The sequence below is a fragment of the Neolamprologus multifasciatus genome, chromosome 19, assembly GCF_963576455.1.
Source record: "Neolamprologus multifasciatus chromosome 19, fNeoMul1.2, whole genome shotgun sequence".
Taxonomy (NCBI): domain Eukaryota; kingdom Metazoa; phylum Chordata; class Actinopteri; order Cichliformes; family Cichlidae; genus Neolamprologus; species Neolamprologus multifasciatus.
The window spans coordinates 11395919-11513825 of NC_140457.1; the positions used below are offsets into that span (position 1 = coordinate 11395919).

Below are 117907 nucleotides of genomic sequence, written 5' to 3' on the forward strand. Positions count from 1 at the left end.
AATGGGAGCGTCTCATCATGGATGTGCCTCTGACAAATCTGCAGCAACTGTGTGTGAGGCTATCATGTCAATATGGACTGAAATCTCTGAGGAATGTTTCCAGCACCCTGTTGAACCTGTGCCGCAAAGAGTTAAGCCAGTTCTGAAAACAAAAGGGGGTCCAACCTAACATTTGCAAGGTGTACCTAATAAAGTGTCAAATGAGTTTACATATAAATGTATCAGAATATATACTCATGACATAAAATAAACCAAAAAAACGCATTCACAGAACAAAACACACACGCACACACACACACTGTGTGGATTTGTCAGACATGTGCAGAATTTTGCCAGACTGTACACATATACAATTACAAAAGCAGACACACTCACTTTTTAAATAGAGGCACACACACAGACACACACACTGGGCATACATACACATGCAGAGTGCTTCTGTTGCTTCTAGATAAGTCTCTCTCCATAGACCACTGTCTTTGTACAGTAGAGAGAGCAGAGGGTGAGAGGAAGTCAGAGAAATGAACTCATGTCATTAATTTGTTTCAACTCCAAAGACACAAAGCATGCCAAGCCCAAATCTCACGTAAACATTCGCACTTCTCCACACTTGTGTACTCCCTACAGCCTTTCCAGCTTTGCTACAATCGATTGTCTTTATTTTTTCTGTTGTATTCTTTCTTCTTTTCTTTCTTCTCCACCGTTCTTCTCCTCTCGTGTCACTGTCTTGCTACTTGTTTGTGAATATTGTGCTAAAAGGTGATATTAATGCCTTTAGAGCTGTGCCAGGAATACTAACACACAGCTTCCCAGCATTTCAGCACCCTCTGTGCTACCTGGGTTTGTACTGCCAGATTACTTAGGATTACATTTGCACACAGCCGCACAATGACACACTGACACACACATGCATAGGCATAAACCATTTCTCCTCACAGAAGAGCACTCACCCTTACTCAAATTGGCAGTCGTTGTTGGCTCACCCCTCAGTTGAACCACTATGTTCTCCCGCAGTCTTTTACTAGTGTAATTGAAGTTTCGGTTCAGGAATGAATCACTGATGTGGTTTAATAGTGTGGGTTGTATGTTTGGGGGCAAAATGGCAAATTTGCTGTCTACCTCAAAGAGACATGAAATTTGAAAGGAAGAGTAAGGCAGTGGGAGGAAAAGATCAGAGGAAAACCAGGATGAAGGTGAAGGCAGGAGGAAATGGGTGGAGCTGGATAGATAAACGGAAAGGAAACGGATCAAGAGCGGATGTGTGCACATTTAAAATGCAGAGACAGAGGGTTTGGTAGAAGGAGGGCCAGAACAAACAGAGGGCAGTAGGTGTTGAGCGAACAAGAGAAGCGATCTCACACTGTGAAACGGAGACACAGCTCCGCTAGCAAAGATGAAGGGGTGCTTAATTGGGTTTCTGATTCCGGCTTAATCCTATCCTCAATATTAATCCCTTACAATGTACATAATCATAATAAATACATCCACGGGGAGAAACTGTTAATAGGAAACTGTAATGCAGATAAAGAGTGCATGCGGGACACCTGTATACAACCTTTGGGGACACACTGAGGGCATGTCTCATTCATCTTTCCCCCGTGCAGTGTTTTGAGCACCAAATAGAGTTTGAAATCACGCTTGAGACTCTAAATAACATCTTGCCCCAGGAACATATTGTGCTGATGAAATATAACTGTATCACTGTTGTATTCTTTAACAATGGTTTATATCCATGCGAGGCAGCAACAAGTGGAAATAAGTCAACTTGCCCCAAAACAAAAATACATTTTGGGGACCTTGTTTATCAGCTCTGCTTGTGCCAATTTTGAAAAAATACTCTTTCTGACTCATGTTCCCAGTGTTTTAGTTTGTCATGTTGCCACTTACTAGCCTCTAGAGTGTTCTATACCTAGAATTCATGTAACATATTTCACAGTTAATTATTTTTATTCAGGTTTTGGATTTAATTCATGCTCGTGTCTTATTTTTGAATGATCAAGCAGGTCTTTCAATAAATTTTTAGAGTGGTTTGTGTATTGTATTTAATTTATTTTGCCCAGCTTGTTTAACGAAGTGAATTCTAAGGTCTTGCGGTAAAAATGTTGTACATTGTTGTACAATATGACCATGTACAAATCATCCCAGTATTGGCGCAAATCCAAGATTAAACTACTTTTAAACGACTATAACGAATACACATCAGCTTTATTGGTGTTTGATTGACACATCATGTCACGATCGAACAGGGAGGATTCAAACGCAGGACTCTGAATAATGCAATTAAGTGAGTTTATTTACAGGTAGACAGCAAATATGGTCGGGGTGGGAAGAAAGAGAGCTCCAGGGAATCCAGGGAAGGGAACACACATCCAAACTCACTCTACACAGATGTCCACTCACACTCATGCTCGCTCGACAGGGTTTGAGAGGAAACAGAAGGGATTCCAGGAGGGTCTGCATAGGAGAGGAAACACACATTAGAGAATCAGCATAGCACGATGAGGGATTCAGGAATTACAAAGAGACCTGGGGCTACACTAACTGTGATAAGTACAACGATCCAGTGAAGAACATCACGGAGTAGGCCCAAATGAAGATGATGAGCAGCAGGTGAATAAATTGCAGCCAGGTGTGTTTGCCAAAGGTGGGAAACTGCAAAAAAGAGTACTGCCCAGGCGGGGGAGGAGTGAGGAAGAGGAGAGAGAGAGAAACAGAAGCACAACAACAAACACTGACAGGGCAGAGGAGAGGACTGGAGGACCACACATATGGGATGCGCCTAACTAGGAAGGGCCTTTATTTATACCACCCCTCCCTTAAAGTTGGGAGACTCCAGTTCCTCTTTTTCCAGGTAAATAACAATTTAACCCTCCTCAATGCATCATTAATGAGACTATATGATAATAATATAAAATTCTGTCCTGGAACTTTTTTTTATACATGCAAAACAATACATTTTAAGCTTTGAAAAATGGAATCCGCCTCATATTACTCATTGTGGTTTGGTCCAGTTGCAAAGATGAGCTTAAAATTCATTCATAATTCATTCATTCTTAAAATTCATATGTGCGACATTGTTGTTTGCTTCTAACTCTCATGAGAATAAAACATTTGTGCTTGTAGCCAGCCTGCATTTTGCTAGCTTCATTACCTCCCGGTTGAATTGGGTTTTTCTTATTGTTACCGGGCAGCCATGTCTCCTAGTGCATGTTTACAAGGTAGTAGGCGCGTGGTACTTGTATGCAACTGCACTTGCTGAATTTTGACCCATTTTATGATTTTTGTGTTTCAGCCAAAGTGAGAAACAACCCTAGGAACATCCCTGGTCTCGTTTACATATGGTATGGCAAAATCTTCTCCCAGCATATTATGTTTCCCTCTTACTTTTAAATTGTCTATAATGTTGTAATGCCATCATAGTACTCAATATGTTGCAAAAAGTAGATGAAGGGATAAAGTTATAGAGGGATAAAGTTAATGAGCCATGCCATGAATCTATGGGAAAGAGTTGTTGAAGCTACGTTACAAAGAGTGGTGATGCTCAGCAAGCAGCAGTGTGGCTTCATGCCAAGAAAGAACACTACACATGCAATGTTTCCTTTGAAAGTGTTAATGAAGAAGTATTGAGAAGGTCAGAAGAAGTTGCACTGTGTCTTTGTAGAGCTGAAGAATGCATTTGATAGGATGCTTAGAGAGGAACTGTGGTACTGCATGAGGAAGTCAGGAGTGGCAGAGAAGTATGTGAGGATAGCGCAGGACATACATGAGGCAGCAGTGAGGTGTGCAGTAAGAGTGACAGAACAAGTTCAAGGTGGGTTTGGCTCTGAGCTCCTTCTTGCTTATAAGAGTGATGGACAGGTTGACAGATGAGGTAAGGCAGGAGACTGTGATGTTTGCAGACAACACTGTGATCTATAGTGAGATTAAAGAGCAGGTGGCAGTGAGCCTTAAGAGATGGAGGTATGCACTGAAGACAAGAGGAATGTCAGTAGAAGCAAGACAGCGAATGAGACAGGTGTAACTGTAAGGTTGCAAGGAGTAGATCAAGTGTGAGTGAAGGAAGATGAATTTACATACCTGGGGTCAAAGCAACAGGCAGCACAGGCAGAGAGGAGTGGGTGGAGACGAGTGTCAGGGGTGATTTGTTACGGAAGGACAGCAGCAAGAGTGAAAGGGAAGGTTTACAAGATGGTGATTAGACCTGCTGTGATGTACAGTTTGGAGATGGTGGCTCTAACAAAAAGACAGGAAGCAGAGTTGGCAGGGTTGAAAATGTTAAGTTGTTTTGTTGGGAGTGACCAGAATGAGCAAGATTAGAAGGACAGATCAGGTTGAACAATTAAGAGACAAAGTTAGAGAAGCAAGGCTGAGATGTTGCAGAGGTGCTTAAAAGTGGCATATTACATCAGAAAATGAATGGCCACCTTTTCAAAAAGGATTTAATTTGAAAAAAAAAACTTTCAGTCCTCTTTTTGCTTCGAATCAATCTTTATGACACTTACAGCAGTCTAATACTTTTTGTGCTCGGAATTTGTGCATTTTAGAACAATCTTTGCCATCAATAGCTCTCTGTACAAATCGAAGTCATCTAGAAGCAGCAAACTTATTTCTATATTTGATTGTCTGGCTGGCTTAATACTATTGTAATACTTAATACTATATACTTAACACTTTTGGACATGTGCAGGGGAGGGATAGTGGATATAATGGACAAAGGATGTTGAATATGGAGCTGTCAGGCAGAAGGAAAAGAGAATGACCACATAAGAGGACAGTGGAGGTTAAGGTGCTAAGAATAGGGTGCGATCAAGGATGATGAGCCACTGTGGTTGGTGACGCCTAACAAGAAGAAGATTGTAAGTTTTTTTTTAATTATCTGAATTATTTACTGTGCATGTTTTATGTCATCAGTTATATGTCTCATAAGTGCCAAGAAGCCATACATAATCAAAATATAAAATAATTTTTAACATTTCTTTTTGTCTTTTTATCTAATGCACATAGCTACAAATAGCCCTAAGTAACAATGTAAAATTAAACCAAAGAAAAGAGAAAAATGTTTGCTCAAATTGATAATATATCATTTGGTTACATAACAGCTTCAACACCCTGGTGCGCTCAGACTCCCACATTATAATGAACTCGGTTTCCAGACAAACATTATCACATTTCACTACGTAAACAAACAGAAATATATTTGGAAAAACGCGTTTTATCCCTCTCCTCTGCCCAGCTTCAACAGGTACCAGAGGGAGAGTGTGTGAAGAGTCATGCAAGTTTAATGCTGCCGATTTCTGCAGTACAACAAAGCCCATAGTGTTGGTTTTCATCTTTCCTCTATTTGGAGCAAGTGGAGCATGAGGCGAAGGAGGAAAGGTAAGAAAACACTCTTTTCCCCCAACTGTCTCATATTTGTCAGTAAATCGCACTGGTATCACATCAGGTCACCCAGCAGGCTGTGAAATGACTTGTTGATCCCGGGAATGTGTGTGTGTGTGTGTGTGTGTGTGTGTGCGTTAGTGATAGACAGTCAGCGAGAGGCAGTGATACTTTTATCTGCAGGTTCGCCAAGGAAACCTTTTTAAGCCAGACCTCACAGTGAAACGGCCCTGCAACTTCACCCCATGCCAAAGCCACAGAGAGTGAGAAAGAAAGAAAAGCAGAGACGGGACATTAAAGGCATCACTGGTGTTTGACAAACAGGGAATTATCAGAAAAAGGGTGTGCGGGGACTGTGAGAACCACAGCACCACCAGCCCAGATTTCACCCGGTGGACACAAAGATTTGCTGAATGTTCCGCTCTAACGATGGCAAATTAGATCCGGGGGACAGAGAAGTGAGTGCAGAATGAATGAAAGGAGTACTGAGCACTGTCCCTTGCATGAAGCCATATTAGCATGCACAGTAGATCTCTTTTATGGCATTGGCGCTGTCCGTGGTGCTGAAAGGACGTGGTTACACAACGGGTAATGTTCTACTTGGACGGTAGGAAAGAAGTGGGTATAAATCCCGGAGGAAAATTGAGATTTCAGCGAGCTATTAGCTTTGTGTTGCCCAACCTGGCAGGAACATCGCGATCCGGCCTGCAGAGGTGCTTAAAAGTGGCATATTACATCAGAAAATGAATGGCCACCTTTTCAAAAAGGATTCAATTTGAAAAAAAAACCCACCCAACTTTCAGTCCTCTTTTTGCTTCGAATCAATCTTTATGACACTTACAGCAGTCTAATACTTTTTGTGCTCGGAATTTGTGCATTTTCGAAAGATCTTTGCCATCAATAGCTCTCTGTACAAATCGAAGTCATCTAGAAGCAGCAAACTTATTTCTATATTTGACAATACTATTGTAATACTTAACACTTATACTTAATACTATATATATATATATATATATATATATATATATATATATATATATATATATATATATATATATATATATATATATCAGATAAGACAAATCCGATGTTTTTTCAAAACTGAATGAAAACATTAACGGCAAATTTTCCCCGGGACCCGAAGAAGCGGAAGGAAATGTTACCCGACGAATTTTCATTAAAATTCAACAAGAGGCAAGCTCCGTGAGAGGTTAGATTATTGGCGGGCAGGCTCTCTCTCTCCCGCGCGCGCGCGCGCACACACACACACACACGCACACACACTTGGAGAGATGCTCACACACACACTTCACAGCTGGTGTGCCTTTCTCCAGCAGAGACTGACAGAAGCGGGGCGACCGCACTAAGCTGTGAGCGCTCTTTTCTCCTCTCCTCCACCAAGCGCGTCTTTTACTGTTGACATAAAAACTTTGAAGAGGTGAGAGTCGAAACGTCAAAACGCCGACAAATCACCGTCGACAGCGCGCATCAACAAAGAAGAAAGGGGAAAAGAAAAGAACCATCAAGTCTGAGAAAAGCGGTGGAGCCGGGAGAAAGAGGGAGCTATGCCATCTCCCGCCGAGCAGAGCCCAGTCCTCCAGTGTTGTGTGTCGGAGCTGCAGCATGGTGTCTCTTTCTGGACTCTGGACCTACTGCCTCGCCCCGGGGAGAACTCATCTCCTTTTCTTCTCTGCCAGAACGCTCCTGCTGCTTCTCTTATTAACCGTCTCTTCCTCCCCGGACGCCTGCTTCCCTCACCCACAACCTTGCCACATTCTCGCCCGGATAGGACACACCGTGCGTCTCGGTGCGCTCTTGCCGACCCGACAGCCGGCACGGATACAAAACGCGCTCAACCGCGCCCTGGCCAGCCTCCGGCATCAAGGCGGAGGGGCAGACTCCTCCACAACAACCTCTCAGCCACCTCCTCTGCTGCCCTACAACCTGAGCTTGGAAATGGTGGCTCGATCGCCCGCGGGAGGGGACCCTGAGTCATTGTCCCGTAGTGCCTGCCAGGACCTGGTGGTCAGGGGTGTGTCAGCCGTGCTCGCCTTTCCCCGCTCCAGGGAGGAGCTGATCCAGGTGGAGTTTCTCTCCTCTTTCCTGGAGATCCCCTTCGTATCTATCCTGGAGGACACAGAACCCCTTGTGACTAAGGTAGGGATTGACGCTGTGTGTCTTTCCCCGCCGTCACTGTGCACCTGTAGCAATCATCTTTGAAAGATGGCAGTGGAAAATGGTTATGTGTGTATATATCATGGCTTTCATCTTCCCAGCATCTTGCACTTCAATTAGCAGCATGCCATGACCTAACACAATTTCATCTGATTCCAAGAGCTGACATTCACCAGTAAGTCATTGACTGACCCATTAGCCTGTGGCGTGGATTTTGTTATCTGAGTTGGTGCAAAATGCTTCCTACTAGCCAGATTTTAAGGCAGACTAAAGGCAAATGGACAGTGTAAAGAACTGTGATCATCAGAGCAGTTACACTAAAGAATGATTAAAATAATACAGACAGAAATTGTGATAATGTTACATGGATAATTAATTTTTAAAAAGAGACATTTTAGTGTATCAGACTTTAACTTCTACCACTGCTGCCTTCTTCCAGCAAAGTCTGCTATTCAGACTGATTTTAGCTGAGCTCTGGTGAACCTGCAGGCCCTTAACATGCATGTTTAATATCTGGTCACTCTGACTTGGTATTGGACTGAACCCCCGAGCGAGGTGAAAATTTCTCTCTTTCTAAGCTCTTTTCTCTGTGAATCTATGTGCGTATGTGTGTGTGTGTGTGTGTGTGTGTGTGTGTGTGTGTGTGTGTGTGTGTGTGTGTGTGTGTGTGTGTGTGTGTGCCAGAAAGGATGTGTGTACTTAGAGATTGCTTCTGGCACCTTTCTGAGCCCATTCCAGCAGTTGAAATACTGATAGACAGATGTCACGGAGAAGTGTGGCTCACTCTATTAGTATGATCACATATATGCTATGTTTATGTGTGTACGTGCAAATTAGGTGGACAACACAGATCTATGTGTGTGTGCAATGTTAGTATTCTCAGCAGAACTGCCAGTCAGTCAGTGCAGCTTCTGTCACATTTGCCTACATAAAAATGTATCTATCCCACTGAGCAGCCAACTGCATCTCTGTCACCACAAACATATGAATGCACGCACTTTGCACACACATATTTAAGTATCACCATCATGTGGGGTGGGGGTACGTCTAAAATCTTTGTCCTGCCACCTCTCTTTGCCAACAATGGATTGCTTATTTCAATAAAGGTTGCATGAATGACAAGTCAAACCACTTGATGAATGTGTCGGCAGAGCAAGGAGATAAGCAGAGGAGAGTAAAAGGAGAGAAATTTAGGAGATATGAAGGGGGGAATAGAAGGGGTGAGCTGGAAGAGAGAACAGCGTTCTTTTTTTCTATAGAACTGTGCCAAGCAGTCAGAGGGCAAACAACAATCATCACTCTTTTTCTTTGTCTCTCTGTGTTGTAGCTCTCCAGTATTTTTAGCCATAATTTCAAGCGGCATTTGTGAAATGAAAGCCTTTTTTGGTTAATTTTTGTGTTTAATGCTGCACAAAAGCTTCTCTTTTTTTTCCTTGGTGTCAGACTAATCTTTCTTTTTTATTGAAGATAATGTCCAATCTTATGATGGCTAACAGACAAAAAAAGGACCAGAAAGTGGAAATTACTCCCCAGAGAATAGTTCTGAGTACAGCGTGTGACCAATAAGTGCTCTCCAAAATAAAAAAAGACAAATACAGCCATTTTGAAACACTTATTTTTTTAAAAAAAAACCTGCATCTACTGCATGTAAAACATTTCTACCTCCTTTATGATCTTGTTTTTTTGAACTTTCATACCAATGGGGTAGACTGCTGAAAACATTAGCTCATTAGTTAATAGCTTGTTTATTGTGATTCTTCTTTTCTTTTGTGATTTCATGTTTTTATATATGTGTTCTCATTACTGTCATAGATTTTGGTCTGTGGGTGGACAAATCAAGCAATTTTAGGAGACTGTAAGAAATCTTAAAGGTCAGATTTTCAAATTTCCTGAATTATGAGACTAAAATCAGGATAATTTCACCATTAAAAAATACAGTTGGTTTGGTGACGATAAAATAGCCTTTAGTCACAGCCCAAAACCAGTTTGAATTTCAGGAGAATGGCCTGTGAAGGATTGTAGTGTGTTTTCTTTCTCTCACACCCTAGGGTGCAACTCTATAGAAAGGGAGCAATGTGGGAAATTAAAGGACGCTGGCAGGAGGCGCGACAGGATCTTAAACGCACACAGAGAGGGCAATGACGAGTGGGTTAGGTCAACAGGGAGGCAAATTGTTAGCCTGTACAAACAGGGAACAGTGCACAGGTTTCACTGCTGATAGGAGAAAAACACCCAAATCAGAAGATATGATTCTAATTAAAGATGCTATTTACATTCTAGCATCAGGAGGGCGGAGAGCTCCAGAGATGGGGGAGGTGGGCTGGAGAACAGCAGAGACAAAACAAATGGCTTGGCCAAAAAAATAATAAAAAATCTGTCACAGATTGATCCAAATGAGAAGGGGAGGGTTTTTTGTTTTTTCAAAAGAGAGTCTTTCCTCCTGGGGTTTTTAAATTGTGGAAATTCTGCAGGCTACTGGGAATTGAGCCCATGTTTTTCTGGTGAACAGATACCTTTTCTGGACATCAGAGAGGGATAGAAAGACACAAAGAAAGAAATAAAGAAAGGTTCATGCACATTTAGAAAAAAACAAAACTAATTCTTCCCTTTAACTGCCAAAAGAATACTACATCAATCTTAAAACACCACAGAAAGCTAAAAGGCGACTTGTTGACTTGTTTTCCTCACAGGCTAAACAGACTTCCTCAAGGTCAAAGAAAATGTCAATGAGGGGAAAAAATAACAGTCTTTCACAAATTAATTAGTGCGTGGCACAGTTTTATTTTTCTTTCGTGACAGCTAATTTGCCATGTTTCATGTTTCATCTGACGACAACAACAAAAGAAATACTCTTCCACGTCGGGGGCGTCACGTAGCATGTGTGACATTTCTTGGAGGTTGTGATGATCGACTTTCCTGACTACCTTTAAGTGCGCCCAAAAAACTCAAACCAACCAGATGCTGAGGGGTTGAAGGGTTGTCATCATTATGCAAATTTGTCCCACAAATTGTCACATGAAATTCTCTATTGTCAATTATTCCCATGTCACAAGACTGAAAAATATTCGGCACCACTGATGAAACAGAGACATGAAAGGGCACAGACAGACACGGGGACAGAAAGACAGCCGGAGACAGGGGTCGTCTGTCCGTCTGCGTTCTCCTCTCCCTTCTTAGTCAGAAAGAGCTCTGGGACTATGTGATGTGTCTCAGTAAGGAAGTGCTTATTCTTCCAACCTACTTAAGCTAATTAGAACCACTGTATGACCCCTAACTGTAAATCTCGCTCATCCATCTATGGCATGCAGGATGGGAGGAGAGGAGCAAGGAAGAAGGGACAGAGAAGGGTGGGGAACGAAAAGGAAATGGACTTCTAATTCCCATTAGGGCCATTATGGGCATTTTGGAAGCTGATTTTTTCATCAGTAGCTTTTCATTGATTCAAAGTAAGTAATGAAATTGAGCATATTTGATATTTAAGCAAAAAAGTCCAAAAATAGCCTGGATTAACCCATTAATAAATGGGATGGGGTTTGAAATTGGTATTCTATGGATATGTTGGGGTGTTGGTAATAGTAACAATTTAATTCTGTTTTTTTTTTTTTTTTTTTTGTTAAAAGTTGGTGCAATTTGCCAACAGACATAATTGAAAAAGAACATCTATGCATTTTTAATGTGGCCGGCCTTTTTTCATGCACCGTACTATCAAACAATTCTGGATTTGCTGATAATATCACAGGAATTATTTAGTGAGATCATGATTTCTTTTTTTGAAAGTGTATTAGCGGGGAGAGCCGAAGGAAATGGTTTTGCTGATTTCTGAGTGTGATTAGGTGAGAGGGGTGGTATGAAGTGAATCCATTATTTGTCATTCTCCACAAGTGGAACTGAGTTCCTGCAGCTCACTTTACTCCCAGTTGCCATTGAAATAAACCTTGGATTTTTTCCCCCCCATAAGGTGAAAACAGAAGTCTATTTCACAGACTTTAATCCTGACTAACATTCATATTTTTCCCCTTTGTAGTTCCTTTACCTCAATTATTTCCACAAGACATTCCTCATATTATTATATTCCTTTCAATAAAGAACAGCGTTTTATTCCTATTTCACAAAGCCTATTTTGTACTAGCCTTGTATACATGCATTATGAGTACAAAGGCATATTTTGCTTGACCCAGCTTGCACCTGTTACATTGTGTTTAGTGATGCTGATAATTAAATCTCAATCTGAACTGAGCTGCTGAACCTCAAGTCCCACAGAATCGCAGCATTAACAGAACGCCATAACTGCAAATGCTGACTATCCCTAAACTGTAATTACCACAATACACACCACAAAGTAATCCAGTGTATTATTCATGAGGTCTTTACTGTTTATGATTTGAAACAACCTTTATCGTTCTGTTGGTGAACTACTTTCCCTTCTGCAATCTATCCATCCCACATTCTTTCATTAAGTCTCTTCTTTTTTTTAATGACATACCTCATTCTGCTTAGTAAAATGAAGATTAGTACAGTAAAAAACCCAATTTGCGACTTTGAATGAAATTACATTTTAATCCTGGGACCCTGCTGAATAAGATGCATTGTGGCTCGGAGCTAGCCCTGCTCTCAGAGGACACACATGCTGCAAATGCGTTCGCACACACATCTGCACTCCCGCGTGCACATCTGCAGAGAAATGCAAGTACTGGCCTCACGCAAAAAAAATGTATCTTGCATTTATGAGATTCACGCACGCACAGAGAGTCTGCCCTGTGCTCACTAAAGGTTATTAAGCCTAATGAGGCTTTACAAGGCCATGCTGCCTTTAGTGTTTTCTTTGAGATGAGGAGGGGATTTGTGCCGTAAAACCACAGTGGAATAAACGAGTGGAAAGAGAGGGACAAAAACTTGCGCCTAGCCAGCGCTGCAGGAAAACTGACAGCTTGGGACAAGCAGGCCACTTAATGCAAACAGCTCAAAGCTTTTTCTTTATTAGTACTATGATGACAGTTCAGCGCGGTCTTGACTGAGCCAGATTAATTGAGCAGAGCCGAAACAGCGGAGTATGTATTACCAAAAGGACTCTGGGCTTGTTTGAGCTGCTCACTATGGCATTCAAGTTAGTGTTCTAATGTTTGTTTTGTGTTTTTGCCTCTGGTAAAACAAATGTCTCCAGTAGTTCCACAACAATTTTATGTTACTCAGTGGAGCTAAGAAGTAAATGAAGTAGACCAGTGATGGATGGAAGCAAAAAGCACCAGAATGGCTGCATATATCAGCAAGCAGAGGAGATGTGGTTTTCATTATAATGAGTTAATAAAGGAACTGATGGAGGTATATGGGGATAAAGAAAGCAGGAATTGGTCCATTCTATACTCAGAAAAAAGGGAAAACGTTGAATGGGAGAATATGGAAGTAGGGGAAAGTGAGGAGGTAATCAGGTGCTAGGAAATATGAGAATGGACAGAATAAGAAACTGCATGAAAAAACTACTCATCGAGCAAAAATTAAGGAACATTTGAAGGATTGAAGGAATCTTGGAAAAAAGGAAGTATATTTCAGAGAATAAGAAAGTGACTATGGAAAAGGGAGGTACCAGGTAGAAATCAAGGAAAGTAAAGACATAAGGGAATAAACTTAGTGTAAATAAACAGGAAAGAATCAGGAATGAAAGAATAAGGCATGGGGAGAAAGTGGTTATTTAGAAAAAAGGGAGGGAAAGCAAAAGGAGGGAAGTGGGACAGAGGAATAAATAGAAAAACTAGTCAAGGGTGGAAAAAAAGAAGAGGGATCAGCAGAGGAAGGAGAGTTCAAAGGTTGCAAGAAATGAATAAGAGAGGGTGGAGGTGCTGGGGGGCGGGGGGTGGTAATGCTGGGGAAGGCTGAGAGCACTCCCATGACTTGTGTTTTCTCTTCCATTGCACAGTCTGATGGAGGCAGTTTTATCTACACTGTGCTGGTTCATTAGAGGATTAGTGAGTGATAACTAAAAGTTATCTGTGATTGAAAACACCTTCACTCCTACACGTGCACACACGTGGACATGTACACACACATTCTGTTTACACACGAACACACACTGTGCACATATAGATTGTACTCATGCAAACTTATTCAACTTCCCAAACTTATTCCATTCACCTAAAGTTAGTGCCATCTTTCCCATTCTACAGAACCTGCGATTGTGCAGCAGTTGTTTGCCTGCATACACACATGAGAATGTGTGTTATAGTTTTTCATTATGTGGCAACTGAGGCAGAACACCACAAATCTAGGCCAGGTGGGCTTCAGTGATAAGGGCACATCGGGAGACAACACACACACATTTTAGGACCTCCTATAGGAGATCCCATAGGCATAGGTCAGGGGTGAAAGACAAGCAGACGGGAGAGGCAGACAAGTGGCGAGACAGGGGAGAGAAGGTGAGAAAGACATGCGCTGATGTGAGATTAAACAGATGCTGACAGATGGCGTTGGGGCATAGCTGAGCCACTGCCAGAGAGACAGGTTAGGCAAACACAAGATGAGAAAATGGGGTAAATGTCAAGAAAGGGGTAAGACAAAATTCAAGTAATAAAAGCAAAAGAGTAGGAAAGAGAAACAGATAGAGAACCAAACAGAATTAGACAGATAGCAATTCCGACAGGGTGGGGTGGGAAACAAAGAAAGATTAAAAACCGAGAAAGAAATAGCAAAGTGAAGTGAGCAAGTAAGTTAGAGATAGAAAAGGAAAGGGGGGACCAGGAGGTGTCAGAGAAAGTGTGACAGAGCCAAGAGCTGTCAGGGATGAAGTTATTTGAGAGGCGGGTGAGGCACAGACAGAAGATTGAAGGATGGTAGACCCCAAGGTAACTTCTGTGTTCCTTCTGGGATATTTATGTTGGGAGTTGGCAAGAAAACAGGCATGATTTAGAGCCCATCTGGTTAGGTTTCAACACCACCTGCCCACAGAGGAAAAGCTGTCTGTAAGGAGACATACAACAGTGCACCAGTGGCACTCGTGTACACACTCAAACATGCTTCGTTACATCAGTTACATGTGTAGAAATGGAACCTTTTCCCTCGATTTGGCTCTCCTCCAGTTTTGGCGTTTTAAATTTGAGTTTAAATGCTGGGATTTAGGGCAATGCACAGGATCCTAAACATAAACTATATCATAAAGTTATATTTTGGTCCATTTTAGTGTATGTTTTGGATGCTAAAGATAAGAGTAAGGGTAAAATGAAAATGGTTGCATAGCAGGTCACAGCACTGAAAAAAGAGAAACCAGTTATGTTTGTGGATGGAAAACTTGATCTGATCGCCTTGTTTAAAGCAATAAAAAACTTTATGTAATGAAGCACGACCATAGAAACTATAAGCCTACTACCGCTTTAGCCAGATCACAGAATAGAATGATGATTATGGAAATCTGGAATTTGTGCAGCGTTTTTGTTCACTACACTCTGACCTCGCCACTCCCCACAAGGAAACACTCTACTCATCTCAGCAGGGAGAAGGGATTTGTGTTGGTGTGTGCAGGCATGCAGCAAAAGAATGAGCAAAGCACTGACAGCTTAAGTACACCGCTGTGATTGAAAGGGTTTCTTGAGGTATGTGATCGCTGCCTTTTGCTTGTCAGTCTGTTTGTCAACAGGAAAAACTACAGAACTGGATTTTATGAAACCTGGAGGAGTATATGGAGCATGGTCAAAACTGAACTTTTAAAATTACGCATAAATCTGGATTATCTTGTTTAAAAATTACAAAAATCAGGGAATTGGCCTTGGTTGAACATGAGCTTTGAAAGGGCCCTTTCCATTTGGTTGTGTGTTGCTTTTCTAAATGCAGCATCTAACTCAAGTGGGGCTCCTGTAACTAGCTTGCAGGTTTTAGTTTTTTTATTTTTTAAGTGGAAAATTTTGTTAACGATATTTGTGAACACAGTTCACAGTTCAGCACAGCTAATATTCCAGTGCATTGTTTTGAATAATGGATTGTCCATCAAACTGGTTTGGGCCACTGGGCAAACAACGGTTTTACTACAAATCCTGAAAAGACTTGGATGCTACGTTTAGTGCTCTGTATGTTCATGGTGTCAATCTACCATTAGCTCGCTTTCTTCAAATCAATTTGTAAAATATTATGAAAATAGTTTTTTTGTTAAATTAATTAAAAAGGCAGAACTTTTCATATTTTACATTCATGTGACATAAAGTCAAATATTTCAAGTTTGCTGATTATTGCTTTTAGCTTGAATAACTGTGGTAGGACTTTTCTTTTCTTTATTAAAGCCTAGAAATAATGTGGTAAAGGTGGAGTAATAAGGTTGGAACGAGAAGTTAATAACTAATACGGTCATCGAATGTTATTACCATGTAATTACAATAAAATGATAATATATACATAAACATTTAATAGCATTCTAATGTGTCAAGGTGTCAAAGCATCAGTGTAGAAAAATATCATTTCCCTCAGTTTCTGACCTGTTATTAATGTTATTAATTAACCTGTTATTATTCATTCACTTTAATTTTAAAACTGTGTAATTTTAAAACTGTGTATATACTGTATATTCTGTGTATTTATTATCTCACTCTTATTGTCTGTTTATGCCCTGTCCTTATCTTCAATGTCATGCTGTTCTGTTGTATCTTAATTGCCCCTTGGGGATAAATAAAGTCTTTCTGATTCTGATTAACCACGTACATAGAGTTCAGTGTAATATTACTCAGGTAGAACCACTGTTTGTGCACAGTAGTCACTTGGGATCACCATCTATTTGGGCAATTAAGTGGTAATAAACTACTATTTCCACATTCTTGCCTTTTTGTTTCCACCTTGTTGTTCCCCTATTACCACATTATCACTGGAAGCTGCACTAGAAAGTGCAACCAAAAATAAATAAATCGGAACTGCATGTCTGACGTGAGTGAAAACACCCTCAAATTAAATATATTTAAAAATATATAAAAAAATACATTTAATTAAATTAAATGTAAACTTGGCACTTGTTTCAGCTGCGAATGCAAAATTACGGCACATGCCTTGGGACTTTCCTATAACTCTCACACAATTTCACATTTACATTAATACTGACACGATAGGCATGTCCTATCCCGTGATTGCAGGGACCTGCTGATGTAAATCGAATAATGCTCACATACATAAACTCTAGTGTTCAAACGCCACGACAGTCGCAGTCACAGCTCTGCCCCACACATACGTGGATAGGAATGCCTCAGTCAAACTGTATCTGGGACCATCCATCACACACAAGCAGTTGTCATTTCTTGGGAAGTCATGTTTCTCTCACCTTCTCGCTTTCTGTATTGACCTCTCCGTTTGAGCTGGCTCCATAAAGTAGAGCAGAGCGGAACGACAGATAAATCCTAGTCTGACTGCAGGTGCAGGGGAAACGTCAAGATGATCTGATATTCATTTGCACAACATCTAACACATAAATACTATTTATTGGTTGAGAAGAGACATGCAGACATGGCACAACAGCGCAAGTCACTACAATATACAAGGTAGCAGGGAAAAATTTAAAAGGGCGAGTACTGAAGGCAAGTGATGTGTGAATTTCAAAGTGAGTTTAAATGGGATGACCCACAAGAAATAAAGAGATGGAAAAATAAAGAGCTAAAAAAAAGTGCGATAGAGAGAAGAGAAATAGGATGTGATCAATTTTCCTTCTTCATTGTCCTTCACTATAAAGGACAGACCGTCCTCCAGATAGCGCTAAAGCAGCTTCCCTGTCGCACTTATCTCCTGCCAAGTCACGCAAGAGAGCGGTGCAATATTTCACTCTAATTCAGGTAGTAGCATGCATATATCTTGCATCTAGCTGCTCATTTTCTTTGTTGTGGTTGAGGGACAACTGAAGAACACCATAAAATTAGTATTTGTAAAACCTTTCAAGATAAATTGTATGACCAAAATGTGGACTGTTTGGACACTTATTCAGATAAAATGACAAATAGCATGACAAGAAAACAAATCACTTTTGTTTGATAACTTTATGCCTGAGTGCCATATTTTCCAGGCACAACAGCGTAGGCGTGTAGGTGTGAACAGTCAACTGACTTCACTTGGGTTGTCATGTCATAACATATTTATGCTATATAAAAAACAGATTCCCTGAGATGTAACAAGGTTGTTGCACCAGCAAACAGTACAAGACTGAGCAGAATCAATAAGTACCTCAGGCAAGGAAACAGAGTCAAGATTTTTTAATTGAGAAAAAGGGAATGAACAAAGATTGAATTGTGTTGTTCTTTGTTTTCTTTCTTTTGTTTAAAAAAAGAAGAAGCTTGTGGCATTATTTTCTTCTGTGTGTTTCAGCTGTAGAGTGACCGTGAGGTTTTGCTGGAAACCAACTGTTTATATTTTCCCAACTCATGACACCAGAGTGAACTGGCACTGAGGCATGAGGGTGGAATGGTTCGGTAGAAAGATCCTTTTCAGGCAGGACAGCTGTGCAAAATGGTTGGGTGGATATATCTTTTTCAGGCAGCCCGCCGTTGACTACTGCTGACTGGGACTTGTCAGGTATAAAATTGGACTGGAGGAGCGATATCTCAATTTTAGCTGAGATGCCCGCAGAACGAGTGGATCGAAATCTGTCCTTTAAAAATGTAAAGTCTCATTTAGGACGATTGGCATACGACGTGTGATAATGAAACACATTTGAAACGACTGAACTGTTTCACCAGAGTAGAAGCATTTTATGTTGCCTTTTGTCACCTAGCTGGGTATGAAAAGCAAAGGAAGGCAGTGCAGTATCTGAAAATATGAATTCCTTCTTTAGTGCAGTGCACAGTAGAAGAAAATTAGCTTTCATCAAATGACTCCTTCAACAGAAAAAATGGGAAAGACATAGAAGTCACACTTTGTCCTTGTCCAAAAGGCTCATTGCACTTGAATATCAATAGCAATCTAAAATTATACATCGAAATAATCAATTGCAGGCTTAAAGCTTCCAAATTAATTAAATGATTATGAAACAGCAAAGTTGGGCAAAGGTTACATAAGGCATTATAAATGTAATCCTCTGAAACTCGCTAACTTAAAATACAATTCCCACAATTCTCCTGCTGGCAGTGAACAAATGGGGTTCATTTTGCAAGAGACATTAAGTGCTGAAATTACAGTTTTGAGTTTTATTTTTACTCATGCTTAATAAATAGTTGGATTTACATTCAAGTCAAGAAGGAGAAATGGGACTTTCCTGCCATCTGTGTGTTTCGCTTTTCCTTTATGGCACAAAGAAACAAAGCATAGCTTATGAGTCAGCAAAGCAAATGTGGCATTGGACATTCCCGCAGCAGTCACTCTCAGACTTTGTTTAACAGGGTTAATTTTCCAAATGGCACCATAGTACAGATGCAGAGTTCATTGGCACGCTTTTCAGCTGTAGTTAAAGGATGCCTGATAGACCAGTACGTGCTTGATCTGTACTTTCCACTTCCCTGTCCATTCTGTGTCACTCTCAATCCAACCATCGCCGCTGCATCAACAGAGAGGGTTACAAGTTGACTGCCAAGGCAGAAGCTCTGCCAATAGCACTGTTTGTGCGCCTGTGTCTTTTGTTGTTATATTGGGTGTGAAAATGTTTGTTGTGTCAGCTTTGGCATCGATGCGCTGTCCTCACTTTACCGTATAAAAAGTTGAGTTTGAGCTCAGGTTTTATTTTAGTTTCACACGAGCTTCCTCTGCAGATTGTATTTGCCTGGATCTTTTGAAATAATAATGTTTACTTGTTCATTTCTGTGAGTCCTTTATAGATGTCATGTTCATTTTGGATTTAAGGCTGAATTTTACTTTTGTTTCTGAAAAGATTAATTTTTTTTAGCCACCCAGAGAGATAGGAACAAGCTGAAAATAAACACAGAGTTGCCCAGCAGACGCTAAAGATCACACTTAGCATTTATTTGGATTAGTGGCTTTTTAACTAATGCAAGCTTAACAGTCACTCTTTGCATACATGTAGTTTGATCTTGTTTGGAACAAGTAGTTCCAAATTTAATTTGCTTGGCATTTGGTGATGGACAGGTGGAGTACAGTGGGTTAATCAGAGTCTGTTTTCAGCGCCCGGAAAGGAAGATTTAACGAATAAAGAGTTGGTGTTAAATGGGACTAAAAATTCAAAGCGTTCTTATTTGCAGGATGTTAAAATGTCATAGATGTTCTGTCACTTGTGCTGGTGTTCCAGAAATACAGCGAGATATGCTCTGTGATGTCTGTGTCTTAGACACAGAGAGATAACGGTCCTCTTTTAAAGAGTGATGCCAAGTTACTTGTTTGCCCGCCAGGGTATCGCAATTCACAGCCTATTAAGGACCTAAGTGTTTTGCATTTTGTTTTCATATGCTGATTCATTGTGACTGTTGCTTGCTTTTTTACTTGCTTCCACTCACTGCTTGGGCACCAAACACTACTTCAGTGTTTCCCTTAGGCTGGCTGCATTGGATGAAGGGAACACTGTGCTTGGTTAGGTTAAGGAAAAGATCAAGATGTGGGTTAAAATATATTGTGTTAAAACATAAATCCTGCATATTATTGTAATGACATGTATGCACAAGTTCAATAAGGAAGGAAGATATTTTTTGGCTGCTAGTCTGTTCTCTACATCACTACCACGTTGCCATGCTGTCAGTCTCAGTGCTAACACCATTACCCTAGTCCAGCCATCTTGTTGCCTGCCTTCGTTGAACCAATCAGCCTCCACTCTGCATGGTTTAAATTTGTGCTCTCCATCACTCTCCCTTTCAGAATTGTGCAACCCACCTCCTCCCATCTCCACCTCAACCAAGTCACCCAGAGCTCCATCCAAGCCTCAGTCTTCATCTTCACCACACCTCTGCATCTAGGGGGTGTCCTGTCCTGTCACCCCTGGGATACGGATCTGCCATGATGGGTCATCGGATTCTAATCACCAAATACATTCATACATTTTTCTGTCTCAATAAATCATGTTCAGTTCTTCCATAGGACCTCTCCTTACTGAACTGGTCGTGCTCTACTGGTGTCTCTTGATGTAGTTCTTTGCAAGCATCTACAGTGGCTTGGAAAAGTATTCGGCCCCCTTGAACCTCCCCACATTTTGTCACATTGCAGCCACAAACATGAATCAATTTTATTGGAATTCCACGTGAAAGACCAATACAAAGTGGTGTACACGTGAGACGTGGAACGAAAATCATAAATGATTCCAAACATTTTTTACAAATAAATAACTGAAAAGTGGGGTGTGCATAATTATTCAGCCCCCTGAGTCAATACTTTGTAGAACCACCTTTTGCTGCAATTACAGCTGCCAGTCTTTTAGGGTCTGTCTCTACCAGCTTTGCACATCTAGAGACTGAAATCCTTGCCCATTCTTCTTTGCAAAAACAGCTCCAGCTCAGTCAGATTAGATGGACAGCGTTTGTGAACAGCAGTTTTCAGATCTTGCCACAGATTCTCGATTGGATTTAGATCTGGACTTTGACTGGGCCGTTCTAACACATGGATATGTTTTGTTTTAAACCATTCCATTGTTGCCCTGGCTTTATGTTTAGGGTCATTGTCCTGCTGGAAGGTGAACCTCCGCCCCAGTCTCAAGTCTTTTGCAGACTCCAAGAGGTTTTCTTCCAAGATTGCCCTGTATTTGGCTCCATCCATCTTCCCATCAACTCTGACCAGCTTCCCTGTCCCTGCTGAAGAGAAGCACCCCCAGAGCATGATGCTGCCACCACCATATTTGACAGTGGGGATGATGTGTTCAGAGTGATGTGCAGTGTTAGTTTTCCGCCACACGTAGCATTTTGCATTTTGGCCAAAAAGTTCCATTTTGGTCTCATCTGACCATATCACCTTCTTCCACATGTTTGCTGTGTCCCCCACATGGCTTGTGGCAAACTGCAAATGGGACTTCTTATGGTTTTCTGCTAACAATGGCTTTCTTCTTGCCACTCTTCCATAAAGGCCAACTTTGTGCAGTGCACGACTAATAGTTGTCCTATGGACAGATTCCCCCACCTGAGCTGTAGATCTCTGCAGCTCGTCCAGAGTCACCATGGGCCTCTTGGCTGCATTTCTGATCAGCGCTCTCCTTGTTCGGCCTGTGAGTTTAGGTGGACGGCCTTGTCTTGGTAGGTTTACAGTTGTGCCATACTCCTTCCATTTCTGAATGATCGCTTGAACAGTGCTCTGTGGGATGTTCAAGGCTTGGGAAATCTTTTTGTAGCCTAAGCCTGCTTTAAATTTCTCAATAACTTTATCCCTGACCTGTCTGCTGTGTTCTTTGGACTTCATGGTGTTGTTGCTCTCAATATTCTCTTAGACAACCTCTGAGGCCGTCACAGAGCAGCTGTATTTGTACTGACATTAGATTACACACAGCACCGTGGAGGGAACAGCCATCCATCATTTGCACTATGATTTAGTGCAAATTTAGTGCACTCTATTTAGTCATTAGCACTCATCAGGCAATGTCTATGAGTAACTGACTGCACTCAGACCAAAAGGGGCTAATTATGCACACCCCACTTTTCAGTTATTTTTCTGTAAAAAATGTTTGGAATCATTTATGATTTTCGTTCCACTTCTCACGTGTACACCACTTTGTATTGGTCTTTCATGTGGAATTCCAATAAAATTGATTCATGTTTGTGGCTATAATGTGACAAAATGTGGGAAAATTCAAGGGGGCCGAATATTTTTCCAAGCCACTGTATATTTATAGCAAGTGGAAATGAGAGATCCATCTATCCTTTATTTATCACCGATTGCAATATTCATGGCTGAAGTGTACCCTGCTGATATTTATTTTTTCCTGATTCTGATTTTCTTTTTAAAAACTCTAACGTGCAGCATATACGGAGAAAAACATTGTTTCTTTAATGCAAAAATATTTTTTTCACAATACAAATTACAAAAATAATTAAACCTTACAATTTTAGCCAAAATCTCAGGTACCAGATGTCCTTTCACTGGATAATAAAGAGCTCTGCTACAGGAAAGAGGTACAATAATTCCCTGAATATGAGTTCTTGTACACCCACATTTACCTGACACGTTTTACCTTACCAAACAAGAAAAGGTGCAACAAATTATATTACAAAATGATATAACCAAATAAATGTCATGTACTTGCATAATTTTCCACAATTTTTTTTTAATAAATTCACCAGATAAAGGACATCAATCCTTTTCTCTTTATCACTTGTCTCCACAGCTTTAGCTTTAGCCACTTTACTTTTGTTACTTAATCTCCATGTTAAAGCTGGTGAGGGTGAGTTAAGTGTCTAATTACATTTGCTGTTACAAACATTTTCACAGTGTTCGAGTCTTCATTAACAACCAAGAGCTTCCACATTAATGATGTGTTCTCGTGTGGTTGTGAGTGTACACCGAAGTTGCTGTGTGCATGTTGCGCATGAATGAAATAGACAATTTGCTAGAAATCACAGACTATGGTTCCTGGTTGGTCAGTTATCTTATCACTATGTGCAGGTAAAACTCTCATTGAGATTAAAAATCTCTTTTTCATGAGTGACCGCCAAGAGGAGCACAGATCTAATATTGCAATAACCCAGTGTGTTGCATGCACATATCTGTGACACAGCAGTTTTTAAAAAACACCAGTATTTGATGCTCTGTGAGAATGAGCATCAAACGAGAATAGATTTGAGTGACAATTCTCTTTCGGTTTGTCACTACAAGTGACAGCTTTCACATACTAATTTGATCCACTGCAGATAACTTTATTTCTAACTCGGTTACAATTGTTGAAAGCCAAATGTATTCCATGAACGATTCAGAAGTATTCACATTTAACAATTAATTTCAGCTCAGAGTTTTGAACAAATGTGATTTCACCTGGCTCCTTTCTGCTTCAACAAAGTCAGTGCACATATTTGTGGATATATACGTACAGCAGGCCATACACTAAAAGAAATGCTGGTCAATTCTTGTTCCTCTGTGGCACTTAAAGAATGAGATATTGATTGCAACACACACAACTTATTTTCCAGCTTTACGTAAATCAGTTTGTGATTGACAGTTTCTGGACACGGAGCTGTCCATCCCACTGACTGTTGATACCTATATCCATTTTTCAGCCTACCAGTGGTTTAACCCTGCTTTCAAATTAGCATCAGTTGCTTCTCCAAGAGCTTTTATTAACAGTGGACATTTCCAAAACCTAATAATATTGCTGGTTTCTCTCTATAGCATGCCTGGGATTGTACAAGCCTAAGTGATTAGTTTTACAGCAGCACGAATCGCTCTGAAGTAGATTGTCAGCGGTGAGTGCAGGAGGTCCTCCAGAGGGAAAACATCCAGTCCTCTAGCTATTTAATTATGAGGGCAACAGACCCTTGGGTCCATGGCTTCTTTCTCTCACAAAAGAGGCTCACTAACAAACTCCGGTGAATGCCTTTGATTGATCTGAAGCTATTTGAGGTGGCCATGAAAAGAAAAAAGACAGTTACAGAAGGAGGGAATGGGAGAGGAGGAAGAGAAGAAAGCAGGGAGAGAGGGGGCTGGAAAGAAAAAAAGATGGAAGGAAAGCGGAGAGAGGGATTTCAGCAGGGAGGGAAGTACTGTATGGAGCCAGGAAGAGAGAATGAGGGATGAAGGGAAGCAAGGCATGGATAGATGGTTGGAGGGAGAGAGAGAGGAGGGGATGTTGGCGTCTTTTCTGGCACGGCAGTTTCCTGCACACACAGAATCCACACAACTAGACACAGACCCAAGAGGTGCATTTGCACACATGCTGACACAAAAACACACTTTGTTAAACTGGTGTTAGGGCTTCCACTGTATCATGGGAACAGAGATGTGGATGTATTTGCATAAGTGGGTATTATACTCTGAGCCAGTGGACAGTAGCGATGGCTAAAGTAGATAAGATAATGCTTTCATTTTCTCTTTCCCTCCCTTGCCCGGTTGCCACACACAAACTCTCCATTTATTGCTTACTGACTTTTTCCCCCCCTCTTTTTTTACTCAAGGCAGAAAAATTCTCTTCCTGCTCTTCGTACTTTGTCTCCCTCCCTCTCACCAAACAAACACATTCATCCTGTATATTTGTTGTGCAGTTAACACTTTTCACACCCTCCAACTTCTCCTCTTATCTCCTTTACTAAACTCCCAGTGTGAGAACTTTTTCAATTATCCCTGCCTCTACCTCTGAGGGTGAGGGACGAAGGCACTGTTTTGGCAGGATAAAGAGCCCGCAGAGGAGAGAGAGGGGGGGGGGGGGGGGAGAGGGGAGGGGAAAGAGAAGGGTGGAGGCAGGAGAGGTGGGAGGAAAAGAGAAGTTAAGGGAGAGATTCCGCAGTGACTCCGTTCCAACAAGTCATCTTTCATTTTTATGACTTCAATCAAGTGTCCTTGAAGCCTAAATACACCCAGATCATGCACTCTTATCCTGGCTCGAAGACTGGGATACCTTTAAGTATAATAATACCTGCACTGCCCACTGTGTGCACAGATTTTAATGACTGTCAGTCTAGTCCTGTCATTTAATAGCAAATAGTGTCCTGTCCCTGCTGTGCTTGGGCACAAATACAAAATGTACCCCATTTACTTTCATTTTTTTCTCTTTCTCATTGCCTCTAAGTGAGCCTCACTCTCTTCTACTCCTTCCCACACTTTTTGCTCTCCACATCCACCTCTCATTTCTACCACTCACATGCACACGTCTTTCTCTTGGCAGGACACCACTGCAGTTTGTCACAATATGGCACTGGAAGCAGTGAGAGTACCTTTGTTTCTCTCTATCTGTGCGTGGGTGTGTGACAGAGTCTGTGTGAGGGTGAGAGATAGAGAGACATGTGTAAACTTGCTGAGGATGTAACCTTGCCCAGAGAACTCTGGCTGCAGAAAGTCAACTGTCACCTTTGTGTGTGTTCCACTACAGTTACAGAGTTATAGGAGTGTGTAATTCCATCTGTCAGAGTCTACCTCAGTCTGTGTGTGCGCGTGTTTTACGTGTGTGTGTCCGCGCACGAGCACGCACAGCAGGACTCTCTCCTGTTCCTTCGGGCATTCCGATTCTTCGTCCCATTTTCATCCTTCTTTTTCTTATTAAGACTTGTCTTCTCACCTCTCTGTTTCTCCGTCTCTCTCAGTTTCCTCTCCATTTCCTCATTCCTTTCGCAGCATCGTTTTTCTCACTTCTTCTCCCCTCTCCACCTCTACTTCTCGGTCTATCCATCTTCTCTACTCTCTCTTTTTGTTTTTGCCTCACTCACCCTTCCCTCCTGCTTATCGCTTTCCTTTCCCCTATTTTCCTCCTACTCATTTCCCACCTGTATGGGACTGCTGTTCAGAGCCATCGAGCCCAGCGCTTGTAATACCCTGACCAGAGTTATTTAGCCGCGATATGACAGGTAGGGAAATGAAATCACCACTTGGGTGTGTGGGTGTGTGTGTGTGTTTTTCGTTTCGTTCCCCTTTACTGTTTCTCCTTCCCATTTATGAGACCCTGCTGCAGGGCTATTTTTAGTCAGCTGCCACCTTCTCACTGGCTTGTAAAAGCCGTCCACCAGACGTTCACTTAGGCAGAAATTCTCTATTGTGATTGCGGGATTGATGAATGTTATCTGCAGTGGTGTTTTGGAATGAATTAAAAAAAAAACACCTTCTCCTCTCTCTCTCATCGCTCCAGCATTGCCTGACATATACATTATAAATATTTTAAAACTGTTGTGTATCACATATTATATTAAAGCAACTCCGACTTTTGGCTGACAAATGAATGATGATAAATGTATTAATTCATTTACAGGTTTGGATTTAGGGACTCATATACCACTGTCGTTTGGTTTTAGGATAGGCTTGGTTTCAGCTGGCCCATCAGCATTGTACAGAAAAAAATACTGTCTATTACCTGACAGTGAATAGATTCACACTGTTTTGCCTCGAGGCAGCACGGTGGTTAGCACGGTTGCCTCACAGCAAGAAGGTCCTGAGTTCAGTTCCACCATCAGGCCAGAGTCTTTCTGTGTGGAGCATGTTCTCCCCGTGTCTTTGTGGGTTCTCTCCAGGTACTCCGGCTTGCTCCCACAGTCCAATGACATGCCGTTAGTGGGAATAGGTTCATTCTAAGTTGCCCATAGGTGTGAATGTGAGTGCGAATGGTTGTCTGTCTGTATGTGTTACCCTGCCTCTTACCCTAAGAGAGCTGGGATAGGTTCTCTTAGGGTGCTAAAGTAGTGCAAACCCTGGATAACAAGGATTTTTCTCCTTTTCATGGGTTGTCTCTTATATTTCCTAATGATAATTTTAGCCGGACTGCGTTTAATGCGTTAATCGCATTTCCACCTTTTTATGTTCTGCATTTTAACTGAGTTGCCCTGTCTTGTTAATTTGTATGCTTTAGAGTGAGCAATCTGATGCTTTTTAGTTTTTCCTTTTTGTATGGTGCAACATCAGCTTGTTACTAGGCTAGGCACTTTTGATAAGGTCCCCTCTTTACACTTATGCATGTCAGTAAGAACTCCAGGACACAAAAATAAAGTGCACCAGTAAGATTTGCAGTGAGACCTGTTTAGTGAGTAGTGGGTAGCAGCCCCGGGCACTCCTCAGTGCCGATTGCCTCCTCAAGTGGCTCCAAGTTGGCCATATTGATTTGTTGATTTAGTGGAGCTGTTGTTTTTAACCATCTAATATTGTGATTGTAGATAAATTTTTAAGAATTATATTAAAATAAAGGAATAATTTGGTTTTAATTTAAATTGATTTTTTCTTCTTTTATGGCCACTCAGTCCTAATTTTGATTGACTGATTGTCTGTGTGTTTTACTGCCAGTTTGTAATATAATTCAGCATTATTCGATTAATCATAGGGTGTAATTTCCTCGGGTGGTGGTTTTGGTCATTTTTCTTAAAACGTTTGTGTATTTGATTAAGGATAAAAAGGACAGCTGCTCAGTTTGTAGCTATGCTATGCTGAAAACCAATGATACCAGAAAAAAAACAGAGTCACAGAAGCATTCTCAAAATGGCTGCAGATAAACCAGAAGAAGGGCTTTTGAAGTTGCATCCAAAGAAATTTTGTCTGTAATGCTCATGCTTTTGCCAAATCTCCGTTCTCTAGCGTTGTGCAGGTTTGTTTGGTAACAGAAAAGTTGGTCACCCCAACTCATAAAAACAAAAAGTAGATTATGCTCCCTGTGGTGCCCCCAAACTCAGTGTTCGATAACCAAACAGAAAAGGAATCAGAGGTCCTGATTCTATTGCTTTTATACTCACTTCCAAACATTTCACACACTCTGAAAGGATCCCATGCCAGTCCTAGAACCATAAACACCCCCGTGGATCGATTTGCTCATGCTTCAGTAAAGCACTAGGTGTACCACTCTTGTGGTCATGGATACAAGTTTGAATTGAACTGTTACTGCTTGGAAAAAATGTGGTGGGAGTAAAGTGTAAGGATCTTCTTAAGCAAAGTGAAAGTGGCGCGAAAGAGGCAAATTGAGAAATAGGGCGAACGTGACAAAGCTTGAATGTGGTTCCTGGAAAAAAAAATGCAGTTAAAAAGAAGAAAAACTTTTCTGAAAAGGCTCTACTCACCACAACCACTCTTTTCTGTAAATCAGTAGAGCTGGCACAAAGTAGAGCTGCTTGTGCACACCATTTCCATCTGCATGATTTTTACAAAGCTCAGGGGCCCAACTGAGGTGACAGATCGCTCCCAAGGAAAGGACAGACTGCCTGATGTTCAAGAATGGAAGACTTGTGAATTTCTGATCCGTAAATGTCATTTTATCTCTTGGCTATCTTTCAAAAATTCATTTTCTGTCTCTCTTAAGGGTGTAGCTTTTCACAGACACACTTGCACGCATTCAATCTCTCTCTCTCTCCCTCCTTTTCCTTTATCCGTCAGATGCTTAATCTGATATTAAAGATACTCCCAAATGCGAAACTACCCTTCAGAGCTCCCATTTACCACTACGACATATGCATACCTGCCAATTACAATCCCTCTTCTCTCTTCCCTGCAACTGCTCTCTTGCTGAGTATTTTATACATATGGGGACACACCTGCCAAAGGCACTGATTTCTCCACCACCTCCTTTCTCGTGTGCATGCACGCACACACACACACACACTTTGACCTACCAGTGCCACAAAGTATCTTTTCCCTTTGAGCAGACTCCCTAAAAATGTCAGGTGGGGTATAACAGGAGGTGAAGGAAGAGGAAAGGTTGACGCTGGGGAAAGAAGGGAATTGAGTGAGAGATGCACACATCAGACATGAGGAGGATTTCACTTTTGCGTGAAATCACGTTATCAGACTGGTGCAGGGTATGCCAGCTGGGAGAAGAAAGCAGCAGCAGGAGGAGCTGAGAGACAGGAGGGGAAAAAAATGTCTGAGACAACTGTAGGCTTTCATATCCTGGCTACAGAACATAACACACATTGAAAGGTAGAGATTTTACATTGATGAATCATTACTAGAAGGACTTCCAGACAACCAAATGGATAATTTGGATGTGCACGTGGTCGGACCAAAGGATGGCGTGTCAATTTCATGGTTACTTTGTTTTGTATGCCAACGTAAGCTTCAAAGAAAGGTCTTAGATAAAAGGCGGTGCGTATAATCACCAGCACACTATGCGCTCACACATGCTCGTGCATACTATACCCAGTATTGGCATAATCTCCCCTGCTCTGGCATATGGCTTCACACTCAAGTGTGCAAACTTTTATGTATGTTTCACATTAGACATAGAATGTCAGTGCTTGAAGGGTTCAAATGTAAAATATAGTTTCAGAGATGTGGAACATATTTTATAGAAGTATGCACACAATCTCTCACCTACTGTACATTTACACATTCCGCCGTGTACTATTTATTATTTTGTTATTCTTCATTTTGTTTAGGTAATATTAATTATTCATTGCTACTGGCACCCACAAATATCATCCCAGAAGATTAATATGAAATTTATCCGTCCCACTTCCTCACCGGCATGTACTCATTCCCGTGGTGTACCTGACACTGAGCAAGAAGCCTATTTGCTATGCAGGGGAACCTCAGACAAGCCGAAGACCTAAAGTTGAGTTAATTAAACATTAAGCATTAATCAAAATGAGATCGTTAATCTCGACACGATTATCTGTGATATTTTGTAAATTATGTGCTCCTTCCCAGGCACACTGAGTCAAGGGGGTGCACACTGGGGCATGCACGCAAGCTGACAGACATATACACACAGTGGAGAGAAATTCACTTTGCCCAGTGTGTGTGTGCGTATGTGGGCCGACAATTCAGCTCTCATTGCTCTTTGATGCCCTTTACATGTTTCAATCAACATCAATCAACACTTGGAATGCGGCTCGTCATATTAATTGAGAATGAAAAATACAACTGCTGAGGGGGTGGGAGGGAATATTCACACATCAGTGAATATTGCTTTCCATTCACTTGCAACATAATAGGGTTAAATGTTGTAGACCAAAGTAACTTTGCTGACCTGCACACACCACACGCAGACACAAATCATTGAGACTCACAGCTGCTCCCTTTAATTGAACGATCACACATCGCAGAGGTGTTTGCCAACTACGGAAATTAAGTTTGGCTCCTAAATGTCTATCTACTTAGAAAGATCTGACGCATGCAATCTTTTTTATGAATCTAAATTAGAGGTGACTTTGTAGAGAGTTAAACTCTGAGTTGGCATTTACAGAAAGATTATTGCCTTCTCTCTGTTTTTTCTTCCTTTTCTTTTCTGCTCTTCAGCCTGAAGGAGCTGAGCTATAGTTATCAATGGGTTTTGTCAGGAGACAGGCGAAATTTCTAGCCCCAAGGCGTCTTATCTCTAGCTGACTTTGTTTCTGGATGTATCTACTGGCTTTCAGTATACACGAAAAATGACGGCACACACAGCATCCACGCAGTGCGCTGAGATCCTGTGATATAGTCACACAAATATTAAAGATAAGTCGCACATCTGCTCACACAAGTTAACGCAGAGCTCAGAAACATTCCTACATGAGAGCACATTTAGCTTACACCACCGCAGAATTTGCAGCGTAATCCCTTTATTTTTCTCTGAACTGACAATAGTTGCTTTGCACATAGCCAGCACCCTTGTATCTGTGTTGATGAAGTTATTTTCCTCTGCTCCAATTATACCCCTTGGCTAGACGTACTAATGGCAGATAAGTGATTAGGACCTGGTGCAGAGATTTGTCCTATTTATTTGATGCAGCAATTAAGATGAAAACTGAGGTAAGAGAGAGACAGATTAGTTACTTAATTTTCCTGTGGCCCAAATGGAGGAGGCAAAATGGACAAAAATGGCACAGTGATTACATTTGTACCCTACAAATGGAGGGGGGGTCCTGTTGGCTCAGAATCTTGCTGATTGTGCCAGAACTTTCTTTTCTGTTTGTTCCCATTTCTGCATTCAAAGACGCTAAATGAAAACACTAAAGGCAAGTGAATTTGGCCTGCACAAAATACAAAAAAGATGCTTGATCAATAGAAATTCCATTACAAATCATATATGAATGAAGACTGATATTTAGTCCGTGATCAAGACTGGAAAAAGAAAGGCAGGCTAATTCCACTCCCCTCCTCCCCGGCCTTCCGGGATTTTGTCCCACATAACAGTTTGACATATAGGCTTTGTGGCAATTTGGGACTATTGTGAAAAGAATTCTGAGAAGGTTTGTGAAAATCTAGTTTTAGCGACTTAATCAGCACAAGTGTTACTGTGCTAACTATGTTACCGTAGTGATTTTTTCCGAATATTACAACAGACCAGGTCTGTGCCTGTTTAAAACAGGCCTTTTACCCTCCAGTATTGCTGATAGTAGTTTTGTCAATATTATTGACTTACTGCTCATCCAAGCTTAAAACTACACTGACTGCTTGGTGTCATCAAGACGCTAGCATTACAAACTCAAACTAGCTGACAACGTATAACACAACTCAGAGAGAAGGTTAAATATGACCTTCTCTCGACACATATAACATAGCCTAGAGCACCACCTAATGACTAGTTTTCCAACTTAATCTAACTGTTCTTTTCTTTTTAGTTGATTAATGTAACAATTGTTACATAAATTACAACTGTTAAAACATAGTGTTTATTACGTATTATAACCAATCATTTTGGTCAAATTAATCAGAAAATTTAAAATTTGTAACTTTTTTTGCAGTCATCCAATAATCCAATTTTCTTGTCACTGCTGTCATTCTATTCTAAAGTTAGGATGTGGGCAACATAAGGCTGGAAAAGTAAGTGGTATTAAAACAACTCAGTTAGGTTAACTGGTAAATTGGTTATTTAGCAAAGCTGGTTACAGGTTCCAAATTCTGAAAGAAACAGCATCAACAAATTGTGAAACAATTACAGAATAACACACACATATTATCAAATTTGAATATTGACAAATAAAATTGAGAGAATCTGGAGAAATCTCTGTAGGAAAGGTTAAAAATCAATACTAGATCTTCAGGACCTGAAAAAGCTAGTTAAAGGTCTGACATGCAAAGAAGAAGCTATATGTGTACATGATCTAAAAATGCTGCTGTCTTCTCTGGGTCCAAGTTCATTTAAAATGGACTGACGCACCATGGGAAAACTGTTGAAATGTAAATTTGGGGGCTTTGGTCCTGTGAAAAAATTCACATTAAAGACTGATATTTAGTCTCTAGTCTGGAGGACCTCTCGTGAGAAACCATCCGACTTGTTGTCATCATCCAGTTCAAAGGAGCACATGTCAGATGGTATGGGGGTGCATTAGTGCCCATTGGCAGCCTGCACATCTGGAAAGGCACCATCAGTGCTAAAATGTATACACAGGTTTTAGAGCAGCATGTGTCATAAGTATTTTACACAGTTTCCCAAGTTGAGGTTTTAAAGTAGACAGTTTACTGATTTAACAGCACAGAACATAACAGCAGCAGAGCAGAATGAAGGTTGAAGAATTTCATACGGCATTATTATAATAGGAAAAAATTAAATATCTAGCCAAAATTAAGTATGTTATGAGTTTTTCTGCATGGGAGTTGGTTTGTTCTGACTCTGTACGTTGGGGGTATGGATTCACAGCTATTATGAGCCCAGATGTTGCGTCTAATCTTCCTAGAAAAAGAGAAAAGTCATTGCAAAACCAAAACTTTATGCATTCTGTGCAGTGTGTGCAGCAGGTAGTCAACCATACTTGGACCCAGTCTCCAATGAGCCAAGTGCAGCAGCACGGGATGCCAAAGTCAGCAGTAGCAGAGAGAAGCTTTCCATCTGTTCCCCAGTCACATCCTGCCACTGCTGGCTTCCCAAGTCCCAATCCATTATGGTAATCCTTCAGGTCTTCTATGGCTTAATTATTGTATTAACAAACGTACATGCTATACAATGTGTGAAGAGAAAGGAAAACCAAAATTTGAAATAAAGAAATTTGGACTAATACTTGTAATACTTGAATAACGTCTGGCATTTAAGGTTTTTTTTCATAGACTTTTTATAACGTCTGTGTCTATCTTTATTGCTAGCTTATGACAGATTTCAGTTAAAATTTGCAATTTATCATTGGAGCATTGGCATGTCTACATATTCTCCTCACCATTGACTGATTGGGTAGAACTTCCTCAGTTTTTATGTATTTTGGCCAGTAACAGATTAGCATGAGAAAAATTGGTGCATGAGATCGTGCCTGAAAGAAACTAGCAGAAGCCTGACACAGACTCCTTTACTCACTTACCTTCCCTGCAGATATCAATCTTAAAGCATAATAAAATTTCAATGCAGGATTAAAAAAAAGAAAGACAGAAAGAAGAGAGGAAAATATTTTATAAGCAGTGCTGAACATTTGGTAATGGTTCATTTTAACTCATATTGTGGGAACAGTCAAGCCACATTAAAGCCAATCCAACTTCCTTCAGACTCAGCACTATACCTCCACAGGAATACCTGGATAAACAGCTTAATCAAGTTCCACAACTAACTGGAAAATAAGAAACCCAGGGCAGAGATGAGATAACTCAATACAATGAAGCTGGCTTTTATAGGCTGACAGCCACGTCAAGTCTCCCATATTAAATGACAAAAGACATCATTTGTCATCGCCCTGCATAATTACACATAGAGGTGTTGCTTTATCATTTCTCACTTTACCCACCCATTTTGTTAGAGATAATCATGTCAAAGGTTAACAGAAATCAGTTGTGCATGTCAGGAGGAAACGGTCGACCAACATCCCCCTGTGCTGAAGTCTGATTTTTGTTGACCTCAGATAGTCACTGTACCGTGTCCGCCATATCTGTGAATCCAAATGAGCCTAAAGCCCCTATAGTAGGTCACTTAGCTCCGCCCCTAGTGTGTGCATTAACCACCATGGATGAACCAAACAAGGTTAGTTGTAATGATACGTCATACCTAAAGAGACAGCACTGAAATGTCCTTTTAGGCATTCTCCTTGGGGTATATTTTGTCTAGGGTGTTTGCTGCAGGTGTTATGGGCAGGAATAAAACAATGGCACATTTGTGTCTTATAAATAAATCCATGTGCTTGCCTCTTTAAGGTTGCGTAAAGGTCACATCTAAAGGGAACGGTTGCTACAGACAATTAGACCATTGTATGCAGGATGAATCATCAAAATGACTAATGGCACATTCACAAGGAGAAAGGGGCTCGGGGGCTATGTTAAGTGCATAGTTCTTATGATATTACTTTTTTTAACCTGATTCATCTCTCCAGAGTATGCTAACTACACCACTTTAGCCCTGAAAAAGTCCTTGTTTATTTAATAGCTTCCCACAGTGAGCACAGCGACAGCTTCTAATACTGCTGAACTTCCACCATTTACATCTACCATTTAGGATTTGGCTGCACCACAATTTCTTTCCTCTGATAATGACATTATTTGTAGTAGGTGTTAAGTCTAATCGTTGAATGTTGTCATTGGGTTTCTTAAATTTGTAAACTCTGAGTTCAATCTATAGTATCAAGACATTCCTTTGATCCTGACCACCTCTCCAGCCACTCTGTGCTGGGGGAGGTTTTATTGTAGATACATCCTATCTGACAGATCGGTTTCTTCTGTTGTAAGCTTCCTGCTTTTATGATCCTTTTGGTCAGCAGGAAGTCACACACACACACACACACACACACACACATTCTCACATGACACATACACACATTATTGCACATGCATATACGTGCTTACACATACACACACATAGTGCCTTGTCTTAGAACCATTGGGGGGTTTTACAGAGGGAGGTGCTTGCGTTGTGATGTGTATTGTGACAGTTTGTCAATAAATAGCTGCGAGGGAAGCTGCTCTTGGAAGGATTTTGGGCATGAGACAGGTTAGTAGCGTGAGCTCCAAGAGCTGGTTCTTGACCAAAAACTTCCCTCGTTAGCGAGTGAAAAACCGGTTGAAGATGTTCTGTTATGTCTTGTTTTCTTCATGATCAATAAGTCTCTAAACTAGCGGGGCTTGTGGAAACACAGACCCAACAGTCTGCACAATTATGGCTAAAATGAATAAAATATATCTATTATTTTGATCAGTATTGAGATCACAATCATTTGTCGTGATTATTCATTGATTTTAGTGGGAATCATTATTGCACTGTCGTGTAAACAAAAAACTGCTTTTACATCTGTAGAAATCTTTCCATCAAAATAAAATATACATTTTAATAAAATGCACCAAAATTTAGCACAACATTAAATCAACAGACCACTGCTTTCACCTATAGATTGAGCTGCCGCTCTATAAATTAATCTTTGCAAACAAATAAGGGTGTTTGTTCACCTGGCCTAAACGCATCTGCTAAAAGCAAAATATAAAATCTTTCACTCCATTCATTGCACCTGCATGATGGTCGTGACGTAAACATGTAGCAAATTACTGGAGAGGTGTGAGATCCCTCTCCATTTCCCATGCAACGTTTTGCATATAGAGGTTTTGCTACTTTGAAAAAAGAACTAAATTGTAAAAGAAATTGAAAAAGATCTGTCAAGGTTTATTTGGAGGGATAAGAAACTCAGATTAAGTATGAAAACGTTACAGCTGCCCAAAGATAAAGGGGGTCTTGCCTTTCCTAACATTTTGCTGTATAACTGGTTATGTCATAGTAGAGTTATACATAAATGGATCCACGCATATCTAAAAGAGACAGAGAATCCCCCTGAAGCCTGGACATGTTCGCCATTAATCTCCTAAGTGAACTAGTGAGTAAATATATTAAAAAACATAACAAAGTAATGATTGATACTTACTTAAAAACATAGCGTGACATGAATAACTAATCCTATACTGAGTTATGTAGCACCTTTTATAAATAATTGGCCCTTTACACCGGGAATGAAAAGTGTAATATTTCAGACATTCAAATATATGCTACTATGTAAATTATTGTTTTTGGCAAGAAAACATATTCTTTTCAATTGGATTAATGAAAAACCACCAACAATAACTCAGTGGTATAAAGAAATCTTTAGAGTTTTACCAATGGAAAGACTGAGTGCAAAATTAAGTGGCAATGATAATATTTTTTTTGGATATATGGCCTGATGATCTGAAGAAAAGAAAAAAAAAAAGAAAAAACAACTGATCGGAGGGAAACCATATCCTTTGTCGTGAAATTTGTCTGCGTTATTCACCGTCTTTAGAGGACGCATATCTTTGCCCAAATGGAATGGGATTGCATTGGAGATTTCAGTAAGCCTTTGTGAGCTGCATGAATATCCTGACATGCTGTACAGGCTCACTTTTATGGATGTCTGAGTTGACGTTGAATGATTCACGTTAGCAAGCGTTGCATTGTTTTTCTTGGCCCTCATGCATTAATTATACTGTAGTGTATGCTGTATTCTCGAGGGATTTAATAAGTTGTGTTGCTTTGCAGTGCAGACACACCTCGACAGCACTCTTTGCATATGGTCTGTTTCTGGTTAACATCACTTGCCCCAAGCAGCAGATGGTGACCTGCTTTGAGGGAGATGTTCTTCACCTTCTTACATTAAAATTTTGTTGTATATCTTTTAACATAGGATTACTCATCGAGTTTAGCCCAGGAAACTTGGAGCTGCATCATCATCGTCATAGCTACAAGCAGCCCAGGCAATGAGCAACCAATTCCCTCTAATCAAATCTAATTCAAAGTGTGCTTTACACTTTATGCCTGCTGTTCCATCTTGCTTGATTTGCTTTTGCTTTGCATTCTACTGGTGAAGCATGCATTTTTAGTATCACTCAGTCACATTTATTTAATCAAGATTAAAATTCGATTAATTGTGTAGCGTTAATCTGTAGTCACTGGGGCTCTAGGCTCATAAATAAAATGCTAGTTTCTTTACAACATCACACATTTTACAAAAGCACCATATATGCGGGTTTACTTTTTCCTACAGAGATTTGACCTTGAAACCAAGAGGAGTAATCTGCATTCCTTCCTGTGTTTGAATGAGTAATCAAGGAACCTTTAAAAATATGACTGCTTGCAATTACCCAAAGGAAAGACTAACATGACAAAAATACTGTAGAGACAAATACTGTAGTTTGAAATCTGCATTTGACAGCTGCAGTGCTGTAGTTTATCTTTTTTGGTTTGCTCTCTGATGAAAACCATAGTGTAAAGGATATATAATTATAACACAGCTGTTAGTGCCACAAGCAGCTGGTGGTGAAGGTCACTGGTTGGAATCCCACAGTATTTTAGACTGGAAAGTGAATGCACACTTCTTGACCCTTGTGATGTGGTTGGGCTGTGCAGCTCTCTGTGTATAAATGTGTGTCAGCTGTGCTTTGCTGTAAAGGAACCTGCAGTCTCAGCATGCTCTGCAAATCATCCCTGGATAAATAAGGGCTTAAATATAGATATCGCAATTGTAGCTGTAGAAAAATGTCAACATCTATCTTGAATTAGCGCTATAGCAGGCACTGCAAGTAATCCCCTCTCGAAAGTTATTCATTAGAACAACATTAGCACAGTTTACTCACAGTTTATTGGCAGGCTGAGCTAATGACAGGCACAGATGCACAACATTTATGTGGCTATGTGCCTTATGTCTGCCCATGTGGCAGGATAGGAAAGCCGGTAAAGGAGAGCTCTGATTTCAAAGGAAATGCCAGTTTAATACAAGCTGGGTTGATCCCACTTGTTCAAATGTTCAGCTGTTGGACTGGCCAAATTTATGTCTAAGAAAAAACATATTTTTACACAAATTGTTACCCATACTTCCCATTTTTTAGACTAACTTACAGAATTAAACTTTTCAATGTGATATTTAGTTGTGGGCTTATTATACAATGACAGATCATTAATGTCATTTAAGCCTGCTTAATTTAAGTTTTACCAGACAACAGGGTCTTAGATACGTTTAGTTAAACTGTCAGTTTGTCACCTCTGTGTCTGTCTGATTGTCTTTTTTTTCTCCATCAGACTTTATAAATGGGTTTCTGTGCTCCCCAATCTCAGACCTCACTTAGGAGAGCATTGTATAACTGACAGAACTGATAGGAAAAACCTGTAATAATCTGCAATTTTGCTTTTGAGCTTCCTTCTCTGTATCAGGGCAACCATACTCTTTGAAATTTTATACGCATCGCCGTCCTTGTCCACAGTTTTCTAATATAGAGCTCATGTGTTTTAAAATTACTTTCTCTGAGTCATTGTCTCCAACTTAAAAATAAAGTTGACACTCAGAACAAATCACAACTCTTGAAGTCGTACCTCCGCGGGTAGGTGGGTGGGTCAGGTACAAGGACCAGAAGATTGGTTTGGATAAGTAAGGACATTTCAGCACCGGATGCATTTCTTTCTAAATTACTTTGTATTCATTTAGTAAACAAAACAATTTTCTAAGCAAAGGCATTCAGGTGACTCATGTTTATGGTAAAATTATTATAGTATAGAGGTGTCCTCTTTGTTTTCTTTTTCCAAATAGCCTATTCTCCTTTGCTCATTCTGCTCTCGCTACCTCTGAAATTAATACTGCGTCTGAACATGTAGCACAAGTGGTGGTGTAAGGTCAAACAGCATACTCATTTAGTGTTGTGCAAATGTCTTGAGCCATACCCCTTCTTATTTTTAAAGTAGTCTTGAGCAATAGTTCTTCCGATTTCTGAAAGTTTTACTTTGGACATTGACTCTTTTTTCCCCACATACTTTCAGTCTGGTCATTGTATCCAACCAGAAGAGTGGTTTTGTTTGTTGGCTTGTTTGTTAGACTCATTAAAACTAATGTATGAATCAATCAAGAATTAAAAACGCAATAACTCAAGGGTTGAATTAATGTTGTGTCTCCTAAATGGTTGATTCAGTTCATCTCAATGTAACATTTTCAGTGGGAGAAACGTTTCGTCACTCATCCAAGTGACTTCTTCAGTCTCAGCAGACTGCAGGTTTCCCCAACCTTATAAACAGTGCATTTGCACAAAAACTGAAACCCATTCAGTGGGCTGGTTTTAGTTATTGTGCACTGAAACCAGCCCACTGAATGGGCTGAATGAGACTGAAGAAGTCTCTTGGATGAGTGATGAAATGTTTCTCCCACTGAAAACGCTACGTCCAGGTGAACAGAATCAACCTTTTGGGATTTACTTACCTGGATGATTGACCATGCATCAAGACATCAATGATAACCAGTGTAGGGACTAATGCGTTATTAAGTAACGCGTTACAGTAACTACGTTATTATTGTGGTAACGAGCACGGTAACTAGGTATTATGCCAAAATCAGGAACACGTTAATCGTTACTGGGATTTAGATAGGGTCGTTATTCGTTAATTCGTGTGTTGCGTTTGACTTACTTTGGAAATCGGAACACGGACCTGGGAATGATGTCACACTCGAGTAAACTGCGTTCTGCTTAGCCTGTGCCAAGTTTAAGTGTAGTTTATTTTCGTTGTGCTGACTTTTTACAGTCAGTTACAATAACTCGTACTGCGTGAGCTAGCATGACGGAATTTCTATACAGCTGGGTGGGTGCTATGATGTTACTGATAGTGAACTTTATTTTATTCGTAAGGTTAGTTAGTAGAGTTGCCAACCGTCCTGTAAAAAACGGAATCGTCCCGTATTCAGAGAAAATATTACACGTTTTGTATTGAGGCCAAAGGGAACACAGTTTGTCCCGGACTTCAGCTAGAATGGAAAAGGACACAAAGCTGGAGTCCTTCTGTGTCTTTACGCTGCACAGCTGTTTCTTCTTCTCTCATTCTCTCCCCTCTCTCTCCTGCTGCTACTTCAACCATGAAACTGATCAATGATCAGCTGATCGGCTTTTCTCTCTTGTTTGTTTATCTCCCACTTTGCGCCAGAAAGAGGAAACCAGCGGATGTCGCGCTAAATAACAGCAGCACGTTTAAGCTTGATCAGCTGTTGTTAAAATGTTGTTAATATTACCTTTTAGTATCAGCTAATGTTTGCTGGAGCCAGAGCTGTAAAAGCTGCTGGTCATGATATCAGTTTGGATATGTGGTGAGAGGGAAGCATGAAGATGATACCAGGAGATGTCCTTACTGAATCATCAGAGCTGAACAGGTGATGGAGAAACAGGTTTACCTTTTAGGTGGCATAAATGACTTGAGAAGGGAAGTTAGGACCTATTTCTGAGAGACAAATAACACCAGGATCCTTTTTTTACGTAGCTGACAGCCGGTAACTGTGCAGGGGCGGATCTAGCAAAGTTTTGCCAGGGGGGCAGGTAAGGATTTAACAGGGAAAGGGGGGCACAAAGAAATACTTTTCTTTCTTATTCTCATTTAAAATATCTACTTTCAACAAATAATTATCTGAATCGTACAACAAACGATTGATAGATTGATACATATATACCATCAAGACAGTGTACATCACTGTCACAACAGTATTTGTTTTCATTCAAAGGCTTTATGGTTTTTCCTATAATGGTGGGCCGGTCTCTAGTCAAAATGCCCGGGCCAATTTTTTGTCCCAGTCCAGCCCTGTATGCGGCTCACCTGCAGTCTGGAGTTACCTACATCTCCCTACTCGGAAGGCAGAATTTACGAGTTCTGAGTACAATCGAAAGCACCACGACTGCAGTTTTTGTGTTGGATGTAAAAAGCGCACGTGACGCTGTAACGTAGGCTAGAATCATGGCAGCAGTCGACGAAGGTCCAGGCGTGGGATTTCTCTTGTGGAAATATGCACATTATGTTTTTTCCTTTCTGATGGAAAGGTGGCACAGTGCACTTGTGGCAGGATAGTGCTAACATGTAAGCAAGCTAGAAGACTGGCAATCTTGCTGGGTATCCAGTTAGGGAAGCAACACATTAACAAGAGGATTCTGGGTAAAACCAAAGTTACTTTCCCTAGTAACTAGTTACTTTGAAAGTAACGAGTAACTTGAAGTAACTGAGTCATCAAGAATCAGGAAAAAATCCAGAAGAGACCTAACACAGGACATGAGAGATGCATCTGGCCTGTCAGTTGATCCATCTACTGTAGGAAGCTATTCGAATGGAAGGGTGGCTCTCAAGAAGTAATTCTTAAGGAAAGAGAAATGACTGTCAACAGGTCTAATGGAGTGATACATCCAAATTTGAATTTTTTGGCTAGAAGAGAGTGTGAGTGTCTACAGCCATCTGTTAAACACAGGCTCTGTCATGGTTTGGGGTTGCATTTCACCCATTGGTGTTTGGGATCTTGTCAAAGTTGATGAAATTATAAATGCAGAAATGTACCGTCAGATTTGAATTGAAAATGCAAGACCATCTGGAAGGCATCTGACTCCTAGTGGTTTCAATTATGAGTATGACAATGATCACAAACACTGTGTGTTTGTGAAAAGTAAAACATACCTGGATAGAAAAACACACAATGGAACACTATTAGTCATGGATTGGCCTCCTCAGGGCCTGGACCTCAACGTTAATGAAGCAGTGAGGGATCCAACTAAGACTTTTATAATGTCCCTCAAGAATCCTGGGGAAATATTCCTAAAGACTACTTAAAGAAATTATTAGAAAGCTTGCCTAAGAGAGTTCAGGCTTTGCCAAAGAAAACAGGAGGTCATGCCAAATACTGACTTTCAAGCTTGCTAGAATTGTGCAAACTCTGTTTTTGCCTTAGTATATCTCCATTTATGTTTGCAAATCATTCACTGAATCGCTGCAGCTATTTCCCATATTCCTGGCAAAATATAAAGAATTGTGGCTCAAGACTTTTGCACAGTACCCGTATGCGCCCCAAATCAACTCACCCCAAATGATCCCTTAATCGACTGGAACTCAGAGTCATATTAGAGAGGCACTTCTGGTGCGAGCAGGGTGCCATTTGTCATACACATTACTCCAGATTTATACTTGAGGCTAATAGTCTTTTTGTTCACTTCTGCCTTTGTCACACTTGCTCCCAAATTTTTCCCTCTTCTCTAATTAGCCCCTTTATGCTTGCTCTTGCACTTGAAATCTTTCACTCTCTTCTGTGCATATTCATCCCCACACTCTGTCTGCCACTGCCTCTCCATCTCTCCGTCATCTCTCTCTTATAGAGATGGATGAAAGGGGATATCAGGGAGCCTGGGTGGAGAGCTCAGCTGATAGGCTGAATCAAGGCAGGTCATTTACTCACCACAAGCCCATCCATCCTGAAACCCACACATACCCACTTAAAAACACGCGCACATACCTTTACTCACCTCATACTTTCCCACAAACAAAAATGACTTCCATCTCTCTAGGTGTATTATTTCACTCCTAGGAAGCCTGGCCAGAGTTTAAATATTCAAGCTGACTGGAGCAAAGGGATCTTTTCCATCAGGAATTTGTTCTTTCACACATCTTGAGCATGCACATTCACCCAAACAAAAATGCACACACGCTCTAAGACTAAGAAATATCACACATAGTCAGGCACGCACCCCGTGCTCAAAGCTCTAGACATCTCATTACTGGCATGGTGTGCTTTCATCGCTGGGGTATTGTGAATGAATGTGTCCCTCCTGAAGTTTTTGCTGTTTGCAGCTCTGTTCCCCGTGGGCTGACTGTTAATGACATCATGCCATTCTGCATCTGTACTTGGGAAACTGTTAGTATCATACTCCTGGTAACGAAATAATATTCTCATCTCACAAGTCCAGCTGCCTGCTGGTCAAATTACAGCCAAGCGAGAGGCTATTTTCTGCCCTGCGCCACTGCATCTAAAACAGCTTAGTTTACCCCCAACGTGATGGCATGATTACTCCAAATGCTTGACGCCACCTCCGGCAGGTTAGCAAATCAGTGAGCGAGGAAGATAAAACTGGACAGCAAGAAGTGAGAGAGTCATGATCTTAGAAATCATGGTGATGGGAAGCCATTGAAAGGTGTTCATGAAAGAGCAGGTGCACGCTGCCGCTCCTTCCTTTTTGTTATTGACAGATGTGCGGCGTAATCAGAATACAGCATGTATCCGCTACTGTAGGGCAGATGGATGAGGCAGGGGGAAAAATGCGATTACAGTAGCAATCATAACTCAGATTAGCCTTCCTCTGTACCTCTCTCCACTGTTCAACACGGGAATCAATCACCATCACATTCACTACGCTGCCTCATATCACACACAGGGCCGCACCAAAAGGACAAATATTATTCTCTCTGGTAGAGAAAACAACATTGTCTATAGAGCAAGGACAACAATCGCTCTCTTTAATAAATAACGGCAGCTATTATGATCATAAATAGTGAGGGGGCCAGAGGCTGTTTGTAGGGGGGAGGATGATACATGAATCCATTCAGCATATTTCTGCTGTGGGCTTGTAACTCTGCAACTGAGGGGATCAAAGGATCTCCTGACAAAAGAGGCGCAGATGCAGCGTGCTGAGATGACAGCCTTCACCAATGCTAGAAGTGCACTCAGCACTAACATTGGCTGACTAGAGACCTGACTAACCAGTCCAGAACGGCACATTTAGTCAACCCCTGCTGTTTCCTCTATCTGATTATTATTGATGACATCAGGACATTCGCAAGCCCATGGAGGCTCATTAAAACAGAAGTCAACTGATAATGAAAGTGAACACTCTGCACTGGATTACTTAATTTACTCAACACGACTATCACAGAAGAATTTGCATGCTTTGATATGTGCTTGCTTTTTAGCTATTCCCCCTGGATCGCCATTTGATTAAACTGTGGAATCATGTAGCAAAAACTTCTTCATGAGTAAAGCCCAAAGCACTTGGCTGGTTCGAGTATGTGATCAGTCTGTCTGGATTTGTGTGTCATAATGTGCTTGTGTGTGCGTTGTATCCTCCTGGTCCTTTCTGTTCTACAGTAGCTCGCAAGGCTTCAGGGAATGGGAAAAAAAAAACGCTGATGTGCTCTGTGTCTTGATCATTCAAATTAAATTGAAACCACGCTGGGAACAATATTCCATCAAATGGTTTGTAAATTATAGACATTCACATTTATCACGCAAATACTCTTGCAGACACCCTCACACCCAGACAAATAGTTATCATACCTGTACACGTATACACGTTTTAACTCACACAAACACTTCCAGTTGGTTTGACACCAACATGCACAATGAACGAAACCCCTTTTATTTCAGTTCTCTCTCTCCCCCACGCAGAACAATTCATATAAACAGAGAGCCTGGAGATAAAGAGAAGACATGGCCTGTCAAGGCTTTTATGGCTTTTCCTACAATCGCTCAGGACTACAGTGGTATTTTTATGATGTTGCAGTACAGCCCCCAATTCTCCTAACACACCACACCACCAAGGAAACTAACAAGGCCCTTATGTTTAATGGGCTCGACACGCTCATACCTCCAGCAGTCTTCAAATCGTCATAGCTACAAACTGCCCAAGCAATGAGCAACCATTTTCCTCTAATCAAACCTAATTCAAAGTGTGCTTTACACTTTATGCCTGCTGTTTCATCCTGCTCCCCCAAGGGCCACAGTCTCTTGTATACTTTTCCGCTCGATCACCGTATTGAAGATGGTGGGTGGAATTGGATGGAGGCAGGGTTTTGCATATATAATTCAGTGGTGACAATCAGAAAGACATAGCACTGTCTCCATCAACAGTTAACTGTGAAACAAGATTTAGCCATCCTTTAGTCTGTGGCCAGTCCCGTGGTGGAGCCTAATAGTGTGTATCTTACTGCTTATCACTGTTTCTCTCAGCCAACAGGCTGTTATGCTTAGATAACCATAGTCATTTGCTGTGTTAAGTGGCTGATTGCTTCACAGTCGTGTTTTGCGCGCATGTGTGAGTGTGTGCCATGCTTTCATGCATGTGTGAGCACGTAAATGTAATTTGCTCGCCTGCATGTGTATTGCAGTTAGGTGTGCGCACATTGCCACTTTTGCCTCAGCTGCATATGCTTGTGTAGCAGTGCCAGCTTCTTTCCAACACCAAGCTTAGCTCCAGTCCCCGGCAGCATGGCTGAGTAAGATTAAAGTCACCCATATTACACTTACCGCCAGGAGACGTAAGGAAATTAGGAGAAAATTAAACAATGCCATTTGCATACAATTACTCAACAGCAAAGCAAACAGCCCAGTTAGCCCCTGTCTGGTCAACTAAAAAGTGCGGCTGTCAGTGTTGCTTTATGCAAACAGCTTTGACTGGCCTTATTCAGTCATGGATGTTATTTGGACTGTGAGGGTAAAAAATTGCACAAATTCAACAGCTTTTTTATTCATTATGTATGATTAATGCAAGTGTATGATGTTCAGTGCCCATGTTTTCATTCGTCAGTCGTGCACTGAGGGTTAAATCGCTCCGCTTAAGTTGGATTTAGATTATTTTATGTGTGCGTGTAAACCTGCATTTGCTGACATTTTAGTCTGACATTCAGCTTTCAATCCTCAGTTTTCATCTCAGGTGTTTGAAATGTAAGGCTGGCATCCTGCAGAGAAAATATTTCTCTGTCTTCCTCAAGACACGCATGCACTCTACCATCACTATCTCTCGTGTTCCTTTGTGTTGCAGACGCATTCAGATGCAAACTATCGCTTTTTACCTCCTTTCACAAACACGGATATTAAACCACATATCAATTTCTCTTCCGCTTTCATCTCAAACATATATTCCCATCTACATCCGAATTTCTCTTCCTCTGTCTCTCTTCCTATCTCTCATTCCATCCTCCCAACGTACAGGCAACTCGCCTGGTGACAGTCCGTGTAAAATATTAATGTGTTCAGTGAAGTGTTGTTGTCTGGAGTGCTGCCCTGACCATGAGCTTTGTTCCTGGACAGAGGAAAAAGCTAAGCAGGCATTCAGACTCAGGCAGAGGTCCATGCAGCTGGATGTAGCAGCGAGGACAACTCCAAGCAGGGCCTCACTCTATCCACCACTGCTTAGTTCAATGCAAATGAGCCATGACCGCAATGTTAAACCCAACTAGAGCTAGAGTGTGCTTTTGCAATAAATCAAGCTGCAGCAAGGTAAAGTGATCCGTTGCCTGAAGCAGTGACGGAAGGCCGAGCAGAGACATCTGGTTTTTAAGTGCTTCAGCTTGGGCCTTTTTGCCTCCTTCAACAAACCAAATTCTCAAATACAAACACAGAAAATGCACTTGCTCCCATGTCCCACCCCTTTGCTTTTCCTTCCAACTTACTTTTAATAAGCTTTGAAACTGCAGGTGCTGCTGTTTTTTCGGTGCTCATTTTTTTTATTTCTTTTTTTGTTCAGGGAAATCTTTTTTCCTCCCCCATTTTTGGCTCTCGAAAGTCTACAAGTCAGTGCACGCCTTTGAGTCTCCCAGCTTTTCTTATGGAGACCTAAATAAGGAATGAGCTAACTAACTGAGAGCTGCTACCTCCTGTTCTGATTCAACGCACTCCTGTCGGTTTGCTTACTCCACATTGCCCAAAGATACTTTTGGGTTTATGCTCACACCTTGGTGTGTTTGCACTGTATCTGTGTCTGCTTGTTTTTTGCCTACTGCGTGTGCGCCTCTCTGTTGCTTGGGAGTGTTAGGTTTGCAGTTTGTTTGAAGACCTGAAAATCATTGGCTAACAGCACACTGGAACTGTTAAGTAGAAGCAAAGGTTTAGTTCAAGGATCCTAATTTGCAGATGTGTGAAAGGGGCTATGGATTTTATATTTCATTGGAATAATGCTGACACTCTTTTAGCTTTGCTTATCTTGCATCCTTAGTTCTGAGTCTTTCTAACCTCATGCTTGTGGATAGAGCTTTTACCTGAGAATAGAAGAAGATAAGAGCATACGCACAAAAGCACACACACATACACACACTGGAGGTCCTTACAGGTGAAAACCTATCGCTGCTTAGCGAATCCATTACAGTTCTAACCGAGCCTGAAAAAGTCCTGTGTACTTTACAAAAAGATAAACCTGGGTCTGGACCTGAGTTGCACAGAGGGGCTCAGAACTACAGCTAGCAAGATCAGGACTGTTTGTCTGTAGCTGGTCCCTGCACTCCAAAGCAAATTCCACAAAATAGCACAGAAGGGAATCTGTGTTTCGGAAGAAGCCTGCCAACACACGTTAAACTTCCTAGTTCCAGACAGCACAGCCACTTTTAATCCTGACATCATAGCAAAATATGCCACATGTATTCCTCTAGATAATGACTCAGGTGTCCTCAGGTCCGCTAAATTCAAAGTCTGGTACGTAAAATAATAAAATCAGACTCAACCCGAGGCAAGAACACCAGGATGTCAAAAACAACACAGATTCACGCAGACAGCTCGAAGTGAAGACTGTTGTAAGCATTCACAAGCCAGAATGCAAACATATACACATGCATACATTAAATCTGGTGTGTAACTGGGATAAACACTGATGTTTCCAGCTTATTTTGAAGACACACTGGATTAAGCTGGAGCGATGGCTGACTGGCAGAGCTTTCATTGTTCTGGATACATTGCAATACTTAAAAATGCTATATATAGGGTTTTTCAGCTTTTTTTTGAGAATGAGTGGCAAATGCCTCCTTTTTATAATCCAAAAAAGAACACAGTGTGCATGTGTGTTTAATAGAAAAGCATAATGACGAATAAAAGGCTGACTGGCAGTAAGCTGTTAGAAGCTTACTATGACTTGGCATCAGCAGCTAGGTCATTGAATCATTTTATCTTACACTGCAACACTGTGACATAAGCAGGAAGATATGAGATTCAAAAGTTTGAATTATGCAGCAAGGTGTGTTTGATGTATTTGCTTTGCCAGTGCAGTGCCTTGCCAACTTACCTTACTAAGAGTTGTTTTCGAAGAATTTTGTTTGCTTGAGTCCTTAAGGCTGGCAATCGTAATTACATTTTACTTTTAATTAAGGTTTTGGCTTCCAAAATTTCTGAAAACAAGATAATTGAGGTTAGAAAAATGTGCTACATTCTGCTTCACAATGATGCTCTCATTCCTGCGTTGTAAATCCAGCGCAATTGTTTCGTTTACAACACTGGATGTTTTTCCTTACCTAAAAGCCAAAGTTTAGTAGCTACCACACTCTGTTTAGACGCGTTTAGTGCTGCCCATGTTTATTTTTATCTCATTTTTTGCCAATTTGCAAAAGACCGTGGAAATGAGCATTGTTATCTACTCCAGTGAAGTGTAACCACACTTTTAAAATTTTAGTTCTCTCCACAGTTATCACTAAGAGCAGTGTCTCTGTGTGTGTTCTCCAGCGAGTCATTGCTACCCCTGACCCTTGAACACAGGCTCAGGGAGAGATCTCTCCTCGGGATTGGCTATAGCAAAACTGCATTACAGAAGAATTTCTTGATTTTATTGCAAAAGTAGAAAAGGGGTTGGTGAGATAAAATGGTGTTATATCAGGCTAGAGTATTTTCAGCATACAAAGCTGAAGGTGTCTGTTTGTTGGTGATCCTTCTTTTTTGATGTTGTTTCATGTTACATTACATCACCTTTGCACCAATACGCACATCAAAAACATGTCTCTTTTACTCTAATACCACAATTGTGATGAAACATTCAAATGCAGACAAGAAAGGATTATATTAATAACCAGAATGAGCCTTACTGATGTGCTTTTTCTTTTCTTTTAAGAACTTTCTCACTGGGTCCACTTGTGTGGATCACACATTCGACTGCCTACAAAACATTTTCAGAAGTCTTCCCTCTCAAGCCAAAACAGCAGAGTGCTTCCTTATCTTATGGGCTGGAACTCACGTCCTCTCGAAATGGCTCATATCACCTTATCTCTCCAGAATCACATCACAGCCCCCATGTCTGCCTCTTCCGAGTTCTCTAATTTGCTTTCTCTTCTAACACCAGCAACTACAAACACAACTTCTTTAACGCCTTGCTGAGCTTTTGCTATTATTCTCACATCCTCACCCTTGAAGTAGCTCTGCTGTCGTGCTCCCTGTAAATTGATCTTGAGCGCAGGCTAAATGCCTTAAATGTAATTGAAATTGTAAAAGAATCTCTTTAAAAGTCAAACAAGCTATCTATGATTGTGCTAGGAAAAAATATAATGCTGGTACAAAACAGCTGACGCAGCAGTGAGATATCCCGCAGATGAACATTATCACAATTAATCTGACAGTGATAAATGCAGCAACAATTCGTCTCTCGTTTTCTAACAAGCTATGTAGACAAGGAACATAATTTACAGCTTTTTCTCCATTATGCAGACTCAGTCTGTTCAGATTTTTGTAGCCTCTGACAATTTTTTCAGGACAGGAATCATAACATAACCATACATTTAGTCGAATATTAATATTTAAGTGCTAGCTTAGATAAATCGTACTCAGAGGAACTTAGGATGAGAGCAGATATAGATTTACATACTAATTCCTCCAGCTGCCTTGAGGCTCTCTGTTGATCTTCTATCGTCACATTTTCGGCATATGCATAATATTAGTTTTATTCCTATCAGAAATACACTGAATAAAACTTGCACCTGTAGGCACTACCTTCCCATCTCTATTAGTCTCTGTCATCCATTCCATCTCGCCAACAACCTCCACTTACCAGATACCCCCACATTTCTAGCTCCCCTGAGGAGTTCAAACGAGAAGACCTATCTTCAGTTGTCCCCTTGCACACACCTGGGCCTTTCCGGGAAGACAAACATACGGCATTAATTCATCCATGTCTCTCCAGACTTCAAATATTTTTTCTCTGACTCTCTTAAGAGACTCAAGGACTTTCAGCAGAGGGTCGCTCTGTTTACTCTGTACTCCTGGGTGGGATATTTCCACTTGAATAAATGTGTCTCAGTGTGGGTTACATCTGTGTTCAGATAGCTTATCTTCAGATATACAGGCATGTGTGTGCTTGCCACAAGTGTTGCTGGACATAAGCTCATAGATTAATAGTATACAGATTCAATTAGGTAACTTCTGTGTGTGTTTTATTTTATACTGCACAGACGTCTTTCTGGATATATGTTACAAAGATCCTGAAAATGTGTATGCATTTGTGCCAGAGGATGTTCTTCTATTTATTTGGGTGGAGCCATTCAAAGCGAACTTCAGGTCATGTTAAGCTAAACTTTGAGCTCTTTATATAAAAGCAGTCTCCCCCCTTAACCTTGCCTGGAGCACTGATAGGATGAAAAATGGATAGAAACCCCAAAGGAAGGAAGGGGAAGGTCCATCTGTGAGCTGCATTCAAGGACAACAGTGTTATCCATTTTGGAACAGTATGAAACAAGCTAGTGTTTTCAGTGGGGTTTGGAAATGTGGGCTTCTGGATGAACTGTGGATGCTACTGTTGTCTTGCCAAGCCAACTGTGATGTTGCAGATTAGATGCGAATCATTGACTCCTTGTTTGTATCAGTGCGACTCTTCTCATTCAGAGTGAGAGATAATGAACAAATGTGACTGATTGTTTCTAATCTGTGTTGCTGTAAATTACTGCCGCATCAGGAATTGTTTTGCAGAGCTCTGGTGCATACAAAAGCTACGTTTAATGTGATTTTATGTTATTCAGCCCTGAGGTGTTTAGTTTTGGTGATATCTATTAATCTCTGGTCTGATCTTGCTTTTTTATTTCCTCTCTTATCTTCTTTCTCTTTTTGTTATTTATTCTGTTTTTATATTTTTGTATTTTTTTAACTCTTTCACTGATCTCCTTTTTTCTTTTGGTTCTTTCAACTCTTCTTATTTACTCCTATCCTCTGTCACAGAACCGATTTCACCTGCAGATGTCAGCCCGTGTGCCTCCATCAACCCTGGGAAGTTTGCTCCTTGCAGTTTTGCAGGGGGGAGATGGTGGGGATAGGGATAGAGGAAGCCGGGGGGACAGCTGGGGAGGAGCAGCTGTAATCTGCCCAGGCTGGGACGAAGGCGGTGATGGCTTACTGACCCACCTTCAGAAGTACAGTGGTTCAACCTGGCATTTGTGGGACATAATCAACCTGACTCGCATCACAGGGAGCAGAGATAGAAGAGGGGGGAGCAGTGAGGAGAGAAGGGAGGAGCAGATGGAAGAAGAGGCTTTGAAGATCATCTCCACCCGTTTCCTGCGCTCCCCCTCACCTGTTTCGTCTGTTCTCCTCCTGGGATCCGACCCCGAGTGTCTATCCTCTGTTCTTCGGGCTGCTCAGCGCCTCGCACCATCACTACCAGCACTGCAGTGGATCATGGGATATCCCTTGTCTCCAGATTCGCTGCACACTTTAGGAGGTCCTCTTGGACTGTTAGCCTATGGGGAGGTCGGCCGCAAGCCAATAAGCTTCTATATACGGGATGCTTTGCAGCTGATTGGCCGGGCGGTCACTGCAGCAACCATGGTGAGGCCAGATTTGGCACTCACTCAGAACATGGTAAATTGCTATGACAAACCAAACCGACATGAACAGCCCTCTTCTGGACAATATCTAGCCAGGTAAGAATGTACAGGATACACCAACTAATCAAAGGGTTACTTCACATAAAAATAGCTAAAATAATGTCTTTGTTCACCTCTAATAATATTTAGCTATATAGGGTTTTTTGTAACAAATTACTCTATTTGGCAGCTTTGATCTGACTAGTGAGTACACACGACAGCAAGTGTATTTTTTTTGGTATACAGACTGACAGTGCAGGAACTGGTAATTCTTATTAGTCCTATGCAGAGTAGTTTGTTGCTATAAGCACCCTTACAGATAACAGTCGGGGGTATGGGTTGATTTGCTGATGCTGATGCTGATGCTGATGCTGGCTATAAGCTTTCACTTTTACTTTTATCTCAATTTGGTTGTTTAGCAAAGTCTAGAATTATTGCCTAGTGTTACTTGATCATCATTAAACCCCATTCTCTGTCAATGTTGATGCACTGAGATCAACTCCAGAGTTTTATGGTTTAGCTTAGAGATGATAGTAATACCTCCTCTAAAAATAAAATGTATTGTTTCAAATAGCATAAGACTAGCTTTATACTCTCTACACTCTATACTTCCCTGCAGTTACAGGTTCACCTTAAATGACTCCTGGGTTTCTGATTTTTTGCACATAGTTTTACTATTTAAATCACCGAATGATTCATAGAAGACAGCGAAAAACTGCATTTAAAATTCGCTGGTCACATCCCTAAATACATGCTAGGTCGTTAGCTTTCTGAGTGACATTTTGACATTTTTGTGAGGAGTTGCTGGCTCCACTTGTGGTACTGTATGCTCTGGTTGCTGCCCTTGTCTGTCCTTTGCACCATGGGGGTGGTAATTTCTGAATAGCACTGTCATACTGGAGGTGGGGAGGAGGTCTTTATGGCATACAGATTGGCAGCCTGACACCAGAGGGGTTTTGTGTGTTTCTGTTTGCTGTTGCTCCAACTCCTGCAGCTTTCAAAAAAAGGCTTCTGACAGCTTTCACGGGTCTGACAAGGTGTGGTCTACGATGATAACCACAGACACATGGGGGGAAAAAACACTGATTGAAATACACATTAAACCTTAAACATTTTCATTTGAAGCAGAAAAACGTAAATCCTCGCATTTGGACATGGAGTGCAAAAACCTATCACACTCGCATACTCTAGAAATCCTCTTGAGCAATATGTGGCTGATAGTGCATGATGCACTGAAGCCTGCTGCAATAAACTCACTGCAAAGTTAAATATTTTTTCTCTAACAGTTGACATGGATATACTTCAAAGGGTACAATGGATAAAACAGCATGCATCCAAGTCATGTGATACTGGTGAGGGAAGGATTTGTGGTAGGAGCTGGGTCCACAGCAAATATTGAGCCCACGTGGTGCCTGCCAGCTGAGAGTGATCATAGACAACAGCCCCATAATCGCAAGCTGGATTCTCACAGCACTCTGTCTGCAAAGCAGTTTAGTTGAGCACTGGGATCTCAGAACCATGGGGCATGGAGGGCCACAGGCTTTTGTGGAAGTTGTGTTATTGAACATCAATTATTAGAGTTTGAAACAAGTTAATTAGGTTCAGAGTAGCGCTGCCACGATAGATTTTTCACTTCATGGTTATTGTGGCCAAAACAACTCACAATAATGATAATAGGGCAAACATTTTGATAAATTACTTGCCTAAACCACTACAAACAAATGCAGCTGATGAAAGCAGGGGCCAATATGTATGCAAAGTTTGAATTTAAGAGCACCAAACTGTAGCGACTTGATCAAGCCAGCAACCATGCAGATGTTAGTGCAGTTCAACAGACCAGCTTTAAATGACTCCGGCGATGTGTGACAGAGAAGCTGTAGAGACAGAAAACATGCAACAGTGGTAGTCACTTTATTTTAGTCAGGCATGAAATGCACTGATAAGCTGAGGCTGTAGTGTAGTCCTACTTAGTGCAAGGCTGTTACTGAAATAGAAGAGACTGGAGAGGTAAACTGGAAAGAGAGTTTATAACCCTAACCGGCTTTTGATGGACCGTTTATAATATTATCATATCTATATTTTTAATATGTTGTAAAGTATTATACAAAATTCCTTAGCCACCTCTCATTTCTTGATATTTTGTTTCCAAGGAGCCAGACTTTAACTCATCAGTTTTTGTTAAGTGCAAAAGTTCTGAATGGCTGCTGAATGTCTTCAAGGTTTTTCACTCATTTTCACTCTTGAATCACTTATCGCTGGCCTATCAATTATTCATTCAGTTGAAGTTACAAAAAACTGGCAAAAATAGTACGGATTGACAGGTGTAAAATTACATTTTCACCATCAAGGTGATTTCCAAAGAGCTATTAGCTGGAAACTTGGCATATCGCTGCATAGTGGGCCCTTAAAAAAATTAGAATAAAATGGACAAATGGAGGATAAAAGAAGAAGTGGCAGGACTAAAAATATCCTTAAAATAGGAAGACATACAGCAAAGACCTGGCACGGGACCAGAGAGATGCATCTAGCCCTTCACATGATCCATCTACTGTTTATCAGAAACCTCATTAGAAATTGTCTGACTGGCTTTCAAGCAGCAATTTGTAAGGAATGAAAACGGGAAGAAAAGGCTGAGGTATGACAAATTATACAAGAACTGGACTGAAACAGTTCTTTAAGGAGTGATGAATATAAATGTAAAACTTTGGTTCAAATAATCATCAACATATATGTAAGAAGTCAGGAGAGTAGTGCAACTGTGAGTGTCTACGGCCATCTGTATAACACTCTGTCATGATTTGGACCAGTGTTTTAGCCAGTGGCACAGGGTTTTTTTGGGCGGGTGGGGTTGATGAAATGAAATTGATGAATGCAAAAAAGTACAGTCAGATTTTGATCTATGTAATACCATCTGGAAAGAATCTGATTGGTAAATGGTAAGTATTTATATAGCGCTTTACTAGTCCCTAAGGACCCCAAAGCGCTTTACACAACCAGTCATCCACCCATTCACACACTGGTGATGGCAAGCTACATTGTAGCCACAGCCACCCTGGGGCACACTGACAGAGGCAAGGCTGCCGGACACTGGCGCCACCGGGCCCTCTGACCACCACCAGTAGGCAACGGGTGAAGTGTCTTGCCCAAGGACACAACGAACGAGACTGTCCAAGCCGGGGCTCGAACCGGCAACCTTCCGATTACAATGCGAACTCCCAACTCTTGAGCCACGATCGCCCACATCGCTTCATCTTTTGGGATGGCTATAATCCCAAACACACTGCCAATGTAGTAAAAGGATACCAGCATATAAGAACACACAGACAGGCCTCCCAGGGTACTACAACATTATTTTCATCTTAATATCACACCAAACAATCACATCATGACTAGTAATGGCTATTTAGTAAATCTTTGATTTTCTATAAGTTGTGTTTTATATGTTATTGGTTTATTGGCTGAATTATGTTGTATTGTTTTTCTCTTCTTCTATGACTGTATGAATTTTAACACCATGGTTGTTAATCTTAAATTTGTATCAAGTCAAAATTTTACTTTGCGTAACACTTTTGTGCCAAATGAATATCATTTCAAGCAACTCTCTATTACACTCTATTTTAGAGACAATTAATGAAGCATTGTGCATGCTAAACTAAGACTGCAGCCAAGGTATATATTTTATCAGTTCAACTTAATCCTATTTCTATGAAGCTATAAGTTTTGCTTTGTTTTTTTATTTAAAGAAGAAAAGAAAATAAGACATTTTTAAATGACTCAAACTTCATCAGGACTCTAGGGAAAGATGCAATCTTTTTGTGGGCAACCAATTGGCACATGGTCTAGCCTATCAGAATAAACTATTTACAATAGAGTTCTCCACAAAATAGTCTCAGTGACCTTTGTTCATGGCCAGTGAAAGACTGATAAAAGGGGTTGTTCTATTGCACTATTCAAACTCATGCACTTGTTCTCCAGTGTACTCCCTGATTCTTATCCCTCGCCTCCAACAGCCAGACACGGCAGTTCTCCGGAGAGTCTTAACAAAGCTGGAGGAAGTGAGAGACTTCCACATGGAAAAGGCAATTAACAGCTCAATACCCTGGGGACAGAGTGAGGAAAGCAGGGAGGGAGGGAGGATGTCTTGAGATATTAGCAAGTAAAGAAGGTATGAAAGGATGAGAGGTTACAAAAATAAAAGTTACAAAATTACTCTTTCAAAGCAATGAAGATAAAAATATGAGAAACTAGCCACTTTTGATGTTGTTCTTCCGAATGTCCAGAATCACAGAATCCCTAGGTGCTTATTCCCAAAAATACATTAGAGAGAAGGGAGAATGTGGTCAAAGAAAAACAGATAGATAAAAGAGAGGAAGTAGGATACAGCTAAAGAAAAATAGAAGTAAAAACAAAGGAAAGGAAAGACACACTTGTGTGGAAAAGGATGTGAGGGAGGAGAAAAAGGAGGAAAAAAGATAGCGGGTTGTTGTTATCAGAATGAAATCTGCCAGTCAGTGCCATCTCACTCGACACAAGCTGCCACGCTGATTCCATCTCCCCTGAAGAGATTAAAACCAATGAAACAAGCAGGCCTTGTATCATTCCCGACAGACAGGCAGAAAAAGACGAAGGGAGTAAACTTTCCTCCAAACTGAAGGAGGTGGACTGACAAGAGATTGAGACGCATGCTTGGGACAGTCTCATAGAGTCATCATTCACCGACCACGCCACTGACATTTACTCTGAGTGCATAAACCTGGGCCAGGTGTTAGGGAAGGAAGCCATCCCTCTCTGACATAGCTGGGTGACTTATCAACCTGCTGTGAAATCCAGAGTCATCCTTTAAATACAGCCTCTGGCCTGATGCTACAAAAACAATCCGCAGGACCCATAACTAAAAGGTGGTGCAGCTTTAAAGTGTGCAGAACATTTTTTTTTACACCACTGCTCTTATCCCTATATTATGTCACACTCCTATCTCACCTCTTATCTCTGGGCATGAATACAAATGTGTCACAAACAGTGAGAGAGGACCCTTTGAGACCTTGCACTTTTCTCCTTGGATAAAAGATGTAAAGCTTACAGTGTGGCTATTTTTTTTTCTTTCTTTGGCCAGCTTAGACTAAGAGTCTGGAGTTGGTTGGCTTGATGAATCTGCTGTCTATTGGATATGATGATTCAGCCGTGCTATTACCATGAGTGATTTCAGCTCAAGGCAAGGCTAGCACTTTCGCTTTATGGCCACAGAGACAGAAGGGAGCTGCCGATGAGGAAACATAAGTTAATGTGAAAGGGAACGGGGATGGCTTCCAATCAGAAGCATTTTTAATCAAGTTCTTTACAATTATGTTGATGTTATAGTAAATCACAATGAGAGGATATAGGGCAAGGAACTAAAGCGGAATACATAAAACCTTACATATATTCACATTTTTATATCAGTCGCTGTGTGGGGAAGACAGGCTTTAGTAAAGGCTAAACTTGGAGGACAGGTTAATGACCCACAAGATAAATTTAGCCTTTTCCTTATCCTTTGGATATTCCATATTTAATGAAGAATATTCTCAGCTGCCACAATCTAAGCTAATGCATGCATATAACCTAGTGATGAGAGTGAGAAAAGAATAAAAGATAGGGGGGGGGGGGGAACTAAGCGCAAGAGGATAAACCTGTTTTCTGTTCTGTGAAAGGACTCCGGCTCAACCACCTGTTTCTATTATATGGAAGGAAAACTTGCCATTTCTAGCCTTGACCCAGACATCATCAACAGTCCCGGCACGGTTCAGCACCCATACTGAAGTGGTCCCTGCATACTTTAACATTTAAACAACCACCCCTATGATTTACAATGACCTCATGACAATCCCTTATGATCAAACACAACTCGCATGGCTTGATGATGTCCGCGTGATCGAATGCTAAGACATGTGCAAAAAAATCCCTGCGTGGTTCAAGAGGCCAGGAGAGATTTATGTGCGAATGGGGATTGCTCCTCCTAATGTGTGGAGACGAGTGAGCCGAATAGCAATGACTGTCTGTATGGACTGGCAGATAGGAGGAGAAGACCCTCACTGCACTGCATTAACTTTTAATTATGACTCTCTGGAAGATGCAATTACCCATTAGGGACTAGACTTGCTTAAGCTCTGCAACCACACTGTAACTTTTTTCTTGCATTAGCCCCATTTTCCTTTTTTCACAAGCCTTTTTTCATAGACTATGTTTAGTGTCATCTGTATAATATTGCAGGCTGTACTTTTTTAAGGTGGATGTCAAGTTTATTTTCTATATTTTGTTGGCTTCCACTTATTATTTGTTCTTTTTCCTCTGTCCCTCGAGGTTTCTCTCCAACACTTCCTTCACCGGGGCCACAGGCCTGATCCAGGTCGATGCTGGTGTTTCTCGGATTCTGTCCTCCCAACTGTTTCATGTATGGAGTCTGAAGAGAGGTGCTCTGGGGCAGCCTGCTTGGGTTACTGTAGGCCAGTGGACCCGAGGTCGACTGGAGTTGGAGGGTGGCATTCTGGGACTGGTGGGAGGGTTCATGACCAGCCAGGGACAAGGTCTTGGAGCCGGGGTGAGGGGAGGGGATGGCCAGGGTGACGGCAACTTTGGAGGTCGCTGGAGGCCGGGACTTTCGGTTGAAGGGCACCGCCTCAGGGTTGTGACCCTGGTGGAACACCCATTTGTCTTCACACGGGAGGTGGATGAGGATGGATTGTGTCCAGCTGGACAGCTTTGTCTGGACCCCAAAACTAACCAGTCTAGTATAATACAAGGCCTTTTTAACCAGCTTCACAACTCCAATACTACGGTTGACTGGGATGGCACAGGTGAGTGTTATTTTGCCATTTGTCCATAGAATACTGTCATTATAGAACCATTATACTGTAGAAGTGTAATACTTGTCAGAAACATTTAAACTTGTACTGTGAGTATCTATGACTTCTAATTTATGGCCTCTCAAGCTTTTCTTACATAAACCCTCAGATCTTTTCCTTTCAGTTTCAGTGTTGCTGTATTTGGCTGGCCATGTCTCTAGAGCACATATGGAAATTTGAGGTAGAATCAATAAGGGATTGCACCAGGTCAGTTTAGTTGAAAATATAACAGGGTCAGGGTCAAGGGCTACCCTCACCAGCTACATCTTTCATGAATAAAGAGCATATAGGAATTAAATCAATAAGAGATCAAGAGTATCTTGTCAAAGATGTACTACTACGATATTTCTTTCACACATGAGATTATCTGCAGCTATACATCCAGTCCACAGCATAGTAATAACAGTCAACCTGACTTTCTTTAACTTTAATCAGCTGATTGCATATGGAAGCTATAGGAAAAATGTAAATTTTTGCAGGTGCTGGTACTAAATGTTGACGTGTACTGTGAATTTATTCGGTTGCCATTGATAGGATTAATCGTTTCAATGCAGAGGGGTATTTACACCTTTACATAACATAACTTACAAAATATTGAAAATAAAATTCATGATGGTTCATTTGTAAAAGAAGTCCAGAAGCCAAGCAAGAGCAACGGGGACGCTGCTGATGTTGATTAAGCGATATTGCAAGGAAAATGTTTGCCAAAGCAGTTAAAATGGCAAACATGGCAAGAACTTAAAAATTCATATTGTAGTAGCTCCATTACATCTTGCCAGCTCTACTTTTCTTTAATGAGTTTGAGGGTTGTTAAATTTTTTTTATCCAAGTACTTAATGTGAATAAATGTAGTCCATGCCAGGTCATAAAAAATGCCAAAGCTGAAGTGTAATGCAAGAATCTATCAATATTTTCCTTGAGCCATGGCTGTTTGTAGACAATTCCCATATGTGCAACCACATCCAAATCATGCATATGAATGTCCGAATGGATATCACACCATCATCATTTCTTTCCTCTCAGAACTACCAGAGGACCTGAGAAAGTGCTGCTATGGGTACTGCATTGACTTGTTGGAAAAGCTGGCAGAAGATATGGGCTTCACATTCGACTTATATATTGTGGGAGATGGAAAGTATGGGGCGCTCGGTGGGACAGGACGCTGGACGGGACTGGTAGGAGATCTGCTGAGTGGAACCGCCGATATGGCCGTCACCTCTTTCTCTATTAACTCTGCCAGGAGCAGAGTCATAGATTTCACCTCACCCTTCTACTCCACCAGCTTGGGCATTCTGGTACAACTGCTTGAAGTCATCATTAATTGTTGGAGGTTTAAACTTGATTTTTTTACGACTGTAGAATTCATGGCATGTCCTAAAAATGTGCTCTGTTTTAAGTTAAAGCACTGCAGTCCTCAGTGTTACTTTGACTTTTTATGCCTCTGCCGGTATGATTTAATCATTTGGCCTGCAGCTACTTATTGTTCACCCTAACCCCCCTCACCTTGGTATTGTAGTAAGGAGCGGGAGATCATTAGTTGAGAGTGTATGTTAATTACTGAACTTCAAAATTGGATGCAGTTTAAGAGTGTGTAATGAGTCTAAGAGGCATTTGAGAGACAGAGTCCTCAAACATGCTGTAGCTATTCTTTGATTGGTTAGCATTTCCCTCTATAGCTGACAATCTGCAACGCATGATATGATCTGACAATACGACTCCATTTGAAGATGAGATATTCATCATTTTAAAAAGTGATTTCTTCTCCTGGCTGAATAATAAATAGCACGGAATAAAAACAATGTGTGCATTTTTTTTTTTTTAAACTAATTTGCCGAGGAGTCATTAACAGAAGTTTATACAAACCATGCATGGCAATCAACGGTCTCAAGTCAGCTTCTTGTGTTTGCATTTGATCCAACAGGTCCGTAGCCGGGATACTGCAGCTCCCATTGGAGCCTTCATGTGGCCCCTCCACTGGTCCATGTGGGTGGGTATTTTTGTCACGCTGCATCTCACAGCGCTCTTCCTCACCTTGTATGAGTGGAACAGCCCCTTTGGCATGACACCCCATGGCCGGAACAGACTACGTGTATTCTCCTACTCCTCTGCTCTTAATCTCTGCTACGCCATACTGTTTGGACGCACTGTGGCCACCAAGGTAACAAAGCACTTCTCTCTGTGATTAATTGGTATCATGTGGGGCGGGGCGAGGAAAAGTCATTGCAAAGAAGAGGGGGAGGGGATGCTTTATGGGATGTTTATTGCCAATGGCAAAGGAAAGTTGAAAGAGGGTGCTAGAGAGAAAAATGATGGAGATGGCTAGGGAGAAGAAAAGATTGATAGGGGATAGGTTAAGAAGGTAGGCAGTGATGAAGTAGAAAGGTACAGGGAGGATAATGCGCATACAGGGACAGAAAGGTGAAAGGGTAAGTGAGTGACAGAGAGTGAAGGAGTTATGGTGAGGATGATGGGGCTCGATGAAGGTGGTGAAAATGGGAGCAAGTTGAGGTTAGCTCCCCAACGCAGTCAGACCAAAAGTTAAAAACAAGAAGGCACGGAGAAGAGGGCCAGTGAGGGGGATAGGAAGGTGAGAAGGCGAATCAGGAAATAGGTTTCAAAAAGACGATATTAGGAAGGCTGACAGAGGGATGGTGAGATGGGGTTGAAAGGGTAAGTGTTAAGCAGGGATGAGAAAAGCAACAGATTGACAGTGACGTGGAGGTGGGCAGAAAGGGGATGATGTAAAGAAGGGGGGGCATGCGAGCGGGCAAAGTTGAAAAGCACGACGACATAGGTTAATATCAGGGAGAAACAGAATTGCGAAAGATAAATGGAAGTCAAATCCTCAGACTGAGGCAAATTTATCTAATAACTTGAAAGCAACTTGAAAAAAAAATGTCTGTTACTTCAGAGATTAAAAAAAAAAAAAGGACAACTTATTTTCATGACATTTGTTTGGTATGAAAATGGTAAATTACAAATATTAAATGTACCTTTGGAGTAACAGCATTTTTCAAAAACTTGTCAGATTTAACAGATCGTGTGACACCCACAGTCACACTGGTGCACAAACACAATCTCAATGTATTTGCCAGTGAATAACGACTCTGTCTTCTGCAGTCTTTGTTTTATATAGCCTCACATTGTTCCAGAATCAATCATTAAGATAACTTGCTTGCTTTTCAAGTTTCCATGCAGTAACATCTTTTCCTTAAATTATTCCTATCCTTATAGTGAGATTGCCGCTCATAATATTTAAATAAATACAAAACCACATTTTACCCTTAAAGCAAGCTGAGAAAACAACTTAAGTGGAAGAACGGTCGGGTGATTAGTAAGACCTTCCCATTATTGAAAGGTCACAGGTTTGATCATCGCATTGGCGATGTGTCAATTAACAGGTTGTGTTCATTAGCAGCCCTGTGACCTGTTAAAATGTCCTTGAGCAACTCTCTGAACCTCTGTGTGCTGGGTCACAGCCAAGAAGTCAGGTTTACTCAGGCTATGGGAAAGAAAGGGGGAAATAAATTGATTGCTAAACCTTTACTGCTGGGTTGAGTTTTACAACTTGACTTTAATGATCAGGAGAATGTCAAGACAAGGAAACCAACTGAAAATTTTTGTCTTTTTTTAGTCTTTCTGCAATACAAATGCTTAAGGAATATATTTAGATTTTCCTCTTCTAACATAAGCTGTTATCCTCAACATACCTGACTACTACAGATAGCAATAACTGAGCATCACTTCCGCAGGCCAAGCAAGAACCATTAATCTGTGTGGTTGTGTTTCACAGCAAGGATATCACTGTATTGTACTATATGAAGCTGCCATTGCTATCAGGGTTTAGAGTAACATTAGGTGCTCTGTTTTGCTCTTCATTTCCTTTGATTTTACACTCAGGCAACCCCAGGTAAAAAATAACCGAGATAGCAATGTTCTTGTCAACATATCTAACCTTAAAAGCCATTTGAGATTGGAAACAAGTGTGTTAGATGATGAACTGTTGCTTTTAGAATGAATTAGCAGTCGCTTTTAAGCGATACTTGGCCTTTAAATTGAACAGGGATTTATTTTATCTGTGCATTATTAACTTGCAGGATTGTAATGTTTTGCCTAGGAAATACAGCTTTAGCCTTATTATTTAGGCTAATAATAAAATCACAAGTTGTCCATAGTATCATTTTTGTATCCATCAAGTTCACTTTCAGTTATAGCTCCTTTAAATGATTCATGTTTTAAAACCAGTCAGCTAGAAACATCACAGAAGTCAGCCATCCCGCGGGGCCAATGTTAGCGTAATTAGCTTTCTAGCCAGTACTGCTAAAATGTCAGTGAAAGCTGCATTTTTAGCAGTTAGAAGAATGCTTTTGTCCAAGTTCACCCAATATATGTTATTTCTTAAAGTTATTTTTTACACCCTGTGTTACATTCCCAATCTGTCAGCAATGGCTGCAAAAGGCTGCTAGCTTAGCCTCATGGGGGCAACAGAAAATCTTAAAAGGTGTTCAGTTTACAAATGCAGTTGTATTTTAAAAAGCTCACCATCAGCTAACCATTCACAACCAAAGTGGATTGCTAGCAAGCAAACTCACAATATTGGAACAGAGATCTGACAGGCCATGTAAGTATGTGTAGTTCCTCACCTCTACTTTTTGATTAAGGGCATTCTCCTATCTTTCACTTTGGCAAAAATTCTCAGCAACTCTGTCAATGAAATCAAAAGGCTTCACTGAAGTTGTTGCCAAGTTGCCAAGTCTCTCCTGTCCACAGGTGTTTCTAGGTAGACTTTAATCCTTTTCAGGCAGGGAGAAGACCTCTCTGCAGATGTGCTTGTAATAGGAATGGTGAGCATCAGCCTCAGCAGCTTGCACACTTCAGTTAAAGCAGCGGTCAGTTCATTTCTTATGAACGTCTCCAGCAGCTCATCCGGCACCTTGTAAAAGTGGGCATGCACACGAATGACCTGGTTTAAAAAACCTCAGGCATGAAAATGAAATCAAAGTCATTCCACTTTTATTTCAGAGCAAGATCCCATCCAGGCCTAATGATAACACATGACGTTAAAAGCAATATTCTTTATTATCTCAAACCTCATGTACAGCTTGCACAGCCAGGTTTCTTATGCTCCACCATCTTCTCGGGTATTATTGTCTGCCTCAGTGAATAGCACTGTCTTTTTATCTGAATAGCTGAAAAAGTTGTGAAAGCTGTAACGATAGGCAAAAAGAGATTTTAATTTCTTAAAACTGTTTGTTCCCTGAGGCAGGGCTAAGTTAAACTTGTGCACATGACAGTGAATAAACAATGCATACTGGCGTTTCAAATGTCTCGCTCCATCATATGCTTGACAAATGAGATTTATTTCAGGATGGTACTTTGTAATTGTCTCGATCACAACAGTCACTCTTTATCAAAGAGACCAGTCACGCACATTTGTGGACTATGACAATCAATTTGCACCTGTACATGTGCAGTATCTCTCTGGTGTCATGTAGTTTGACTACCATGAAAAGTGCAAAGAATGAAAATCCAGCTCTGTTGTGTCAGGGGAAGAAAAGAATAACAGAACTTAAAAAAAATATAATCCCTGAAGCTCTTGTGACAGCTCTGTTTACTTTCGCTCAGTCAGAGCTAAACTTAGCAAAGAACACAAAAGAAGCATATACAGTAGACAGTGTTGGGAAGATTACTTTTAAAATGTATTCCATTACAGAATACAGAATACATGTCCCAAAATGTATTTTGTAACGTATTCCGTTACATTACTCAATGAGAGTAACGTATTCTGAATACTTTGGATTACTTAATATATTATCACGCTGTTTACAACTACATGAATGTACTATTGCTGTGATTTATTACTGTTACTGAAGGTCCGTGGCTCCGAGCCGTAGTAAAGGGACCTCTGGCTAATACGGTGGGTTCTGTGTCGGGCTCGTAGCCGAAAACTAGCTTTTCTTTGTTGTCTGGGTCAACTTTGCTAGCGAGAGAGGCGTTGAAAGGCTGCTCCAACGGAACTTATTGTTTTTGGAGGAAAACACGAACACGGTGTACAGTCGAGTCTTAATAGCTTACTTACAACTGGGCTCGTCAGGCACTCTTCTTGGCTGCAGTGGTTATTATTATATTTACATGCTTCCAGCTCCCATTTTTGCTTGATGACAGCTCGTACTTTTCCTTTTTCTCCCTCCCTCGCTCACAGACACTTAACGTGTATGGCAGTCCATTCTCCCTGCAGCACGGACTACACTGCCTATGATGCTACATTCTTTAGAGCTATACCGGTAGCATTCTGCCTATTAGCTTAGCACAACAACAACAAAAAGGCCTCTCTCACCCAGGAAACATGCAGAGAGAGAGCGTCACCCTGTAACCATGGCAACCGTAACGCTGCCACCTGGAACAACAGAAAGTAGCTGTCAAACAAAACCCAAACAGTCCTGACCCGCCACAATATGAAACAGGGAAGTACCGCCATGTAATCCATTTATTTCAACAAAGTAACTGTATTCTAAATACCACCTTTTTAAACGGTAACTGTAACGGAATACAGTTACTCATATTTTGTATTTTAAATACATAACGGCGGTACATGTATTCCGTTACTCCCCAACACTGACAGTAGATGAGTTAAAACTAGTTGTGAACCCCTTACTGCACTAACAGTAGCTACTAGTAGTGTTAGTTTGAGTACCATAATTTACTGAGCAATGCTTTTATTCTGTGCTGCTCCATGCACATGTGCAGCAGTGGAAACAACAACAAGAAAGAAAGGAGCGTACCACCATGCTGTTAAGACTTTCATCCTGAGCTGTGAAGTGAATTGAGAGTATCTAGACAACGTGAGTTTTGACCAAGTTATTAAGCAGCTAATTACGTGTGGCTATAAAACTTTGTCCTGACCGTTGGCTCCACACTGCAGGTTAATGGCAGTGGTTCCTTAGGTTTGTTAAACATGAAACTGTGACTCTCTGAATCCATGTTTTAAGATTGTTATTGCTACACTGCAATTCGAGGGCATAAGGGTAATGATAATGTTAAAAAAATTATTTGAGATGATCCTCAGTCAGAATTTCCACTTGTAACTCTGCCCTTATTATTAGTGCGACAGGCTTATAGAACAAAAAGCTCACAACAAATAGAACAACAACAATTTATGCTTGTATTGTGCATGCCATTCTCTGTTTCTCCTTTTTGAATCCCCCAATTAATTGTGCAAAGAGTTCTGAAACACTTCAAAAACCTTTATAATGGGTTACAACCTTGTTTGTATAATTAATATCTCATTAATCCCGAGCCCTTACAACACTGGAAATTCATCTCTTTTCTTCTTTTAAGTGGATTTTAATTGGTGGAATAAATAAATGATCACAGTGTTCAGGTGGATTCATTCCCCGAAGCAGCCAATTTCACGGAGAGATATTTTTGACGTGTCACACTAACCGTCACATTTTGTTAGATTTTGTGTTTTGCATTAGATGTTCTTTTGCTCTGTTTTAATAAATGGGATTGCCTTTCCTTGGGGAGCAGAACTGGATGAAGAGGGTACATATCTGAAGCTGGGACACATTTGAAAGGACCTTTTTAAACACTTTTTCTTTTTTTTTTGCTTTTGTCCTTTCTCACATATATATTTTCAAACCTAGTTTCTGTCAAACGTAAGCCAAACTCAAGTTTCACCTGTCATACATCTCCACTCTACAGACCCCTAAATGCTGGACAGGACGCTTCTTGATGAACCTTTGGGCTATCTTCTGTTTACTGGTGCTGTCCAGCTATACGGCCAACCTTGCTGCAGTAATGGTGGGGGAGAAGACGTTCGAGCAGGTTTCAGGAATTCATGATGACAAGGTTAGACCACTTTCGAGGTCACAAACATGCAACTCCAGAAATGTTAGCGTGCTACACATATATTCACACACATAATAATCTTACACAAGGATGAACTAATGAGAAGATGGTGAAATATTTGTGAAGGCTTATTGCTTTCCATTTCCCTAAACTCTGTAGGGAGTTCAGGAGTACTGTGAATTTAATATGTGCCCCATCGTGATAGCTGCCCTCTCTTGGGCTAAAGATGATCAAGATGGGAGCTGGAAGTTTTGGAGAACCAAAATTGTTGTTGTTGTTTCCAAACATCAATATGCATCGAAGAAAGCCTATCAAAGGAAACTCACTGAGGCAGGTTCCCAGCCCACAGTTAAAACGGTGCATAAATCAAACAATAACTTTAAAAGCTTCCTGCCCAAACTATACCGCTAATGGCAAGGGTAAATTAAAACAGACAATTAAAGTTATGCACATGAATATGCACAATATCTATATAACAAACTATCCAACCAAGACTTAATTTTAATAAGGGAAAAATACTTTCTTCCACTCCCACTGGAGACCCACTGCCGACAATAGGGCTGTGTTCCGCCCCAACAAAATGTAGTAAAACCATTACTTAAATGGATGCAGTGGTGTGTTGTTTGTTGTGTTTTGTGCAAGAAACACACCCATGGCAGTTGATCCATTGTGTGCACTGCCTCCTTTAAAATTGCTGGACTTTAATATAGATGTCACTGCTGACTGGGTAGCACTTCTCACATACTCACCAATATGAGAAAACATACCTTAAAGCCTGGTATATACACTGTTTCCCATCCTTCAAGAAAACTTGTTGTTCAGCCCTGAAATCAGAGCAAAATGTGGCGCCTGGTGGTGCTAGGGGCTTATTCAAGAGAGGAATCAAAGTAAATAAATACTTAAATCAAAACAGTAGTCAAGCAAATCAGCTCAAGTACATATTTTACTTATTTTAACATCTGAAAGATCCTGGGTTCAAGACCTGAAGGAGACAAAAACCCAGGCTCAGGGTGTCCCAAGCTATTTCTGGTCACAAGCCTGGAAAAATGGGAGGGTTGCGGAGTTGCATCAGCACGGACATCCGGTATAAAAATTGATATCAAATCAAATGCGGAGATCCATCTCCTGTAGCAACGCCTTGGGAATAAGGGAGCACCTTATCTAAACTCCTAAATAGGATGATATCACCTGAATTCATCACTTACATTACATATCCACCCTCTCTTATACTCATGCCTTCCTATTCCATCTCCACAGCTGCACCATCCGTCCCTGGGCTTCCGTTTTGGTACAGTGAGGGAGAGCAGTGCTGAGGATTACATGAAGAAAAGTTTCCCGGAGATGCACGACTACATGAGACGCTTCAACCAACCCACCACTCCAGAAGGTGTACACATGTTAAAGTAAGAAACAATCAAATCCATGGACACTGTCTGAAATACTGAAAATAACCATTTTTACCCTTTTTCTTTCCTGCTAACCTAAAAAAAATCTAGTCACGTTCACATCTCGTATTTGTGGCTTTCTATATTCAGTGGACTTATTTTCTATGCACATTGTGCAAAACAGTTCTACTAATTGCACCAACAATTTGCATGTTAGTCGTTCTCTCTCTTAAATATTTATTTTGAATTATTATGAAGAACAGGCTACAAGCTTAATGTAAGTTTTGCTTTGGGGATGATTTCTGCTTTCTTTACACCTGCAGTGCTGTTGTGTGCAACCCATTTATCAGCGTTTTCTTATTAAGAGAACACACTGTTTTTCAAGTGCATGTGACAGAAATATGAAGAAGTGCTCAGTGCTCTAGCCGCATGTATTTAAACCATGCATAATCATGAGCTTTTCCTTATCTAGACACACTTCAGCATAAGGTGTAACTGAGGTAAAAACACATAAATTATATTTCATTAGTCCTTGTAGTTTATAAAGAAAGAAAGAATTAGACTTTTTTTTTAATGAGGGATGAATAAGGGTCAGGGGCAGGCTGATGTAGGGAGTGCTGAGAAAAAATTATTCACTCTGATGTCGAATGGGGACAGAAAGCAGATGAAAGCAAGCACAGAAGACAAGTTTATTTTTGTATCGCATTTAATTTACAAAGGAAATTGAAAATGCTTTACATAAATTATTGAAAATGAAAAGAAAGAGCTACAACAAATTGCACTTAAAAAACAAATTTAAGTGATGGGGAAAATAAAAATGAATGGAAAACAGAAAGTAGTTCTGTTCATAAGGTTCATGCAAAGGATGTGGATGAAATAAATGAACCTCATTACAGAAGTTATAAAGATGATCTGAAAGGTCATACAGAGGAATCCAAGAAATAATCATTCTGAATAACCAGTTAATTAGACTATGTTCACACTCGTCATTCATTATATTAGTCATTCACAAATTATGTTGCTTTTGTATATTTACTTTTTTATTTATTTTACATGTCCTTCACTCCTCCACATCTAGCAAATCTGTTATTTCCGTACCAGCTGGCTTTCCTTAAGCAGTTGAGGATGAACCCACTTTGGTTTCTGGCAGCCTAAACTGTTTTGCCTTCAGCGGTCTTCTGGATTTAGCTTCTCCATCAGATTACCAGCAATCGAGGATGAGAGTGGCAATATACTTAGTATTCGCATTTAGTTTTTGTGGCATCTCATCGCTCATAGTTTTGCTGTTGAATAAAGAAAAGGGCTTATGACAGAAAGATTAAATGTTTGGGCACAAGATTCTGTTTTGAGGCAGGTTTTTAAATTTTACTTTATCATTTTATTTTATGTAAAATCAGATCGTTTTACCAGGTTAGACCCCTTAAACATCAAAAACACTAGAATGGATTCACAGAGTACAAAAATAGTAAATAAAAATAAAACTTTATCCTGCCAATGTACTGTACCAAGCACGACCACAACGACTCACACACTTCTCAGACACAATGCCTACTCCAGAGAGCACCAGCAGAGCTACTGAGATGGTGCATGTGCTGACTTTGTGATTCAAGTAGGAAGATAGAAAGCGCTTGTTCAGAGAAAGAGGATGAGAACAGAAAAGATGAAGGCGGCATTTGTTTGCGTGTGAGGCAAAGGAGAAGTGGAAGTCACAGCAGTGCAGAGAACTGGAGTAAGGCTGTAAAATACTGTGTTGGCAGAACTACTGACCCCAATACTGCAGTCAAATCTTAAAGAAGAAAAATCCCAAGCCTTCTCCTGGAGAGGCACGATACACATGCAGGTGCACACAAACATATAAGCTCAGAGGAAATTGTGCGCACGTGTGCACATACACAAGCTTAGACCTTACAGTTGTACCTGCACACTCTCATGCTTATATATATATAGGCATGCTCAAATACACACACACACAACTCTTATTCCAAGGCCATGCATCGGGTAGCTTCCAACTCTCTTTAGTCCCAAAAGAACTCTCTATCCCCACTTTTCTCCCTGTGCATAGCATTTGACAGGTCTAGACAGAGAAAAAACAGACTTTGCTTCTTTCCAGCACTGCAAAGACTTTGTAAAGTCAGCCAGTGTTTAGTGGTAAATGTCCTGAATAACAACAAGTTTCAGGTAATTTGATCAGTCTTGTCTATTTTTCCATTGGACTGACTATATTTGTACACGTCTTCTTTATGCCTTTCAAATCTGAGTTTATTTGTTCATTATTTTGACTTTGAAAGTCTCTGCATCGAACATATATACATATCTGTGTGTAGGTCTATCATTCAGACCCTGTCTGTTGAGCCTTATTCCCTGGAACTAATCCTCTGCCAACCATGGTCAGCAGCACAGGCTGCACACAGAGGAACAGTCTATAATTAAGGGTCAATCAGGGTCAATTGGATCGATATTGCCAGGGTAGGAGAGTCTTCAGCAGTGTGTATAATGCCTTATCAGTCCGCGACAGAGGATGTTGGTTTAGGTAATGATGTATGTGTTTACATAGTGTATTAGAATGCAGTTAATCTTATCCCCTGTATAAATGACACAGTGGCATAACAGCCCTGAATCCAAGGTTCCTGAGCAGGTCTGGAGACTTAGGAATAGTGTGGAAACAGAATCTGATTTGTAAAACCGAAGATTAATCGTCTTCAATTAATGTTACTCTCTCACTTCTTGTGATGTGTGTGTGTGTGCGTGTGTGTGTTGTTGGTGGTGAAGGACAGATCCTCCTGCCCTGGATGCATTCATCATGGATAAAGCCCTGTTGGACTATGAGGTCTCTATCGATGCAGACTGCAAGCTACTTACTGTGGGAAAGCCATTTGCTATTGAAGGTACAGACACTAGCACACATGCACACACTTGTTTTTATCACTTGTGAGGGCCCGTGGTTGTTGTTTGAAGCCAGTTTTTAAAAAAAACAACTTGAAAGGCGTTGAAAAGCACTCATGCATACACATGCACACCCCAAAACTCTATAAAACAGTAACATATATTCATGTAGTCACACACTTAGAGGTCCACTGAAACAATAATTCAGGTCAGGACTTTAACTCAGGGTTGGGGGATATATTAAAATTTTCTACTGACCTTTGCTAGTCTAGCTCTTTGACTGCTTATAGTATATATCCACAGGATATGTGTGGAAGGCCACACACGAGGCGTGGGCCACGTGATCCTGCTCTCCAGAGTCAGTCCTGTGAGGATAGAGTCCTAGCTAATGCATGCATTTTTAAAGGCTCATTCCTCCTTGCTATGTTATCACTGGTCAAGTTGACTGTTCAAGGCAGGTCAAAGTGAATTTAAGGCAATGGGAGACCCATATAGATATAGATATATACAGATTCATTTCAAATGCTGTAGTCAGTCATGTAGTAGCTAAGGAAACAACATGACTGACAGAATAACACGGTGATTCACTGGAACTTATAACGCTCCAGGGTAAAAGTATTCAACCATCTATTATTAACAAGACTGCCCAGTCAGAACACTTTGGACTTTGATGCTCAGACATTCCAAGAACATTTAAAAAACATGTAAAAAAAAAATAAAAATCCACTGTCATTCAGAAAATAGCTAATGACCCCCACAGGGGGATATCCGATTCAGGTTTTTGCACACTGCTCCATGAATATATGGGCTTACGCATGCTTATATCGGAGAGTCTGGCACTGATGTGTGTGCGTGATTCTTTTCTTGGTACACTTTATTTTTCTGCCCCAAAAACCATAATATTTTCAGAGACGTGCACAGAAAACATGTGCAGCTAAATTTGAATTTTTTTCCTTCTTTCCAACATTTTCCTTCTGCACGTGTCACTGAGGTGCTGTTGGAAAAGAAGAAATATTGCAATAATAGAAGCTTTTAAATATTGTAAATAAGATTTATGTATGCAAAGAAATATATAATATATCTGTTTACAAGGTAAACGGCATTGCCCCTATTTGCAAAAAAGTCTAAAGGGCTTATATCATTCTTTTCTGGAGGGTTTAATACAAGACAAATTACACTGTGTGCTGTAGCCATTGATCATTTGTATCAACAATAACTCATGTTTTTTGGCCAAGTAACTGATTACTTTATGTGATTATTATGGCCCCATATACTGGAAAAAGTTGCAACATAAGAAGTTGCAGTACTGTAGCAGTAGTAGGAGTTGCAGTGATGTGCACACACACACATACGCACACACAGGAGTAAATTATAACACTTTTAGAAATAAACGCTGCTGACGACCTGCCGAAAGAAATTATGTCCCAGCGCCAATAAATCTCAGGTTCTGCCGTTCGCCGAGATAAATAAAGCATTCTAGCTATTATAGCAAGTTTAAAAGTATTCTAGTCACATGCTGTCTGCACGTATACACATTCTGAAGGTGACTTTGAAGTGAAATTTCTGCTAGCGGAACACATTTATTGGATATATCAAACATTTAACCTCTAACCCATTGTAGCATAGTCACCAGGAGGTTTTTTCTTTACTAGGATAGAATTGGCGCTGGGAGCTCACGCATGACCACATATGTTTATTTATGTCCACGCATATTACTGTAGGTGTGCATTTGTGTGCTGGTGCATGCATTTGTGTATTTGATTCATATCAGACTTCTTTTCTCCTCGTATCACTGATACAGGCACAAACAGAAACACAGACGATAAATAGAAGCTAGTACGGGTGCCACCTGGGACCAGACACTATCTTTGATACTATTTCTCTGTCAATCAAAGTGTCACCTCAGAAAGACCCCACTCCCACGTTCCCTACTTCCTCTACAGTTCTTGTTCACTGGAGATTATCTAGTGCTTTCTTCATTGCATTGTACAAAATGAGCCCAGGGACAGCGCTGAGCCATTACTCATGAATGTGAAGAAGGGAAAGCAGGTCTCATTGATATGTAGAGCGTGTCAGCTTGATGACTACTTGATTCACCGTCTACACAAATAAGTCATGCAAAGAATCTACACTTGTTCAAGTAGCTATTTTGCAGGAGTGAGGGAGAGTAGGATGGGGCTAAAGAAAGAAAGAACAGGAAATGACACAGACAGGAAACATGAGACAAGTAAAACAAATAAGAGGGAGAAAAGAAAAAAAACACGAGACGGAATAAAAGATTTTAAAAAGTAAGTAAGAACAACAAAAGTAAAGAAATCGGGGGCCAGTGAGTGAGGTGGGAGTTGAGCATAAGAAGGAGATAGAGGGCTTTCATTTGCCCACTGCCAGTTTGCTCCTTTCTGCACAGCTAGTGATAAAAGAGGCAGCCAACAGAGTCGCCTAATCAAGACAAACCTTCACCCCAAGCAGATGGGATGAGGGAGGGGAAGAAAGGACACGGAGTGGAAGAATGGAGCAAAGAAAGAGAGGAAGTGTTATTTTGTCTGTATGTGGATGCAGGCGGGATTTATAGAGCAGTTTGTGGTCAGGAGATACAGAGAGACGCTGGAACTGGGACTGTGGAGTCGCTCCAGGCAAGGTGCTCGGCTGAAATCTTCAGGCTGCTTAAGTGGAGGGAGATGCGGGGGTGTCGCCGTGCGTCTGTTTTCGCTGAGTGCTGTTGGGAGATGTTTACGACAGCCTAGACACACCCCATTAATAATATTGCCACTGAACACGCAGCCACTAGCTGCCCGCACGCATGTGTGTGTATGGTTGGTGTGCATGTGGAGCATGTGTCCCTGCGTGCGTAAGTGGTCTGCACAAGCTCAGTCAAGCAGAACAAAGCACGTCTGAAGATCAAAACGAGGATGGCAAAGGATCCTGTTGGCGGGGTGAAAGTATTGTTGGTCGGGCAGCTCACGTCTGACGAGAGTGACATACAGACACGTTTTTGTGTGTGTAGTTGTGCGTGACGTGTGCGCGTGCATGCAGAAATGTGGCAGAGTCTGAAACAAAATTAAGCATTACTGACTTGATTACGTGATTAGTAGAAATGAGCAACTGTTGTGATTAATTAATAATAATTCAGCTTGATGTCTTATTTTATGTGACAGCAGTTTTTCGATTAAAGATGTCATCTTCTGAAATATTTAGAGGACTAGCTTAACCGTTTTTTTTTCTTGTTTGTCTTTTGTTTTTGTTTTTTTTTTTGGGGGGGGGGGGGTTATTGAAGAAGAGATTAATCAAGAAAAATAATCATGAATATATATTTGATCCAACCCTATAACTGTGGATCTTGTTCACACATAGACACAAACCTTAAAAATTTTTTATCCAACCTGAAAAGATTAATATGTGATTGAATCCAGTTTCGCCCTCTTTCAAAAGCTAGAAATCCATGCCTCCTAGCCCCAGTCAATAACAAAAAATATTTTTAAGTTGGAATTCAGTGAAATAAAAACTCGCACACACCATGAGATCAACAGGTATAAATAAGCAGAAGCTTCAGCAAACATCCATTCATCATCTTCCACTTATCAAAAGTTGAGTTGTGGTTGGAGCAGGCTAAGCAGGATATTCCTAATGTCCTTCTCCCCAGCAACACTTTCCATTTCCTCCTGGAGCATTCTGAGGCGCTCCCAATCCAGATGAGATATATAATCTATCCTGTGGGTTGTGGGTCTACCCTGGGATCTCATCCCACTTGGATATGTGCAGAAACACTGCAGAGGGAGGCACCCAGGAGGCATCCTAACCAGATGCCTAAACGGCTTCAACTGGCTCCTTTTAACACAGAGGAGCAGCAGTTCTACTTCAAGCTCCCCAGCCTATCTTTGAACTCATACACCCTTCAGAGGAAACTCATTACCCAGATCTCATGACCATCAGTGAAGTCTGAAATCTAGATGGACTGGTAAATTGAAAGCTTCACCTCTTAGCTCAGCCTTCTCTTTACTACAACAGTCCCAAAACAACCACAAAGATGCTGGATTAATCCGCTGGTCCACCTCACATTCCACCTTCCCATCACTCATGAATAAGATCCCAGGATAGTTGAACTCCCTTTTCTGCTTCTCTCACCAGAACCCATTTTCCAGCAGAGAAACATGACCTCAGACTTTGAAAACCAGCAATATTTAAAGTGTCTGAAAACCTGTTTTCTCAGGCAGCTATTTAAAATCGAGTTAAATACAGAAATAGCTGAAGTTCGAAATGTGCTGGTTGTTTCTTTTAAAAATTGCCCCTGCTGCTTTTACCTGCACATCTCTTACCAATTTTGAAGAAACAAAATTACAGATTAAAGCTGAAAGCCAGTGTCACTTGAAGGTCACATATCCATGCACCAAACAGGATATTTCTCATATTTTAAGAGGTTGGTGGGATGGCACATGCTATTTATGTTGCCTAGGAGATGCTGCTGAAAAACTAAATTGATGCAACCACTCTCACAGAAGCACCGGAGTTTGTAACTGCCTAACTCATGCAGGGTTACACAAGGTTATACATTTATTGGGGTCCACATTTCACGTTTTGCTTGGAGAGTAGGGCGTATTTAAAACTTTTTGTATCTCCCAAAAACTGAAGTAAAAGTACATTAAAAAAACATGAAATAGGGATTATGCTCTTTGATGTTTAATGTAACACAAGTCAAATTTACAGCAAATCCATTTGTTTTTCTTCAGTGAAATTTTAGGTCGTGTTCTTAGACTTTATATAAATGTTGGAAGCTTCAACTTTAGCACCTTGGTCACAGTCTTTCTCTATTTTACTCATTTGGATCATCTATTACTTCACCTTGATATATATTTTATAATATTCCTCCAACTGTACTTTAAATTTCCTTCTTAGTAGCTTTCACACAATTGGAAAAACTACACCTACAAAGTAGCAAGAAAATCCACCTGTGCACAAAAAAATATGTCCTTTACTTTTCAAACAGTAACTAATGTAAGAGTAAAACACCTGCAAATAGTCAAACCTCAATAACAGCAATGAATGTAGGCAATGAGCCATGAAAGTGACTTAATACAGCCCATACTCACTAATAAGCTGGTGTGCTTAGGGGAACACGAACCCAATACAAAAAATGTAACTGTAAAGTTTGAACAGATCATCTGTGTTTTTGAAATAAGCGGAGCTTTTTACAAACCCAGTGCTTTTAAGTAAAACTCGACGGGCACCGGTGTGTCTTTGAGTGTGTGGGGGGATTTGAGTGACAGTGAAAATGCGAACGTCTGGGGGAAAGAATCAAAACAAATGACAAGTGACTGCCCACTTGCATTTCAGTATTTGACTGAGTGCTCTAAAGAATTGTGGATGGAGATATGCTGATGACAGAAAAATGCTCTCTGTCTGCTTGAAAGAAAAAAAAAAGTATGAGGAGCGAGACATACAGAGACAAAGCAGTGGACTCAGGAGAGGAGCCGAGAGATAAAGAGAAGAATGAACTGAAGCAGAAATTGAACGAAAGCGAAGGGATGACAGAGATAAAGAGTGGACTAACAGAGGAAGAGACCAGCGGCAATGGTGGGAGAGAAAAGACATTGGATGGGGAAAGAGAAAGGATGAGGGGGGAAGAGAAGACGAAAGGAAGAAGAATGAGAAAGGAAGGGTCGGTAAAGGAAGGAAAGAGCAAAGGGATGGAGGCTTTGGCAGTCTTTGTCATGTAGGAAGCAGAGTGTGACAGCTACGTGAACCTTCGCTATTCTCTGTTTCTGTCCACAACCCCATCGGGCTCATACACCTTGACAGCCACATAACACACATACACACACATAAACATACTGACAAACAGCTGCCAAGTCTGAGCCAGCCACACACACACACACACACACAGAGACACACACAAAACCCTGTTGGTATGACTGTGTCTGTGACTGCAGTACAGATGAAATGAAACAAACAATCCCTGGAGGTTTGGTATAGCAATAAATTTTAAAGAGGGTCTTCTCTTTTGAGTCAAAGCTGAGGAACACATTTCTTTCACTTTTTACCTGTAGAAATAGTGGTCGTAATGCAAAACAGATCCCTTTTGAGTAAGTTGTGAAGGGCAGAGAGGCAATCCTCTCCAGCTATTAAACAACACTTGAATGTGCTGCTATAGAAATTAAAGCATTAAACACTGGTGGAAGATTGTACTTAAATCTGTGACTTAATTAAAAATATTGGAGTTATATAATTTTATTGCTGTAACTACTCTGTATTTTATTGCTTTGTCTGCTCTCATTATTCCAACTGCTGCTGCTGGTGTTTTAAGCAAAAGGGGAAACTTCTAAGGCATTACCAAACAATTGATGATGATGACAAAGAAACAATTTCTATAAATAAAAAACAGATTAATATTTAATGCACTACAATAATGATTTGCATTACTGGCTGCATAATTAGATAGACCTTTTAAGCTATCAGTTTCACATTTGTGACATTTAACTCTAGTTGAACTGTAGACACCCCTTGGTTTGTCTAAAAAAACAAAGCCAGGAGGATGTGTAAAAGAATGAATATAACTACAATCATGCAGTCATTAAAAATTGTACAAACACAAAAAATCACATTAAACCTCGGGAAGTAGTAAGAGGGTAATAAAAAACAGAATAATTTGTGTTTATGCAAAAAAAATAACACATTTAATAGTATCTTACAACCATTTAAAGGTGCAGTTAGTAATTTTTATTTAGGTTATTTAATAGGAAAAAAAAGATATTGTGCTCACAAATATACTTAGATTAGTGTGTAATTACATCTTCCAACAAACTGATGCTGTCTCAAGTGTGTACATGTGCGTGTGCATGTACATGTCTATGCATAGGAATAGTAGTGGTAGAATAGTTATGTTAAGCTATATAGTTTATGTCTTGCATATTTCCAGAGCAGATTAGACATTCAACCATTTCTGGACAGATGACAAGAGCTGGCTATACAACAACAGCTGGTTTTAAGCTAGCATTATGCCAGCTAATATTAGGCTTGCGTGTCCAAAAAGTCCGCTAACAGTAGCTACGAGCAGCAAGAGCAGCAGTCTTACTGACAGAAAAGTTCAGCATATCCTCAGTTCACCTCAGTATCCTTGTCATCGGTCAGAATGAGCGTCTCTGATTCATATTGGACTCGTACTGGACTCCTGTCACAAGGTTTTACAGTTTCCAACAGAGTAAATAAAGGTGGATGCTTCTCACCCGGCATTGGCAGCTGAGGTAAACAGTGGATCGACAGCCTGCACAGTCAAGGAACAAATCTAGGGTTGATCCAGATTCGGTCCAGACAGCAGTACAAATACACTGGCTAGTCTCAGCCCAGCTCTTATGCCGTACAGTCTGTGCACAGTCTAAGTTTGTCCTAATAGGAGCCACCATAGCTGGGATTATGCACTCGAATTGGGCAAGTAAGAAAACAGAACTCAGTTAACACCAATCTGCAATCTATTGACATCTAGTGGCGAAATTTTTACACACAGTAACTTTAATTAGATAATTAAGATGATTTGGCATAAAAAGGAAAAACAGAGAATATTACTTTCTATTCTATCTAGGACATGACTATTGAAACGGTGCATGGGAAAATACTTGACAAAATAGGATTTTGGCATCTGTGGTAAATAGTATTTAAAAATTCAGAGAATCCAGAAATAAGGCTGAAAGGGATAAGGCTGAAACTAGTAGTGAATGGCCGTGATCTTCGAACTCTGAGGCAGCACTGCATTTAAAACAGGCACCATTCTGAAGTGGAAATCACTGGATGATGAATGACCACTGAGCAGATGGATTCAAATGGCAGAGGCAGACTATGGTGCAGACCAACTATTCGGTGAGTTCTTCACCCCAAACAATTTACAATTCATAGACCTGAAAACATGGTGTGGCTGAAGATCACCTTTGGACTCCACCAGCATCAGCGCACATGAATGTTGGTACTGTCAAATTTAAAATGAGCTTTTTTTTATAAAATAAAATGAACAAAATGAATTTCTTTTGTTTCAATATTTGAAACAATATTTGAAACTAAATTAACTAAAAATAAGGTGCAAATTATTTGCAAATGATTGCATCTGTTGTTTTCATATTCTACAGAACATTTCAACTTTGTTTTGGCAGCATTACAACAGCATTCTGGAAGATAACAATGACTGCATCAGTATATAGCATGTAATGGGCAAAAGATTTGTACTATGCAAAGGTCTCAGACTACCCCTCATTTCTTATGATTTTGCTAGGGGAAAAGAAATGGTGATGAAGTGTGCAAAAATAAGTGGAAACATAGTATATCAGTATATATGGCAGAAACAGAGTTGGCGCAATTCATATGAGCTTGGATGTCAGTATTTGGTATGACCACCTTTCTTCTTCAACACAGCGTTAACTCTCTTAGGCAAGCTTGTCATATCTTTAGGTAGTCCTCAGGAATAGTTCCCCAGGCTTCTTGAAGGACATTCACGCGCTTCTTTGGATGTCAGCTGCCTTTTGTTTTTATTCTCTGTCAAGATGATCCCACGCTGCTTTAATAATGTTGAGGGCTGGACTCTAAGGAGGCCAGTCTATGACTGATAGTGTTCCATTATGTGTTTTTCTAGCCAGGTATGCTTTTACTGCAATGACAGTAAGATCATTGACATGCTGAAAAATTAAGCTGTTGCCAGTCAAGTTCTTTTCAGATGCTAGTGCATGATGGATCAAAATCTGACTGAACTTTTCTTTGTTCATAATTCCATCAGTTTTGACAAGATCTCAACTGGCCAGAGCTGTGGAAAAGTCCTTGGAATTGAGGGTGTTATGCACACTCATGCGTGTGTGTGCATGAGCACAGCTGGGGGTGAGGTGTACTAGAAACCTCGTAGTATCTTCCAACTATAAGGTATCTTAAGACACAGCAGTCAACACCTTTATGTATCTATTTTTTGCATTTGGCATGATGCATCCCCAGCACCCCTACTTCCCACAGCCTTGCCACCGGCTGAAATTTAACCCCAAATCATAACAGAAGCTGCTCCATGTTTTACCTCTTTCCTGACCTCCTGCAATCATATTGACAATGATCTAAACCAGAGATTTCAAATTTCTTTTTTCCCTGTTTCCATTTCTTAAGAATGCTTCTTCACAGCCGCCCTTCCACTGAGACCATTTCTGGAGAGGCTTTTACAGACAGTACATGGATCAACTGATTAACCAGATGCATCAGTCAGTTGTTTACTGGAATTTTTCCTATTTCTTGAGGAAATGACTTTCAGATAGTATTCGTGTGTTGTAGTTACCCCCTTTTTTGTCCTCCACTTGTCCAATTTCCTTTTATGCTTGAATGATTTGTAAGTCAGTGTTAAGTGGCTTAACAATCAAACAAAATTCATCTGAAAATGTCAGATACAAGGGTTGGAGTGAAAATAAGTCAAAGAAAACCTGAAGAACTATGTTCTACACCAGTTTAAAAATACATATTCTGGCTCCTTGTTAGCAAAATATAAAGAAATGAAGGATGGCTTAAGAGTCTTCCACAGAGGTGTATGAAAAAAAGTGTATGAAAAAACAGTCTGAAACTATACCTGATCTTGACATTTTGTATATTTAATCAGATAAAAAAAGACATACTTTTATTTATTCTGTATTTTTTTCACTTCAAGATGTTTTTTCTTCACTGTCCATGATGTGAAAGTAAAAAGTACTTATTAATACTGTCAAGAAAGTGATGCGATAACTACCTCTGACAGAAAGCTACACTTACATAATTAAAAAGGAACACTGTCATCAGAGCTACCCGCTGTGGCGACCCCTCGTGAATAAGGGAGCAGCTAAGGTAGCTTTCTTTCTTTTTTACTGTCATCAGAAGAACGGGATTCATAAAAGGGCTATAATATCAGTATGGTATCAATTTCCTGTGCACATGGAGTGGAACCAACCTTTGTTTGCCTTTCATCAAAATAAGGTCTTGTATCTGTAACTGGAGGGTGTGAATGTGAAGTGAGCCCAGAGTGGATGATCAGCATTAGGCTTTGAAAAGTGTTTTGCAGCTAGTAGCTCTGGTGAGGCTTGGTGAGAGGAAGGAGATGTTTTATTTTTTACAGAATCTATAAGTTTAGTTCCAGATTTAGAGAGATTGTGCTCACTTTAAAGTATATTTCACACAGGATATGCAAATGGAGTAAAACCTATAAAGACAGTTTTCTAAAGTAATATGCCATAGTGTTATAAATCTTATTTCTACGGTGGAGCACAATGTAGTGAAATTTAAGGGAGAAAAGGCTAAAGCAGAAATGAAATGGAAAAAAGACACCATTAACATTCATTTAGAGGGGCAAGATAAGGGAGTTCAAGTGAAGAATAATAACACAAGAAGTTAACTTTGACATTTTTACATCTACTACATTTACTCCTCACAGCAGAACCAGAAGTCCAAGATGTTGTGTTGGACCAAGACCTCTTAAAGAGAATTTCATTTACATAAAAGTAATTTACAAGACAATAATTCATCACCACAGTCTGAGCACTGCCATGTGACTGTAACCAAAGGGAATCTAACCGACATAAGAAGCAGTCAGGTCCACTAGGGTCCACTGAAGGAACTCTAAAGGGTGGAGTCAGATTTGATCCCACTCCATGGGATTTGGAGCATTTGGAATGGAAATGAGTATCAGATGTGACCAGTGTTGGGACTAACGCGTTATTAAGTAACGCGTTAGTCCCATCTGTGGGACTAACGCGTGGGACGCGTTAGTCCCATCTGTGGAAGCTCCACAGATTCTGTAACATTAGCAAGTGTTGGAGGCAGCAGGTGGTTGAGGGAAAGGGGACGCAGAAGGAAAAGAGACCCGAGGCGGCCGCTGGTCCAAGTGTGAACTGAATTTCAGGTAAGAAGTTATGACCTGCAGGCTATCCGAGTCAGATATAAACCAAGTTTAGGTGGAATTTATTTTCGTTATTCTGACTTTTTCCGTACTGCGTACTAGCTAGCATGACGGAGTTTCTATACAGCTGGGTGGGTGCTATGAAGTTAATGATGTTGAACTTTATTTTGTTCATAAGTTATTAGAGTTGCCAACTGTCCCGTCTGGTATTCAGATAAAATATTACGCGTTTCTTATTGAGGTGAAAAGGAACAGTTTGTCCCGTAATTCAGCTACAATGAAAAAGACACAAAGCTGGAGTTATTCTGTGTCTTTGCTGCACAGCTGCCTCTTCTTCTTTCATTCTCTCCCCTCTCTCTCCCGTTTCTACTTCAATCATGAAAACTGATCAATGATCAGCTGATCGGCTCTCTTGTTTGTTTATCGCCCACTTTGCACCAGAAAGAGGAAACCAGCCAATGTCACGTTAAACAACAGCAGCACGTTTAAGCTTGATCAGCTGTTGTTAGAATTTATTTAATATTAATTTCTAGTATCAGCTGATGTTTGCTGGAGCCACAGCTGCAAAAAAGCTGCTGGTCATGATGTCGGTTTGGTTATCTGGTGAGAGGGAAACATGAAGATGAAACCAGGAGACGTCCTTACTGAATCATCAGAGCTGAACAGGTGATGGAGAAACAGGTTTACCTTTTAGGTGACATGAATGAGTTGAAGGGAAGTTATGAACTGTTTCTGAGAGACAAATAACCCCAGGATCCTTTTTTAGGTAGCTGACAGCTGGTAACTGTGCAGGTGCGGATCTAGCAAAGTTTTGCCAGGGGGGCCAGGTAGGGCATTAACAGGGAGAGGTGGGCACAAAGAAATACTTTTCTTTCTTATTCTCATTTAAAATGTCTAGCTTTTAAAAAAGAATTATCTGAATCTTACAACAAACGATTGATAGATTGATGCATATATACTATCAAGACAGTGTACATCACTGTCACAACAGCGTTTGTTTTCATTCAAAGGCTTTATGATTTTTCCTATAATGGTGGGGCAGTCTCTAGTCAAAACGCCCGGGCCGATTTTTTGTCCCAGTCCAGCCCTGTATGCAGCTCATCTGCAGTCTGGTGTTACCTACATCTTCCTATTCAGAAGGCAGAATTTCCGAGTTCTGAGTACAATCAAAGCACCACGACTGCAGTTTTTGTGTTGGATGTAAAAGGCGCACATGACGCTGTGACGTAGGCTAGAATCATGGCAGCGGTCAATGATGGTCCAGGCGTGGGATTTCTCTCGTGGAAATATGCACATTATCTTTTCCTTTCTATTGGTAGAAGGCACAGTGCACTTGTGGCAAGTAAGCAAGCTAGAAGACTGGCAAAGTTATGGAAGCAACACATTAATAAGAGAATTCTGAGTAAAACCAAAGTTACTTTCCCTAGTAACTAGTTACTTTGAAAGTAACGAGTAACTTGAAGTAACTGAGTTACTTTTGATAGAAGTAACTAGTAATGTAACTAAGTTACTATTTTAAAGTAACTTACCCAACACTGGATGTGACATATATAATTTCAAGTTTAGAATGCCTTATAAGGTCTCAAGCGGCATACCTAACTATTTTCATTATCATAAATAGAATTAAAAATCCAAAGAATCATACATGTTTCTAAAACTGACATTCCAAACAGCTGCAAACTCCATTCTGAGTTATGTTGGAGAGAAGCATATTTTCTCTCCAGCAACGTAGCTTTCGACTTACAAGACTGATGAAGACTGTGTAAGCAAGTAAAGTAGACCGTGGAGATATAATCTTAAATTTGTTTCCTTTACACTCTCATGTTGTTAGGGTTTGTCACCAGAACCACTTTGTTACATAGAAAAATCTCATACCATGTCACACAGGTATATTTATTTCAGCAGCAAAGAAGGGTACAGAACACATGCATTCATCCCCCTGATAAAAACATGAAAAGAAAGAAACACCACACCATCACTCTGTGAAGAAGCCTCTAATAAGGCTGGGTATTATGAATTATGAGTTAATACAGCTCAGCCAGATGGGAAAAGGAGGAAGAGTTCCAACATGAGGATGTTTTTTCTTTCTCAAAATGTCTGAAAACCGAGTTCTAAGGCACTGCTGAGAGTTTAGAAAGGTTGTTCCCAGTTTACTAACTACTCTCAGAATAAGAAGAAAATAATTTTATCTTAAATCAGCCTCGATTCTCGCGCCATAAGCTCATCACTGATGCGTTTGACATGTTTTGAAATCACAGGAAGTTTTGAACATATGCGGAAATCTTTCTGAAACACATCTATGTTACTGAGATAAAATCATTAATCATCTATGCGCATTTAAGCAGGTTTCTTCCCCAAACTCAAGACACAGAAGCACACTGATATCAGACAGACCTGCCAGCTTGTTACACTCTGACCCTGAAGTCTGAAACCAAACAAACATAAAAGAGTAGAAAAGACTAAATCGTGTCTCAGCGGGGATGATATTAAATTAGAACATTTAAGAATAATTATTTGAAACCCTGATGGTTGGCAGCTCTTTCTGCATCTAAAACAAGCACTAGTAGGGAAAATTAATTGAATGGGAACTTTAAAAAGGAAAGACTAATGAAGAACGACTGCTACATTTTCCTGCAAGGTCACACGAGTCATGAAAGACCACTTGGTTGTGTGTCTTGATCACCTATTGCTATACCTCTGGGAATAACATCTAATCTTATCTATGCTTTAGATCTGATTAGAGTTTGTAGTTATAAACTTCTTGGGCAATATCGAAAGAAGCTTCAAATAACGCAATACTTGAAGTTGATCCACTGTGTGTTCTGTAATACAACCTCCAACAGCTTTAGCTGGGGGGGGGGGTTTCCACGTTTATACAGAGCTGTTGTCCAGGTGAATCTTGGGACACTGTATTTGCACTCTATAGGTGGAAATACTTTGCCAGAAAACATCGTTTATTTATGATTCAATCTGAAGACCGTAAACCGTAAATCTTCTTTTTCCAGAGGCCATCTGCCCTTTGGCAAAGTGCAACTGTCTGACTTTGGTTTTACTGCAAAAAAAACCCACTGAGTTAGACACTATCTTCCTGAGGCATGACTGTAGCTCTCAGGTTGGTTACCTTTAGCACACGTATTTACATCTGTGTCTGTGTCCTCTTTCAGGCTATGGTATTGGCCTTCCCCAGGGTTCTCCTCTAACCCGTAATGTGTCAGAGTTCGTCAGTCGCTACAAGTCCGACGGTTTCATGGACATGCTACACGACAAATGGTATAAGGTTGTACCCTGCGGAAAGAGAGTCTTTGCAGTCACCGAGGTAAGTCATCCGTGGGAGTGTGTGTTCATGAATTGTGTACGTGTGTTGTGTGTTAAGCAAAGCCTTCTGCTGCTGTACTTCTATAAATGAGTCTCCCTTTGGGACACAGACTGGATTGCCTGCCAGCTAGGCACACATACACTGACAGACACTTTCACACACACACAAACAAAGACATACAATCACATAAACTCGGGCCTATTTACTGACCTTAACCAGAGTTACAGGCACGCACTGTCTGAGTGTCGATTCTTATTTGTATCATGTGGGTGCTACGGTACTCTGAGTTCTTGCCCTCCCTTTTACTTGTACTCCTTTTAAAGAACTGGAAATCTCTAGACAGAGCAAAATATCCGTATCTACATCTCTTGTTTGCGAATACAGAAGCTATTCAACTCCCTTTGGCCATCTCTTTTAAATCCCACTTCAAAGTTAAACCATAATATAGCAACAAATGCAATTATGCAGTCATAGGTTTCTCCAGTGAAACGAAAACCTTAACTTCACCCTGCATCGGAAAGCTATTACTGTTCATCCCATTTGAAGCACAGAGAGCTGGCTACTTTCTAACAATGTAGGCGTTGGTGTGAACCTGCCCTCTGGATTAGGAGCAAAAGGAGGTCAGTGTTGTCACTGATGAATTTGTGGTGTCAGCATGGGGCTAATTGCTATCGGAGACAGTGCAGAAATGAGTCGGGTGGAGGAAACATGATTAGAGAACATTGCTCTTGTCCCTGCCTCTTCCACTTCCTCCAGGCCGATGAATGCCTCATACGAGATAGACATTATGTCAGGGTGGGTTTAGGCAAATCAAATAGGGAAAAGCTGCTCTTCAATTAACCATCGTCTCTTTTTACCATCTCTGTGCTAACTGCTGTTTCTTTCTATTACTCTCTTTTATGCCTCCCCCGTATTCTCCGCTGCCGCGCTGCTCTACACCCTTTTCTTTCCAAAAATGTCTTTTACGCTGTTGTCCTCTTCTCTTGACTAATATTCTTATGGGCTTACACGGCCAAACTAGATACACAACAGCAGAATATCAAGTGCTCGTTTACAAAAAGTGGCCTAAATGGTAATTATGTAAATATAAATCATCAATCTCTGTATTTTCCTCTCTGTCGGCTTAAGTCTTCAGTAATCTGTGTCACTCCCCCAACTTCTCCCTCACTCACTCTCTCTTTCATGCTCTCTTTCTGTCACCGCCCCCTCAGACTCTACAGATGGGAATCCAGCATTTCTCAGGCCTGTTCGTGTTGTTATGCATGGGGGTAGGTGGAGCCTTGCTGACCTTGGCAGGTGAACACACTTTCTATCACCTGGTCATCCCTCGCCTCCGGCGTAGCCACACACTTCAGTACTGGCTGCACACCAGCCAGGTGAGTAAACATAAGGCCACACCATCTTTCATGCTAGCAAGACATGCCATGCACTAAAACTCACATGATCTCTCGTGCACACCAAAGACACGCATAGGAGCACAGTCAAAGGCTATATGCATGTGTGCTCATATGTATATTGCTGTTGGTGAGACATCCTTACCCCCTGGAGCTCACACTTTTCTTGCAGATAACCAACGCCCTCTACTGGTTAAAAATTAAAAAGTCAAAAATTAGACTAAATGTTCCTAAAGCTGAATTGTCTGTGATAGCAGACATATTCAATTAAACATGTCTTTCCATTAAGTTAATTACATTAATAAATACAAATTAGGTTCTTGAATAGTCAATTTGTAACTAAAAAGTTGACAAATCTTACCACCGGCAGTGTTTTATTCATTGATTTATAAAGACACATTATGCATCCGTGCCTTTGTTTGTTTTGCCTTTTCTCAGACAGATGAAGAGACAGATTGTTATATGAAGCTATTTATACAGATTTCATCTGCAAAATAATTTTAAATATTCGTTATTTTACATAAAATTCAAATATGTCATATTTTCTTCACAAAGTCGGTGTATAAATGTGAATTGCAGGACGTTTCTGACAGCAAATGTGTGTTTATGACAACATCCAACAAATTGAATATTTAAAGGTCATATTTTGGTTTTGTTATGAAGCTCTGGCCATTACCAAATGAGGTGCCAGTGGCAACATTTTTTGAGTGAATAATGGAACTAGCAGTGTAAATATCAAGACTGCTCATATTGCTCATATTCGTTTGCTACATCTCTCTAAAAGGGCAACCACTTGCGGGCAGCCTCTAGCATTCATCACAAGAGAAGCTCCGCTATGAGGCAATGGCATCTGTGTCAGAGCCTCAATATTATTCGTATCTTTAGAATAAGCCTCATTTCCCGCAGGAAATATTAAAGCATAGTCACACACAACAAGTTGTTTTTTGATCATGCTAACCTAAGCATTTTGATACTTAAATGAAAAAGGCCTCAAGGAACTGACACGTTAACTTTAAGCAGAAAGGAGCCGTCTCTCACTGAATTACAATTATTAGAGTAAATTATTCAAAAGTGCACTATAGCAGGAACGGCTGTCACAGATGTTCTCTGCAGCTGGATAGAATAATAACCCTTGCAAAGTCATCTCTCCTGATTTATTTCAAATCTGATGGCGTCTTAACAGATTCCATGTTACTAATCATCTTCTCTGCTTGCAGAAAATTCACAGAGCCCTGCACACCACATATGAGGATGTTGGAAAGGAAATGGCCGGCCTTGATCAAAAGTAATGAATTCACTAAGTGATTAATGCACCACTATGTTGTCTATTTTCTTCTGTTTGTCTGTTTAACAGATGTCACTTTGTTGCTGGAAGCGCAAAAACTGATTATTTTACTTCATAAAAATAAAAAAAGAGAGCATGACTTTTTGTTTTTGGGAGGCAAATGTTTATTTGTTTTCTTGCTTTAAGGATAATAACAATAATGTGAAGCAGCAAGCTAAAAATAAAGCCACAAAGACATGGAAATGGAGAGAAACAGCTAGGCAGACTCTGTCCAAATGCAATAAAATCTACTTACCAGCACCTCTCAGCAAAGCTCAGTAATTAAAGCCGTTATATCTTGTTTAATCTGAGCTTGGCAACTGCTGACAGTTTCATATGTACAGTCTAGAGTCTTATCAATCTCATCATCTAACCCTCTGCTAGAAAATGAATAAACGTCAAACTATTTTTTCTTAAATAATCATATTAGAAGCAGGTTAGACCATTCGTGCTACTGTGGCAGATTATTACATTTCTATGACTTGATAACAAAATTAATTGTGAAGGAGATTTTTTTTTTGTAAAAGTCCTGTAATGGGTTTAAATCTTTTATTTAATTTAAAAAAGAAGCCCTAGCAGATAAATTATAATTGAGACAAAAGATGTAGTGTTAAGTCAGATAATATCACTACACTCTACATTTGGTTTACTGGGTATAATTATCCTACATTATATATAAAAGTCCTTGCATTGCAGTACAGCATATCTCATTCTGTGTATTTCCTTTGCTGTGATCTTTCTCTCTTTCGCCAGCCCTCTTGTATCTCGGAGAACTGCACCCTACACAGGAAACAGCATCAGCCTCCTCCACCATCCCCTCCCACGTCAGCTGGGGACACGGGCAACTCCTCACCATCCAATGAACCCAAGGAGAAACGCGTGCACTTTGACCTGGAAACGCTTCACAGCTACCGCCTGCGCACACACACCGCCTCAGTGCGCGGCAGGCCTGGGATGGTTGGCCGTCCTGGACTTGGCCTCGGAGGGTTGGGGCTTGGCAACCTGGGGAGTTTTACTTCTCCACAGATTAGCCTCCACGTCAACGGGGGCCCTGTCTCGACTCTGGCTTCCACAGGTTTGGTGCTGTCTCCCATGGGAACCAGAGGTGCTCAGACCAGCTTATGGGAAGGGGAGCTCCAGGAGTTGCAGGCAAAAATCGAGATATTCCGCACCCAGCTGAGAGAGGCTCTGGCTAGGAGAGCTGAGATCCAGAGCAGTCTGGAGAGAGAGAGGAGTGGACTGGTACGCAGGGATACTAGTCTTGATAGGGACAGGGACAGACAGAGGATACAAACTATTAATACAGACAGAAGTAGCTCCACTCAGCCCAGGCTCCCTGAGAGAGACAGGACCAGCCAGCTGCAAACCCTGAATAATCAGCAGACTGGGCGGGCTAACCAGTCAGGTGGGCCTGGGACTGTGGAGCATGGGAGAAGCAGCCAGTTAAACACAGTTAACAGTTTGGACAGAGGCAGAGCCAACCAAGTGCGCCCTGTTAATACTTTGACAGGAGAAAGGACTGTCCAGTCGCGCACTTCCACTAGTTTGGAGCGAAGTCGAGCCAACCAACAAGGTGCTGGAAATACAACTATCCAAACACGGAATACTTCTAGCCTGGACAGACATAAGGCTAACCTATCACGTGCACTGAACACTTTGGAGAGGACAAATGCTAACCAGTCGACTGTAAGCAGCGAGACTTGATTAACTCCTGACCTGTAGGACTGCAACAGGGTTAGTGAGGTATTGCTTGCATAGCCGCGGGAAGATGGCTTTATTGGTATGGGTTACATTTATGTGGCGTTTGCTGAACTATAACAGTACGTGTTTACTCACAATGTTACTTACTGCAACCTAATAATTTTCATGCTGAGAATTATTTCCACACTTACTTAAAAATGCAACTAAAAATATTTTTCTGCAAGTGAAGAGCTGATGTCATCCATGAAATATTAATTAAGCAATGTAATATTTAAATAAAAAGCAGAACATAACCCCATTAATACATAACCGACAAACTGAAATGGGAATCCAGAAACCACGGTGCTTACTGTGGAAAACAGTAGGTCACATGAGGAATCGCTGTAGGAAATATAATAAATCAAAAATGTGGTGTGTTGTGCTGGCTGAAAAGGCCTACAAGCACATATGGATAATTGCAAAAGCACAGAAAAATCACAATTAACTTTAACGAAATTGAATGAATCCACATACACATCCAATACATAGGATAAGAAAAAGAAACAAAATAGCATATTTCAATTAACCAATATAATAATTTCCTAAAATTATGAATGATGAAAATAAAAGTGGGGCAACAATCCAGATCCCATGAAACTGAAGCAAGCCTTATGTGCATTGACGCTTTGCATCTTTGCTTATGTTGTTCTGCAGTAGATATACCCAACGAGTCAAATACTTTTTTTGGATATTTTTATATGCGTCTCTCCTGTTACAATACGTCACTTTGTGAGATGGTAATTCTCCTCTGCTAGTAACTTTAAAAAGACAAACTGTTTTTGAATTTGCAATAATTTGAAAGTCTGCAGAGTGAAATAGTTTAAAGCCATTAAACCCAAATATCCTGAAAAGTTTAGTTAAAAAAGGTGACTTCCCCCTGACCCAGAGATTAAAAGACATAAGGGATTTCAGCTTCAGCAAAGCTTGTACCACAAATATTAGCTCTTAAGGCCACGGAAGGTCTATTAAAAAGATGCAGTCAGGACAATGCGGGTTCTAGTGTTGTGTTTTTCTAGTTTGGCCAATGCTAGAGCTGTTCATCTCAGCCTCTGCTGAGTTTTTAGCATCTTTTTTTATAAGCTGCCTCACGTGACTACACCACCTTTATAAAAGTGCAATACTAAATCAAAAACCCCTTTAATTTTCTGAATCGTGTGTCTGGGGTATGGGTTTGGAATAAATATATCCACTATTTTTCATTACTAAAACAATCATGTAAAAAATACTGAGTGTGGATTGCAATTTACTCAGTACCTGCAGATCTGATAGGTGAGATTTCATCTTTTTAACATATCTTTGAAATAGATGTATGCTTTTACACATTTTCTTCTCCACTTTTTTTCTATAACGTAAATGAAGTTCCATGCTTTAAATCAGCCATTGGGAGCTACGAAGATCTGAGGTTCTTCAGAAACTGGCTGCATGTGGGACTCGCTTTCAGTTACTCAGTCCACCACTGGATGGCACTGAATCCCTGCTTCCTGCGGCTATGGACACTGGCGAGTGTGTGGATTCAGGTTTTATTCCAGCAAAATGACAAACAGATGAATTTAAGCAATCAGCTTCTGAAGAAACAATGACAGACAGAAACTGAATATTGCCATGCAGTTCTCATGGAGAGCAGAGGATCTGGGAAATAAAGTTTTACGAACTCGCTCCAGCACTATACAATGTAACGACACCTAACTGTATTGGGATAGTCAGTCTTGTGTGTCTCTCAGTTCTTTAAGCAAGCACTGGGGATTTGACAGCAAGTTTAAGAAAAAATTGATAGAAGTGAAAGTTAACACGGCTGATGATGGTACTGATGTACATTTAAATTTTTCAAAATCTGGTGTGGTGTGAAGTGGTTGTGTTCACATCCCATGGTGTCTATGAGGAAAAAAAAAACATTTTAAATCTTTATTGAGAAAGAGCTTGTTGTACTGGATATTTAAAGAAATACTTTTAAAGTTACCCGTCATAAAAATTATATAGGGCATATTATTGAATTTTACCATAAATGGTCATTCTCATGTTTTGAAATAAACATTTATATACTTATTTTTCTGGCATTATTTCATACTTCGAATGGAAACAAAGGATAGCAAAAAATGTTGAGCTTTTCTTATTATTTAAGGACAGGAAACAGCAGTAAACACTGTAAGCAAGTTACTTTAATGGATTTGAACTTAGTCAACCGTATTTAATTGTTTTTACTATTTAATGCTTTTTACAGATAAAGCTGCTTCGTCCTGTCGCAAGTGTCAAAGTGATTAAAAAGTTCAGAACCAAAAATGTTAATAAAAAAAAACTTTGTAATCAGGAAACAGCATTTTCTCTAAAGGTGTAAGAGCTTAGCAGCACATCAGACTCAACATGTGTTTTCTACCAATTAGTTTTATTTTAGAACAACTATCCGGTGTGAGTAAGCCTGACCCAGTAAATGATTAGCAGGTTCTTAAAGGATTGTTGGTCTGTTTGGCATCATTTATGGACAATAAATAAGTAGAATCCTATATATATTGTTACTTTTTGGACAGTTTTTACTGACCAAAATTTTTATCTCAGAGGACTTTTTATACCCTTTAGTTTAATGGTCAGGAGATTCATCTTTCTTTCTGTACTGATAGTCTGGGCTGTCTGCCACTGTGGTAAACAAAGCAGTAAACCTGCACTCTTTCCTTTTAATGTGCCACAGTGTTCCCAGTCCTCCATTAAACAATGACGTTTTGAGGTATATCTAGTCTCTTGACAGAACTGTTAAAATGTTAGTAGCAGAAGGCCATTTTAGTCACAACAACAAATGCATTAAGAAGAACGAACACTGACAGCATAGAACTGCAGAGTCAAAGTCAAGCTGCAGAATATATCTGTTCTATCAAACTAACTGAACAAATCCTAACCACTGTGCCTCTGCTATAGCAAATTATAACCATGGAGCACTTAAGCATTTGATTTGTGTGAGAATTGTGGGTGATTATGATTTTTGGCTTGTCGAAATGTTGATAAAATTTGAACACTTTGTAAGCCCTCAATCAATATCCTTATCACATTTTAACATGCTGGAGCCAATAACACAGTGAAATCCTCCTCTTATCTGCCACAAGCCCTATCAAAGTAAAGTGCAGTCTGGAAACACAAAAAGAGCACAGAATCAATGGTATCACAACCTAATAGACTTGTCAAACAAATGCCAGTGTTCCTGAGGCTACTCAAGTAAAGGTTTAAGCACTACTCCACCTCAGGGTATAATGGCTTTGTTTAACTTGTCATGTAATGACAGCTCTTAGCCACACAGTGGCACTTGAAGCTGTCTCTAAGCACAAGAGCATAGACTGTGGAGTGGCATTACCTGCACAGAATGACTTACCACTGAGGACATTATGTTGACAGTGTGACAGAGACATGCACTTATTTACTTTTGGGAAAAGAAAAGCCACCTTCAGTGAGAGTGCATCCTATATTATGTGATTATCTCTGCATCCCCATGTTCATTTGCTAGTCAGCAAGCATCAACCACCCCATGAAGCGCTGGCCTACATAACATGCCAAAACAAATCACTGTTTCAGATTTCTCTATTGATTGTCTTTCAAATTACAAGGGAACACAATCAGAGCTATATTAATATTCTTTTAAAATCCCGTTTGCTATTTGAGACTGAAAATTGAGTGCTTATATGAAACCTGACACTTAGTGAAGCCAAAGCTGATATTGATACCACGACTGTGTAACACAGAAGAGCAATAACAACTTGTGTGTTGGTTGAAGGAGATGATAGATAGATGGATGGGGGCAGGTGCTGATTTAGTTCCACTACGTCAACCACGCTGGATAAAGTGAAGATCAATCTTTCATTTTCTGCACTCACACGGTTGGATTCTCCTTTATAATAAAATAAGCATGGCCTCTGTGTCAGGTGTCTTCAAAGCACGCAGGGTAAGTTGAATAGGTTGTTTAAAAAAAATCAATCAGAATCGAGTTGTAAAGTTGGGGTTTGCATGGATGGATGGGTAAATGTGCTGGCATGCAATGATAGAATTAATATCTTTCATGTGCACTTGATCGACATGAAAGTCTGCATTTACTGTATTAACATGTGTATGCTATGTGCGCACTGCAAGAAGCTCTGTGCATGCATTAGCCATGTAAACATGGGCTGCAAGTCTGGGTCTGAATGTGCACGTACATGTTTGTATCTGAACAGAGATGGTTGCCCTTTCGCTCAGACAAATAATTGGGTCACATGTGTGAACACCAGTCGAGGAAAATTTTAATCAAACTTAAGAATCCCCATTGTACAGCCCCTCCAGCAATCAATTACCATCCAACTGGGGTAAATGGTAAAGAGTGCTGATAGCGCACTAACTCCACTAGAGAAAATGCAATTGTGGTGATGTTTGGCTTTCACAAGTTCTATAACTGTGTTCATAATTATCAAAATTCATCACCTTGAGAAAAGTGTAAGTGTCTGTGGGAAGCAGAAAAGAGCGTTCATGCACCTCCACCCCCCTCCTTTTAGTGCTTTGTGTAGTGGGTAAATAGGAGCCAGAGAGTGTGAGTGATGAGTTTATTAGCTCCTGCCAGCTGTGACCAGCCCTTGGGTATTATTGGTGGGTTGGTTGCATGGTTTGTGTGCATGCTGTTTAGGTGGGGGCTTCAGGCAGGGCAGGGGGGAACAGGAGGGGCGCAGGGGATGGAGGCGGAGACGGGGGAGTACCCCATGAGAACCAGAGAAACTCCCTGGCAACTGGAGACAGGATAAACACTAAATGGGGCGCCCCCATTCATCTAGCACCAAGCAGTGTCACACAGCCAAATGACAGAGATTGAGAGAGAAGGGGTGAGTGGAGGGGGTGCAAATATCTGAATAAGTGTAAAGCCACTGGAGGCTGGTCAGCAGGAGACTTCCTGAACTGCACCTACTCAAATTAGTCTGCCACGATATTAACATACGGGATGCCAGTGTCCCTGAATGTATCACACTTAATTATTGACCTGCCAGACGTGGAATAAAATATTTTTTTTCTTTTAAATTAGGGAAGGTGTGTGGGTGCTGTGGGTGTGGATGGTTAAGTTCAGTTTTCACTTCCACGGAGAACTGATGAGCAGAAGACTACAGATCTCTTAGAGAGCATCTTTTGCAAGCACGTGTGCCACCGACACAACACATGCACGCACGTGTGTACGCACAGCCGAGTCTTTGATGTTAATTGCCGCAATGTCATTCATGATGAGTCAGTAAACCAGAGGTGTCGGTAGAGCTATCACAAGGTGCGTGAGCGCGTGTTCACGGTCCTCACCGCACCGGTTCCTTCACGGGAATTTAAATGCACCACGGTGGTCATCCGCCTGCCACACCCTTTAGAGTAAACAAAGGCGGACACAACTGAGCCACGATCCTTGGGCGATGACCGAAAAATCTCAGGGCCAACAAATGACTCTGATGGTATTTACAGAAGCACGGGGCGTAGCTGATGCTGAGCCTTAATCGTATTTGTTTGTGAAACGTTCTCGTTCTAATAGGTTAGAGGTTATCTCCCAAACCGCCCCCTCACTTTTACGCACACATGCGCAAGTTTCGTGTGCTCCTCTCACACACTGCACACGTACACATACCAAAATCTACCCCTTTGTCTTGGTCGCCTCACGGCGGTAGCCCCGTAACAGGAATTCAGCGGGGATAGAAGCAAGTGTGTGGACCAGACTGTCTCCTCCCCCCATGGTAAGCGCACACACCACGATTCTCCTCCCCCTGTACCCCCACCTCCCCTCCTCCACACCCCTGCTCGCCCCCCACGCCTTTGTGTGTGTATGTGCGCTCTGTGAGGCTGACTGCGTAACCCGAAAACCGTGTGACGGATGCTGTGCATTTAAAATCAGATTTTATTTTTTTAATTTTTGGGGGGAATTTCTTACTTATTACTGTTTTGTATTTTGTAGGAAAGGGGGAACCTGTATGTGCAAATAAAGGGGAGGAACCGGGTGGACGCACGTGAATCTCTCACTTTATTCAAAGCCAGGAAATTTAAAGGAAAGGAACGCGTTACCAGCAAGTGCGGCAAATTGGACTTTCCACCATCAGCAACCCTCCTCTCTCTCTCTCTCCTCTCTTTCGCCATCCCTGCTCCTTCTCTGTAGGTCTCCTCACTTACTTCCATCATTCCTCCAACCTCCTATGATCCCAGAATAGCCTCACGGCGGAGCTCTCTCTAAATATTAGTGAAGGTTTTGGATTTCGGGGTGACTCTGGAGATGGATTAAAGGGACGGTGCACCGCAAAACTGGAGCAGCACGCACGACCACGCCGAGGGGGAAGGGGGCGACGGGATTCGGTGAATTCGCGGAGCCCCCGGGACAGAGGTGAGTGCTGTCCGGTAGTATAGAGGTTCTCCTCTCCCGTACGCAACCCAAAGAAAGCTCAGGAACCTATATGCTTCTCCTGCTGGCAGGAGCTGAGAGGCGACAGAAGAAAAATTTGCACATGGTTTTCACGTTTCCATCGTTGATGATATCATACGCAATCTGCTGATTTCTGCTTGTGGAGGAGTAACTGCCCAGTGGTCATTTTAATATAGTGTTTAATCAGATTCTGGTTACTAGAGCCTTCAATGGATGATCTAAAACAAATGAAAGCTTTAAAAATAAAAAAAAAATAAAAAAACACATGATTCCTATCCACGAAAGATGAAATCAGTATCACCGTTTACACCCATCTCAATTTATATTATTAAGATAAAGCTACATTTAAAGGACGGCTGTTTCTTTCGCTGTAAAAGCAGGTGAGTTAAACTGACCAAGGTATAAAGTCGAGCAAATAGCCCTTTGCTTATCTCTGTTTAAAGGCCCTGCAGTGGACATGGCTTTACATTAGCCAACACAGCAACTTTATTGCTGAATCCATGAATACAGTGAATGGAAAACTGGTGAGCTGTGGTTCTCCACTTCATATTCATCTCATTAATTAATTTCCAAGTTCTTTTTTTTTTTGAAAACTACGCATGAATAACGAGTAGGGAGACACCACAAATCTATGTCACTATATTATTCTGTACTGTCCTGTACTCTTCTACTCTGAATAATAGTGTAGTAACTATAGGGACGTAGGGATAGCAGACATACACGGATCAGCCATTACTCTAAAACCACTGATGATGAAGGGGTTTAAAATCATTTTGCTTTGCTTAGAACTGGATCCTGCTTCTGATTTGTCTTTCTTTGGCATGTGCCAGCCCCTTCAATTAACCCCAAACCCCCTTACCTGCAAAGGCCCTCCCCAATGGCAGCAGCCTCCCTTAGCAGAGCAGTACCCTTCGGCAACTGCAAAAGCTCCTCAAAAACAGCCCAAGGAACAGTACTAAGAGCCCAAAGCACCAACCCAGCCTGCAAACTCCCCAGATCACATTCCAATTCCCGCAACCCACAGAAATCCACCGCCAATGTTCTGACACCAGACATCACAAGAAACTCTCAGCGGTCAAGAGTACATGCCCTGATGGGTCTGACATTTTCTGGCAGTACAAGGGCGGTGTGTACAGTAATAGGCAGGTGGTCTCATGTTGTGGCTGATGCTGTGAAGTATGTGAAAAAAAATTCCCTTTTGAGAAATAAATTGCTGGCTTTGATTTTTTGTTTTTGTTCCCATTTGATTCAATTTAATCCCCACCAAAAAATCCCTCATCTCATGAATGCTACTGAATGACTCCACTATACTGTTCTATTTTGTAGTATAGAAGTAGGTTATATTACAGTGCGTGAGTGATTATTTATCAGTCAGTAGATAGAAAATAAATTTGATCTGATCACTAACCAGTTAATTGTTTTAGATATGTTTTTAGCAAATTTCATTGCATAGCCATTTGGCTTAATGTTCATCAAAATGAGACGTGAAGATGCCAACCTGGGCTCTGGGAGAATGTAATGGCCAATTTAGACAAAAGACACAAATATAAAACAATAAGTTCATTCTCAGTTAATTCATATTGTCAGCCAGCACTCTTTTCTATCAAACAAACAACGACAGGATGTCTTTTTTAGAAGAATTAAGCTCAGTTCTCCAAGAGCTTTTACAAATATACCATAGTAGCTGCCCTGGAGGATTTTATAGTCACCCAAGACCTTGTCAGTACTGTAGGTTTATCCTTTAATTAGTCACCCATCCATACATTAGCTCACTATCTTTAACCCCACCCCTGTGCTGATGCTCCCTGAGTCATATATTTATCTCAGTGCCTGACAGACTGTTTCTGCATGCCATGGGCTATACAACCCACTTCATTCACAGACATACACACAGACAAGATGTACACAAATTGCTTAAACTATAAACACACTCAGACACTTTGCAAGCACAAGCATAGCAGCTCAAACTACAAACAGTGCAGCCACACACACACACACACACACACACACACACACACACACACACACACACACACACACACATAAAAGATGCGCCTCAGAGGACGAATGCTGGTGTAATAGATAAACGACCCCCATTTCTTCAGTCAAGAGGCTCATTCAGTGCATGTTTGTGTGTGTAATGTGAGTTGGGGTGCGGTTTAAGTGCTGACTGGAGTAGGTCACTGAGACCAAGCTGCTGGGCGAGTGAGACCCAGACCCCAGCGTCTTCCTAAGCTGCTTTTAGCTACACTGAAATCCATCCATCCCAATATCCCCCCCTTCTATGATCCTCACCCCCTTCCTACCCCCACCACCAGACATACAAATACACACACTCACACACAGAGACACACACACACATTTGGCTTTTTTTGAAATATATTTTTTCTTTGATCTGTGCTTATCTTGTCCTCTTCTCTCGTTTCCAATACATTTCTAGCGGTCATGGAAATTAGACTGTAGAAGTCTTTGATTCTTGGCGTCTTACATTGCCTCAGGGTCAGCCCCCCCCCCCCCCTTTCTCTCTCTGTTTTGAGAGAAACAGAAAAAAATAAAAGAGGGAGGAGATTAAAAATGGGAACGAGAGAGGTGTGCAGAAAGAGGGACAGGTGGTGAAACGTGAAATGATGGAGAAGGGTGAAAAGGCAGAGATGGGGATATGCTGAGAAATGATACAGGAGAGACCAGTGAGACAGAAACAAACAAGAGCTCAGCAGAAGTACTCAGATGTAGAAGGTGACAGAGGTAGAAAGACTTACAGAGGCCATGACAGCTTTCAGAAAACGTGAGTTTGTTGAAGGGTGATGTGGATGGTATTTTTGGATTCAAGCGTCACAAAAACCTTTGGGTCTTCTCTTTTAAAGTGGACTATTTCTGTGACAAAGAAGGATATTACAAATACAAAATGTTCATACCTTCATTAAAGACCAAAGCGCTCCACTGAAACTCATTTGGGAAAGCATAAATCCATTCAGTTTGGTCAGCAGGCCTTTGACACAAGGTGCAGTAGATTTGCATATGGGGCCACTGAGCAAGTGGCCACAGGCCAAATCCCCACATTTGTCATATTAGTCAATGCATGGCTTGTAATGAAGATAAATATGGATAAAACAAAGGCAAAGTAACATATAGGAACAGGAATGTTGGTATATAAAGAACTACTCACAAAGAAAAGGGGTCAAGAGGAAAGTGTTAGTAATGTGGTAGGGAAATGAAACCGATTGAAAAGGAGAGATAAGCAAAATGGGACAAGCAGAGCCAGGAGAGAGGGAAGATTGAGAGGGAGGGAAAGGGAGAATTGGGTAGAGGACAGAGAAAGAGGGGACAGGCACTTATCGGGGGGGAATGGGGTTCTGTAGAGAGAGCTGTGAATATTTAACTCTGTTTAGTTTTCCATTCCTGCCTTTGGCGTTGGCTTGTCTCTGACTCCTTTTGATTGCCTGCAGGTTACTGATGGAAGGAGATATCTCTATATATACACGTCTATAATTTTGTGGGGAAGATTAATTTGAAATGTAACAGGTATGTAGAATTATTCTAAATGCTAAGCACCTGAGTAAATGGTAACTGGGCTTCTTTTAGGAGAGGCTTTTTTCAGTTAATCAATTCATTCTAATTCTTTTCCCCCATTTGTTTATTTTCCTAGTGACATAAAAATCACTTTTCAAAATATGACAGTCTTGTGTGTTTTGTTGTCTCCCTGCATTTTTGGGTAGCTGCAGCTAAGGAGGGACAACAGTCATGCTAATCAGAAGATCGGCGGTTCAAACCCTGGCTGCTCCTGTCTGCCAAAGTACCTTTAGGCAAGATTCTGAACCCCAAGTTATTCCTGATGTATCCATTGGTGTGCAAGTGTTAGACAGAAAGCACTTCAGCATAGAAAAAAGTGCTTGTGTGTATGTGAACATACACCACCTTGCATTTAATCATTATGTATTATTAAGGTCTGGCTCTCTTGCACAGTGTCTGTTTTGTCTTGCCTTCCTCCTGCAACTGGTCGAGCCAGATGGCCACCCCTCCCATAGCCTGGTTCTGTCTGAGGTTTCTTCCTGACACTGGGAAGCGAGTTTTTCCTTCCCACTGTCAACAAGTGCTTGCTCATATGGAGTGGTCAGATTGTTGGGGTTTTCTCTCTATTACTGTAAGATCTTTACCTTGCAATATAAAGTGCCTTGAGGTGACTGTTGTTTTGATTTAAAAAGCACTATATAAGAACCAGCCCATTTACAATGTGTGTTCAGACAAAGTCAAAATAACAACTTTGGATATTAAGTGTGCAAAAAATTAGACTGAATTAGACTAAAGCAACGTTATACCATAATTGCATAGAATACCTTTAATGTCTGTGTTTTTTATTAGTACAATACTCTAACACTCTAATGCTTTCTAGTTCATACAGAAAACTTTGCAGCACTAACCAGCCTTTGACAACTTTTTGACCTGCTGTTTCATTCATAAATCAGGGCCTGGCAGACTTTTGAAACATCTTTTTGAAGCTTTAGATTGATGATTGATGGTGGAAATCCATGAACCTGCTCTGAAACTCCACTCTGACATCTCTTTGCAATCTGTTATCCCAACAGGCTGTGACTGGTCCCATCCCAAGATGACATCCCCCAAAAATAAAGCCAAGAAGAAACCACCAAAAGACAGCATGACACTGTTGCCGTGCTTTTATTTTGTAGAGGTATGTGCCGCTAGATCAGATGCATGAATGAGTCACCTTTTTAAAATACAGATGCTTGTTTGACATTTCTCACTGCATTTATTGAATTAGTCCCTACTGAATCATTCCTTTTTCTGTACAATGATACCAATAGTGAGTGCCTTGTGTTGAATGCATTTGGAGGCATCTGACATCTGTTGTAAAGCAAGCAAGATGGGTATAACTTGCCCTTTTGTGTGTCTTTGAAAGTGTGTATTTGTTTGTACTGAAGATGAAACATTGGATGAATCACTTTTTTCCAAGCAAATATTATCTGCGAGTCACTCTTTGCTATGTCCTTGGTCGCATTTGTGTGTGTGTTTGTGTGCGTGCATGCATATCCAGCTCCCCATCGTCCTATCCTCCTTGGTGTCCCTTTACTTCCTGGAGCTGACAGATGTTTTGTCCCCGGCGATGGTGGGCTTCCGTTGCCATGACCGCGACCTCTCCATGCCCTATGTGGAAACAGGCGATGAGCTCATCCCTCTGTTGATGCTGCTGAGTTTGGCCTTTGCTGGACCTGCAGCTTCTGTAAGTCTATATGATACACATGTGAGGATCATTTGGGGTGCTAGTTTCCTGTGTTACCGAGTCCCAGAGTTACTCCATTGGATTGTGTATAAAAATATCCATCCATCCATTCAATCCATTCCATCCATCCATCCATCCATCCATCCATCCATCCATCCATCCATCCATCCATCCATCCATTCTATCCATCCATCCATCCATCCATCCATCCATTCTATCCATCCCATCCATTCCATCCATTCCATCCATCCATCCATCCATCCATCCATTCCATCCATTCTATCCATCCCATTCATCCATTCCATCCATTCCATCCATTCCATCCATCTATCCATTCCATCCATCCATTCCATCTATTCCATCCATCTATCCATCCATCCATTCCATCCATCCATCCATTCTATCCATCCCATCCATTCCATCCATCCATCCATCCATCCATTCCATCCATTCCATCCATCCATCCATCCATCCATCCATTCCATCCATCCATCCATCCATCCATCCATCCATCCATCCATCCATCACACCACAATGTTACATGCTATACTTTAATAAACTATTCTATACTAGTCATACCTAATAAATAGGTTAAAATTGACTTTCTATTAAGCATATATTTCTATGGCATTCAGTGCAATGACTATCTACAATCTGTGCAATACTTCCTGCTTACACCCACCAGACACTTCGTTAGGTACACCTCTCTAGTACTGGGTTGAACCCCTTCTGCCTTTAGAACTGACCGTAGTTCTTAATAACATAGATTCAATAAGATGCTGGAAACATTCTTTAGAGAAATTGGTCCATGCTGAAATGATGTATCTGGTGACTGTGGAGGCAGTTTGATTGATTTTGCTTCTTGCTTGGTGGTTATGGGTGTGTGAATGTTTTGTGTGTTTTATGTGACATTTTTGTGATCTTCTGCATATAACCTGCCAAGAGACTGCAGATATTAATTAGCTTTTCAGGTGCAATGCATCAAATGGCAACATTTATCTTAATATTATACATGGTCCTGTTTTAATTACAAATAATGGATACACTGTCTGAACTGCTGAGAAAGGAAAGATCCATGCTTTCACATTGTTTACATCAAATTACAACCCCACCAACCAAATGTGTAACACAGCAGAAACTGAGACTCATCAGACCAGGCAATGTCCGATTTTAGCGAGCCCGGGTGAATTGTAGCCTCAGTTTCTTGTTTTTATTTGATGCGAGTGGCAACTGGTCTTCTGTTGCTGTAGCTCATCTCCTTCAAGGTTTGACATATTCACATTATTTGAGCTACTGTTGTCTTCCAATTAGCTCAAAGCAGTCTGTCCATTCTCCTCTGTCTTCTGGCATCAACAAGGGATTATCGTCCAAAGAACTTCCCTTCACTGGAAATTTTCTCTTTTTTGGATCGTTATCTGTAAACCCTAAAGATGTTTGTGCAGGAAAATCCCTTCAGTTGATCAAATACTCATCTGGCATCAGAAACCACGCCACGAGACATTTTAATAACCTTTCTTCCTCATTCTGAGTTCTCAGTTTGAAGTCAACCAGGTGTCTAGACCATGTGTACGCATGTAAATGCATTGCTCAATGCTTTTATTTGCCATGTGGTGGTTTGATTAGATGTTTGTGTTAACAAGCAGTTCTGTAAAACCTTTTTGTAATTAAAAACATTTTTCTGCCACAAGTTTATCCATATTTAGATATTATGTAATATAATTTGACTTGTTATAGTAATACTCTGGTGCCCTGTTTCTAGACATCCAGTTTCTATTGGTATTTTGGGATTGTTTTAATTTGAAAATTGATTGAAAACTTATTAGAGCATGATTTACACAGGCTGAACTAAAACAACATGTTAAATGAACCTAAAAGTTTGAGTAATAATTATATTTAGGTTTTCCACTGAGCATTTAATTAACATTTAATTAACTCCTTATACGAAAGTGTTGATTAGCTCTACCAGAACATAATCCTGTCACAGATTCAGTGACCTATTATATGTCTGAAGCTTTGAGGGTTTGTGAGTGCTCCACATAAACACCCCGCAGATACACTTGTGCATATAGACAAATGCATAGATCACACAAATGTACAGCTTGTCAAACTCTCACAAAGCACGATAAATGTAGACACTAAATATATACCTGACATTCCCATGCACATCATCGAACACGCCACAGGCCCTCCAATCAATATGCACACTCACACCCAGACGCACACATTCCTAATCCTTCAGCAGACCTCTCCAAAACTCATCTATCATTCTGACTGAAAGTGATCACTGTTCAATAGCACCTTTGCTCCATTCGCTCTACAATGCATTGTTTCCCATCGATCACAATATCTTGTCTCTGACAATGATAGATTCAAACTTTTCAAATCTTTTTCTTTTTCTTTTACTCTCTTAGTCATTTGAAGTCTAACGAAGAAAGACTCCATATCTTTTATTCTCCTTTTTTTTTTCTCTCCCTCTGTCTGCAGATTATGATGGGGGAAGGTTTGATGTACTGCATGCAGTCCAAACTGAAGACTTGTCCAAAGTCAGAAGGCAGCATAAATGCTGGAGGCTGCAGCTTCAACTCCTTCCTACGCAGGACCGTGCGATTCGTCGGTGCGTATAACTGCCAGTCCTTCGGACTGTTTGGGCTGCCTGCAGGAGTTAAGGCCACACTAAATTCTGTCCTTTATGCAAACCACAAAGTTAGAGCAAAATGCTGTTGTTCTTAAGATGAATATCAGTTTTGGCTCTGACAAATTATTCATCCTTCTCAGCCTGCAACTTTATCCCCGTTTTAGAGTAGAGAAATAAGCTAATTACATGCATTAAATGAAGGGTGGCTTAAAATGAAAAAGGCATGATATCATACTCTACAGGAAATATCTTGAGGCTGACTTTGAGCTTTGAAGTGAAAACAGTAATTAATTCACCTTGCCAAATTTCTCTGTCTGCGGGAAAGCTTCAAAATGTGACAAACTGAAGGCTTTTGGTGTCACTGAAGGTCGGAGCAAATTAAGCGTAGTTTGCGCAACTGTACACATTCATAAATGAACATCTCAATGTCCGGAAACCACCAGAGGCTTTTAGTTCATTTACTGAGGTTGCCTTACTATCTCTTCCCTTTACCTCTCTCCCTCAGGTGTTCATGTATTCGGTCTCCTGGCAACAGCCCTGGTGACAGATGTCATCCAGTTAGCTACTGGCTACCACGCCCCTTTCTTCCTTACTGTCTGCCAGCCTAATTACACGGCCCCGGGAGTGTCATGTGACAACAATGCCTACATCACACAGGACATCTGCATGGGCAAAGACCAGTATGCTATTATGTCAGCTCGGTAAGGCATTCATTTATAACTAAAGGAGAATAAACACAGAATGTCTCCATCTGCTTAAAATCAAAATTTGCATCATTGCACATATAAGAACAACATAAACGCTAATAAGACAAACAGATTTAATGAAGTCGTTAAAGTAAATCATCAGTGTACTTGTACAGAGTCTTACCTGTCTTGTCAGCGCTCTGGCTCCATGGTCTGTTGCCTTGTAATAAGAATAAGACAACGTTGTGCTACCTAGTTTATTGTCAACATGCCTGCAGTTGGGTGCAGCTCATAACTATACATCCTTAATCAGAAAATGTAACCCAATGTATTGTGACAATAATGTTGCAGATTGTACTGAATAGGGTGAAACATCACTGTCTTGCAGGAGTATAGCAGACAAGGACTAATGACAACTTATTGAGGGGATAAAAAGATAAAAATAGATAGAAATGGTTGCTTAAAATAATAAGGATTTTCTTTTTAATGGCATACTCGATAGTAAAGCCAAATGTTTATTTGTATAAGAAGACCTGCCACTCAGCTGTAGAATCTCCCTCGCAGGTGCTCTGACTAAGTTTGGGTTTTGTAAATGCTCTTTTGCAGTGCAGTTCCTAACAAGCAGACATAGGCTAGACAAATAAGCTCCGATCTATGGGTATGAGAGGCACTAAGCACACACACACACACACAGGAAAGATTATAGCTAAATAGAGTTGATACAGGGATAATCCTTGTAGTACAAGTGCATATGTTAGCACTGCTTTACTTGCCGTGACTCTTATTGACACAATGCATTCTACTTGCTACTCACCTCAGTGTCTAAAGGATTAGCAAGACATGTTCTATAAAACGCTCGCAGTTTTTGCCAAAACTAACATCATCTTAACCTAAATATAGTTCCAGCCTTGATCCTCAAATTCATCCTTTTCACCTAACGTCACGTCATTATATGCATGCCCACCCGGAGGGCAAGATGTGTGGGTTTTTTTTCACTGCTCCTCAATTATTTGTGTGTGAAAATACTTCTCCTAAACCTGCTCACAAGAACAGTGGAAAAATCTCACCAGCACAGATTACAAATGCTCAGTCATTTACACTGACACAGAAATAAGGCCTTATTAGATTAGTCATAACATTTTTAATAATCTAACAGTATTACTGGCTTGCCACTACTGCCCTGTAACTCCGACTCCAACTGAAACTAACTACCGGTGGATCGCTGTTATATAGCTTGCTAACATTACAACCGACATTTGCTTTGACAGTGATCAGTTTCATGTCCATTACCTCCCAAAGCAGCAATAATGACACACCTAGAGCAAAATTTGCACAACGTAATGTGATTTTTTCTGTACTTTCATCCTGTTGGCCGTGAAAGTGAAAGGGTTGTTCAGAGAGGAATCTATAGATCAGTAAATTGCTCTGGCAGAAACTTGGCTGGGTGGTTTCTTTGTGCTGGAAATACCACAGAGGCTCTTGCATGTGGATTGACGTGTCCAAAACGGGCAGTGTGTCTACATTTTTTTTTCTTACTTTGAGAAGTGATCGCAATATTCACAGATAGAAACAGAAGGAAATTTGACAGGCCTGTGCTGGAGTTCTATGGAGTGTCCAGTGTTGACCTGCACGTTTGAATGGTGCCCAGGGCTCTGTGCCTGGAGGGCAATATGACTGAAATCTATTCATAAAATAGACCTTTAGGCCAGCCAAAGTGTATTCAGACTCCAGGTCTAAAAGAAAACATGGCCTGTAAAGAATAATCCTTGAATTTAGCCTGAAAAAAATGGGAAACGATAACACAACAGCAGAAGTTAAGAGCAAACACAAGATTTCTTTCATTTTAAAAAAATTAAATTAAATAACATTTCTGACCTCAATTCAATCACTCTCCCTTTAATGTTCCCACTAATGCCCAGTGGTATTCTCTTTGTGTTTATTAATGTTCACATCCAAGGACACGCACTCAGTCTGACAACTCTCAGTCGGGCAGACACACAGGTTTTAATGTCAAATGCAATCCGGGCATAACAAGAGCAGCCGCGACAGTTTTATTCAGGTTTATTCAAGAGGCAATAAACGCTCTCAGAATACACAAAACCCTTTATGAAAACAGGAATCTAATTCTTTTTTTGTCTTTACTCTTCCGCTTCTAACTCTCCCTTTTTCTCCCTTTAGGAAAACATTCCCATCCCAGCATGCAACGCTCTCTGGCTTCGCTGCTGTATATATCTCTGTAAGCACTCCCTTCGCCTTAATTGCCGCATGTGTTTGCTTAAGTGTTGTGTATTTGCATGATGTTTGTTTGCTTGTGAATATGCGTGTGGTTTATTTGATGCATTTTTCTATGAATAGCTGATACATTACAACTTTAAAAACAGGAGAAAAACTATATACAAGGTAACCATGTTTAGTTTGATACTTTTTCTAAAGCCTGAATGATACATTAACATTTTGTATCTTTGTCCTAGCACAACAATTAATTTTGTTTCATGATAACTATCCAGAACTTCCACTAATTCATAACAAACATTGCTGCTGGCATCATACAACTTGTATGATCTACAACCCTGCATATCAGCAACTTTCAACTGGAATTAACTGCCATTTGATACATAGTTCATAGATTTTCAGATTGCATATTATCCTCAGGCTGGACACACATCTGACTCAGATAAAAATTAACTGTAACTGTCAGATTGAGGTCAGGTTTGGGGGTTCATTGTTACGTTCTAGTGGATATTTTTGCTGTTCTGCAATCTGGCACTGGCTGCAGCAGTATGTGAACTGTACGGCAAAGTAGCACTGTCATTTTTCCACGAGGTAACACCCTCCCACACACACACTCCTCCACCAATGGCTATTGCAAGCTACTGGCCATATCAATGCTGCCTCAGTGAGCCCTGTATGAGCTCATTAAAGCTCACTGGACAGATTTCTGACAAGATAAGGCAGGGGAGATGGCGAAAAGCAGCTGTTGGGTTTGTTAGCACTACAACATGTTGTCGGATCTTCGCGCTGATGCCAGGTCATTTTTTTTCATTTCTGGTCATAACTGTCCAGCAAATTTAGACATTCATGTATTTATTGTGTTCAGTATAAAGAAACTTTTCTGCTAAATTTAAATGAAATCAAATAAAGAAGGCACCTAAGAAAATTTCTCCACAAAAGGCAGATAGTTGGTTCAAGATGTGCCGAGAAAATCTGCATCGAAAATAACTCGCATCTCTCCAGGCTGACAGATTTTCCCTCTTGCATCAAGAAAAGCAGGATTTTTATGCACAGCACTAGATAGACAAGCTTGTTAGAAAGTATATTTTTTGCAAAGCCTGCATGCTGTCACTCAGCTGTCCTCCGTTTTATATAATCGAAATATGGTGTGCATGCAGAGAATGCGAATGGCCAGTAACTGTAAATATATTTTCCCCCTTTCACAGCCTGTCTTTCTCACTCATCGACTTTGCTTTACTGCCAAGGCATTTGAATTCTAAACTACTTTACCACACGAGCTAAAAAAGAAATATACAATAAGTTCATTTCCTTTTTTCAAGACAATATGAGTTATTTTAAAGAGAATGCTTCGAGTAAGATGAGCTGCACAGGAAACAAGTGCTATTGTATAATGGTTATTAAATATGAATCTATATCCGCTTTACTTTAGCTTTTCTTAGTACAAAGGGGGATTAAAGGAGGAAAAGCCTGTATCTTTAAAAATACTTTTTTAACAGTTCAGTATCTTAACTGCACAGATAAGACTGAAAAACTTTATAAGTGCTGATCATAGACTGTATTGGCAAAAGTGACCGTATTTGAACAGAATGCTCCAAGGAGCACATAGCATTTAATTAGCCTGTTAATACAATTTACTGCATAGCCAGCCGGTAATTGAATTCAAAAGGTAGCAACAAAGCACACATGCTCAGTTCAGCTTAAGTGGTGCCTAACAGACAGCTTGTGGCTATTTAACTGGCTGTTGCATCCAGCTTTAACTGGCACATCCTGGTTGGCTTCATTTTTCAGTCTTGGAGGTAATGGGCAAATTATTCGTCTTTAAGAATGCAGCCTGGAGAGCTGTTTCTCCATTTATGTTAGGCTAAGCTCCAGACTTTGGCTTAATATCTAATAAACAGATATGAGTTTGGTGTTGATATCTCTTCTAACTAGCATATTGTTTTATTATTAACCGGGTAATGAAATCTACATTTGCACTACACACTGTAAAGTAATTGTCTATGTGCAGCTGAGGTAAAATTATCGTAATGCCTTTTAATCTTAATCCCGGGCTTCATACGTCTCAAACGTCTGCTCTTTGCTGATATGCTGTGTGTGTTTGTTTCTCTCTGCAGATGTATTTCAACGCCAGCATCAACAGCACTACTAAGCTGCTGAAGCCGATGCTCGTCTTTGCTTTCTGCATGGCAGCAGGCCTCGCTGGCCTGACGCAGATAACTCAACACCGCAGTCACCCTATAGACGTCTACGTGGGATACGTGATAGGAGCCGGCATTGGAGTCTACTTGGTTAGTTCAACAAAGTGCACAAAAAATGTTTGCTCCTGCTTTTTTCCCCCAATTGCTTCATTTCTAATAATAGAACTTGCTAAAAGAAATCTGAATTGATGAAGATGTCTACAAATCTTCTATTTTAGGCCTGTGTTTGTGAATTAAGCATCAGCATGTGTTTGGATCCATTCAGGGATTTGTTTGTCCATGAGGAGTAGTTAACCATCAATATGCAGCAGGGTGGGAATGACAAAATGCACATAAATAGATTTTCTTATTAACGTGGTTTAGTTGTTTTGCTGTGACTGAACTGTCCCATTGTATTATTCTAACAGTATCACAGCATGTGCTAACAAACGCTTCTTTCTTTCATCACCTCTCCTCCCTGTGTGGCTTCCATATATTTCTCTCCGAGCATTTTTTTTTTTTTTTACTGGCAGCCTATATATAGCCTTTTCTATTACGGAGGGAAGGGAGAGGGAATGAATAATCCGATAAGAATTTTCTGGAACAATTTCACACTTCGTTTTAAGAAAACTTGTCGTTGCCATTTTCCACGCTCCCCTCCTCCTCGCCTTCTCTGTCTCTCTCGTCTTTCACTTTTCAAGAGGGGGAGTTTTTCCCCTTGTCATTAAAGGATGAAGATAGGGGTTAGAGAGGGATTCATGCTGACCTCAGGAGAATAGCAGGAAAGAGAGATGTCTATTCACGCAAACTCTCTCCACTAATATGAAAATCTAAATTTTCCCTCCCAATGATTAAAGAAAACACAATTTCATGCTCCAGTCTTTATTTAACACCCTGAGTGGTTCTATTTCCTCATTTATTTCTCCTTTGTCCCTCTGTCCCTTGTTAGGCTGTGTACACAGTGGGAAACTTCAAAGCCTCGGAAGAAGATGCTCCGTCTTTACAGAGACTAGCTTCAGCACAGCAGAAGGATGGCCTGAGGGTGTTGAGTCAGAGGAGCCATGACTCCTTGTACAGGAAGACTCCCAGGGTGTCTGAAAGCAGGGAGGAGCTGGGGTTGGGATCTGGAGCACGGAGTAAGGTGAGGAGGGAGAAGGCATCCCTGGCCTCCCTCAAACGAGCAAGCGCTGATGTGGAGCTTCTGGCGACCAGTCGTCCCATGGGCAAGGAAACCATGGTAACCTTCAGCAACACCTTGCCTCGAGTTGCAAACGGCAACAGCCCCATCTCACCCTCAGAGGAGCCAGTCACCACCCAGCGTCACATGACGTTCCACGTGCCCTTCGACCCACAAAGGTCTCGGCAGCTGGTGTCAGAGTGGAAGCAGCGCTCCATGGAGCTCCGTAGCCAGAGCTCACGAGATGAGGAAGAGGGAGGAGATGGAGGAGGTGAAGGAGGCACAGCTGCAGGGGAAGGGGGCGACCAACAAATGCCGTCTTCTCTTTATCCCACAGTGCAAGCCAATACCACCACACCGACTGGAGCCAGGATGGTGGTGGCACCCCCACTTGTTCACATCCCTGAGGAGGCCTCTCGGCCACCTCCTGTTTCCCCTAAGAGTGCCAAGACACGGGCAAAGTGGTTGTCACTCACAGAGGGAGGAGGACTAAAAGAGCCTGGAACAGGGCCCATTGCCGTGTCGACTCCCCGTGTGCCCAACACGCAGCCCAACCAGCCTCCCAGCCAGCAAAGAGTCACACAGGTGAGGTAGAAATTAGAAAATGAAAGCCTAAAAACGATCACAACAATATTATCTTGAGCCATAATTTTTCATACTTTATTGTCACGTGGCATGTAGCCAATTCAGTTTAGACAGGAACGGAGATTTAACAGCTGCCATATGCTGTGTAAACTACACATCTATGATTTATTTTTGCTGGTATAATCAAAACAACACTGGTGGGAGCAATTTCACTGATTAGTTTCCAACATAAATCAGTCTCATAAGACTTCAAATGCTAATTATAACTAGAGTTAAATCTTCTGAAAATATTTTAGAGGTATATAATAGGTTATTATCATGCTCTGCCATGTCCACGTCAATAAATGTCCCTCTTCCTGGATAGTTGTTGAGTAATTTATTTGCAGCTGCTCTTATATATGGATTATCATGAGATTTTTGTCTCTTTCTTGCAGGTCGTAGCCATGTCAAAGCAGCAGGGCCAAGGACCTACTACTCCTTCCACTAAGACATCAGAAGGCGGCTCCTCCTCTGGTCCTGGCTCCAACTGCTCAGAGTCGCCATACTACCGGATACCATCTGATCGAGACAGCTGCACTGGGAGCAACCCAGGGAGCATCGCTGGCAGCGGGAGCATCGTCACAATCGACGCTCATGCCCCTCACCACCCGGTGGTGCGTGTGTCGGCCGCTAATGGCAAGCCGTGGGAATGGAGAAACACCATCAGTGGCAACATGATGGCTGCTGACCCGACGGGTGACAAACACCGTGCCGCGCTGCAGCGACAAGACAATGTCAGTCATTACCGGGACTACAGGACACTCCCAGTGAAATCAGACTCCCTGTGCTCCTCCTCGGTCAGCTGCAGTGCCGAAGGAGGAGCTGATCTGCCTCCCCCACCTTTTCCCACCTCCTCATCCCCTCTTCCGCCCCCACCTCAGCTGTCCTCATCCCCTATCCCACCACCGCTCCCGCAACCATCTTCCTCGCCCTTGCCTCCCCCTCCACCACCAAGCTCCTCCCCAATGCCTCTGCCTCCCATTCACCCCACCTCCTCTCATATGCCTCCACCTCCTCACCCATCCTCTCAGATGTCTCCACCACCCCTCCCATCTTCCTCTCAAATGCCTCCCCCTCCTCACCCCTCTTCTTCCCAAATGCCTCCCCCTCCTCACCCCTCTTCTTCCCAAATGCCTCCACCTCCACACCCATCCTCTTCGCCCTTGCCTCCTCCACCGCATCCCTCCTCCATGCCTCTACCTCCTCACCAGTCTTGCTCCAGCATGCTTCCTCCACCTCCCCACCCTGACTTACTGATAGATGGCCACAACCAGTTATTGTCCCGCACTTCCACCCTGCCCCGTCGGCCGTCTGTGTCCGCCCGAAGCCATGCTGAGCAGGAGCACTACTACAAGGCCATGCAGAACGAGAGGATGTTATAGTGAAGCGTGAAGACAAGAGACACCATTGTAAAATCACAGATTGTACTAGAGAAGGGAGGACTCTTCTCAAAGAGACACTGAAGAAAAGTAGGCAGCGATAGGTGAACAGAGTTTTGTGACTTTTGAGAAATGATAAAGTGGTTTAGAGATCCTGGATATGGGATTGAGGACTAGGTGAAAGTCTGGCAGAATACAAACTCAGCAGGGGGAATCTTTTTTTTCCACCTCCTGCATACACAAACTACCCACAGTGTTAGCTCAGCAGCCCTCACTGAGAAAAGAACAGACAAGAAAAGAAACGGATGTTAAATAGAGCAGGGAGAAAAATTAAAAGCCCCAGTTTACCTCTGGTTTCAGCACGCACATCCTCTGTGTTTCAAAGGAGTCGAAGAGGCTGCAGCTGAAAGAGCTGAATGAATGGATTGGGATTTGCTAAATCAAGTTTCCCTTGAGATGGGGATGAGACTCAGAAAACAAAACAACTACAGGCAGTACTAGATTTTCTTGAAGTTGAATAACTGTTTGAGAATTTGCTCTTGTTACTAGCTATAAAAATCATCCTTCAAGGCATTCAAAAGCTATAAGGATGCCGTAAAGTCAAGTTCAACCACAGGTTTAAGAGTACTTGCCAATAGCAACAACTGACAAAACCACAAATTCTTATACCTCCAAATAAACAAACCACATAACAAATTCTTACATTTGAGATCAGGCAGATGCGTTTGCATTTACCAGAAGAAGTAGATTTAGGAAACATTGCTTCTGGAAGGTAAGCAAGAAGGAGGAGATAGGATGATTGGATGTGGGGAGGATCGTGCACAGTTGGGCACCCCTATACAGATGTCACTGAATGGATTACTGTAGCAAACATGAGAGGCAGTCAAGTGGAAAGAGAATTATTCCTAACATGAAGAATGTGGCTGCACACAGCACAGCAAGCCAGACAGACGGTCTGTCTTTTCTGTGCACAAAACCTTCCACGGAACGGAGTTTGAAGCCGCGCTAAAGGAGATTAACGTGTTTATCAAACCATGCTAGTACACTCTTTGTATTTGGCCCTCTTGCAAATCGTAATAGTAAAGGGAATGTTAATGGAAAGCTGCCCAGCCAGTAGTGTTGCCCACCGTAACCTTGGAACAAAGTGGCTTCAGTAGGTACCAGTTGGATGGGCGAGCTGGCTTTACAGCTCAGTAAAAAAAACATCCTTATGAGTAGATTTTAAGTTTTCAGGTCTTTAAGGTGTCTTTTCACTAGCATTTTGGCTTTCACTTTGCTTCTAATTTATCAGGAAAAGCCAAACAGAAAGACCCAAATCATTCTATTCATAAATTACTAATACCTGCAAGTTCAGACTTCACCTGTCCATTATCTATACCATTTTTTTCTTTGCAGTTTTAAGAGATTATCAACTATACCTTTTTACAATACGAGGCTAAATTATTCTATTTTATATTTAAAAACTTCCCAGTTTAAAAAAACAGCCAACCAGCACTATGATAAGCTAGGATTTCTTTGAAATAAATGTTGGTAAAACAATCTTAACTCAAAAATTCACTTCCTCTAGACTTTTCATCAGCAAATGTAATTTTCTACTGTAGATAAACTATGGCCAACATGCATTTGCTGAAGACAACCATGTAATACGTTGGAAAGGCCCAGTACAACTGAGCAAGAGGGCCTTGAAGTGAGATTTGCCCACTGCACTGGAAAATGACTTCAAATCATAGACAGTTGTAAAGATGGATGCATCTACAGTAATGTCACCCACTGGTTTCTGAAGTCCAGTTTTGAAGCGTTTCATCGTCGCCATTGTGGTTGCAAAAAATTTAAAAATGGATGTGATAAGGAAAAGCAGATCATGCTGTGAAAATGCATGCTCATTGAAGTGAATGTTGTTATAGTTTGGCAATATATACAGACAAACTGAATTGAACTGAATCATTGGCTAAAGACTTTAAATTGACCCCTCATTAGGCAATGAGCGTGCGGTTTCATACCAGAGATAATTGTCTATTTTCTCTGTATCTATGAAGCGCCTTGAGGCGACATTTGTTGTGATTTGGCGCTATATAAATGAAATTGAATTGAATTGAATTGAATTTTATTATTTGCTTCGAGCCCTGTGTACAGGAGCTGCATGCTAAAAGATCTTTTGTTAAAAGGGTTGGCGTAATAAGCAAATGCTTCAGCCAATACCTTTTGATTAGCCTTGTCTCATGCTTTCTTGCTTTGTGGTAAATCTTTGTTCTGTCTTCACTGAGATATTTGAATGCTAATCAATAAAAACATATCACTATTTTAAAACACAGAACAAGCAAAATCTACAAAACAGCCTTAATTTTTAATTTATTATGTCCCAAAATGAGTGACTGAGCCCATAAACATCAGTCATTCATCAGCTGATGGGCAACCTAAGATTTTTTCGTTTTCATTTTTATACTGTCTCTAGTCAGTTCAGTGAGTATAGGCCTTCAATAATTCATTTACAGAAATGATATTCAAACCATATCGATAACGGATTAACTCCACTCAGTTAAAGAAAAAAATGTTGTTTGAGGATTTCACTTGCATAAACATGAGGATTAGGAATATGTGGTGGGTTTTTAATTGGTTTCTCAAAAAAAGCACTCTCAATACGCCACTTAGGGCTCTGGAAAACCGTGAGTGACGTTTTTCCTGATTAGTCAGAAGAGGCGGTGGTGTTATCAGTCAGTTTAAACATTTCTTTAAAAAATAATCATTTCAGCCCTAATTATACACTTCGGAGCAAGATCTGTGAGCAGGAAAAGTGAACACAACTAGTTTTGTGTTCCTTCAGTGCACTCCTGCCCTTTCTTTGTAATTATACTTTGTTGTATAAAGTTGTTATCCAGTTCATTTTTCTGTCAGCAGATATTCTGTCCAATGACAAGTGCTTTATATGATGCCATTATTTGATCATACCTTAATCGAATATAGACTCAGACACACAGATGAAGTTGGTTTGCACCCATGCACCACAACACCTGAAGGATACATGGACTGATACTTTGTAAAGTAGGAAGAGGCTATGCTAAATGGAACAAGTTGTATTTTGTAGTGGCGCTCCTCAGGCGAGGAGCTGTTAGATAAAGTTGCTCGTCAGTTTGTGCTGCATGTGTGTACGAGTGTGTCCTTTTTTTATAACCTGACCTTTTGTGCTTCGAGTCTGCGATGTTACATTTTGACAGACAGACATGCCGGTGATCATGCCATTTTGACTGTAAAAAATATTTGCCATTACTTAATATTATTAATACTTATTATTCCACAGTCCTCTTTTTTGGACTAATGTTTTCTATCTGTTGTGATGTGTAACATTAATAACCTCATTGAATAAAAAATAAGACTTCTTAAATACAGTTTTTAGCTTGTGGTACTTGAAAGCAGAGTTGGGGGGCTGTATTATGGTGCAGCTGAAAATAAAGAGGGGGTCAATGCCGAAGCAGCTTACTGTTACTCTAATGAAAAAGATCTTTTTCATTGATTCCTCGAGAACGTGCTCATTCATGCGCTCGCGCTCACACACTAACACAAATACGCATAGCCAGATGGATGCAGCAGAGCCACATTTGCGCCTTTCCTGTGGGCTAGTGTCAGGTTTCCATAATGAATTCTGCTAGAATCATGGTAGATCCCAGTTAACCTGCAGGGATTCAGTGCTCAGTGGTCTTTTTTTTCCTGTGTGTGTTAGTATGGAAAGAATTGTGCAAATGTGTCCTTTTACATAAAAATGTCATTTTTAAAATATTTGATATTTTTCCAGTGTAAAACTGAGATGATTTTCTTTTTATTTCTAGATCCACATGCATCCGATTGGATGATTATTAATATATAAATTAGAGTTTTGGTGTTTTAGTAGTGCATGGCCCAGATTTAGCAAGGTTGTGAGTCCTTCCAGATATGTGTCAGATGTGGGCATTTGTTTCTTTCATTTGAATCCATGTCTGTCTGTCTCTGCATGTATTCATATTTGTGTGTGTCCGGTGCTGTGGAGCATTGAGCTGTGTGATGAGGGTGTAGAGGTAGTGGGGGGGTGCAGATGGTGTATCGAGGCCTGAGGACAGTCAGCCTGTCCATGACTCACACTCAGCAAGCCAGCAGCTCTTTTTCCCTGTCTTCTCCCCTCTCTCTCTCCTCAGTGGCCCAGAAAGCACGAGACAACAAGTGTGTGTGTGCGTGTGTAAGTAAGTATGTGTGACTGCAGGAGGCAACAGAAAATGCAGACTGAGCTGTCTGTATGCATGTGTCTATTTTTGTGACCCTGTGCTTGTGTATGCTTATACTTTTGTGTGTGTGTGGGTGTGAAAGTGGCTGTCCAGGAGATGCTGCTGACATCCTTTTCAGCACTGGTTTACCGCTGCAGAAACGGACAAAAGCCTTTTGTCCGCGGCTTTAATTTTATTGTACTCTCTTTGTCACTCTCATTCTACCTGCTGCCATCTCGCCCAGCTCCTTATGAACCTTTACACACGGAGAAAATGGATTTAAGGCTTTGAAGCTCCCACAGTTCTGCTATGAAATTCCTCAGCTCTCAGTGGCTTGAGTGAGGGAGTACGGTTCAAAAGGATCGTAAAGATCATTTTACTTTGAGTCCAATCAATAAAGAGGGTTATTTTTCTGAGAAATAAAGTATTGATTCTTTTGAAGCATAGCAAGGTTGTCACATACAAAATATTGCCTTCTGATTCACATCCACATGAAATAACTTGGCCCGTTGCTGAAATACTCGAAGAACCTGTGTTTAATGTACTTGAAAGGCTTCATCAATTATGAAAAAGAAATGAAAGTGATGCTTTTATATTCCCATGGTGTGATGCTTGTTAAAATTTTCAGCCTGGGATCCTCAGAAAATTAAATTTAGTCTCACTAGGGACGTTTAAATCCTTTTATTTGTCGACCCACCAGACACAGGCCTTGTAGCGAGCTCTTTTGGAGCTCCAACTATAACGGGCCTTAATGTGCCAGTCAGCTGTCTACCACCACAGCTGGGGGCTAAGACTGACATTTCTACTTGGTTGGATTCGCTGAGCAGCTTTACTTCCAAAGCTTGTTTCTACCTAGGAATCCAGAACAAGAAAGCTAAATCTGTAGTATTTCAGGTTTTGTGTGACTAATAACCTGCCATAACAGTTATGCGAGTAGCATAAACAACCAGAGGAATTTCCCAAGATTTTGCTTGCAGGATCATTAAACTTCATATGGATATATAATTGAGGATATTTGCTAGCTGTCTTACTATTTAACCTACAGGGTATGGAAGGTGATAAATGTCTTACCAGGATATCCACTATGCTGTTACAGTCCAGCTGGAAGCTGACATTTTTTAAGACCGGCTTCACCTCACAAGGAAGCTGCTGCTTTATAGGACCTTGGGTTTCAACCTCACTGATTATTTATATATTCTTAGAAAGGATCATTTTTATTTTCCTTTTCTTTTTTAACTAAAGGTCAACAATCATGCTAGCAGCTCTGTGAGACTCTGCTGGAGATCATAGTGGTTAAAGCTATGTGCTAAAAGGTTCACAAGGGCCATGCAAACATGAAGCAGGTGCAGTCTTTACAATGACTATGATTTTAGGGTGTTAACATTTACTTCTGCTAAAAGCAGGTCATTAATCTGCTCCCAGGATTTGTGATCTTGAGATTTATATAGCATTTAATACAAATATGAAAAAGGATCCTGAGTTGCGTGGGTTTTCTCAGAGGGTCCTCTGTTTTCAAGGTGTTCCAAGGCACAGGAATAACAACTCTATGATAGGCTCAGGGACAGATTTAGGCTACCACAAACCATGAAGGCTAGGCTACCACAAACCCAAAACAGATTTACATGTAGACTTGATAAAGTAAAACATAGACAGCTGTCAAGGAACAAATAAGAGAATCCCAGTAACCACAGGTCCTCACAGACTGACTGGACTTGGTCACCATACCAAATAATTTCCAGTGGACCACCGTCTAGATATCACACACGCACACATTAGTGCACAATGTGTAAGGAAATGGTATACTGGAATTCCATTATTTTATCAGGTATTTGGGGATTATTCAGTGGGAAACTGAAATTAAAATTTCATCTTGACGTTTGATGAAAAGCCTGATAATCATCATATACGTTACTACAAGTCCTTCTGCGGGAGACGTGAGTGCTTGTATGAAATGTCAGTCTAGTAGCTTTTAGAAAATTTCCCTCAAAATGACCAATGATGACCTACTCCTGGTCCTTCACTGCCCTGGAGTCCTTGGATGAGTGGTAACAGCTGTTGAGAAATTTCACTCTGGATCAAAGGAGCAGACTGACCTGAGATGCAGTACAAGCACAGCTAAAAACTCATGAAATTCATCCACCTAGAATTAAAATATATATATATATATATGCGGAAAAATGTGAAAATAAAGCAGTATTCTAAAAATTCCTTGAAAGTTGACTCTGCAAAGTTGCAAGGCTTTCATGTGACAGTTTAAAGAAACACTCTGCTAAGCAGAGAATGTATGCA

At 40.9% G+C, this 117907-nt stretch overlaps 2 protein-coding genes across 2 annotated transcripts; both read left to right on the forward strand.

Moving 5' to 3' along the window:
- Positions 1-6548: 6548 nt before the first annotated feature.
- Positions 6549-90904, forward strand: LOC146496075 (glutamate receptor ionotropic, NMDA 3B-like). Its single transcript, XM_085143988.1, has 13 exons — positions 6549-7536; positions 50577-51277; positions 57557-58050; positions 59122-59393; positions 60020-60256; positions 65803-65949; positions 67207-67352; positions 70104-70219; positions 84252-84403; positions 85615-85779; positions 87015-87082; positions 87649-87652; positions 87875-90904. Exons 1-13 carry the CDS (start codon positions 7003-7005, stop codon positions 88823-88825), a joined length of 3987 nt encoding a protein of 1328 aa, XP_085000114.1. The 5' UTR covers positions 6549-7002; the 3' UTR covers positions 88826-90904.
- Positions 90905-91012: 108 nt separating this feature from the next.
- On the forward strand, positions 91013-113696 carry LOC146496076 (phospholipid phosphatase-related protein type 3-like). The gene is made up of 9 exons (XM_085143972.1): positions 91013-95204; positions 99827-99930; positions 100294-100479; positions 102964-103093; positions 103620-103815; positions 105979-106036; positions 108147-108320; positions 109159-109971; positions 110406-113696. Exons 2-9 carry the CDS (start codon positions 99850-99852, stop codon positions 111390-111392), a joined length of 2625 nt encoding a protein of 874 aa, XP_085000098.1. The 5' UTR covers positions 91013-95204; positions 99827-99849; the 3' UTR covers positions 111393-113696.
- Positions 113697-117907: the final 4211 nt, after the last annotated feature.

What these genes read in the sequence shown, in the direction of transcription:
- LOC146496075 (XM_085143988.1), top strand. Translation starts at nt 7,003, where the DNA reads ATGGTGTCTCTTTCTGGACTCTGGACCTACTGCCTCGCCCCGGGGAGA. An exon ending in GGTTGACTGGGATGGCACAG is followed by an intron (nt 58,051 to 59,121) that starts GTGAGTGTTATT and finishes CTTTCCTCTCAG; the next exon opens with AACTACCAGAGGACCTGAGA. An exon ending in GACGCACTGTGGCCACCAAG is followed by an intron (nt 60,257 to 65,802) that starts GTAACAAAGCAC and finishes TCCACTCTACAG; the next exon opens with ACCCCTAAATGCTGGACAGG.
- LOC146496076 (XM_085143972.1), top strand. Translation starts at nt 99,850, where the DNA reads ATGACATCCCCCAAAAATAAAGCCAAGAAGAAACCACCAAAAGACAGC. An exon ending in CGTGCTTTTATTTTGTAGAG is followed by an intron (nt 99,931 to 100,293) that starts GTATGTGCCGCT and finishes ATGCATATCCAG; the next exon opens with CTCCCCATCGTCCTATCCTC. An exon ending in CCGGCATTGGAGTCTACTTG is followed by an intron (nt 108,321 to 109,158) that starts GTTAGTTCAACA and finishes GTCCCTTGTTAG; the next exon opens with GCTGTGTACACAGTGGGAAA.